The 144,179-nt window shown below is 38.1% G+C and overlaps 2 protein-coding genes and 1 long non-coding RNA gene across 8 annotated transcripts; 2 read left to right on the top strand and 1 right to left on the bottom strand.

Annotated features, from left to right (window-relative positions):
- The first annotated feature begins 17,978 nt into the window (after positions 1-17,978).
- ITGB8 (integrin subunit beta 8) lies at positions 17,979-65,035 on the top strand. 2 transcript variants are annotated; one of them, XM_084508400.1, is made up of 15 exons: positions 17,979-18,520; positions 32,148-32,233; positions 34,891-35,065; positions 37,748-37,994; positions 38,731-38,896; positions 41,586-41,744; positions 46,661-46,756; positions 46,860-46,949; positions 49,540-49,674; positions 52,602-53,007; positions 54,570-54,795; positions 55,795-55,898; positions 56,977-57,140; positions 64,524-64,649; positions 64,919-65,035. In XM_084508400.1, exons 1-15 carry the CDS (start codon positions 18,394-18,396, stop codon positions 64,970-64,972), a joined length of 2,361 nt encoding a protein of 786 aa, XP_084364526.1. In that variant the 5' UTR covers positions 17,979-18,393; the 3' UTR covers positions 64,973-65,035. The 2 variants fall into 2 exon arrangements, with proteins under 2 accessions (XP_084364526.1, XP_084364527.1); XM_084508401.1 differs by lacking the exons at positions 64,524-64,649; positions 64,919-65,035 and adding an exon at positions 57,233-57,488 and having other exon boundaries at positions 18,254-18,520.
- A 414-nt stretch (positions 65,036-65,449) lies between these two features.
- LOC311431144 lies at positions 65,450-68,838 on the bottom strand. Its single transcript, XR_014689272.1, has 2 exons — positions 67,909-68,838; positions 65,450-65,963 (listed from the first exon to the last, which is right to left on the bottom strand). It is a non-coding gene; the product is annotated as an uncharacterized lncRNA (long non-coding RNA).
- A 34,040-nt stretch (positions 68,839-102,878) lies between these two features.
- ABCB5 (ATP binding cassette subfamily B member 5) lies at positions 102,879-137,702 on the top strand. Of its 5 annotated transcripts, none has more exons than XM_084509353.1 (29): positions 102,879-103,143; positions 103,867-103,936; positions 105,052-105,139; positions 105,254-105,299; positions 106,330-106,483; positions 106,890-106,956; positions 107,187-107,378; positions 108,492-108,663; positions 109,863-109,987; positions 111,047-111,224; positions 113,218-113,331; positions 114,212-114,322; positions 116,692-116,817; positions 118,105-118,308; positions 118,961-119,131; positions 121,337-121,498; positions 121,715-121,954; positions 123,979-124,125; positions 125,154-125,258; positions 126,022-126,099; positions 127,172-127,255; positions 129,189-129,392; positions 130,178-130,278; positions 131,707-131,847; positions 132,324-132,480; positions 134,015-134,212; positions 135,086-135,292; positions 136,282-136,428; positions 136,980-137,702. In XM_084509353.1, exons 2-29 carry the CDS (start codon positions 103,888-103,890, stop codon positions 137,175-137,177), a joined length of 3,966 nt encoding a protein of 1,321 aa, XP_084365479.1. In that variant the 5' UTR covers positions 102,879-103,143; positions 103,867-103,887; the 3' UTR covers positions 137,178-137,702. The 5 variants fall into 5 exon arrangements, with proteins under 5 accessions (XP_084365479.1, XP_084365482.1, XP_084365481.1 ...); XM_084509354.1 differs by having other exon boundaries at positions 103,066-103,143; positions 103,815-103,936; XM_084509356.1 differs by lacking the exon at positions 131,707-131,847.
- The last annotated feature ends 6,477 nt before the right edge of the window (positions 137,703-144,179 follow it).

Genomic DNA, 144,179 nt, shown 5'->3' on the forward strand with positions numbered 1-144,179 from the left:
GGACAGAATCAAATCTCCACCACCATACATGTATGTTTAGAGGTCCTCCTACACAAAAGCTTAATGAAGATTTTTTGCCAAGTGGCAGATGCATGAGTTTCAGAGAAGCATTTGTCCTTCCTGTCTCCACATGGAAGTGCCACATGGACTTAGAATATATTATAGCAATTAAGAGAAAGTAATACATTTTCATGCATTTGTTATGAATACTGAACTCACAGGAAACAAGATTTTTTTACATCAGCAAAGTCCACACCACTGTTTTTTCTGCAAAGTTTTCTTCATTTTATTGCTGGTTTCTCCTTTAATTTTAATGGCACCTAGGCAGTAACAAAAAAAAAAAAAAAAGTTTCTCTATAGTCCTTTACTTAAACTTTTAAAAAGCAATATTATAAGAATGACTGATCTTTTTTAAAAATCTATTCCTAAAGCAATAACAGGATTAGGGATATTTTATTATACTTTTGATGGAGAAAACAAGACATTCCAGCACAGTGTTTATACTGTTTAAGCAGTTTACTTATGCCTCAAATTACATTCCTCTGGGAAATCTAGATATCTAGATATCTGTATTTTGTCTTTGCACTGTCCATCTCCATAGCAACTTTTTTGCTTCTATGGAGGATCAAATTGAGCCTGAAATTTTTAAAACAAGTTTTCTGTCTTCTGTAAAATAATTCTGTACAAAAGCAATTACAAAATAATAATAATAAAAATAAATAAATAAAAAACAAATGCCCTTTTCCTGATGTTAATTTTACCCTGCTCTGAACAGGGTTGACTCTGAACAATCCTTTGATCTTTCTTCCCTGTGATATTCAGACTGGCAGCAGGCTTATCCTCATGATTTCAGCAGCTCTTAAAAAATCTGGTGGTGAATTTTTCATTCCAAATTGAATGGCTCACTTGTTGTATTGACTAATTATGTTGTTATATACACACATTCCAAGCTTTTGCTCAGAAACCTTCACTTAAAACAGAATCTCATGAGGAGAGAGTGGAAGAGCAAGATGACTCTAAAAGAACTTTCAAGAGAAAGGTCATCTCTTTCAGAGATAGGTCATTTTAGAGGTTGTTTTTAAATTATAGCCAATATCATGTCCTGTTCCTCTCTGTAGTTATTTTGTCTTTGGTAACACCTAAAGATTCTGTGGCTGCAGATTGTTTATTACTACAAAGTAACAAGTGTTAAGAATAGTGTTATAAAAACAGGTTATTGCTCTTTGTCATTGGAGCTAATTAAACAATTTTTCTTCATTCCTCCAAAGATATGCACCTAGATAAATAGAAAAAAATATATATTTTGAGAAAAAAAAAAAAAAATCCTAAGGAAAAAAAAATCCCTAATTGTGAATTTTCATAGACCACTAGGATTTTTAACTCTAGTAGTAAAATGATTCAGCTACATTTTCATGCAAGTAATTTCAGGAATTCTCACAGAATTGCCAAATTTGTCTGACTAAAGTCAGTTTTCATGCATTGCATAATAAAACAAGACTGAAAATCTTGGCTATAGACTGACCTAAAAGAAAGGAGCCTTGTTCTGTTTAATTGCTCAGGTGGTTTTAGCCAATTAAATCCATCTCAGACAATGCCTTTCAACAAACTTACCAGAATAACTGCTGTGAAGTTTGAACAATTCTGTAACATTTTAAGACAGACCCAGCATCTGCATCATCTGGAGGTAATGAGGCTTCCATTCTTTATGCCAGCTATTCAAGTCTATCTGATTCCCAAAAAGTTTTCACAGATGGTCCATTCCAACCTGTTCTTTTTTGCTTCCCCTGGGTTTCTATGTTTTTAGGCATTTCCCATCTGTCTGCTCTAAGATCTTTAAATAGGTGGAATATTCTGGTGAAAGGAATTAATACTTTTATTCTGCCTCCAAATTCTTTCCCAATGATGCCACATGCACAGAGTTGGCATGTGGATATTTTTAAAACCATAAAGTTAAAAAGTAAAATATGGACCTGTTTTATACAGCATTGAGTCACTGCTGTATTTCAATACTAGACTACAGACAAAAGAAGAAATGAAGTGTCAATGATTTAATTGGCAGTATAGACAAAGGTTGTGTAGAGAGAGCATTATCTCTTTTAAACTATAAAAATATGTTAATTTAAGGGATAGGTCCCCCTTTTATTATTGCAACGTGTGCATAGAGGTAGTCAAACATCTTCAGATTTCAGATTGCAATCCACTTGATTTCAGTGGGAACTAGAGTGAAAACCAGCTTCTGTCTAATTCAGATATCTAACAATTGTGTTGCTCAATATGGTGGTACTTTGCATCCCAGGTCATTTCTGAAATTTGGGGGTTTGGTGTATATTCACTATATTCACTGGCAGAGCCAATTAGCATTTACCATTCAGCACTTCCACTTGAAAAATCCATGAAAACATGCAGAACAAAAGAGAAGCATATTCATCAGAATCAAAGGCACTGAAGACAACTTAAATTGCTTTTCAGATTCATATCGTTTAAGTTTTCTCTGTCTTGAAATTCCAGCCGATAAATATATCCTCCACTGTAACATCTGCGTACCATCCCACAGTGAAAATCATGGATATTCGTCAGCTCTGTGGAATATAGATTAAATGGAACAGTGAAGTAGCAAAAGATGTTTTTTCATGTTACATGAAGAAATAATAGAATTAATAAGCAGGTCAGGAATAAAACACTGAAAAGTGAGAAGAAAAAATATCAGACTCATTTCAAGAAATTAAAGTGATCAGCAAATCTCACATTTTTTAAAAGCTGGTGGATAGATACTTCAATGAGATATTATTAAAAGGCAAAAAGAGACTCAGCCTTTAATAGCATACAGTCTTGGGTAAATAAATTATTCTCTTCAAATCCAAGGACTGTCTCTAAATATGTTGAGACATCATAGTGAGCCCCTGGGAATACTGTATGTGTTTTGGATCGTATAACAAGTAAATGCCTTTTAGCTGCAGTTATATTAGAATCCATGTCATACTAGAGGTTGTATGAGGATACATAGGATAAAAGTAAAAGCACGACCAGATAAAAGTCTAGTGAACTGAATAAAATGAACCATGTTACTTTTATCAGTCATTGGCACTGTGTATATTTTGTGTAATGTGTCATTCTCAATAAACACTATGCTGTCCTCATTACGGTATTATAGAGTACTAGTTTACATTACAGAGTACAGAGTACATCCTTTTTCCATCAGGAAGGACACAGTGGCACATCATGTTAGAATAGGGTCTTTTTGATACTTTTTTTTTTTTTTAATATATATCTGTGTTAAAAAAAAGCCAGGCCATATGAATATGATTTACACTTAAAACAAAATATGGAAATGTCTAAGGTGTTTTAACACCTGTAGAAGTCAATTCCACTGTTCTAAAAGACATACATGTACATAAGTTTAACTTTAAAAAGTAAGAACACTTCTACTGAGCTGGAATAAGGACACAGCATATACCTGGCATTCATGTAACAGACAGATTGACATTCGCATCCAAAATAATAAATCAGATTTTAGGACACTTGCCCAGAATGTGAAGGTTTTTACTAACTAATTAACTAACTAACACATTTGCCTTTCTGTCTCGGGTTGAAGAATTTTTCCAGGGTAATATATCCAAGCCAATATATCCATGTAGCTAGAAAATGGTTTGATAGTTTGTCTTCAAAATGATAAAAAAAAAAAAAAAAAAAAAAAAAAACCTTTTTGCTGGCTCTATGTATAATGAATTAAGAGTATGATATCAACTGTTCTTTGGACCTAGGATAGGACCTAGCTAACAGAGGGATATTATTAACAGTCAGAAGTAGGACTTTCTGTGGAGCACCTTTAAGGAATTAAAGATGACTCAGACACTACAAAATGAAATAGCCAAATACAAATTTGCATCACCTAGTCAAAAAGATGAGCCCTTCAGACTCATTCTCCTTAACTATTCTTTACTTCTTAACTGGCTTTAGCACAGTCTTCTTCAATGAAATGTTCTTATCCTACACCCCAAAATACCTTGCTAGCAGCGTGGTCCTAAGTGATGAACAGTGCTTACAACATTTACATTTCATACTAAATATAGATACATTCATTCCCATAGAATATTCTTTACATGCACCCTAAAATACACATATAAATTTGAAACATGACAAATGTATGAAAAGACATAACAAAATGTGTTAATGAAATAACAAAGTTACCTATAAACAAATTATGGACCTGCTAACATTCCCTAACATTCCATCCATTACACTCAGTAGACATGGGTCACGCCCTTCTCAGTAACAGTTCTTCCTAAGAAGTTCTTCCTGAAAATGCTTATCTAGAAATGTAAAAGCAATTTCTGCTTTTTCTATTTAATCACCTCCTCTATGACTCTGGCCTTCTGCTGTATTTCTTTTTAGATGGGAGAAACACTTCTGCTTATTGTTTTTCTCCATTCAATGCTATGGGTGTATAACAAGCTATGGGTGTTACCTAATCTGAAAGCTTTGACCGCTTAAAATGTAGCTGTCAGCAGCAGTTGCTAAGAAACTACAACTTAACTGCTTTCAAATACAGTTTTACTAAAGTGTAATTATCCACACCTGCTATTATGATTTATGTGAGCTAATGCATAATTCCTTCTTCACCATCCTGGACACGTCCTCTCTTACCTCCCATTGCACTAAGCCCCTAGTTTCCAGCAATTTGTGAGATCATTTCTAACCTGTTTCCCAAAAGAACACTTTCCAACTAACCTGAAATCCCAAATATTCCCTTGGTAGGGAAATGTATCACAAAAGAACTTGGTTTAGCTCAGCACTAGACAGAGCATAAATGCCTGGCTGGTCACTGTTACACAGAGCCTCCAAAGAAATGTTACCGCAGGAAAGACTGCACAGCTGAATAGGCAGTGGATGGACATTTCTAAATTAAAGAGAATGTTTATGCAGTAATAAATTATTTAAGTAAAAAAGAAAGTGGACAACTTAGTAACTCTGCTTCTGGTAAGTCATTCTCCAGTGTTTTGTTATATGAACAAACAACTTGCCAGTATTAACAAATACACACACAAGAGGAGTGTGTATTGTTCGGGTGGAAGACTTTTGTCTTTACCTTTTCTTGCCATGTAAACATCTATTGATGCCTTTTGAATGAACAAGGACATCTTTTGTAATATTCTGGCTGCATTCCACATCAACTCAGACCATTCTATTTACTAAGAAATTTCAACCCCATGAACTAGAGGCCCTGTTCAGTGCTTCCTGGAGACAAATGCAGGCAGAAGAAAAAGACATCTTATAGCAAATCAAGCATGGGCTTGAATGAAAGGATGTTTTGGCTGAATAATAGGAGTGAATGATTAAAATGCAAAGAATTTGTGAAGTCTGATGCCTTCCCTTTTTGTACAACAGGAGGTGATCTACCATGCAACAACATGGGGAAGTAAGGGCATAACAGTGTTAAGAAAAGTGAGGCACCTCTCCATAGGTGGGAACAGGCAAACTCACATCTCTTTGCTTCCGCTTGGAGCTAACTAGGCACAAGCCAGTTAACAGGCTCTGCAAGTAGGCAGATGTATTATCATCAGTCCAGGTGTATTTTACAACAGCAGTAAGTCTTCAGGAGAGAGCCTTGCTTGTACCTGAACATTCAGAAATAGTGGGAATAAAACTTATGCCTGTCCCACAATTATGTATGTTTGCAAAATTGAGAATGTGAAAGAAACAAGAAAAAGCAGGCAGAAAACAAATCTCCTTATCCACATACTCAGTCAGGCCATACACATTTACAAGCTGTTCCAGGAAAATTATATTTTCTAATGCAAATCTTGATGTAAACTGACCTTGTTTGTCTTTGAATTGCTAGTCATTTAAGTTAAACTACTTGATTTTTAACATCTGGTCTGTAATCAGTGTACACAATTACTTGTCTCACTTCTGAACTTGGATGTTTGTTCAGCACGTATGTAGGCTGCTTGCACTGCAATGTTGAATACTTCAGCCTATCCGTGGGATGGTGAGAAGATGCATACTGCATTATACTGTGGAGGTAAACAAAGTGATTTGTAGCTGCATGTGATTGTTAATTATGCAAAGCAGAACTTTGAAAACAGTACAATAAACACGAGGCTATTTGTAAACCTCTAATTTTCTGTGTTTTTAACCCACAACATAGAAATATGATTATAGAAAAAAATAGAAATGTGACTGTTTTCTTCATATAAAAGATAGAAGTGTAATAAAATAAAAATAAAAATAATAAAAATAAAAAACATTGTGAAATTACTTGTAAAAAACACTTTTTCTTTCCTAAGAAAAAGTCTCTGGAGTGGGCAGTTTCTTTCAAAAGAGTTTATCTTCATTAACAAACATTTTGACATCTCTAGACATCTTAGTCAGGTATTGTGAGGATATACCTTAACACCACTTTATGAAAAAAATGCTTTCAGAAAACTTTGTATTAGAGCAGCATGGGGGAAGACTGTGACAGTAATCCTGAAGATACAATTCCTGAAGATATACATCAAATGAACACCTATGGAGACATGGCCTCCTATGGAATGCTCTAAATCTCCCAGGATTGTTGCAAAGCTGTTCTGTGCCCAGGAGGGAAGGGGATCCGCAGTCCCTAAAATGCAGCTGTGATGGGCAGAGGAGGTACATGTCAGGGGACTGCCAAGTGTTTCCAGCCTCCTCCTAGGTATAGACCCAAGGTATTATTCACATTCTGAATATAACATAAAAGCACTCTATTGAATGCCATTTTTACAACTGATTTATCAATAGGAGTAAGATGTGAGTCTTTACAGTGTGTTTTTAAGAGTACTTTGAAAGATGCAGAGGGTGGCCAGGAGGGCAACAGACCACAAAAAGAGTTTCATTCCCAGTTCCATTCCCAGTTCCATTCCCAGGTGCATTCCCATATATCCAGATATATCCACATTGATACTACTACTACTACTACTACTAATAACAGTAATAATAAAATAAATTAATAATAATAAATAATAAAGAATAATAGTAATAGTAATAGTAACAACAAAGCACCTATGTGAAATTTCTCCCACTTTGCTTTTGGATGAGTTAGAAAGTCACTCTTCTTTTAGATATCCTCTTTGCCACTCAAAGCAGATGCCATAAACCACACAGCTAATAAATCTGGGGATTGGAACTGTAGCCCTTGGCTGCCACCTAAAGGTTTCATACACTCCTCTAAAGGGATACCATCAGACTACATTCCTATGTTTGGAATGGAAAAATGCTTGCCTGCTATTGTTACAAGCAGTCTCTACAGCAGTTGCTATTGCTGAAAGAGATTAAAGGAGAAAATATATTTCCCTGGAAATAAAAATAAAATAAATAAAAAATAAAACAAATAAAATAAAATAGCAAACAAACAACAACAAAAAGGACTTATTCTTCCTGCATATGCTTTGGATTTGAAAACCAATCTAAATATTAGTGAAAAAAAATATAAAAGTTAATTTAAATTACTTCGTTTCAATAAAAGAAAAAATCCAGAATGAAGAAACAATACAGAAACAAACAAAATGACAACACCAACAAAAACACATGCTGAGCTATGGATGGTTCCAAAGCAAAACTGGGTTGTGCGCCCAGCCAGCATTTGGGTGGAGGCCGCCAGCAGTTTGTGTAGGTCTTATGCCCTCTGCAGAGGAGTGGTTGCTTTCTCTTGGTGCTCTTCAGAAATTCATGGCACTTGGAAACAGCAGGAGAAGGTGGAGAAGAAAACCCTAGCCATAGACTCCTTTTTGCACTACAGGCAGAATTCTGCCTCAACTCTCTATCTGGCTACATCTACCTATAACTTCCATCAAATCACTTCAAATCATTTTTTTCTCATTCACAGTGTCTGCACTAGGTAGGTAATACAGCTTTCACTGCTATTTTGAATGTCTTGAAAATTGAATTTCAATAAAACATCAAATGTATATAATGAAATGTATATAATGAAATCATATTAGGAAACCTTTTTCTAATGTACGTACATATGCATCACAGCATTACACGATGAACACTATTTTTTCCTTGTGGAAGTGCAAGCTTGTTGATACTTTTGGGTACACTGTAGAATTTAGAGCAAGGAGAAAGAAGAGTGAGTAAGGAGAAAGAAGGCTCTGAAGAGCTGCAGTCACACAGCATAATGTAAAATTACCAGAAAAACAGCACATAGCTTTAAAGATAATTGTACTCGACTTTTTAGGGTTAGAGTAGTATTAATAGTCTTTTTTTTTTTTTTTTTTTTTTTTTTTTTTTTTTTTTTTTACAATTTCCCATATGATGAGAAAAATCTCATCCTGTGATGAGAAATTTGCAAACAGCAAACCTGGAAACAGTATGAGTAAGAAATACCTCAAGTGAAAACAAACAAACGAAAAAAAACTATATTTCCAGAAGGTTAAAGAATTTCTGGATAACAAAGAACTGTAATTCTGCTATTTTTGGTTTTAAAACTTAATCCTGTTTCACACATCCAACTCTATTTTGACTTCCCACGGGATCTGATGTGTTTTATTTTCAGTTTACCCTCTCCTCCTACAGGAAAGATGCCTCCCATATTCTTATAGGGAAATGGACTGACCAACTGACAATGATGCACTGAAAAATAAACCAAGAGTCTACAGAGAACTAGTGGTTTCCACCCACACATGGGAAGAAGCTTAGCGACAGCCTCATTTTGGCCCCCATTGTAAAAATGAAAACCCACAAGTCATCAGTAAACTCATAACTCTGCATTTTCAAGCTGTGTTCATAGTGTCTTTGAAGTGTTCCTCAGAAGACAGCTAATGGCTAAGAGCAAAATGTCCAGTTATTCTCTTCTGTCCCTTTGAGTGGTCCATGTGTCTACATCTTCTGTAGCACACGCAGATATATTTGAGCTTATTACCTTGATCACATTGCTGGAGATCGTGGCCTTTCATGGCATTTATCCTTATGACAGCTTGTGCATAGGTAAGGTGCATGTCACCACTGCTTTTGGTGCTGGCTCTTCTCTCTTTTACTTCTGTTTTACACCTGTATTTTTCTGTTCAGTGTTTAGCTTCGTTTGATGTAATGTAATGTAATCCTCACTTGTTTCAGAGTCAGACAGAATACATCTGCAAAATAATATTTTGTGTTCCATTTTTTCTTCCAGGCCCAGATCATAATTTTGTTGTACTACAGTAGCTTTTCCCCACTGCTAAAATGTATTTTTCTCCTAAACTTTTATCTAGCATACATCCGGATTCAAGAGTTACCGCAAGAGCTGTGGGACTCACTGTACCTCACAAGCTTTTAGATATTTATAGCTGAATTAATTGCCTGTAGAAGAGTGGACACTTAGAAGATTGATAGAATTTAAATTGATAATGAATTATAATCATCATCATTTCTGACCTCCTATGTTACATAGGGTATGCAACTTCACCTAGCAATGTATCCATTAATCTTAATGCTTCTGTTTGATCTATAGCCTGTTTCTAATACAACCAGTTTTAAATTAAAGACCACAGGTGATGGGAAACAGTGCCAAAGAAGAAGACTAATCAGAAACATTGTTCTTCAAGAACAATTAAGGCTTACTAAATTACTCTGCAACCTTTATCTCCCCTCATCTTCATGTTCATTAGTGTGTCACACACTAATATATATGTATGTTAATGTGTTAGTAACACATTAACTAAATTCTAGAGGAAGAAATTACTAGTTTGGGCTGTACATTAATTATCTAAAACATTTATTTTTTATTTTTTATTTTTTATTTTTTTATTTGAGATAAAAAGATAAGGTCTGGCCAAATCCTAAGACAGTTGTGTGCTCCAGCCAAGTATATGCCAAGTATAAGCCAAGTATATGCTACCAGCCTGACCTTAATTTTTGTCCTCAGTTTATACTGACTCCTTATATGTTGCTGAACAACTTAATTATGCCTAGACTGCCTCATCTGTGGCTGGAAGTGCCCATCCCAAACAAAGTAACATCTGTGCTTTAGCAACATATAAATGCCGTGATCCCTTTCATGCCTTATCCTGATTTCACTGATTTCAGTCCCAGATCAGATGAGAACAGCTGAGGGTGGAAGGGACCTCTGGAGGCCATCTGGTCCAATCCCCTGCAATCTAGGTGGCAGGGCCACCTAGAGCAGCTTGCTTAGGATCATCTCCAGGGAGACTCCACCACCTAAATGCTTCAGCAAAGGTAGAAATCATGTTTAAAGGACCACTATACAGCTGCAGGGGAAATTTCCCTGCAGGCTCTGACAGCAGTTGGTTTTTGTTCTGCAGTATGAAAGCTTGTCTCCTTTATGAACTTTTATCCTGGCTAGTGTAAAGGCACATAAAACTCTTATAAATATCTAATCTATTTTTAAATCCTAAGAAGTTCTTATCCTGAGCCAACAAATTCCACAAGTTAATTATACATTATTTTAAAAAGAATTTTAGTTTTACTATAGCATTAAAAAAAAAAAAAAAAAAAAAAAAAAAAGCAGTAAAACCAGTAACTCCAGCTCTACTGGATCCTGGAATCAGACAAGGAAAGATTTATTGTTATGGATTAACTTTTTTAACATTTTTTTTTTTTTTTTTTTTCAGAAGCAGCGATGTCTTGTGTTAGGTGCTGCCCAAACATACATCTCCCTATGCCAAAGTAATAACAATCTATGGGTAAGAAGGATATGAGAAGTCAGGAGATGTATACAGACCCATATTTGAAAAAATTACAAAAATCAGTAATGTTTTGTTGTTGTATTTTGTTGTTGTTGTTGTTTTGTTTTCTAAATGCCCCCATCTGCCTCCATTCTTTCTCCTTTTGGCCATTAAACATTTCTTGATTTATTTGAGTTGTCATGGTAGCAGGGAGTGAGAGAGGAGTGGGGATATCCTGATAAAGATTTCCTGGAGAGCATCCTGGCTGTAATGTGCACACCACATTTCAAGACTGAGGACAAGAGCAGATTAAATCCTATCAGAGAGGTTCAAAACCTTTGATAATTCTGGAAAAACATACCCTCCCTGTCCCTGTTCCCCACCCCTCCCACTTCCCCCGCTGCCACGCACACACAGTTTGCCTTTGGGATTTTTCCACTCGGCCACTGCTCAATGCACCAGATTTAGCAGCTTAGCTATGGACAGGAGAAATGATTTGTAGTCATTAATCACCCAGTTACAAACCTTTGATTTGTAACTGTATGATATTTCAAAGTTTGATCTAAAAAGGCTATGCTGTGCTAAAAAATGCACTTTAATTTTCTGTTAAACAATACTACTTCTGTTTCTAAACCACAACTTAACTTTCCCTTTCAACCTCTAACACTTAATTTCCTCAATAGTTTCTCACAAGGGAATTTATCTTTCAGAAATCCAAAAAAAATATTTCCTGCTATTTTACCACTGTGTCTTACCTTTTTCTTTCTACCAGTTCCTTGTAAAACATTACATAGGAAACCTCTGGGAAAAATGAGTGAGCTAATGGTGACAAGGACTTATCTGGAAATTTTCTCTGAAAGTTTCCAAAATTTTGTCAGACCTTCTGAGTTATTATGGAATATTTCATCCTCCCCCCTTTGGTAACCCAATATCTTAAATCCTGGGGGCAGAGAAGGGATGAAATCATAGTGGTTTGAGGATGAAGGTGAAACTGCAGCACTGCAACACTGAGATAGCTGCTACGTCAGAAATCGACTTCTCCACTGGGGAAGTGAGAGAAGCAGAGGGGGGAAGATGGGGAAAGCAAGGGGCCTGCAAAACATCTGAAGGTCTGCCCAAAGTACTTAAAAAAGAAACAACCATGACATGGAAGAGTGAAAATAGTTTTAATGCAGGTGAGGAGGGAGGCAAAATGGGAGTAATTGTCCTCAATGTGAAAAGGGGGGAAAATAAAATTTGGGGAAGTAGGAAAATAAAAATAAATAAGAAAATATAATACCATCACTTGATTGGCACCCAATTGGTTCTCATCAGCAAGTGGTGATTTTATACCTTTATCAAGTACCAAGAGAAAGGCAAGGACAGTCAACAGGAGGGTGGGGGTGAAAGAAAGAAAAATGTGTGGAGTGTCAGTGTAAATGTAGTTCTAGTTTGTAATATTAAAAAAAATAAAATATATATATATACAAAATTGCTGAACTTCAGGGTGTCTGCTGCTCCTTTGTAGAAATTACAATGTTATTTTTCTACTTCACGAGCAGTCCTTTGAAATGTATATTTTCAGAGTTCAGCAGCCTTAGTGCCTGTGGATCTACATCTCCATGTAACAAGAGGAAATCTAGCTCTTGTCCATCCTCTGTGGAGTTGGAAAAACATGCAGTTAATCTCAAAACTGCATTGATTTTTGCAGGGTGGGTTGCAGTCCTCTGTGGATAGTGTGGATAAAAAACTAAATAGAACTCTGTATTTTTAGTTTTCTGTTAGTCCATGAAGGAAAACAGGAAAATGTCACAAAGATCTGTGTCACAGGGGCAGGTCTTCAGTCCTCAGACAAAAGTCCCACTGAAATAAAGTTAATGAAATAATTTACCCAGCGGCTTTCTGCCCTTCTGTCCTGTTCCTTCCAGAAATCAAGTTGCAATGCCTGTAAATCTAAGATGTAGTATCAGGAGAAAATTAATGACAGCATCTAGAAGAACCCCAGGTAAATTTCATACTTTAATGATAGGCCACAGAGGAGCTCTTCTGTCTGCAATCAGAAAGGAGAAAGGCTCTCAAAGCACGCCATATGGTTATTTGTCAAAAGGAAGAAAATACTTCTATCTGAAAGTTCCGTCCCACAAAAAAGCATAGTGGAAGTACCGAAACATCTCAGTGTAAGTGTTCTTTAAAACTTTGCATGTGACAACAATTAAAATGTTCTTGTTTCGGAATACATCTGCTCAGCTGACTATGCTGCTGTTGTGCTCTTTTTTTTTTTTTTTTTTTCTCCAGTAAATACTTCCAGAAAGAGATTATTAAAAGATTTCAATAAACAGTCCTAAACTTTGACCATTCATTGCAACAAATGTTTTTGTGCTTCCGAGCATCTTTGTTGGACTATATTGATAATTTCTTCTGCTTGCTTGTCTCTAGCAAAATCCTCTTACTCTTTTTTAAACAGAGGACAATGGCATCTTCACTCAGGACCCCTGAATATTAATTTACAGATCAGCCCTCTGTACTACAGATGTCCTAGAAAACAAGTGTCTGTGTAGAGCTTAAATCACTGTTTTTGACCTAGTGAACCCTAAACAGAATGATACCTTCTCACCCAAGGACTCACTGCTGTCTCTGTCTCATGGAGTATAAGGTGAGATCACAACTGTGCACTGACCACTTTGGCTGAGAATCCAACTGCTTTGAAATTCTTGAAATGGTGTGAAATATCTCAGGTTTATTGTTTTATTAGACACATCTGCTTTAGTATGCTTCTGGCAAGCACTGAAGCACACAAGATCAATACTTGGGATTTCCAGAGTACTACTAACTGAATTCTTAATATTAAAATTGGTCATGTAAGAAAGGAAGAGAAATGTACTGCTGGGGTATTGCAAGTAATTGTATATAGAAAAGTGGAAAGGAGAGAATTTTGCTGGCATACAGCCCAGAAAAAGCTTCACCTTACACTTAAACCCATGCAAGTAAATGGTGAATAAGAACAACAGTTAGACATACTATACGCAAATGCAATTAGGCTGGAATGTATCGAAAATCAAAGGTGTTATCCCACCTATCTCTGCATAATGTTGTCCAAACTGTAAGTGTCAAGGAGCTAAATTCAGAAAGACAATGCTTCAAATGTTGCTAGATCATCTCATGCAGGCCTATTGAAGCCACTGAAGTCGCATACCCAAGCAAGATTTGTAAGCCCACAAGATGGCTATGTGAAATCAATGGAAACTTCAGGATACACTCTAAATATTAGTGGGTTTTTTGTTTGTTTGTTTGTTTCAGGCTACTGCTTTTCCTTATAACACACCATTTTTTCTTTGTTGCATGTGCATCAGGAAGTCCAATAGCATGGTTGGGTAATTAAGGTAGGTATTAATGCACAATACATGTATGATGAAAAGTACTATTTTGGGGGGTATGTATTCTATTTTAAATGATGACATTGCCAGTTTTTACACTGAGGACTGAGACAAGAAATGAGAAAAAATGTGCATAGTTTTAACATCCTACATAAATATGCATCACAACCTTGCCAAAGTGAAAAGATGTACATATTGTTTAAAAATATGATTGTGTATTGTACAGGGAAGTTGGAATTTTATGTAGAATTTTACTGAATATAAAAAAAGTCAGCATAGGTGGATTGTTCACAGTCCACATTGCTGGAAGAGAGGTCTATGACTTCTTGGCAATCAGTTTCTTGGGAACAGCAATTGAATTTGAATTCCTCCATCATTTTAAACTGATGGCTTACAAAAGATTTGAAAAATACACTGACTTCTTTATACGAAACAGATGCAGTTTAGATTCAAATATTGTTTAAAAGAACCCAAGCTATAGCGAATGTAATTGTATCTGACAGACAAGCATGTGATCCTTTTATTTAGTTATATAGCAAAAAAAGAATTGAATTTGCACATTAATGTCAGTAACATCAAGTGAAGCCGCCAAATTCAGAAAAATTACTGTGCCCCAGCAAAGTTTTAAATTATTAACTAAAAAAGTAGCAATTCAAAGTGAGGTCTCATAGGAATGTGAAAAAAGTAGAGAAGTTGGAGGGAAAGGCAATCAATTTAAGTATACTGAAATGCTTTCTATGGGGTTTTTAACAGTATTGAAGATGTCATGATAATCTAAGAAATCACATGACCAGCTAATGAACACCTATCACATTTTTCATTTTAAAAAGTTTTCGTATTAGAAGTTGTAAAACACCATCACTCTCCCCTTTGCAATCTTGGTTTGGATTCTCCCCCATGAAATGGCACATGAAAGATGGTCGGGATTATTCAACCAAAAAAGGAACAAGGTTTTGTAAGAAATGTTTTGGGTTTTTTGACCAGCTTTACTGAACATTCATTGCAGATTCAACATTTTCAAAACTGTTTCCTGAAAAGAGAGGCTGTGGGCTAATGCTGTAACAGACAATCATATCCTCTTTGCAGGAAAACAAAGCCCAAAGTACCATAAAGAAAGCACCCTTTTAAAACTTCATGAAATAAGGTATACATGCAATATAATAACAGAGTATTAAACAGCTTTCACCATAGAAATTCAGAGTAACTTAGGCTGGAAAAAGCTCCAAGAGGCCCAACCAGCCCTCTGCTCAACACATGACCAATAAGATCAGGTTGCCCATGAACTTGTTCAGCTGAGTTTCAGTTATCTCCAAGGACGGAGATTCCACAATGACATTTTCTCAAGCATTCATGGTCTTGTGGGTAGAACAACAGACTGATGCTTACATCCAGTTCCAGTCATCTTAAGTTCCTTGTTCCAAGTCTCCTATGTGACATTACACGATTCAGTTTGTCAATTTGTAAAACTTGAATTGCTATCCAAATCTGCGTAACATCCTCTGAGATGCAGCTTATATTACTGCATTCCAAACACTAACCAGCAGTGTATTTAAAGATGCCATCACTACAGAGTGTATCTTCTGAAGTCTTTGTCTCCCACTATGTGAGGAATGAAGGTAAAGAAGTAAGGGAAAGACACATTTTACATAAACCAACAGACTACTCTGAACAGTTACAGTGGCCTCAACTATTGGCACCTTCAACTCTTGGCTTTTTTTTTACTGTTGATATCCATGTCTTTCAGTATTCATGGTGAATAGTTCTCAGCCATTATTGATCTGACCTTTTAGTTATGTTCTCAGTGTTCATTTTAGTTACCTTATTCTCAGACTTTATATGAAAGTTGTCCATTTTTTCCATGTTACACTGCAGATATTGCCTGTCTGCCCAAATGCCAAATCCTTGCACATCATTCTCTCAAGAAGTGGTACTTGTAAGGACTCAATTTCCTATTTGTATGATGAAATGACTAGGTTATGACTAGAAATTCACAAGACAACTCATGCTGTTGATGACAGAACCATTTTATTCATGATGCTTTTATGAGCATTCAAATTCTGATCTGACAACAATGTTCATACAAAATACATCATATGGAGTATTACGCATATTCTTCCTCCCTTCAACACTATTTAGACTCTGCAGGCAAAAATCCCAGTTTTCTATCTGCAACTTTTGCTTCTGCTTGGATTTTCTTTTTTTTTTTTTTTTTTTTTTTTTTTTTATTAAGACATTTCCTTGAACTTGTTTGTCTTATTCTGGACCCTTTTCAAGATAAACTTGAATCATCATGAATCTGCAACATCATGAGGTGGGATTTAGACATCATGGTGAACATGAACAGGAGTCAATTGAGTTTAGCTTGCCTGCCACGAATGTGTCATTTCAAAGAACTACACCAATCTGAGTCCTCATGGGACAAGTTGCTCATCATTGTATAGTGTTAAAATTGTGATTTCTGAAACCATAGAGTGATTAGATCAAGAATGCCACCACATCTGAAGTCATGTGGATGCTACCCTTTTATGTGACCATCACTGTGTATGGTTTTGTCACACACCATATCCCCATTCGAGCTGTGGCAGCTTTAAGAATGACACTCAAGGTCTGAAAGAGGGGATTTTTCCAAAATGAAGCAGAACAATGATACAGCATTTAAAAATCCCTGGAGTGGGAGTATAGGACTGCTCCTTTGCCATCCCCTCCTCAGTGACCTTGCACAAACCCAGTGCATCTTCAGTTTCTGACCTTTGACATGCAGTCGATAAGCCATCCTGATGTCAGTGCCACAAAGTTTGGCACAGGGTCCGAAAATGCTTTGACAGCCTTTTACTTGTAAGGACTGTAAGAGAGCACAGTGTTAGAATCGTACAATCATTAAGGTTGGAGGAGACCTTCAAGATTATCTGGTCCAACCATCACCCTACTGCCAATGTCACCCACAAAACCATGACCCAAAGCACCACCTCCAACCTTTCCTTGAACACCCTCTGGGACAGTGACCCCACCACATCCCTGGGCAACCTGTCCCAATGCCTGACTGCTCTTTCTGAGAAGAAATGTCTCCTCATTTCCAACCTAAACCTCCCTTGGCGTAACTTGAGGCCATTCTCTCTAGTCCTAACACTGTTTATCTGGGAGAAGAGGCTGACTCCCAGCTCCCCACACCTTCCTTTCAGGCAGTTGCAGAGAGCAATAAGGTCTCCCCCGAACCTCCTCTTCTCCAGACTGAACAACCCCATTTCCCTCAGCCGCTCCTCACAGGACTTGTGTTCCAGACCCTTCACCAGCTTCATAGTCCACCTCTGGACACGCTCCAGGGCCTCGATGTCCTTCTTGTAGTGAGGGGCCCAAAGCTGACCACAGTTCATTTAATGCCATATGCACGTGAATGACTTTTTAATGTTGTGCCCTGTGCTGACAGACTGGCACATCACGTTGAGGCGTTATTTGAGGATATGGCTCGCTGTGCCACCTGCTCGGTAATGCTACAAACGAGGCGGTGACACGGTGATGGCCACAGGACCCGGGCCCGTCAGGCCGGCACAGGCGCGTGTCACCTGCCTGGGGGACGCCACGGCAGCTCCGGGAGCGGCGCCCTGGCCGGAGAGGCGGTGACAGGAGGCCGAGAGGCCGCGCACCTAGCCCGGGCCGGGGGTTTCCGTGCCCGCACGGCGAGGTACTTTCCGCGCCGCCCAGGGCACGGCTATAACCTTTGCGTTACTCCCACTTCGCCCGGAGGGGCGGAAACTCCGGGCACACACAAATCGCGAGGGGAGGGCGGCGGGGTGATTGCGGTCTGTGTATGATGGGGGGGGGGGTCCCGAGGCGGTGGCGAGGGGCGCCCCCCACGGTCTCCGCCATCCTCCGCCGAACAAAGCGGCGCGGGCGGACGCCGTGACTTCACCGCCCGCCGCCGCCCCGCCTCCGCCCGCCCTCGCCCTGCCCCGCTGCAGCCTCCCGGCAACCGGAGAGGGGGGGACACCCGCGGGCCCGAGGCACACCGGCGGCGGGGCGGGGGCGGGGGCGGGCGGGGGCAGCGGCGGCGGCGGTCGTTTCGTTGCGGGAGCCGCGGGGCCGGGCAGGGCAGGGCAGGGCAGGGTAGGGCGCTCGGGCTGGAGGCGGATGGAGGCAGCCGTCCTCCGCGCCCGCCCGGGGCCGCCCCGCCGCCGCCGCTGCCGCCGCCGCCGGGGGGGGCAGCCCCTCGCGGGGAGCGGCGGGCGCTGCCCTTGAGGTGCCGCCGCCCCGCGCCCTACCTGTGCCGGGCCCGTCGCCGCCGCCGCCGCCGCCGCTCCTCCCCCGGCCCCGCCGCCGCCGCCGCCGCCCCCGCGGGGGCCGGGACTGAGAGCGCCGCGCCGCCGAGCCGCGGCCCCGAGGAGAGGCAGCGGGACCGGGAGCGGGGCCGACCGCGCCGCACGATGTGGGTGCCGCTGCTGGCGTGCCTCACCGCGGGGATCGTCTCCGTGCCCAAGTGCCAGCGCGGCCCCGGGGCCCTCCTCGGGGCGGCCCGGCTGCTGGCGGCCGTGCCGGGACTCTGCCAGCGCCGTAAGTCGCCGAGCGGCTCGGCTCACCTAGCGGGGTGCCTCCCGGGGATCGCCGCGTCCCGGGGGGGACAGCGGGCGGCCGGGCGGCGGCGGTGTCGGGGGGGCACTGCTGGGGCTCCCGGTGAAGGGGGTGGAGGTGTGGGGAGGGCGCCTGCCCCTGCCCGGGGTGCTGCTGCGGGCAGAGAGGGCGCTGGCCGAGGCGGGCAGCACCTCGGGCTGTGGCACGGCTTCCCAAAAATAACCCTGGTATCAGGTTCGTCGCGGGCAGGGCGAGGAGGCTGTGCAAGTGTCCCTCAGGTCATGCAGTTTGTCAGACGGAGCCATCAGGTTAGTCCGGTAGTCCACAAAGGGTCTCCCTCATCCAGCTGGTCGTGATCAGAAACGCAGAGCAAGTTGTCAGTCACCTTCCTTTCCTCCTTTCCTCCTTTCCTCCTTTCTTCTCTCTCTCCTTCTCTCTCTCCTCTCTCTCCTTCTCTCTCTCTTTCTCTCTTTTTTTCTCTTTTTCCCCTTCTGGAATAAATGCGTATCCCATGCTTAAGCCTGGAGCGAGTTTAGAACTTCTAACCTCTAAAAATAAGATTTGCAATGGGAACAATGTATTAGTTTTAAGTTCCTTGCTGCATATGTGACAAATTCATGCCTAATTCAGTGGGATTTGCCCAGTGCTGTTAAAAACAATGGAATAATTTGTTAACTTTCACAGGATAATTTATTTTGCTCTTTTGGCTTCATATTTTGAGTTCAAAACCAAACTAAATGTCAATAGGAAAAAATAAAATATAATATTATTAAATGGCTTATGAAACATGACAGCTTGCATCCAGCATTCCAGATTCTTTTCTGTGCAGTATAATTGAGTTTAAAGGCTAATTGAAACTTTATGGAGAGGAGAGTGCTGTGCCTTAGTGCAGTGGTGTGCCTGCTTATGAGTGTAGCTTCTGGGTGCAATAGTGCAAAGAATACTTGAGAACAGTATGACATAGGTGAAGATTATACTTGGGGCTTTGGCTGCAAAAGGTGCTTACTTTCTTTGTTGTGCTCGGTATTGAAAATACACATGGATGGTAAGTCGTGGGTTACATGTTTATTGTGACAACAGCTACCAGATCAGGCAGTCTGTAACTCAGATAGATCTTTTTTTTTCTTTTTCTTTTTTTTTTCTCTCCTCTTTATTTGAAACCTCTGCTAATTCATGAAAGCTGAAAGTCACACTGAATTCTTTCCTTCATACATAATCACTTTACAGGCAAGAGCCACAGTAGAAGCAAGAAGAGTATTTTGGTTTGTTTTTCTTTGAGCAAGCACATAAATGGTAGGGGTTTGGATGCTGATTATGATTGTAATTATTTACTTCTCATTGCTTTTTCATTTTGGTTGTGTTAGCTCCTTCAGCCAGCACAGCACCACCTGAGTTCCTTGAACTTCTGCAGGCTGCTGCTGGAGAAATGCGGAGCAGCAGCTCCATGTACAGCTACTTGGCAGCACAGCAGCTTTGTTGAAGCAGCCACTCCTCTTTGCTTCTGCCTTGACAGTGCTGGGCATGGAGAAGAGCATCATGCTGTTCCTGTGCCATCAGCAAGTTTAGTTTATTTATGTGCGGATTTGGCAGAAACCACATATCTGTTGCATTGAGTCTCCAGTTCTGAAAGAAGCTGGAATGAATATAAAATGTACATGGGACTGTAATTTATTTATTCTTGTTGGAGCATTTGCTGCTCTTCTAACTGAAAAAAAGTGCAGTTTGATGCTACCTGAAGTGTTTGTTCCGCAAACTACAATTTGGGATGTGAGTTTACTGCCTGGGTGTAAGAAAAGGTACAACTTGACCTCGAGTTTGCAGTTAAGAGGAGTGCAGAAGGAAATCTCACAACACTGTAAAGCCACAAGTCCCAAATTAAAGGTTCTGTAAGCTCAGATAAAAGGTTAGTGTTGCTCTGTTCTACAAAGGGTCCCTTGTTCAGTAAGTCTTACCAAGGGAAGTTTGCAGTTCACTAAGCCAACTAAAACAAATACCTGATGTAAGAATGAGACTAATTCAAAATGAAATTGGGTTGTAGTGATTTACACAGATCCTGAATTTATTATGGAACACTGAAAACTGACAAACTCCTAAGGACGTAAAGCAGTGAAGTGAATAAAAGCTGAATTCTACAGCAAGAGCACGTGTGCATTTTGTTAATCTGTTGTGTAACTTCTGCACTGAGGTGCAGAGAGAGTCAGTTCACTTGGCTCACTCAGAAACTAAACTTATAAAAGTCTTTAGTTTGTATCTGCTGTATAACCACATGGAATACATGGGGTTAAAATACTGTAGGATAACTGACTGGTCTGGGTTAACAGAGGACATAGGTTCAAATCCCAGTATTGTCTTAAAAAGCAGTTTTTAAGCATATTGAATTTTTGAAATTTGAATGCTAAGGTGGTGCTTTCAAAATACCTACAGAGTCATTCTTGTATGAAACTCAAGTAAGCAGAGTTTACATGTGATGTACACACAGGGGTTGGATGGCATGAAAGTCTATATCTCCAGTGTCAGAATTAAAGAACAGTCATATGACAATTCTAGTACATAGCCATGGTTGACAAATCTCTTGACATTTTAAAAGTTGGTATTTCCAGTCTTCTTTAGAGCACCACTCGGGAAGACAAGCTAGGGGGTTGGGGAAAGGAGAGGATCTGTGATGATAGCAGGGACAACTGTTCATTGATTTATCCCAACAGCAGTACTTCTGATGCCAAACATAATTCACTAATGTTCTCTCATCTGGTTTGTTGGTGGTTTGCCAGTTTTGTCACATTATATTCTCATGTGTGTTCCTTCTAGTTAGAAAGTTTCATAAATCATTACTGTGTCACTTCTCAAAGGACTATGAAAAGCTATTCAAATCACCCATGCAAAGTGGTCAGGAAATGTCCTTGCATAAACAAAACAAACAAAAAAACAAACAAACAAAACTGAAATAAATGGTACATCTTCATTGAGTTTGTCTCTTGATTTCTCTTCTGTGCCAGCCCATTTCTGTTTAGGGTGCAGTGGAAGCTGTGTTGCGTGGGATATTGAGCACGGAGGCTGTTCTGCCTTTCCTAAGTCTTGAAGCAATCCAAGGAGAAGAGAAAGACCATTTATAATTTCCTGAGCCTGTGTGGGTGATCTGCTCCCTAAGGGTGTTAGATCATCCTTGGGAAAGCCAACCTGAGTGTTTGAGAGGGAATATAGCAGTGGGTTGCACTTCTGAGGAATAGCTGTGGGGAAGTTTGCTTATCTGTGTGTTGCCTGTGGAGCTATTATGCCAAAAGTATGCATATGTTTACTTTGCAGATTGCATACTTCTCATAATCTGTTGCAATTTCATATGTTTCTTGGGGGGGGGAGAGGGTTATGCAGTAGTCCTTTATTTTATGGTTTTTGCAAATTGAATGAAATAGGTGGTTGCAAGTATAACATTTGCAATGTTTCCATACTACAGATGTTTAAGATGGGGTGATTGTGAGAAAAGAGATGGGCAATTCACAAACTGGAGGAGCAATACAAAAAGAAAATAAAACTGTTGGTGCACCAGGAAGGTTGGCTTTATGTCATTATGGACATGTTGCTGCAGCTTGAAGACTGCATGCAACAGGAATGCTCTTCAGAACAGTTTGAATAGGCAGTGGCTTATTCTCTGGTACTTAAGCTTTCAAGGGCTGAAGCTGCAATAACAATTGAGCAAGCAGGAATTATACTTCACTAGTCAAGATGCCTGAATGAATAAATTTGATTTTCCATTAAAAACAGTCTAAGTTTGATTTACCTCCTCAGAGCATCAGTAAGATATTAGAATGCTTGAATTTATGGAAGCTTAAGAAAATCTTCATCAAATAAACCCTCATCTGTTTGTATGTTCAACATACATAAACAGGACGTGAAAACATTAGTGAGTCTTGTAACCTCCCATATGCTTCACAAAGTGCCAGCACCATTTTTCAATTTCCTAAAAAGAACTCAGTCACAAACTAAGAACATAAAGGAACTTTTCACATGAATGACTCCTGAAGACAAAACCATATCAGTTCCAGGTATTAGTGTAGTACAACAGAGAGCTACCAAACTAAGACAATTTTAAAATGGAAATAATAAAAACAATGAGATGTATGTGTTAATTCAGTCTTGGATTTGGATCAGTTGGTATTGCTAATCTACAGTAGGAGGTGTGAGAAGAGAAATATATCATTTACAAATTGCGTAATGTGAAAATGGCTGCTGATGTTTATCAAGACTTCAGAAAGTCAGATTCATCATTAGTATACTTGAGAGTAAGTTCTTAGTATAAGCTAGAGATCTCATGCCTTTGAAATAGATGTGAGGTAAGAAACATTAATTTCATTTTACAAATAAAATCTATGCTATATACATGAGTTATTTTGTTTATGACCAATATGCATCTAAAAACTACCCATAGCAAAAACGTGCTTTTTTCAGTATTGGGACAGGTGTTTCTCAGGCAGTGGCTTAATGGGGTCTGCCAAGAAGGACAAGCAGAATGGCTTTGTCTTGAGATTGAAAAGTTGCTCAGTGATCTTAAAATACATTCATGACACTAAAATCATATATTTTCAAGAAGTATGGATGTGAACTCTCCTTTTACAGTAGCTAATGGTGCAGACATTTTGGTGTAAAAAATAGCTTCTCAAGTTGAATGTACTGGAAACAAAAATCTGGAAAAGAACATCAAGTCCTTTCTGTTAATATAATTTTTAAAGTCAAATTCTTAAGGCCTCAGTGTTTCTACTTATGTCTTCTTTCCAACAAAATCTGTCTTCAACTGTATGTGTCCATTACTGATTGTTGACTTTTGTCTAACCAATGAAATAGATGTAGTACTTCTTTTTAATCTGCTTAAATTGGCATAATTTTTGATGGACAAAATAGATTATGGTCTGTTATTCTTCTCTAGGCACTTGAACTTTATTAACAAATAAAAATGTTTTTTTCTTTGGCAGCTTGCATAAATGGACTTGGGCTATTTAGTTTTTGGGAATGATGTAGGGCTCTAATGAATTAGTTCACTGTCCACTGTAATGGAACTTTTCTTCAAGAAGAAGAGTAAGCCTCTTGCCAGCCATTCAGGGTTCCCTCTTGTTCTGGTGGCAGAAAAAGCATAACCCCTTGAGCATAATGTAAGTGCTTCAGGATGATAGGAATTTACAGCGTTAGAAAGCTGCCAAAAAGGCAACTTCTAGCTGAGTCTATGTTTGCCTAAAAAATGTGCAAAGTTCATAATTGTCTTTTTTCTTCATATGTTTTTATGCTTCCCATGGCATTGTTGTCATATGCCTGTAGTAATTTCTGCCTGCTGTAACCCGTGGTGACAGTAATGAGTCTGAAGTATTTGTAATTATCAAAAGACATAAGAGAGATTTTAACTGTAATTATTGGAGGAGGGAAAATCTGTAGCTTCAGGCAGGTGGGACAGTGCTCCTGGATGCTGGATTTTTATTTTTCTTAGGGCCCATTCTCTACCCACTGACTTGGGAATTGTTAGTGACACAGTGTTTTTGAGTTCAAATCTTAAAAACTTCATTATTTTTGGTATTTTGCTGTTGTTGTAGCTGTGTTATGAATAGAGCCTCATGATGTATGGTGGCATCACAAAAGTCGTCCAAATCTGATTAAACCAGTACCTCCCCTCTCCAAAATAAATTCTTTTCCTTATTGGTGTTCAAGTGAGTTGAGCTAAGTGAATTCCACTTGCTGTACTGTAATTAAGTATGATTTATTTCCACTTCACCTCTGCAGGGTGACAGGGGTTAGTACTGTGCTGAGGACAACTTGTTTCTTTGAGATGGGTGCTTCTTGCTGGAAAGCAGGAGGTTAAACATGGCAAAATCCCATCTTCTTGTATAAACAAGACTCCCAGGAAATAAGAAAACATGAGACAACTTACACTTTGGCATGAATGATGACCTAAATACAACTAATGACATAAGCAAGCATACTCTTCCAATCTAAGCAAAGCTGTTGAATTGCATTTTTCTGTCAAAAATGCTGTGACATGACTTCAGTATGTTATATAATCACTACCTGTTTAAAGTCTTGAAGCTGCATATTTGAAGGCTGTCCCCTACAGAGCATTTAAACTGCACCTGCAAAACATGCACATATGTGAGTACTTACTTGCAGAAACACAAGCAGAAGTTTGCATTCAAATAGCGTATGTGCACCAGTAGTTGGAGTTAGTATATGAGTCTGCATATTTTACAGCCTGCAGTCATGTTTTATGTAGTCTTCACCCCCATGTTACAAAAACCTAACAGGCTTATATGGAGCTTGGGTAGTGCCTGTTCCTAGGTAGCAATAATTGCTATTTTTTTCATTTTTTTGGAATGTTTTTGATGAATGCATGTCTCCTATGTTAGAAACTCCATGTCTCATTATTCTTGTAGAAGATCTTTGTGTTCACCCAGTTTTGATGTGTATATTCAGAAAAGCACTGAAGTTGCACTCAAATTTGAAGGATTCATGCTTCAGCTGTTAACGGTCAAATTGTATCTTAAAAGTCTTGTGCTGTGTTATCACACATTTATTAAAATACAACATCTTATAACTGTTTCTGCATTCATATAGAATAAAAGTAACAACAACAGTATAATAAAAGAAAATCCCAGAAAGTTTTTACCACATTCTGTTGTTCTCATGGCCAATGACTGTGTTGGAATATGCAAAACTCTATTGAAAAGCAAATTACTGAAATAACAAATAGCTAATATTTGGTAGTCCAGAAGGCATTAGCATTTTTGAAATAGAGCTGCTGAATATATCTCCCTCCAGAACTTGTGCACTCCACACTACAAATCCATAAAGAGTAGTGGTTACCCTCTTTGATATCAGTCTTACTTTTAACTTGGTACTCTTGAGGTTTTCTAATTGTGAGTATAATCTCTGTATTATGAGTTCAGTGTTTTCTTTTAACCCTGACATTTCATCCTTTTATACCCATACACACAGCTTTTCATGTTTATATGTAAGCATACAGTGGTTTGGGGCTTTTGTTTTGTTTCAGGTAAAACTTCTGTAAAGCAAAATTTAGTTTATTGTGTTCAGAATTGAGGGACTGGTTCCTCTAGATATTCAGCTTTGAGAATTACAGTCTGGAACGGAGAATAAACTTGTTCCAATCCACAATGTATACAGATAGTAGTAAGTCAAGCTAGTTGTTTGCATTGCTATGGAGGAAGAACCTGTGGAGCAGGTAGTCCGTGCTGATGCCCCTGGTGAAGAAACAGCTCTGAGCTGTTGCCAATACTCTACACTGTTCCTAGCTTTGTGAATGCAAGTGCAGAAGCAAGAAGATGTAGTGTTTTAATGGGGCGGAAAGCCAGAATTTGGTGCGTACTGGGTAGAAAATAGAAAGGCAACTTAAGGAGGTGATTTGGGGTCAAAGGATCTGAAGCTATAGAAGATGCTTTGGAAAAAAAAAAAAAAAAAAAAAGTAGCTTGGGTCTAGTTCGATATTCCTATATAGTATACACAGGAATGTACTAACCATTCTGGGTTGCACTTGTGTTACTGCTGGTTGTGCTTACAAACACAAAAGAAATGAAATCAGCCATGAGGTACGGCAGTAGCCATTCAGGGCTTCACTATAGCAGCGTGACTGTAGCCAAGCTGGCCAACTCCTAGGGAGATCCTAGCAGCTGGAAATGAGTAGAGTATAATGATTCCCATGCCTATGTTCTCTCTTAGAAAACACAGGAATTAACACAGCTCCATGCATCCTGAAGTTCCCTTTAAATCAAGAGATTTAATAATAATAATAAAAAAAAAAAGATTTAAACCCTTTGGTTCCATATGCTTTACATTTTTACTGGTGCAAAGCTGTGCAAACAGGGCCATCAAACCTGTGCCATAAAAGCTAATGGCTGTGGGAAATGAGTCCCTTCTAATGATATAATCAGAGTAAATTGTCCTGTGTGTTTTTATTTGCAAGAGACAGAATAGGTTGGCTTCAGAAACCGAATAATCTTTGACTCATTGTTTGCAGGCAATGGATTGCAGCAACAAAATTTAACCATCTCCTGTAAAAGCAGGGAGCTTCATGGAAAGGAGAGGCTACAAGTAGAGTTGGACAAGAAACAAAAATTGCGTGTTGTGAAAACTTCCAAGGTCACATTGCTTGTTTTCATTCTATATTGTGACTTGGGAACAAAGTCAGTCTGGAGTAGTCAATAGCTCTGTCTCCCACATTCAAGGTTGTGTTTGAGACTGCAGTTTGAATGTTGTGTTTGTGAGTCCTAACTACTGCACCAGTAGCTAGTTTAGGCAGTACCTTCTCCAAAATGCTATGTGCAACTTTCTGATAGAAAAAAAAAATCCTCAAAATTGATACATTACCCTGAAAAACTGGAGTTATTTGAATCTGAGGCTTCTGCTCTCAAGTTTTTTTCCTTTAGAATGAAGTGCAATATTCATATAATTGAATTTACCAGAGAGATGAAGCTAAGAAAGATATACATGTGGGTTCAGGGAGGTGTCAGGAGTACCTCCCTGAAGCCTTGCATCATTCCTTAGTTATGGAAGTGTGCACACTCCTAACACTGCTGAGGATCTCTATTCCATGTGCCATTGCACAGCATCCAGCATCAGCATTACAAATCCCAGCATCAGCAATAATGTACTTTTCTGTTCAAACTGTCCTAATCCAGTGTGGCCCAAGGTCTCCTCCTTTTCTTCTTCCCTTTTCCACTTTCCCCTTTGCCTTGTTCAGCAGACATCCAGCATCAGTTCTCTGAAGTGTTGTGACTTAGAGCTCGCACAATGTGCAAAAAAAAAAAAAAAAAAAAAAAAAGGAAACTCTTGGTTAAGTCACTGCATACTCAAAGACATGAACTTTGCTGTACTGAGGCAGACTGCTGCATCACTTGACATTTTGATGACTTTTAAAATCATTTGTGTGGTTTTCATTAATGCCCTTCAGGCTCATAGAGCAATGTGATCATATGGCAATGCAGAGTGATTGAGGAAACCAAGAACTACCAGTAGGATACTGGCAGAGTTAGGAATGGGAGCCCGTAGTGGTCATCAGGACTTGGTCATCAGTAGTGCTTTTCACTGCATTTATCTGGACATATATGTATACATCTTATTTATGTCTCATTTATCTATCTTCTTTAAAACCACATCATGTATTTATCTTTCAGTATATTCTGCTTTTCTTTTAAGGAATACTGTAACTCTTGATTAAAAAAAAAAAATTTTTGAACGGAAAAGGATACCTGGGGTGGGGTGTTTTTCTATTTGTCTGATTGACTGACTGACTAATGGAAAGGTGTTTTTACTGACTTGTTTACATGTTTACAGAAATTTTTTCCAGTGCTCAGGATTTAATGTTGCCAATCATCTTTCGCACCTTTCTTTTAAACACCTTCTTTTTCTTATAGAATATACATCTCTTACATGCTCAGTTTTAGAATACAGCTGCTTCTCTTGCTTATAAAAAATATTTCCAAATCGGTGTACAGTTTAGCTCCTATTTGAGTAGTGAACCTAATGTGGACAACCACTAATACAGCAGTGAAATTAACAAGTCTGTACTGTAAGAAATGGGAGAGGGAGAAAAGCAGAGAAATTGTCTGGTAATTTTGTTCAAGTAATCTTAGGAATTTGTTCTGCAGCATAATAGATGCACAATTTTCAAATTGAAATCCCCTTTTTTTGGACAAGAGAGAGGACCTGGAAGAGTTTATTCAGAGGTGTACCTTGTAACCCTCTTGGAAAAACAAGTGGTGACAAAGCATGTTTTTGAAGTATGCCTTTGTGCACAAGGGGTAAAGAGACTTTGCTTATTTCTCTCTTGGAAAAAGGGGGGAGAAAGCCCTAATTCCAGGATTAGGTTTTAGGATTGGCAGTGAAAGCACAGGCTCTCATTTTTTCCTTGTAATCTGAGCAAGTAAGTGTCAGACACAATAATCATGGAAAAAATTCCCCCTCTGTAACATTTTTACAATGCTTTTCATTGTATCTGCACATTCAGCCAAAGTGAATGGAGAAGCTGCGCGTTTGCTGGGACAGATTCTGGCTGTCCCCTCTGCAGGGATCACATTGTACAGCCTCTGAAGGAAAGCAGAAAGGTGATGGCAGCTGCAGAATACTGCAGGAGAGCTGCAGCTTTCTTCAGAAGCAATGCTACATGCACTTTGTCAAAGGCTACATTATCAATGGAGAGGGACAGCCTGGTTAACTGCTGCTGCAGGACAAGATTGGATGCAGAATTTAAGGGGGGGGGGAAACAAAGAAGCAAAGAAACAAACAAAAAAAAACACCATTGAGGCTACATAATGTTGTATCTTGCCTTAAGTAGTGCACAGCAGTCTGAGGACCATGATCAGGGAGTATAAGCTTCTAGTTATGTTTTGTCTTTTTGCTTTAAGATAACAAAGGGTGCACCCTCCAAAAACAAACGTGTACCAACAGCAAAGTCAATGTAAGTCCAAATTCCTGGCTGTACTTGAACAACGTGCTGTCTGTTAAAAAAAAATAAATGGCTGTTTAACATGCACTCTCCAACCCTAGCATGCATTATTATTATTCCATCTCTCAGATAAATACTCTGATCATGATAAAGTTATTTTCACAATAGGAAGGCAGGATATGATTATAACATACAGGATCTTCATCTAGCCTGGATCCCTCTTGTTGCTGAAGGTTTAGGCTTGCCACACCTGTGCTCAGTAGTTGGAGCCCAGTTGTATTTTGTGGGGGAGGCTGGAAAAGTGTAGTTTAACCTGCAGCACTCATTTTTTATTACATGCATATGCCTGCACAGTTCCCAGCACAAAATTTGGCCCTTGTTGAAAATACCTTTTGGCATACATCAGTTATAACGAAGCCAGTAGAAACTTGCCCTTAACTTTGGCTGAGCAGTAACGCATTCTTGTCTGGACTCTGTTTTTGGTGAAGTGGCAGGAAAAATCTCAGTTCTTTGTTGAGCCAACTCATAAAAAAATGTTTCTTGTTTTAACATATGATTTTTAAAAGAAACTGAAAAGTTCGTACTAAATCAGTTAAGGTTTTAGAGTACATTTATAACTAAATAATAAATATTTGGTGAATGAAAGCATGTCCGTAAATGTTACTGCTATAAGGGACTGTGTACTTAGGAACTACAGTAGTTATGTAGCCAAAATGTGTCTTGGGCATTAATAAACCTTCTTCAAGTTTCTCTCTATTCCAAAAAAAATCAAATTTTTGAACCAATGGTACCAAGCTCGTCAATTGCCAATGCGTGACTTCATGTTGTGAAAATGGAGCTCATGAGACTGGAGAGTTATCAGCAGAGGGGTTTGCATCCAGCAATACTGTGTGTCTCATTTGGTAAAGCATTTAGTCTGCCATGATCACACTGAAAACCCAAACTGGATTTTAAGATCTCTTCTTATGCTGTAGCAGCTTAGAGAGACACAAAGGACACCTTCTATTTTAGCAGCATGTATTAACAAACTAAATCAGACCTTAGTAGATTTGATAACCACATCAAAAAAAATCTGGGACAATTATTTTTCAACCGTTTTTCTGATGCATCTGGAAATACCATACTGTTGTTCCAGTCTTAGACACTTTTTATTATTTTTAGCATGTGTACATTATAGTAGGACATGAATGACTTCTACATGTTCAATAGCATTTAATTTTTGGAAATGTGAAAATCTGGGAGAGTACAATGCCTGTGTTATGTGGATGAGACTATATATTTTAAGCAAGGAGAGGCTCAGAAACTATTGTAGCAAATGAATTAGGCCAAACTCATTATTTGGTTTATTTTGGTTTACCCGTGTTGATGACCGGAAATTAATTTATCTTATTCTGTATCTTTTTAGCTAGATCCAGAAGCCCCTCATTGTGTCCTGCCAACTATTTATTCTTATCAGAATAGTTCTGTCTTCTAAGATGGATCACTGCTTGATTAGTGACCTTAAAGTTCGTGTCATCTCCTCACTGTTTTGACTCATGGTGGTCTTTAGCCACCACTGTACTGCAAATCAGCATTTCCAGTCTTTCCTTGTCACTTCTACTGAATGCATCATGTTACTTTCTCTTGTGCTGTCTTTCATCTCTGCTGTCTGTGGTATACAGCTGACGGTGGAAGAGATGTCTCTAAGCCAAGAACAGTTACATTCCTTTTAGTTGTACTCCATCAACAGCTTTTCTTCCTGCATATTTGTGCTTTCCCAGGTCTGGCCAGAAGTAGATCTGCATTAAGCTCTGCAGCCTGCTTGTACCTACCTGGAGTCCTCACTGCCTCCTCTCCTGTGGTTTCTGGTAGTTCTTTCTGTAGCCCCCAGCTCTGCTCTTTCTGGCTCCAGAACATCAAGTGCAGTTGTCTTCTTATACATGCAGAGAAGTTTTCTTGTGTTGGTGCCGAATGAGCTTGCTCTCATTTCCTATCCAAGCCAAATGTGTTGCATTGGTTTTTATAACAAACGTACAAAAACCTTTGGGATTTTGTCTTGCTCTTTTCTCTCTCCTCAGCAACCTCTCCTTTATCTGTCCCTGCCCACCTCTTCCTTCAAGCACTTTTTCCTCTCTTCCACCACCTTCTCAGGCTGCTTTCCAGCTTGTTGTTTTGATCACATCTGTAACAACTTTCCTCCCTTTCATATGTTTCTTTTCTTGCATTGACTACATTGCAAAAATTGTAAACAGCAGGTTATGTGAAATGTAGGTCTGACCTTTGAAATCAATGCTAACCCGTTATCAGTATAATGCTGCAATTGTGCTGTATTAAGCTTTTCAGTCTTGCTAATACTGATAAGGGTATATATGTTGCTGATGCTAATAACTTGCAAGCTGTGATTAGTTCCTCGGGTCACTTGTTATTCAGAGGTATCTACTAGCACTTGCTGTTCATGTGACAGGGGATCTCATCTTTGAATACATAGCTGAAATCGATCAAACAAAGATGGAAAAATATTTTAGTAAATATGTTCCTAATGATGCTTTTCACTGTGAGAAGTCACTCTCATTACTCTAAAAAGAGAGGTGTTTTGCCTGTTAGTAGGCACAGCTTTCTGCAGTTGTTAGTGCAGAATTATTTCTTCAATCTGTGACATACTTAATATTGGATAAATTTGTACTGGCTTCTGAAAAAATAAAAATAAAAATATGCCTCTTCTGGGAAACTATTCACTCCAGAAAATGCAGAGGGTATATTTATAGAAGGTGAGAAAATATTTTGGGTTCCATGAAGAATGAATAATAAATAACTTAGTCAAGTGTAAATGACTTAAGAGGAAAATGTCTATGAAGAGATAAGCTACCTGGTAAATGTTTTCTGTTAGACTGTAAATCAGCAAGGTACATGCCAAAGATGTACTTTCACTTCAAAATTATTCTAAATTGGAGTTTTAAAAATGCGGCCTTGAGAATGGATTTTATTCTATCCATACATACAGTTCTAGACTGTAGATACCAAAAATGCTCCAAGTATTCCCTCACTGGGCTGCCTTTGTTCTGTTTTACTTCTGTTTGGATATGTTGTCATCACTGCTAATCTGGTGAAGTAATTTTTGAAATCTTGGTTTAAAATTAGGTATTTTACAATTCCCACATACCTTCATAAATCATGAATGTTTGGTTTTGTATTTCATTGCAGCGGAAAACAGATGTGCCACTTCAAATGCAGTAACATGTACAAAGTGTCTTGCTTTGGGTCCAGAGTGTGGATGGTGTGCTCAAGAGGTATGGCATTTTTCTTATTTATTTTTTACTTTGAATTTTAGCTGCTTCTGATCTTTATAAAGATAAAAGACTTCTAAACTGTTAAAATTACAGTGAGAAATAGCAGGAAAATCTTTAAATGACCTCTGGAGACAGCACCTGAGAAATCATGTGAAATATATTTAGTTTCCAAAGGAGAAAATGCAATCTTTTATTTGGAAAATTGCAGTAATTTTAAATAAAGTGAGAACTTTCTAATGTGTTCCATCTGCTTTGTAGATGGGTTTGGCAGATTTATAGTAACTTTGAGAGTTCAACATTTTTTGGCTTCAAAAATAAAATTAGTTATCAGTAATTTGTATTAAGTCCTTATTATATATCAGAGCAAGTCTATATATATGCCTATTGCATTTAGCAATAGCTAGCAATAGTGGAGTTAACTTTGATTTTACTGTATTTTATGTCCCCCGTCACAAATGGAAAAAATGATACTTTTCTGTTTTGACACTTGAAACTATCAGTTCTGAGATTCGTCATGGAAGACAGATCTCAGATACAGAGAATTGTTCTGAAATTATTATTTCCTTGACAACTGTAAAAATATGTTTTTGTTTGTTTGTTTTTTTGTTTGTTTCCGGATATGTTTAAGAGAGAAAATCAGATGATTATGTGATTTCAAGTAAGGATGGACCATTTTAATTACTTCAGGGGAGCAAGGTTTTTAAGAATATTGCTGCCACTTGCAAGTTTATATGGTCTTGAAGGTCACATAAATATTCACTCTGGTAGCTTTCCGGTTAGCACAGAAGGTAGATAAATTCCTAGGGCAGATACACGGAAGAGATAAGAGAGCATAAGGCACTGGCATTAGTTTATCAGAGATACTGTGTCTTGGAATGATTAACTTAGGGTGATGCAAGTATAGGTAATGTGAGGATGAATGGAGGCAAGGAGAACTTGTTGTCCAAGAGCTGTTTCAGGGCATGCCACCATGGATTACAATGTGGAGTGGTCCATTACTGTGACCTGATATCCTCTCTTAGCAGAGGACACAATTTTACCCTGCAACATCTGTGTTTGTCACAGAACAGTGCTTCTTAGCATTCCAGTTATATGGAGCTGTAGGAGGGTTCCTTCTAACCAGATGCCCAGATTTGACGGGGTTTGACTTCTGATGTGCTTCTCTTACCTTGCTTCTCACGTCAATCCTGAGAGCCATTCATCAAAGGCAGGGGTTTGTCAAACCCTTTTGTACCGCTTACCTAACACGCTGTCCGTGTTTGTGGAGTGGTAAAACTCATATTATTTCAGATAGAAATTTCCCAGAGTAAAGTTACAGGAGCAATTTTCAGCTTAGTGTGGCTACTTTACCTAACTATGTTTTTAATAATAAAAGCAGCCATGAAAAACACTTGAAATGCTTTGATTTTATACCCCCACATGGTGAACTTCAGAACATATCTGTCAATCACCAGTGATAAGAGTGAGAGTAGATAAGTTCTTTGTATATTTAAAAATCTACCTCTCTGAAGTTATATAAATCAAAAAGATTGTATAAATAGCAGTAACCTAAAAAAAATTAATTCTCTGTTGTCTAAATAAGATTGTGAAAAAACAGTACCGGAGGTAAACTACAAAAATGAGTAGGAACTTAGAAAACAAGATACATGACTTACAAGTCTCATTCTTCAGGGGCTTTCTCTGGTCTTTTTGGGATCTGAATGACAATTTATTCTCTAATACACAGTTGGCTCTATGCACTTTTTGATTGTTTATTTTCCCCATCTGCCTCTGAAATATCAGAGATTGTCCATTGTTTGGTCTCCAGCTGTGGCTGAGATGGATTAATGCTTTGAAAGAGTACAAAGAATCTTGTCAAGCCTTTTTTGTCACTTGCATGATCAGGATCAGATTTGTTGTCAGGAATTTCGCACTGTGTCATGTTGCCACAGTCTTGGCAACTTTGCCCTTTCACTGCAAGAAAGGACACGCTGCTTCTGACACCATTCTACTACAAATCATTTTTCTGTTGTTACCGAGGCTTTTTTTCATGTTGGTGGCATCTTAAACTCTCCAGTCCGGTCGAATTTAGCTTTCTCTTTCTGAGGAATGGAATGATGTAGTCTAGCTGGTCTTTGGCTTTTCTGCAGGCTATGGGTTAAAGCTTAAACATCTGTGACAGATAAATGCAGGTTAGGTAAACCTAAATCTGACTTTTGCTTCTACTTTTTAATACTACCCTAAGATAACTGTTGGTTTCCTCTGAAAACCGACATGTTTAGAAATTATGTGAATGACATTTTCTTGGTAGAACTAATTCATAGCATAGCACAGAATATTTTTAGTGACATAGTGACAGTACATAGTTTCCTTTTTCTCCAAAGTCATCTTGTTCTCGTTGTGCAAGATCCTCTTTCTCACACACACAAATTTTGTTCTTTGTAGAAAAATAGTCAATGTAGCAATTAGGTTAACATCTAAGTTAAATATTTTGCCATTGCACTTATGTAAAACATATGGCCTTCATAAACTAGTTCTACAATTTATGCAATTATAGTAGCATATTTTATTTTATTGTTTCAAATACTATTATTTTGTTTTTCTCTTTCCTTTGAAGATACTACTGTTATTTTTTTTCAGTTCGGATTGCTATGTTGTTTTGGTCTTTTATAAAACAGGATTTCATGGCCGATGGAACACAGAAGGGACGCTGTGACACTGTTTCCAACTTAATGAAAAGAGGCTGCCAATCAGATCTTGTAGAAAATCCCACAGTTCGTGTAACAATACCCAGTGATCAAGAAACAAATACACAAGTGACACCAGGAAAAGTTTCAGTCCAACTGCGTCCAGGTTGGGTTATCTCTAACACATGGATAATATAATACAATAATATTTAATACAGATATTCTGTTAAGAAGCAGCTGGAATCATTATTTTGAAGAATGATGCTGTAACATTGCGTTGTAGGACTGTGATGGTGTTGCTCCCATATTAAAGTATGGTCTTAAGCAAGAAGTGTTTCTGTCAAACATATCTGATGGTCAGAATAATGCAAGTATCAAGTGGAAAAGGGATTTTAGATAGTCTTTTCTGTTTTCTCTTGTGATTTCTTGATTATTTTTCCTTTCAAAATAACTTTCCCTTACATGTGTATAAAACGTATTCCTTACAGGAGGTATATTGGGCTAAAATTTCTAATTCCTATAGTCATCATTTGATAAGCTTCTTAATAATTTGGTTACTTTTAAGTGCAAAGACTAGACAACTGTGAAGGCACCACAGCCAATATGAAAGAAAGGGATGGATTCATAAAGAAGACATAGGTATTCAGTTCCTAACATGACACACCTGGCCCTAACAGTATCTACATCTCCTTATTGATCTGAGGGATTTTTAATGTACCTCAATTTGCCCTCTACTGAAGTGATCAATTGCTGGTAGAAAAACATTAAATGAGTAAGAAATGTGTGAAGTACTATAATATCTCACTGATCTTCACTGTATCTCCCTTTGTATAAAAGTAATTCTCTGTCAGTTATGAGGAAGAAGAAAGGGACTGCAGGAGTGTAAAGCGCAAAGGAAATCTGGTTTACCATCTTTATAATAAAACTGGAAAAGCAGCATCACCCTTCTCCTTTCCCTACTCTTCTTTCAAAGAAGTGACTGATGGTCTGTTTTATACTGATAAATGGTCTCAGGAACTGAGATAGCTATAGAAAAGTCTGTAATTGCATTTAGTTATGAAGGCTTTGACACTTGCTGGATTCATAGAAAACACTTCACTTTCTAAACATTGGCTTAATGAACCATTTTGCCAGTACTGAAATTAAGTTTGGGGTTCCATATGCTTTGCTGAAGCTTTTGCTTGAAGGAGGAAGACTGAAATTCCTAGAACTACAGAGAGAGAGTATCTTTTATTATTAAAAAAAAATATTTTATTATTAATAAAAGATACTCTCTCTCTGTAGTTCTAGGAATTTCAGTCTTGTAGACATTCTGCCTGTATTTTAATCCACAAGGAAATACACAGATATACAGCCATAGTGGGGCAAGCATAAATTTGACCATGCAGACCAAAGATGTTTTTGTTTTGATTCGATTTTTTTTCATCACTGTTTACATGAATCCAAACTGTCATGATTTACTTGGGAGAAAATACAGGCTTCACTCTCTGTATGCAAAAAAAATACTGTAAGGTTATTTGCAAAAAAAAAAAAAAAAAAATTGGCAATGAGGAAACATAGCAAGCTGAAATTCTATTTTCTTAATGTGAGACCTCATACAGACAAATCCTGAAAAATTCAGGTGGATTTTGTTGAAAGAACATTGGAAGCAAAAATATTTGTAGTTAGCCCATTTGAAAACTACTTTGCACATTCAACGTTTTTGAGTCAGATCTGTGATAGAATTTGACACAGTTCACTTACACGTACTTTCATTACACTATCTAGCAATGTCATATGCACTAGTTAATGACATAAACAGGTCGAATTTTTTTTTGTTTCTTTTTTATTTTTTTTTAAAGTAAATGTGTTAAGATAGTTTTAGTGAACAGCTGCATAATTTTTTGGTAGTGTATCATTTCTTCCTGTCCTTTGCTGTATCTTCATTGAGTCACTCATCATGCAAAGGCCCTACTCTTTTATTTCTTCTCGAAGATAGCTGACACTTTGGTTGTCATTAAATAATGAATGTTTTGAAGTCATTGCATTGAATGACTCTCCACTGAAATTTCCACTGAAATATCTCCACTGCCTGTAGTGAAAGTCCCATCACCCTCTACTGGCACTGCACAATCACAGAATAGTCACACAGTCACAGAAAATAGATGAGAAACAATGTAGGTATGATCTTTTAGGGGCTTCCAAGGCCTCAACATTTTTATTACATCTGTGATGCGGTTCTGCAGGAAAGGCAGATATTTATTATCTTGTGATAAACAGAGGTCAGTTTTTACTTTTTTTTTTTTTTAACATTAAAACCTTTTTGTTTATTTTTATTTGGATTCTACTGAGTATTCTCTTCAAATCCTTGGAACTGAATTGGTTTGATCCCTAACTTACCTGAGTTTTTCAGGCTGTGCTCACTTTATGAAATGTGTAGTTTTAGATACACGTGACAGACTGCAGGATATGCTAATATGGTTCCAAGTATCAGCCTTGAAGTGACTGGCCACAATTTGTATGCAAATCTGTGTCCTTTTTGAGTCGTAACTGCTTTTTGGTACCATGCCAAAGGGATTGCATAACCCAGAGTTTAAAAGAAAATGGAGAGAAGTCAGATTTTCACAAAAATACTCCTGTGAGAAAAGAAATGCAAGATGTTCTACAAAGAACTCCTTTATAGCTTATTTTTGAGCTATGCTTCAAGGTTTCATTTACTCTTGGGAGGTTTTCTTGTTTGTTTGTTCATTTTTCTGTTTGCTGACATAAAGAATTTTGTGCTGAGGTTGCTGCAAAAATGATACATTTTTAAGAGTGTACATTCAAAAATAAGCAAAGTAAGTAAACTTATTATTTTCCTTTGAATCAGGAAGTGAAGCAAACTTTATATTAAAAGTTCGTCCTCTGGAGAAGTATCCTGTGGACCTTTATTATTTAGTTGATGTCTCAGCTTCTATGCACAACAATATAGAGAAACTCAATTCCATTGGATTTGCTTTATCTAAAAAGATGGCAAATATTTCTCTTGATTTTCGACTTGGATTTGGATCCTATGTGGATAAAACTGTGTCACCCTATATTAGCATTCACCCAGGTAGAATCCATAACCAATGCAGGTATGTAATCTTTCTGTATTTACTGTAGAACTGATAAATGATTTAATTACGCAAATATGCATTATGAATATGTATTTTAAAAGCTCTTTAGAATCTGTCTCTATTTCATTATGCCTTGGTTCTCCAGCAAAGTTCCTAAGAAAATGCTGAGAATCATTATACAATGATTACTTCTGAAATATCTGCTAAGTGATTTTTTAAAAGTTTGTTGTATCAAAAAAATAATAAAAATAAAAGTGCATTTCTTTTTGTTTGTAAAAAGGAGCCAAACAAAATCTTTTTAGTCTATTTGAATATGTTTTGTGTTTATAGCCAACTGTTGTTTTCTCAGTGAGTTTGGATGTATGTTGCCTAGATTCATTAAAGAGGTTTGTACTTTCTAACCTAGGACTTTTCTGGCTTGAATTTCTTTTCTCAAGCATTCAACATTTTATACCTGCCATTCAACACTTATCTAAGTGAGGGCTCACTTGTATTGTATTGTATACATTTACATAAAATACTAAAAAAAATCTGTTGTTCATTTTAAATTAGAGCAAGTTCCAACTGAACTTAATCTCACGTGGAGTTATTTTTCTTTAATAATTTCTTTTACCATTCATATATACATTTTCACGAGTAACAAGATTTTATGTGGATTGATAAGGAATATTTACATCTCTTTCAAATGGAAAACGTGGACAACTGTGGTAGACTTTTTTCTAAATCTTGTTTTGTTTTGTTTTGTTTTGCACAGTGATTATAATTTAGATTGTATGCCGCCTCATGGTTATATTCACGTTCTGTCCCTGACTGACAATATAGCAGAATTCAGAAATGCAGTGAATAAACAAAAAATTTCTGGGAATATTGATACACCTGAAGGAGGCTTTGATGCAATGCTCCAAGCAGCTGTGTGCCAGGTAAGGAGCGTTATCAACAAAAGACCAAATGGCAGTTCAGACAAGTATATATATATGTATATGTAGGTGCAACTGTGCTCAGTGTTCCTGAATTCAGACTGTCAGTTCTAGGCCTGAAAACTTCTTCCTCTTTCTCCGTTATTTCCCTTTTTCCCTTTTTTCCGGTTGAAATTGAAAAAGGATAGCATAAAGAAATGTTTATCAGTATTAGCTAATGATGTTCTTTAAGTATGGCTTTAAACAGTCTAGACAGCACAGGATGGACAGTGAAAGCAACTGCTTCTTGTTTGAACAGACATGAATTACTTTTGGTCAATCACAAAATCAGTGTTAAAAATCATTGAAGACCTCCTTTAGTTCCCAGTTAAAGAGATACCATTTGGCATTTCTTCTTAAGAATGTATCTGAAAACTGAAGAATCAGTTACACATCTTTTATAGATACAAAGAACAAATGCACTTCAGTATTACCTAAGCTTTTGATGAGTTAATACTTGACAAAATGCAAATCAACTAAAAATTAATTAACATTTTCTATATTAACAGAGTTGCATCACCATCTCTTACATGCAGAAAGGGATCAAAAAGATCTGCATTAGTGGTTCCCAAGATTTAAGACTATTAATAACAGTAATTTGTTTGCACTTAAAGGTTCTTTTCCTTGTTATCTTCCTTGTATGCCTAGTAGTACAATAGAAATTTTGAAAGTTGGCTGATTTGGGGGGTTACTCTAAAACTCTTTCTGGTCCTCTTACAGAAAGTAATTCAGCTCCTGCCCAAATCACAGGCTTTTGGTGTGGTTCTTGTCTCTGCAGATGATGTCAGAGTAATTCTTTTATTTTATTAATTTTCACATTCTCTTTTGGAACAGTAGAAGGAGTCAAGGCCAAAAAGGAATGCAAACTGTGCTAAAAATGAATAGTTTGGCTCCAATGTTATTTTCAGATTTTTATGAGATGTAACACAGGTAAATAAATCCACTCTTCATGGAAACTGTTATTACAGCTGTTAAAAAATATTCTGAAGCTTTGGAAAAAATCTTTAAAATTCAGTGTTTCTCACTGGATACATTCCACATTTAGGACGTGTGAGTTTTAGAATAATCTATGCTTCCAAAAACAATAAACGAAAACATTTGTGAGAATGGAGAGGCTTTCATGCTAATTGAGTAGTGAACAAAAATGGATGAGAAAAATGTACAATTCATAACTACCATAATTTATATTAATGTGTGCTCCTTTTGCCCACAAAGGAACTTTATAACTTGCTACAACTTGCTGTAACCCATACATCCCTGTTGCAAGCAGTATCAGGTTAGTACATGGAGCAACTTTGAAATTTTGGTTGCTGTGATGTATGAATGTAGGAGTCTTGAACTGACAAAGTGAAGTGATGGAGTCTTAGGAGCAAGGAGGTTCTATGCTGTTGGAGGAAAATTTGGGATTTTTTAAAGATATAAGTTGTTTATAAAAATAATTTAATACCTTTGTTTAGGGGAATGCTGTCTAGGATTGTCTGAGTGAGGCTGGTGCCTGCATGTAAGCAGTAAGCTTAATAATAAGTGTAATCTGCATTTATTATCCCTACTGTTATTAGGTACTCATTCCCTGTTCAGAGCTGGCAGTGAAAAAGTGTGAGAAGAGGCCTAAATCCCTCTCTGCAAAGCAAAGAAAGGAAAGAGAGAATAAATCTTGAACCCTGGCTGAATGCATGGACTGTTGCAGATAGGTTTCACATGAGGTGGATGATACCTGGCAGCGTTAAGGGAAGTGGCAGAGACAAGAGAGTTGTAGGAAGAAGGAGCAAAGAAGAAGGAAAAGGGAGGAAAAAATGGAATTAGTGAAAAAGGAAACAAAATAATAGAGAGGGAGAATGAAGAAGAATATAAAGTGATTCGTGTCTGCCTCTCCAAAAATTGATTTAAAGCAGACATTATTATTTGCAGAAAAATAAACGTTCTGGAAAAATAAAAACTGGCACCCAACCCAGATACAAGCTTGCCCTGCAAACCTTCAAATCACTGAATTCCTAAAGCACATTCAATTCACCTTTGCAGATACTGCTTTGCTGATAATCCTCTGAGATATTGGTATTTGTAGTATTTTTGTGCATAATGAAGATTTTATCAATTTGCAGGTGCATGAATACACACAAGCTGTGTGTTTAATGATTGGATGATCATATGCAAAAGTCCTTTCTGGAAAGCAGTGTAGGAAAAGGAAATTAGAGAATGACTAGAATATCAAGCAAATAAATAGAAAGTAAACACAGAAGCGGGCACCAAGTACCAATACCAATTAATGCATATTTGTTGGTTGTAATGCTTTTGGGATCCCAGAGAATTATACGGATGCTATGCATATGCATTTGTATGTAATAACAATGTGGCAGCTGTTACTGAAGCTCACTGTATAATGCATAGCTTGTTTATGTTTTGAGGAATTTTCTTTCAAAAAAGAAAGCAAGTGGTAAGTGGATCTTTGACTCCCAGAAGTAGTTTTCAGACATAGGATGTGAAAAATCTTTCCACACAAAGGCAGATTGAATGCATTAAATATCCTGGTTTAAACTCACTGCTGCTGAGTAGTGTAATACCAGGAAGTAGACTTCTATGTTCAACTTTCATTTTGCTATTTAACATTTTAGAAAGTAGTATCACTTTCTTATGTTCAATTTTGTTTTCTTTTCAGAGCCACATCGGATGGCGCAAAGAAGCCAAGCGACTACTTCTTGTGATGACAGATCAAACTTCCCATCTGGCCCTTGATAGTAAATTAGCAGGGATTGTAATTCCCCATGATGGAAACTGTCATTTGAAAGATAATGTGTACGTCAAAGCTACGAGTATGGTAAGGTATATGTCATACATTCTACCTTCAGGGAAGTGGTGTAAATGAGGTTTTTGGATCAGTGCAAAGCATTGCTTTTAATTCAATTATTAAATTAATATTTTCCCAGGTAGACAAGATGTAAAATAAAGAATACATCACATGGAAATATTGACATCCTTTTTATCTAGGATTTAGTATTGTTCAGTCTGAATTAACAGTACAGAGCAGAGAAGAATATATTACTGTTGTTTTAATGTTTGTTTTTTTTTTTTTAATTATTTATTACTATCTCATTAGAATGGCACACATTTTCTGTAAAGTATAAATAGGAAGTTTCTGCAATATTTTGCAGGAGAAGCAGCAGGTATAAATTGCATGTTTGTACTAATAAGACAAGGGTGGTGGTCATGCTTTATGGTCAGAAGATTCATAGTTGCATTGACTGAGAAAGCTTTGTAAAAGTGAAACTGAAGATGTACAGCACCAATGAGCTAATCCAACCTTGATGGACTAGAAAACATTTTGGTGCCACAAAGCTTTGTTGTGTTAATGTAGCATTCTCTGAGTCTCACAGTATAAAACCAATATTACACAGGTAAAAAATACCTGTGTAAAAAGTTGCTTCAAATTCACTGTAACAAACAATAAGACTTCAGCAGATATTTTTAGCTTTCAAAAAGATTTCTTCAAGTATAAGATAGCTATAGAGATACAAGAATTTTTTCTCTATGATTTTTACTATTTAATTGCACAGTTTTCTTTTATGAATGTAATTCATTCATTTAAGAAATGTGAATCATTTGAATCATTGCTTAATTGTTATGTAAGCATCAGAAAATGGTAATATGAACTGTGGTACAGAGCACATCAGGGTTTTCTTCTCAGTGCTCACTGCACTTAGCTGAAGCATCCAGCCTGTGTTCCTGGCCAGGAGAACAGTGAGGGCTCGGTGTAGGCCAGGCTAGCCCTGAATTTAGTCCCAGTGTTTACTGCGAGGCAGCAGGAGGTAGCGGCTGGCTGTATGGTGTGCGATCGTGAAATGTGGGAGGTTTACAGGAATAGGTGGGTGTTTGGGACCTTGCTGAATGGAGGAGGCAACTAAGCATGTGCTGGCAGGAAGGCCGTCTGGATTTCCGATTATCTGATGTTCTTGCATTAATGCACTCCCTCAATGCACTCCCTCTGTCACCTTTTGGATATTCCCTCACTGATGTCAGGATTATTTATTTCCCTTTTGCTAGTCTGTTCAGTTTCATTATTTTTACAGTGTCCCTGGGATAAAAACAACCCCTTCCGTTATTCTGCTCAAAGCAAAGAATCCAGAAATTTTCCTTCCGGAAAGGAGAGCATACTTATTTGTTATGACGTCCCTATCTCTATTTTTTATCCACTTTATTACACAATTGCTATAGATAAAAATCTTTCTGTGGGATTCAGGATTTCTTTGTTAATATAGATATTTTCAGTTTCAAAAAAAATAAAAAATCTATCCAATTTGGCAAATTAACTTCTTTGTAGTCTGTAAAACCTCACCAATATAAAATACAGACAAAATTAATTAATTTCTTTCAGTGACAGATTGATGGCTGACTGAAGAATAGGTTTTAAATGATTTTCTGAATTCTGGGCTGAAGAATCATGATTTTGTTGTCCCATATAGAGTAAGAAATCTCTATGATTTTTGATGCTATTCATGCTTTTTGTGAAATTAGGTTGTCTTTCTTTTGCCAGCCATATGAAAAGACCTTGAAAGACCTGGCACATTTTGACCCATGGCTTCTGGCCCATATACTTTTTCAACCACTGACTAATTCTTGCAGACCCACGTATAAAGTTTAGTGATAGAAAAGGTCTAAAATGGAAATCTTTCTCAGTGTCAGATATTTTCTGGAATAGATTTGAGATGATAACACACAATAGTATCTATAAGGGCAGGTAGTTTCTTGCCTTTTTTTTTCTTCTCACTGCTATAATAGTATTAGCCTACAATAGTATATATTATTTTAGTCATATTGTCATTAGCCAGAGATCCATAAAGAAACAGGAAGAAACTTCAAATGAACAAGTAAAACCCGAAAAAGGTTATCTCTGTAAGTAATATTTAAATGAGGTGTCTTGAAAGGTTGTCAAAAAAAATTTAAAGAAGAAACATAGTTTTACTTTTTTTTTTTTTCCTTCTCAGTGCAATTATGATATGAAGTGTTAATTTTAAGAGTCATCTGTAATAACATGGTGCTCCTGCTTTCATTCTCAGTGCCTGGTAGTCTAGAGAAGACTGAATTCTGGCATACTTTATTTTATTCTTGTTGCAGTTAAGATGACTTTGCTTTATGTATTTTCATAAAAAAAAAATCTTTCCAGTTATTATTTTTTCTGCCTATTTCTTTCTAATTTTTTTTAAGTAGTTATGCAGAGATCAGAAAAAGTGTAAGAAAGAAATCTAGACCATTTTAATTAGATATGTGCTTGGTTCACTCTCTTTCTGAAATACTCAATGTCTGTATTAGTTATCTTCTAGAAATAATATAGTAGGTTAAACTAATAAAACGAATGATGGAATTGGAACAAGAAAGAAAATCTAAAATGAGAATACATTCTCCTAAGCAGTAGCGGGAGTAGATAAGATAAAAATGTACACCGAGGTTTTTTTTACAGCAAGCAATATGAGGCTCCTTGAGTGACCAACAGTCCCTTATGTCATCTCCTTACATGCTTAAAATGAAAAAGATAGTATGGTTCTTCTGATGCTTACAAAAAAAAAAAAAAATCTAATAAGAAGGAAATTTTTCTTTCTAATCTGAAGTGAGAATTTAATGTACTGTTAACCAAACTGGACACTGTAATGAGTTAGAGCTAAGAAACAGATGGAAGTCCAGTATTACTTGTAAGCATGCTGCGTGGTTTGGGGATTCAGTCCCTACAACTTTCACATGTCTATGCGTATCATCTCTTGACTTCAGTAAACTCCATCTGAATAAGCTTTTGTTTCATCAGGGGTTGGAAACCCATTTCTGATGCCACCAGTCTCAAACTTTTGCCATTAGTTGCAGAGATGTTGAAGGTGTACTTTGCTGGCATTTGGACATGGCTAGTGTCATATGTTAACCAGCAGACTGACTAATTTGAGCACCCTCTCATGATCCCTCACCACTGCCCCACGGTGCAGGAGGTGTTTGTAGAACATCTGGCTTTGCTAGGACATGTCCTGGGACCACTTGGTGCATCTGTGATCTGCCAGCCTGGTGCATGTGGCATGTTGGTTTGTGCAGGACAATGGAGGCCCTGTCCCTGTGGTCTGTGGTCACAGAGAAGGGAAGAGGCCTTAATGCGGTGGTGTGAAAATGGCAACATGGCCACTGCTGCTGCACTTCACATGTAAATGTGCTGTGTACTGGTATTTATGCTCTCTGGACCCTCATATATGGCATGCTCCGCAGCTGCAGCTGTAGGAAGGCCTGTTTATTGCCGTATTACCTAACATACATCACTTATCTTAAAAAATATAATCTCTTATCAAGAATAAGTAAGTTGAGATCCGTGCTAAGATCAAACTGCAGCAAGGAATTCCTTTGTTCTTTCTATACAAGGCTATTTATAGTAGTGCAATGTGGTGGAAAATGGATTTTACCCCCTTGCATAACTTTTTCTCTGCTGTCCTGGCTTTCAAATTACTGTTAGGATAGCAGTTGACTTGCAGGGTGCCTTGAATAACAAGTGGCACTCCAAGGAGTAATGAATTGTGCATGAAAACAGGGAGAGTGTGTTGGTGTAGGAGAGAGGGACAGAGAGAAAGAATATGGGACAGATGATGAAAAATGTCAGGAAGAGAAAGACAGCAGAAATATGTGGGGGAAAGACATTGAAAAACCTGACATATGTCTATTGCTCTCCTGAGGAAAACTCGGGGAGGGTAAACACAGGCAAAAGCCCCAGTCACTTCCCTATTTTTAGTCATGAATTTTAAATGTTGAAATTATCTCTTAGGAAGCATTCACAGACACATATATGGTAAATCAGCAGTGACTTTCAGATACAGTTTGTTTTAGAGTACTGGAACTGGAGGAATGCCACGCAGCACAGATGTATGAAGCCTACTGGGACCACACGAACACCTCTGTGGTTCCCTGTTTCTTGAATGAAGGGATAGCCACACACCTCTTGTTCCCAAATCCACAACAGATCTTTCAACAAGAAGTAGAGGAGGGCAGGTCACGGCACAGGACATGCTATAATAGTCAGTTCACCCAGTAGAACAATGTCAACACGGAGGAGAGATGTGAAACTCATGAAACCTTCAAGCACCAGCATGGTTCAGAAACTGTAGCAGGCCATTGCAGTGATGGCTGGAGGCATCACTCCTAAGGCAAGTCTTGGAGAAAGGTGTCAGCTGTAAGACAGGTATAGGATATTGATGTTGCCAGAGCCTGACCTATTTAGCTGATGTGTCTGATTCCTGGTGCCAAAACACCTTTCTGAGAAACAAACTTAATGACTCACCTTGCAACCCCCAAAAGCATACCTCATCTGATGTCATTCCTCCTCCCTGACTTTTGCACAAGAACCCACCTGTTGTTCTCAGGAATCCTGTTCTTCCAGACAACACCATATTCAGCTGCTGTTTCATGAGCATCAGGCTCAAACCAGCAAAATGGTGCTGTGTGAAGGGTCCAGTTGGTCCTCCTAGTGTGCAGCACCACTGCCTAGCTGACAACAAAGAAGCCTGTCACAGCTGACTTGATGTGCTGGTGATTCGTTTTTTTCTGTCACCGTCTGTTAATTTGGGCAGTCCCACCTTCTTTTGGCTGTAGGCCTAGCATTCCTTTGTACATTTAGAAATAAGAATTAGAGTGGCTTTGGAGTCCTGTATTGTGTCATATATAAAATGTAAGGTTTCCCCTACTAAACTTCATTTTTTTTTCTGTTGTATTTTGCAGGAGCATCCATCTCTTGGGCAGCTCTCTGAAAAATTGATTGACAATAACATCAATGTTATTTTTGCAGTTCAAGGAAGCCAGTTCCATTGGTATAAAGTAGGTTAGAAAACAAATTCTTTTTCCAAATTTGAAAACACATTTTAATATATTTAATATATTAAATATTAAAACTGTGCATAAATTATTGTATTTTTCACAGGATCTATTACCTCTGTTGCCTGGTACTGTTGCAAGACAAATAGAATCACAAGCAGCAAATCTGAATGATTTGGTGGTAGAAGCCTATCAGGTATGATCAGAATGACGGTGTTGGATGCTGTATTTGTATAGGATTTTTTCACCTTTCAGAGTCTAGAGCCTAAAGTTGGAATTTCCAGAATGTTGACTCCTATCTGAAGTCCACCAGGATAAGTTTCCTAATTTTCTGAATGTCCAGGTTGGTGGTGGGTGATACTGCCCCACAATAACCATTCCAATCTCAAAGGCTGTTTGGGTCTCAAAGCCAAGGGCTGGCACTTTTTCTTTACTAAGGATGCTCCGTAATATGATGTTTGATTCTTTTCACCTCTTGCCATGCTACTTCAAAAGAAAAGTCGGTCTCATTTGCATTTTGGAATCTCAGATCTTTAGTTATAAACCTGGCACTGCTATCTGGGCATCATATAAATTCAGAACAAAAAGATGCAGTGGTATATAGAGGGTTTTACATCATGAATTCTTAGCAAATGGACAACAGGAAGGATGCAGTTTGACAACAGGGTATTGTGGAAAGCAGCATTTGCTTTGCACAAAGCAGTGTGATGACTCAGGGTTTTAAGGCATTACAGCAAAGAAGAGTTTTGATAGGGATTTGAGGGAAAACAATGGAAATGGTTTTGTGAACTTCTGGGAGGAGTTCTCCACTGGAAGTCATAGTATGGGAAAGAGCATTAAGTTATTTTTTCATAAATGCTTGGCAGGAAATGGCAGCGTGAAAGTGGAGACTGTCATCTTGGTAGTGAGTGGGAAGGGGGATAAACAGGTTTGAAAAAAAAACAACATGTAGTATATATTTGATGTAATAAAGGGAGCCCGCAGCAGCAGCAAAATAAAAGTGATGGATTAGACAGTTGAATTCTGTCAAGGTGTGCAAGTTACATAAACATGCAAGATTCAAAAGCTGAAAAATCAGCTACAAGCCTGTGTGCAAGGTATTAATGTGCATCACATTAATTATTTGGAGATGGAATAGAATCATCCATCCATCATTGTTAACTAGGTTAACAATGCAAATTAGGCTATTTGGTTGCTTTCAGCAGCCATTGGCTTTAGTGAAGAGCCAAGTCCCATGTCTGTTACTAGCAATAGAGTGGGTTTGTGCTCATTTTTCAGTCTCGTGTTGGAAATGTTGTGCGGAAGTCAAAGACAGTCAAAAGCAGAGGAAGTATAATCAATTGCATAAAAGTTCTCTCTGGTATTATACTTTCTCTTATGAAATCAAGAAATTTCATTTTGAATATAAAGGCTTGCAGAAAACTGTAAAATACTGCTGGCAAAAAAAAAATATAATATTGAAACTCATGGTTCTTTTGCCCCTTTTAGACTGTCCATCCTAAAGTGAATCAGAGTTTTTACAGTATACTACAGGGCAAACATTCAAGGAGAGGAAATAAAAATTTACAAAATAATCCTTTTATTTAAATAGAAGATTCTGTGGGACTTTCCTGCTCCAGCCACCCCCAGTTTGTTCTTACTTTATTTTCATTTTTTTTGACAGTATTTTCCTTCCCATTCTAACTCCATTGGACTTGATACTTCTGAGGTTTTTTATCATGTTTTTAGTGGCTTGTAATATACAAACACACAGTGAACAGGGCTTGAATGTTTTGCTTTCTTGATAGCAAAAGTACTTACATAAGAAAATAAATTTAGTGTTGATGTTTGATAGCAGTGAGCCTCTTGCACTCTTTTTCTAAGCAGGGAAGCCTTAGGCTTAGTTGTGGAAAACCCTGGGTGAAAATCCCTGTCTAAAAAGCCAAGGATGAGTCACTAATTTTCAAAAAGTCACTAAGATAAGCATATGTTCAGATTCATGTAATTAAATTTCTATTTGTAACAATAAAATATCCTATTTTAAAAATAGTAAAATGCAATGAATTTTAATAATCTTTTTGTGCAATTTTCATCTCATAGAATTGTACAGAGTTTTAATATATTTGTGGAAGGAAAAAGAAGTAAAATTCTTTTTATAATTACTAAGATTTTAGAAGTTTCAGTAAATACTAGTTACGAAGTAGCTGGCTTTTTCATTATTTTATATTGTAAAAAACTCTAATGGGAATCAACCAGTTGTTGACTTACATAGACCTAGCCGACCCAAATAAATCAAACCCAGTAGCCTTTATATCACCCTAAGGTTTGCTCAGAGGAAACATTGCTGAGACAAACGCAAAACATCCGAAGTTTAAAGCATCAATTCCATTAGTAACTTTTTCTGCTGAATAATAATGGCTGTATGTATGTCTATTGTTTTATTTTGAATGTGTAGCTAAAATACAGAATAGTCTCTCAAAAAATAAGTGTTTTTTGTTACACATGGTTGCTGGAATAGATTTTCAAATTGCCAAAAATACAGCCTCAAAACCATTTTAGAAAAGCTGACAACATTTTTTATCTGGAAAACGTAATCCTCTTTATCAGAATTACGAGTTCACTGGTTGTGTATATTTGGAATGTAATCAAGTCTTTATATGGGAAACAATGCTTTAATTCATTCCTTTATTCATACAGACGAGCTTCCTTCATTTTTAGTTAGTCATAGTAGCAGTACTTGGTATTAGTCACTAGTACACATTATATATTAAGATGCAATGCAACTAAAAGTTGTTTTCTGGTTACAGAAACTAATCTCTGAAGTGAAAATCCAAGTGGATAACCAGATCCAGGATCTTAATTTCAATATCACTGCAATCTGTCCTGATGGAAGTAAAAAAACTGGCATGGAAGGATGTAAAAATGTGGGATATAATGAAGAAGTATGTTTATAGTTCTCTTTCTTCAATGATCTGGAATACTCATTTTTCTGTTTGGTTGGGTTTCAATGGTGTGAAATCTTCTAGCGATTTACTCAAACTGAAACTGGATTTTAGTGATTAATTATCACAGACTCTCTATTATTCTTGGGTTTTATTATTCCTGAATCTTATTTCAATTCTCACTAATCTCATGAGACTAAGGCTGAAAGCTTTTCCTGAAAGCTAATGTCTATTAAAACTATCCTTCTTTGTCCTTTGCTGGACACAATGGTTGTGTTCATTGTGATGAAATTTGTACTTAAAGAGGTTGAAAGATAATCACCCAATGCAAAAGAATCATTGGAATTTGTGCTACTTGGATCTGTAGGAGATGCCACCTTTCCCTCTCCTTGCTCTGCTAGCCTTCTTGCACACTCAAAGTCATGGGTAACTAGTTTATTTTATAAATTAAATTAATGAAATGATTTATCCCCATTTGGATTGGTGCCACCTACTGAATGAAATGGCTTTTAAAACTGGAGCATCATGCGTTGTGACAATGCAGGGGAAGATGTCTGGCTTATATAAGGAACACAATTTTCTTCCGAGAACAACTTCTCTGTGCCTTGATATATTTATTTGATTGCTTGGACCAGTAGATTAATTCCTTTAGCTTGCCAGGAAGAGGTCTGTGTTTCTGGAGAGTGGGGTCAAGGAGTTCTTTCCTTCTTGCAATGTACACACAGCTCAGCTGATGTGATTTGATTGTGTCTGTGTGTAGAAATAGCAAAGCGAAACAGTAGATTAAACATGGGAGTTTTAAATATGTTCATTTAAATGTGTTTTATACTATTCTGTATTTTGTCTGAATAATTTGCTGCTGATTAGATGCTACTCTTTAAGGGAGATATGATATGTTTTTCTTCTTAACTCCTCTACAGTGTTGTTCCCTGTGTATGTCATAAGAAATAGGATTGGAATTTGTTCTGTTTAATGAAAAGAAAAATATTTATATCTGGTTCTTTTTAATAAAAAGCTGAGCCAGTTGATTGTAAAAGATTGCATGTGGTCCTAAAGCTTACTGCGGTTGAAAATGAGCCATCCTCAAGAGATTAATTTATTTTTAACCATAAATCCTCCTTTCAGTATTTGTTTACAGGCTAAATGCTTTTCCTTAATTCTCACATTCCTTTCATTGTCTAATCCTTCTTCCTTCCTTTTCTTACCAAAACACAAAAGTGCATTATATTTGGGAAGAATCCTATGGCCTCTTCAGGGTGCAAAACTAACTTTGGCAATTAGTGAGCATCAGTGTTCACGGTGCCATAATTATTTAGTTGTAATAAGTTTAATATTTCTGCTGCTGTGTTCAGACCCATCACATTTAATGACTCACAAGTCAGACATGGTTTGTGCTTCCCTCCCATCTCCTCGCTGATCCTCCAGTGGTGTACGTGAAGATCATGTTTTCCAGCAGGGCTCTGTGTTGAACACAAAGCACGTTCTCTAGCTGCAGCCTTTCCTCCCCCCACACAATCTGCACCTGCCGTGTGAATCCTTGGGGCATATCCACACTTTCTAATGGAAGAAGCCTCAAGCACAGAGGCTGCAAGAAGCTGAGGGGTTACACGCGCAATAGTGCACTTGAAAAAAAAAAGATGAAGAAAAGCAAAAAGAGAGAGACAAAGCCTTTATGCACCCTGGATGGGACAGTTAAGAGTGCATGCTCTGCACTGCATTCTTCTCCTGTTCGTGTAGGCAGCCACGGCCTGGCTGGCCACAAAGCTGCCATTGTCAAGCAGGGTGGGGGCGCAGCGGGAGAGGGGGACCGCCAAGAAATGAATGCTCACAGTCTCTGTGGATGCTTTCAGCCTCCCATGTAATCAGTTTCTTACATTTTCAGTTCTTTTGAGCTGCAAATCTTTGTTCTTTAGTGGTAAAAAGTAAAGGTACTTGTGTCTGTCAGGCCCTTATTTCACCTTGTCTTCTTGGTGGTGCTTTCTCTGCAAGGAGGCCGGAAAGAGTTCTTCACAGCCAGCAGGCTATGCAGCCTTAGTGAGAATACCCTGCCAGGAGCCCACCGGGCAAAAAAAAGAAAAATAAAGGTAGCTGTGAAATACAAAGACTGCTATGGTGAAACTATCACAGATATCAAAGCTGTCAGAAATTTGGTAGTCACTGATGCCAACTCCGTGGCGGTTAGCAGCCACCAAAATGAGCCAGGGCCCTGTGCCAAAGCTCTGGAAAGCCACAGGGGCTGATGCTGCACAGAGCTCTGCCAGAGGCAAGGACGCAGGGCATGGTGGTGAGGGCATGCCATGGGCAGCAGATGGGTGCTGGGTCCATCCCGAAGCTGCACTTGGTCTGCCCAGGACCACAGCAAGAGCAGCAATACTCTCTTGTTTCATTCCCATCACAGGAAAGGAAAAAATAAGCTGCTGCTAATGTGTGAGCCATTTTTGTGTTTTAGCTGGAGTAGGTAGGGCCTCCCAAAGAAAAAGTCTGTATATTTTCTGTTTCTACAGAAGGCATTTTCTGCAACAAGAACATTTATTATAGATTGTTTTTATGATGAGTATCACTGTTTCTGTTTGTGTTTATCTTGCTCAAGCTGATCTTGAGTGTTTCTATAATTTACACAGAATGAACACTTTAAATAAAAGGAGGACTGTGGTACTTCTATGGGTATTTAACTTGTATTAAACTTGTCTTCTGCAGCAGGAGAAGTAGACTACTGCTATGGTTTAACCGTATTTGTGATGCCTATCTTTGCCAATATATTTCACAAATGGGCACTGTATCTTTTCTTATTACCAGCAGGTAATAAGAAAATTATTAAATTAGAATCTCACATATAATGTGAGATTCTGCTTTATTTGTTTGTTAAAAAATGTAAGCAGTTTATAGGAAATTGTAATGATGTAAAGTATATCTGTATTTCTTCTTAGGTTCTTTTCAATGTATCAGTTACAATGAAAGGATGTGACACAACCGGAGGAAGAAAATATGCAATACTTAAGCCTATTGGTTTCAATGAAACCACCATCATTAATGTACAGAAAAGCTGTGCATGTCAGAGTGGAGATAGTGCAAGGCAGAAAAGAGTGTGGGCTGATGAAACTTTTCCTGATGGCAGACAGCCCCATTGCAGTGACAACGACTGTAGCTCTCATGGGGATACGGTTCATTCTGAGAGGTGCAGGCAACACCCGAACCAGCCAGTTTGCAGTGGTCAAGGAAATTGCATAGATGGAAAATGTTTCTGCTACAAAAACAAGCTAGGCAAGGTGTACGGCAAGTACTGCGAAATGGATGACTTTTCCTGCCCGTATCACCAGGGAAACTTATGTTCTGGTAAGCTGCTGAATTAATGTCTGTGCTTTGTTTCTCTTTTGTTTTGTTTTCTGAGACTTTTAAGTTAATCTTATTATGGAAAAATGTGATTTAGTCAGTATCACTGTCTCTACCAGAATATATTATTTCCCCTCAAACATAATTTTTGAAGTATTTTTAAATCTGTTCTGCTGTCCTGCCTCCTTTCATTTCACTCTACACTGACCAATTTGTGAACTGAGGGACCAATTTTTTCTGCTACAGTAGGATAAATTGAGAGTAATACTAAGGGCTTTGGCAGAGTTTCTTTGGTTTTGCTCTGTTGGTGACTGTGAACTTTACATAAAATGGAGAGAAATAATGTTACCTAATTCTTTAAATACTTCATTTCAACACAAAGAATTATGGTTCGTGTTCTCAACCTTCTTCTGTAGCCCAAAAACTTTGTGAATTTATTTCTTAACCTAAGCAGACCTCTCAAATTTGTGAGCTCACAAAGCCTGAGATGTGGTGGAAGAAGAAACAGGGAAATTTTTATCTAAGAGGTGTTGGGGTCTCTCATGTGTGATGGAGTCTCCTGCCCAAGGAGTATGCCCCTTGCTGGAATGCAAAGCCTTGCACTGAGATGCCCTATGATTCCTTTACCTGCCTTTTGCCCAGCCCAGGCAGATGAAGGGGCAATCTATCCTCTATCCTCACCGCCTCTTTGGGGATCCCATGCAACCATCTCCCTGTAGCTTGTGTGTATGGGTCCCTGGATCACAAGAAAGGCTATTGCAGTGTGTGTGAAACACATACTGCTGAGGCATAGCTGGGGAGATCTCAAGAGATTCGCTAGACCTGCAAGTGCTTTATGTGCTGTTTCTGTATTTCCTAAAGGTGTTTTCCCACACTGTAAAACTGTGACTAAACATTGCCAGCATGTCAATTGTACACCTGCCTAAGTGTATTGCAACATGAAAAACATATGGATTTTGCCCTAAAGCTCTCACTTCTTTGCCTGGAAAATTATAAAGGCCACCAGAGGTTCTTTGTAGCCTTTGAGTCCTTGAGGGTGTGCATTTTAAGTTCTTATTACACAACCCACAGTTCATAAATAGAGCATAGCCACCTCTCCTGCTCAGTCATCTGTCCTCTAGAAAGGCAGAAAAGCATTGTTGTAATGGATGCTTCTGAAAATAAAAAGTAAAAAATAATGGCATGTGCACATGAACTTGATACCCCGTCCTCCCAAAAGCTTGCCATTTATATGAATTGAATGCTTTATTGCTACAGAGAAGTTTATTTATTTGGCTTGAAGACTACGTTCCTGAACGTTGTGTAATTTTTAATCACTGCTGCTTTCATCCAAGGCAACAGGGAAAATCCTAGTAAAATATTTTAGGATGAGATGAAGGTAGAAAGAAGCTTTTTCTCAAATAAGCAACAAACAGTCATAAATACATATCATGGTGACAACTTCAGCCAGATTTGTTAACTTAAAAAACTTAACAGCAAGGCATCAGCAATACAAACATATGCATGTAAAAACTGACTTTCTGTTTTCATAAAAGCATATGACTCAAGATTATCTGATGTTGTAGGTAATGGTGAATGTGAAGCTGGTAAATGTAAATGCTATGCTGGCTGGGAAGGGGACCGTTGCCAGTGTTCATTACAATCAGCAAAACAGTGCCTGAATTCAAAGGGCCAGATTTGCAGTGGAAGAGGAAATTGTGTATGTGGAAAGTGTGAGTGCACTGACCCAAGAAGCTTTGGCCGTTTCTGTGAATATTGCCCTGCTTGTAACAAAGCCTGTGAAGAAAACTGGTACGTCTCTTATGCTAGACTTGATGTTTAACTGTAACGTTGAAACCAGGAGGAATATTTCTGCTTGGCTAGATGTGTGCTGTTTTTCTTAGATGTTAGGCTGTAGGAAACTCAATCAGAATTCCTTGTGCTTCCCTGAAGAAGGATAGAGGTGTGGAAGAAGAGCTGTACCTGTGCACTATCACCACCATTGCTCAGCAGAGCAGGGCTGGTCTTACCCAGAGAACAGCATTCCCCACTACGCTTGGTTTTGGTGTGCTAATTCTAAGCCATGTCATTTTTCCTTATCCATTTAAGGAAGGGAAGGAAGTCAAAATCAGCAGCCAGAGGAGGGAAGAATTTAGACCATCCTGTTGGTGACACGCAGACTGGGGCTGACTTAAAGAGTAAATTAAACCCTGTCCTTAAGCTCTCCTGTTAGCACATGTAACCTCCTGCATCCCACAGTGGATAAGAAAGTGACAGATAGGCCTCTGTTGGAAAGGAAAATGCAGTAGAAATGATTGTGTATGTACGTTCATTTGAATAATAGCTCAGCTGGAGGGACAAGCTGGGCCATGCGTGAAAAGGTGAGTGCTAGGTAAAATGCAGTTAGCCCTGCTGGCTGAAATTTGTCCAAAGTCAAGCATGTGTCCCAATGAGACTGATAGGTAAGAAAGACTAAGACTGAACTAGAGTCTGTAATGGGAAGAGATGGTGCTAGACCCTCAGCTACCCTCCTGAAGAACACACATCACAAAGTGCAGAGCAGGGGCCGGATGGAAGTGGCTTGAGGCCAGTGAGACGCTTTACTTAATTACATCTGTCTGGTCAGTTCTGAGAAGTATCACAGGGATAAAATGCATCATCACATTTCAAAAAAATAATAGTAAATGTCGCAATGTTTTTACTAACAACAGGGAAACATTATGTGCAAGTGATGCATCAGCTTGTTGATACAATCTCTGAAAGGGGAGTGCAGAGAAAGACATAGGTTTTAATGACATTTCTCTTTCATAGGAATTGTGTTCAGTGCCATCATTCTAACAATGCATCTCAAGCTAAACTTGACCAGTGTAAAACCTCATGTGCTTACCTGTTGCATTACATTGACCAAACTTCAGGTATGTGGTATTTTCTAGGTAATTTTGGTAAGAGATGAAAATCTGTCAAGATTAATAATTGAATTCACCACTGTTACAATGTCTTTCAAAAGTGTGTCAGTATTATTGTAATAACAAAGCAGGAAAAAGGGAGCAATCACTCCTAGCTTCAGGGAAAATAAAAGATAAATAATAACAGGAAATGTAACTGGCAAGCATTGCTAAATAGACTTCCCAACTCCATGAGAAGTTACATCTAATAATAATGAATCCTGCCTGAGTAATGCTTAAAGAAATATTTATAAATCTCCATTATGGCATTTGGGTGTTCTATTACTTCAGATATGTATACATAATTTGACATTACCAGAAATTAAGAATAATTAAATAATGCCTACCTCACTTTCAGCAATGTTTAAATACTGTTCAAGTATTTTTACTGTTCAAGAAATTGTGTTCAAGTACAAAATATATACATATATATATATAGTTATGAGGACTTTGAAAGACTAAAATATTTTTGATAAAATATTGTAAAGCTTAAACGCTCCACACTGCAACAAAAAATGGCTATTTTGTCACTTCACATTTTTCTCTTTTAAGGTTCATAAACGAGAAAACTAATTGAGAACACTTTTCTCTTGGGCTTCATATTAATTAGAAGAAAGCCAACTATGTGAGAGAAGTTGGCTAGTGAAAAGAGTACTGGACAAGTAATCAAGAAACCGTGTTTTCTTTCATATTTTGCCAATGATACGTGCTCTAATCTTGTGAAAATTAAACTATTTTGGCATCGCACACCTCCACAAATTCATCTTCTCTGTTTCAGCTGTAAACTCATCAGTTGGCAGAGAATTTATGGTGGCCAACACAGTGAAGCCTTACTCTTACTTTTATAGATTCAAAAAATAATATTTGACCATTTGGTCTTGATGAGCTTTGTTTTAATAGTTTGTGTATGGCAACTTATTTTCCCTTAACTTTTATCAGACTTGTGTTACATTTATGCCCTTTTAATATGCAGCAGACATAAATGTGCTTGAGGAATGTGCAGATTCCTTGTTCTTGGCTTTTCACTTGTGTTTTCCTTTCATTGCAGAATGTTTCTCTGGACGAAGCTACTTCAGAGTGTTTTCCATAATCTTTATAGTTACATTTCTGATTGGGTTGCTTGTTGTACTTATCATCAGGCAGATAATTCTGCAGGGGAATAGCAATAAAGTTAAATCTTCAGCTGATTACAGAGTGTCTGCAACAAAGAAGGTAATTGATTTCCGAGCCATCCTGTTCAGTAATATTTTCTTGCACATAAAAGTTAGCTAATTGTTGATAAAAATTGTATCTTCTCCTTCAAGGATAAGATGTTTTTGCCTACTGTTTGTACAAGAACAGTAACATACAGACGAGACAAACCAGAGGAAATAAATATCGACATCAGCAAGTTACGATTAAACGAAACTTTCAAGTGTGAATTCTGAAGACTGTGTGTTTTCTGCAAATTTCTATTTTCATCATTCTCAATTTTTTAAAAATTACCACTCTGTCAGAGTCTTGACTGTTGCTGTTTGTTTTTGTGTCATGCATTTTGTTGGATACTGTAACAAAGTGACATGTAAGCATATTCACATAATGTGACTATGTTTGAACTATAGCTGCTGTATTTTTTTATTTTTTTTATTTTTTGGAAGAGGAATGTGCGTTACTACTGTTCAGGAACATTAGTGTTGATGTAGCACTTTAATGTATTCTAATTTATTTAGTTCTGGCATAGAATGTAGATATGAACAGGTCTGACAAAGCACTGATCTCGCTGTACATGTAGCTAGTACTGATATGCTCTGTAGGAATGGACAAAGCTGTGACTGAAATATTAACATTGCTGTATGTTATAGCAATAGGTGAAACTATTCAAATGCTCTTAAATAGAGTAAATGGTACTTTTATAGTTCTCTCAGTTGACTAAATTCCACTGATTTGTCTGCTTTAGCCTCTTAGCTTTTCCTCGTTACTTAATAAAAATGACTGGATTAAATGAGTGCTTAGTTACTGGTGTGTGTGCATAGTAGTGTGTGTATACACACGTGAACACACAGATAAATATATATATATAGTTTTTTATGCATTATGTCACTTAAAGATAATTTATATCTGATAGAGAGAAATTTTTAGCTTTTTTATTTGTTTCAACATAAAAACTTTTATATGAATTTTAAGATATTTGAAAAACTAAGTGGATACAGAAAATGAGAGTTCCTCTGTCCATCAGTGTCATGCTACAGTGATGCCTACATAGCATCACTGCTGGACTCACTTCGCCTTTGGAGTCAGCAGCATCAACTCCATTGCAATCAGGTAAACTGCACCAGAGATGTGTTTGGTTTGCTAGCTACATGTCAGTGTTTTGCCAAATGAGGGCTTTGTTCTTTTTGTATGTCAGACATAAGTCTGTTTTTACATACGTGCTCTTTTTTCTAAGTAAATTAGTTGGCGGGATTAGTTTTCTTGAATTCTTACTTAACCACTTCAATTTTTGTGACTGTGCATTGAGAAATGTGTCCAGTGTGATGTGAAAAATAATCTGCAGTTTGAAAGAAGGTGAGGAAGACAGGAGTCATTTTCTCAAGAGAACACATTAATTGATTTAATAAATGTATGATTAGATTCTGCCTTCAGAGATGGGCAAAACTCTTCTAATCATAGTGGGACCAATATAAGCTGATCTGAGTGCAGAATTTGAGCTACAAGGTCAAACTGAAGCATTTTCTTACCCTTGAAACTGGCTGTAGCAGTAGAAAACGTGTTATGGCTGTATGCTAATTGCAAGAGTCAGCTAACCTTTACTTACCTTAATTACTCTCCAAGACCCTAAGAAATTCTGGTCATTGTCTGTGAAATGTGCACTAAAATCTTGCTGGAAAGAAAAAAAAAAATCATCTCATAAGATATTATGCAGTCATTTTAGCAATATTAATTACTGAAATATTAATCTGTAATCGCCATAGATAAGAGTAACACAAACAAAACAGGACCACTTTCTATGCAGTTTGGTAGAAATTAGTATGTATTAATATTTCATATTCAATATTTCTTAAATTCCTACTGAAATCTGAGTAATATAGAGGTGACAGGAAGGTAGGATGCAAAACAAATGAATATTATGTGAGTGTTCACAATGAATTTCTTGGGTCATGTGTCAAGTGAGGGACTGAGAAAAATAAAAACAGGAGCAGTGGTCTTTCAATTAAACTGTCATAAAAGGTTTAGATTTTAGGGTTTTTTTTTTTTTTTTTTTTTTTTTTTTTTTTTTTTAATAGTTGTGAACTAACATATGAAATATTTCTGAAGCAATCCTCAAAGAAGTCCCCGAACTTTCGACCATTCAGCTAAAAGTAAAGGTCATCCTTACACTGACCCTGGTTTTACTGATTGCTTCATTGTAACATCTTAGTTATAAATTAATTCTGTCTGAAGATTTGCTCTGTAATGTATTAACTATACCTTGAACTTTCCTTTTCTTTTTAAAATGCATAGAACCATTTTCCTCCCGTGTAAGTTAACAGACTCTGAGCCATTGGTATCAGTGGAATTAAGATAAAAGATCTGCAAAGGTTTGCTTACTATTGTCCTTGTCACAATTCGGTAGTATTTTTAGGCAAGTAAGAAACAAAATCTCTGATTTTCTGTTTCACTTAGCAAAACAAAGCAAAGAAATACAACCTCACTCAAGAATATCTGAGTGTTTAACAAAAGGCTAACATGGTTATGTTCTTTAAACAATTTGATACAGTTTTTTTGAACAGAAAAGATTCCTCAGCATACGTTTCTCATTACAGCTCTTAAGCTACTTACTGAAGTGTTAGCTATTGTTTTGTTTTTTTCTCTAGAAATTATTTTTTCTCTGTTAGAGGGAGTTAATTGTGCGGGTAGGGGACAATGGGACTGGGGTCTTTGGGGGAGAAAGATCTGATCTGTATCGCCCATCATCCAGACGTCACATAGCTGCCAGTCTTCTCCTGTAGCACTTTGTTGGCATTGCAGTGCTGCCTGTGAAGGGGCATGGCCAGTATTTCCTTATCACACACCTGCCTGAATGTTTCATGTGCTCTGGTTGCATTGAGCAGTCTTGCAAGACAAAATTGCAATGTAAACTGCTTGCTGTCCTAAGGCAAAAAAAAATATATATATTGAATATATATAATTTTTAAGGCCTTTTCTTGCATCTCACTCAGTGTTTTGCTGTATTGTGGAGGGAGCTAGTGAAAAAGAATAAGCTGCTGCTAATGTGACAGGTCAAGGCTTTTATAAGGCCCATGGGGAGCCTATATAGAGCAGGATCCTTGGGAGGAGGCTTTGTTTCTGGGGATGGAATCTATCCATGAGAAACTCTGGCTTTACTTGGTACTTGTTTCGCTCTGCCTTTGACCATGTTTTTCAGAAGAGCTGCTGCAGGAGATGAATAGCCCAACAAAAGCCTCACTATTTAGGGAGCTGTGTTCCCTCAGCACATGACCTTAAATGAGAAAGCAGCCTGTAATTCACAAGGAATTTCCTCAGCAATTGCAGAAGGCCTGTGCTTCCTATAGTGCTTAGATATTACAGACAAATTAATTCAGATTAGTTTTCAATGTATTGTGTGTCAAAGATGCTAGTAAAAATAGGTGGGAAAAATCTATCCTCAGAATAGCACATTTCAAACTTTTTAAATAAAACTTCTTATACTACAATGCTTTAAAAATGAAAAAAAGGTCAAATGATTTGACCGCATGCCTATACCCAAAAATATACAGACAGATACTCAGACAGCACCTCATAACTGGTTAGCACGATTGTTTTTAGATTTCCTCTGAGACAGAGCATCTGCATGACTCTTCAAAGCAGATTTGTTAATGCTAAAAATCTGTGTGTATAATTTTTAATTATAATTCCACATTATTTTTACCATTTATCAATTGTATAACATTTTAGAAGTGACACTATTATGCAGTTAAAACATACATCTTCAGATTTTTTTTAGACTCTAAAATGAAGAAATACTATGCATTATTTCCAAGCATCATGAGCATGTTAGTAACATCACTGCAGATGTGTGTGGGAAAATAGATGTTTCATCCAGAAAACGTGCATATGGTATGTGAGGAATTTTCATTGTGCCCAGCTGAAATTCCCTTATGTTCACAAGCAGTGTTTCAAGTGGACCTTAAAAAGGAAGGACATTTGTATAGGCATAGTTTACATTTTATCCATTATAATCAACTGGATTTATTTTTTCCTCTCTATGGTGTCATGAAAACCTGCTATGTAAAGTATTCTTCAGACTGCAGTGGAAAAAATTATTTTCCCAGTCTGATCATATATATTTGTTTCCTGTTTAGTGTGCATACTTAAATGTACACATGTTGCAAACGGAGAGTGAACATGTGAAGCAGCTTCAAACAACCCTTAGTCCATAAGGAATAGTGAAGCCCAGAACAGAGAGGTCCTACTGCTTTTGCAGTGGGCATCCCAAGCAGACACAAGGCACCTTACAGTTTCCTGTAGCATCCCTACAGAGATGGTGCTCTGAGATCATACTGCTCTAGGTGTCAGGGCAGGAAGCCTTTTCAGAGCAGGCTGGCTGGGCAGGGGTGACACTGTTTCTGTCCTGTATTTCCAACGCTTGTCCACACATTGGAAATACATAGTGTACAGTCTGCAGTCCTCAGCTCTACAGGCTTTTTACATCTTTACTCATCAAAAAATGCTTGCATTTAATCTAGAAAGAGACAACTGGTGCCAGTAAGTACTGTAAACATGGATGCTTCAGGCCTTCTTGAGAGCTTCTGAGAATGCTTTGGGCATCTACCCGTTGACTTCAGCCCAGCCCCAAGATCTGCACTTGCCAGCCTTAAGTCAAGTTTTCTGTAGCCAGGAAAGGGCACTTCTCATAGAGACATTAATGCTGAACGAGTGCTGGGTGATGTTTACTCTGCTCTATGAGGGAAACATAGTGCCAGTGTTCTTGCTGTCCACTTGAAACAGAAGAGCAAGATTTATTTAAGCAGAAATGGAGCAATAGTTAAGAGCAACATTACTTTTCAATGATGATCTTGACACTGCTCAGTGCACAGAATCTCATGGATAGCACAGAGTTGAAATTCACGGAGAGGAAAAAACAGTTAAAAGTAGCCAATGTGAATGTATTTTATAATGAACCAAATCAGTGGGATTTCACTGAGTGCAAGCCAGCTCAGAATGATTGGTCTTTCTGAAAACAAATATGTAAATAAAAGTTGAAACAAAATAAATACATAAAAGTAGTACATTCTTCAGTTTAAGAAATGCTGCTCTGGAATGCATTTTCTCTGTTTCCTTTTCTGCATGTACTGTCAAAAAAAAAAGTATACCTCCTTTAAAAGAAAAAAGTTTTGAAATCTGGCATTCATTCAAATAATATCTCTATCCAAATGCTAACTTCTCATCCTTATACCTATATTGTGTTTGAGCTGTTCCAGTTATATTTTGAAGGGAGATGTTGAAAGATGAGAGATTTGTTTGGAAAGTCATTTGTGTTAGAAGAATTCAGTGTGCTAACATCTTCACTTTTACCTACTACTGCTTCAGAACCTAAAGATATGTTAAAGTGTCTTATTTAGCAATGGTGTGACAACTATTAAAAATACTACAGTTTTAAACTTTCTATTTAACATATACTACCTTTTGTAAAAAATATATACAGATAAATAATGTTTCTCTAGATTTTATGCATAGAGAATGTTAGTAAGGGAAAAGGTTTTAAATAAATTTGTAACTTCTTACTGTCCATTTTCCATTTTAAATGATACTTTTAAATGATACTTTAAATCACTACTTTTGTTTGTCTGGAAATATACTGAATATTTTATTATTTAAAATAGTATACTTTTATAGCTGTTTATTAATTTCAGTTGACTACTAACTTCTATTTTGATATTTATTAATGAGTTGACACTGTAGTATATTGAGATGTTTATTTTTCTATCAGAGCTGTAACAACTATGACATAGCATTATTTTAATGCAACATCATTGTACTTGCTCTCTAAAAAATAAAATCGATATTTAATCCATACGGAATTTTCATATTTTTAATGCCTAGGATATTTGTGATAAGGAAGAGATCCTCACCTCTTTAAGAAGTAAAGCATTTTCATTAAGATGTATGTACATGTCCAGAAGAGGAATTATATGATTACAGTGTTTTTAAATGGAATAATACTGGGTCAGGAGAGATCAGTCTAAATACAAGGAATACCAGTTTATCAGTTGCAGACAAACAGATGAATGCACAATTGGGATGGGCTTTGAGAATCTGGGGAGTCAGCAGTTTGGGAGTGCAGCTGGTTTGCCTTGCCCCACTCAATTGAAATATGAATGTACCAGGAGGTGTTACCAGTCTATTGGAGACAAGAAAATACTCCATGGAGAAATGTGATCTATATGTTATTAGTAGGCAGTTACAGCATCCTTCTGCTTTGCAGTGCCTTGGTGGTAGAGGTGTTACTGCCATAGAAATGGCAGTTTCTTGTAGATGCCTCATCTATGCCACTCACTACAGACCTAAGTTGCTTTATGAGTACTGGTGAAAACACTTAAGTTTTGGAAGGGTTACACACCTTCTGTTCTTCTGCGGAATTGGTAATAATGTATGCTTTACACAATGCCATAAAATTTCTCATAAAAAGGACTTCAGACATTCTGACAATCAAAATTTGCGCTGCAAGATATATGATGCATCAGAGACAGCTGTGACACTAAACCACCTGACAACACCACTGGTAAAACCAGTTGTAGGACTTCTCTCATGTGAAGGAAAGCTCATGCTTCTAAGAAGACCCAGGTTTTGCTCTGGAGAGCAAGAGAGAAGTGGAATCAAGAGATGACTGATATGTTCCCGGTCATTAAGCCACTTAGTGGCCACACCCTAACAATATACAATAGAACAGAAAACATTGGGAAAAGGTGTACAGCAAACCTAGAAAGAAAAATTAGATAGATACGTACATATTATATAAACACATCTATCTATATGATAGATGGCAATCTGTGCATCTTGGTTACTTTTTCTGTTGAAGCAATGAACATAATCCCAATATAAACCTGATGAGATGGAGGCTAAGGAATTTCCTTTCACAGAGGAAAGAGATACATAAGCATTTACTAACACAAAGAGCAAGCAGTCCCACAGAGAAATACACATTTTCCACAGCAGCTCTTTATGGAAGGAATGAATGCTGTCAGCAACTTGCAGTAAACATCAGCCTATATCAGACATAGAATTTAAGCATGTATCTTGAGCTACAGACATGGTGTTCATTTTTTCCATTTGATATGTAAGCTCAAAGTCAGTGTTAACACTAACCTTAAGTCTCTGATAGACTGGCACCAAACAGTGCTGCACACCTTATATATTGTGGAATGATGCTAAGTGATCTGTATGAAGTCTTCCTTCCTGTGAAATCTGGTAATCAGAACATACCTGTATATTTTAAAACATCCAGGTAACGGTAGGGTTTTGACACAGGCATCGTTGTATTTATCCAATTTCCATTCACATCCATGAAGCTGTCAGTCAGGGCATGACAGTGCTCTAGTTTGGCTGTAATGTAATGCAACTGCTATTTTGTTGCAGATACCATTGGCAAGAAAAAGGCTTGCTGCTCAAGCACTTCAAAGAGGAAAGAAACCTAAGTTACAGCCTCTAAAGCCGGAGGAGGACAGAGATCCTGATTTCAGCCACTTTTTTGACACCAGTCATGTAGGTGCACACTATTACAAAATTTCTCTGCCTGCATGCTTCCCATTGTGGTAGGTGCAGAATTTGATGTGATATACAGAGAGGATGGGAGGAGGAAAGTTCTGTGTTAGGGACTGCTGTAAGTTATCTGCTCAGCACAGAGGATTGAGTGAAGATCTGAGTATGCATGATGACAGCCAAAGTCAACGATTAGTATCATGAATAAAAACTTTGTTAATAGAGATTTTAACTAGTGAGGAGTTAATGTGGGTGGTTTGTTCTCCTTCTAGGTCTACAACAAAGACAAGAACCTTGGAAACACATTCCTGCTACCCTGGGTTTAAAACCAAAGAGTTTAAATATATTGTATGAATTAAATAAAAAAACTAGTTTTACAGGAACCAAAATTGTCTGGAGCTGTGTTTAAAGCACGGGTATGCTCACTGCAGTTTATGGGTTTCTGACTGCTCATCTTATGCTTGGAAGTCTTGGGCTGATCAATTCTGACTGTTCAGAATTCACATGGCATAGACTTAGGTAATCTGATTGCTCTAGAGGGATGCAAGTCTGATTTATTAGTTCTAGAGAGGCCCAACATTATCATCTCCTTGTCCTTCCTCCTGAGGAAGTGGTGTTGGGTGGCAGAAAGCAGCGTTCCCTTCTTCATACCATTCATCATCTGCTCAGCCCAGAGCATAGCATGGCCTCTGGCTATTTTCTTGGCCTTGAATGGGATGATTCATGAAGGACAGTTACTGTTTAATAAAGACGATGTGTATGCAAGCTGATAAAACTAAATGATTAACCACAAAAACACAGTATTGCCAAGTTATGTCACATTATGTTTATTGAAATCAGGGCATGTGATGTATTTCTTTCAGCTATTCTGCTTGCCAAGTTCCCCTTTTGAGCCCCTAACCAACATTTCATCCCAAAACTCTGTTTATGCCTCCGCAATCTGGAAAGTGCAAGACCTGCTCCTGGCTGGGATTTCTGTGCTCCCAAAACTGCTCACAGGAGCAGCTATTCCCAAAAAATCCTCTTCTGACTCTTTTGCCATGGCCTTAACACATCCATTCTTGAGAATATCACTGAGGGTGCATGATATGTGGTTTAACAGCTATGGAGACAGGGGACAAGCCAACAGATAAGTTTTCTGTGGAATTTTTAGACACATCTTTGCTTTACTCTCCTTTATGAGAAACAGGAATTTTAAAGACTTCTCCAATTTAAACATGGTGCTTTCTACCAAGATCATCCTTATCTTCATGTTTAAGGTGTACAGCTTGTAGTTGTCTCCTGTCCTTGAATTGTTCTGCATCTGTGCTCAGGCTCCTGTGGGGAGAAAAAAAAAAAAAAAAAAGCCAGAAAAAATACTTCCCAGACTTCTCTCTAAATTGGGCTGAAAAAAAATTCCTCACCATGCCTTTCTTGAAAATTGCAGACACTAAATCATAGGGCTTCATCAGCAAGCAGCTGATATATCATGAGGAAAGCTTTTTTGGGCAGACAGGAACAAGTTCTAGTCTGTAGAGCAAAACTAAACAGAGCACCTCTCAACCTGATCAGATGCACTCACATTCCTCTGCTCCTTTCCAATGTTAGGAAGTCAGGTCTGTTCCTCAGTGAACTAGCCAGTCCCAAAATAATCACACATTCTCTAACTATAACCTTTAAACCTGACAAGGTTTAAAGCTATAAATAACACACACACAGTCATTTTCTTTTAAGTACCATCATTTTTATTACATTAACTATTTGTAAATATTTATTCATGTATACCTTTATATGACTGAAAATTCCATTGAAATCAAGTTTCTTCAGTATCAAGTTCATTTCTGATTGCTCAATATCCTGTCAGACAAGACCATACATATATATGCTATACAAATAGATGAACTATATATACAGATAGTCTCACATACTTCTTTATATACATACATTTGAAATATTTGAAATGGGATTTCTCCCCTAGTTTCTCATGCACAGCAGGGTCTTCCTTTAGAAATTCCTATACTTATCTAAATTTCCCTTGATGACTAGGCTGCTATCATGTTGAAAATGTGACTTGAAGTATTCCCCAGTATTAATCTCCTTGACTCCTTGTGTTTTCCTGATTATATTTTTTAGCTGCTGTCCTACACATTAAAACTACATCATGGAAGACAGGCAGAGCACCTTTTACACAGTGGACTCTTGGTTGATAACTGGGTTCTAATCATCATATTTCATACATCATATTTCTCTAGCCACTGTATTCCTTGCTTATGAGAGTAAGGTCTTGACTTTAAAAAAGAAAATAATCATTAGGTCAAAAAAAAGATAACATATCAAATACTTTTGCAAAACAAAATTAGTGTCAGTCTCCAAAGGACAATTCATGTCATATGACAAAGAATGCTTCACGTTGTTTAAAATGAAAAGCAATCAGGTTAATTTCCAGACAAAAATATATATAAGAAATGTTTTTTTTCTGAGGTTCAATATTGTGAAATTGCTGGGCCCATGTGCTTCAGCCAAAGAATGTGTTAGAGCATACTTGAATATCAATTCCTTAAGCTCCCCTGTGAGCTTATCAGGTATAACAGATCAAGACAGTTAATGTTTGTAACATGTCTCCCTTCTTCAAAACCTGGTATCTTACAGGACCTTTTGTTAGCCAGAACATAAAAAGCTTTGTCTTAGTTGATGTTCCCTGTCAGATCACAGAGTATTTATGCAAACAACTATTGTATTCTTACTTCTTCCGTTACTTTTCACTGACTGAAAAAGTTATTCAGATTTCCACTACATGAAAAAGCATGCAATGTAGAATTCACTGTACTGCCCAGAAATTTTGTCTCGGTAGCTGGCTTTTTGTCAAATATGTAAATGAAAAGTTTACTGTTATTTCATAAAGAAAAAAAATAACAAATGGCTGTCACCATTATTTGAAATACCTTGAAGGAAAATGTGTTACTGAATAACTACTATCATTTAAGCTATTTGATACATTTGGTGACCTAGTTCATATGGAATTCATGTACTTTTATCTTGCCAAATTTTACTCCCTACTTGGTTAGTTCCCCATTACTACTGCTTCTCCAGTCCAATGCAGGTGCTTGCCAACAAAATTAAGTCTGCAATGTCCTTTGAACTAACAAGATAAGGGAAATGTTATTCTTGAGCAAGCTTTGGTAAAGAGGTTGTAATCATAGCAGAATTATAATACCATCACCTGCATTATTGCAGTTTTATAGGATATAAAAATTTATAGCAACATTCATATGCAGCTACATACCTGAAATCTTGCTAATTAAGGGTTATTATAGCATTTTTTTTTCCTGAGATTTTAATTCTGTTGAAATATTCCTTGCAGCAATCTCTTTTCTTCATAGTTTCTGCTTTGTTTGCAAGTATCCATGGTTCAGAGAATCAGAAATTTTCTCTAGATCTTACCCTCCTACCACTACAACTTTGCCTTTCTTCTGTCTTCAGTTCTGCATAGAGTTCAGTGAATGTTTCAGAGAATTTCAGAGAAAGTTCCCAGAGTCCAGGTCTCCATCTGTGGTGTTTTGTGTTTTTTGTTTTTGTTTCCCCCCCCCAGAGGAAGAAGTCTGTTTGCTGGATGAGAGCATCTTCCTTTCTCTACATTCTACACCCAGAATAACATCCTCATTAAGAAAGGGCACATGCTTATAATCTAGCTGAGGGAAACCTGATGCTATAGTCACATCTCCTTTCACTTGTTGATATTACATCCTTAGAGATCTCCTCTGTAAGCCTAGCTCTCAGCAGAGAGAGTTTAAAAAGCAGTAAGTTGCTTTTTAGAAGACCAAACTGCTCAGCTACATAAGGTTTCCTCAGTGAACATCTCCATCAGTCTGTCTTCCTCTGGGTCAGCCAATTTACCATAACATGCAGACACTGGTTTCCCCACAGGGTGGGTACTCATAAGTGTCCCTCTCTACCCCCAAGAACAGCATTTCTAGAGTTCTTTCTTCCTTTCATCCTTTTGAACAGGAGCAAGAGCAATTCCTAAAGCAGTCCCTTTTGTCAGCTGCTCTTTCTCCCATTAGTCTCCCTAAGTGCATACGCCACAAAATAGGCATAAAAATAGAGTCACCAACTCCTTCTGTTACTGTCTTGTCTACAAGAGCAAAAAATCTTGCTTAGCTATTTACTTCTGGACTCCTACTCACTCCATGCTAGAGCTGGCCCTAATTAAGAAAGGCATCATTCCCTTGCCCCTGGTTTTATACCTGTGAGTGGGTGGCCTCCTCCCACTCGTCCCACCCCAAACTCTTCCCAGATGGGTTGTTGTCCTTGAATGCCCTTGTTTGGTTACTTGATTGGCTAATTAGCATCTTGGCTGTATATAGAGGGTTCTAGAAAAGGGAAAAAACATTGTAAATGGGATATAAAATGGATATGGGAACAGATGTTTAAGGAGATGATAAAATTTATAACTGAAAGAACTGTAATACTTTTAATTTTCCTATAACAGAAATAAGTTCTTCAGCTCCTAGCTCAGCCTCCTGTTTCATTTTAGCTTTTCTGCCTACCAGTTAATCCACAACTTCCCACAGTGGGAAAGGTACCTACAGCATCCCAACAGTTTCTCAGAAAATCTGCTATGTCTTCGCTAAATTTCTGTCCATTCCCCGTGCTTCACAGGAGAGTTTCTTCAGTATCTAAACCTGGATTCATACGTACAGTCTCTGCTTCATTAAGGTTTTGTACCTTCCTACCTTTGAAGCTTCTGCAAAAGTATTTTTAGGAGGTCAAATAAATAAATAAATAAACGCCTGATTCTGTGGTTGGGTAACTTATAAAGGGCCTAGAAATCTGAGGTGATTTCAAAGTTTGGGGGCCAGAGTTAAGGGAGTATGCTTGAGTCACACAGAAGATGAAGCTGTTGTATTAGGTCCCTAGGCTGTCCTACTGACAAAGATATAATCTGATAACCAGGTCATTTGGTAGATGAAGACCCCAGAATTATAAATAAACTGATTTTTTAATTAGACACAGCTATAACAAAGACAAGGATTGTTTCTAAGACAAAAATTAAAACGAGACAGAAACAAGAGTATACCTGAAAACAGTTATAAAAAGATTACCATGTCCTTGTTATCATGTTCTCTGCTATAGGGACACCTTAAAAATGGTCTTTTGGGGTAGGAAATCATGATTTTACTCCTAGGCTTCATTCAAGGTCTGAAGTTCTGAACTTAAAAATTTTGGAAGAGATTCCTTTTGGCACAGTGCAGACCCAAATGCACTCCTACGTTTGTTGAATCCTAAGAAGTGGAAAATTTAAAAACAAGAAAAGACTATAGGGATAGCTCTGAAAGTAAGACTCAGCACAGCAGAAATCTATTAAGATATTTTCCACAGCATGAATCTCTCAGGCTTTTCCACATGGGGTAAGTATTTGGATTAAGGAAGACATCTTGACAGGCTGGAGGAATGGGCCAACAGGAACCTTGTGAAATTTGTCAAGGACAAATGCCAAGTCCCACACCTGAGGTGGACTAAACCCTTGCACTGATCCAGGATGGGGTCTTCCCTGTTAAGGAGCAGCTCTGTTGGATAGGATATGGGAGTTCTGGTGGACACAAGTTGAGAGTGAGCCAGCTGTGAGCCCTGGCATCAAGGAAAGCCAACAGCATTCTGTGCTGTACTAACAGGAACATAGCTGGGAAAATGATGGAAGTGATTGCACCTCTTTAATTGGCACCCATTAGACCACATCTAGATACTGCATCCAGTCTGGGGGCCTCCGTACTAGAAAGACTGATAACCTGAAGCAAGTTCAGTGAAGAGCCACCAAGACAGTTGGGACCAGAGCATTTGTTTAGGGAGGAGGGACTGAGGGATCAGGGTTTCTTCAGCTTAGAAAAGGCTTCAGGGGGCTGAAAAGCTGCTTGCAATGGCTTATTGGGAGGTTATCAAGAACACAAGCACTCCATAGTGCATGGTGGATAATGGACATAAGTTGAAATGAGAGTTTCAATCTGGATAGAAGTAAAAATATTCATTCTGAGGGTAATTAAGCATTGAAGGAAGTTTCTTGAAGAGGCTGTAGGGTCTCTGTTCTTCAGTGTTTTCAAAATCCAGATGGACAAGGTTCTGAGCAACCCTATCTGATACAGCGTTGACCCTCTTTTGAGCAGGAGGTTGTACTAGACACTTTGCAAGATCTCTTCCAACCTTAATAGGTCTGTGAGTCTGTTATAAATGTGGAACCTGGTTCTTCTCTTCTTCCATATTACCTGCATTTACTTCAAGAGGCCTGCTGTATGCAAGGGAAAAACTGTACTGCTAGCAACGAATCTGCTTAGAGTCTGCTGGGAAGGAAAAGCTGCCATTTTCAAGCTGCTATGCAAAGCAGATGGATCTTCTTCACTAAACAAATAGCTATATACAGAAATTCAGTACAGTGAAATTTATTGCAGCCCTTGATTTTTGAATGTGTCTTTCTTATACGGCCATGGAAGAGTTTTGCCATCTAAAGCAAGGGACTATATCCTGCTCTGAGGCATGTACAGATCCCCTAGCTGGGAATAATATACACAGCTGAGGGCATGGTTTGGCCCATGGTCAACATTATCCTATTTTTTTTTCCTGCATTTTTTTCCTTGTAGTATTCATCTTTTTCCTTTCCAAAGGTTCTGATGTCATTCCTGCTGCTGCAATTATAGACTTCATTTACTTTAGTGGGAACATCTTTGAAGTCTAATTAGATTTCTTGAGAAAGACCATAGTAATCTGAAATAGAAATTCACAAGATCACTTCAGGCCAAAAGTATCACGCAGCAATAATAGAGCAAATATTATGCATTTTTTCTGTAATTCATGCTCTCTTTCCACTCAAGAATTTGAAAGGATTTGAAAAGCTTGGGGAACATATATGACATATTAGAGAAGTGCCAAATGTTCCTCGTATAGTTTATATTCACATTTCCTGTGGAAAATGTCCCTTCTCTTCCCTTTCCCCTATTAAGCTGAAGTCTGTCCATCACACCAGGGCAATCATTTATGTCTACAAAGCTGTAAAACATAACTTGGTTCACTGTACTTTAGAATACTGTGTAGGCTATTGTTAATTCAGAGTGAATTTAAAGGGGGATTTACTGCACGTGTGAAAAACATCACAACTGACTGATGTCCACCATATGAAGCTAGACATGCCAGATTTAAAAGCCAAGCAGAGGACAAGGTGCCCCAGCGCCAGTGACAAATGCTTGGTTCATGTCCTCTCTGCACTGTCCCTGTTGCTTAGCCAGGGATGGGACCAGGCTGCACCAACCCCAGGGCCACCTCCTCCCAAATCCTCATTTTCCTTGGAAGTTTCACACTGACGCATTGAGCAGGCATGAACCCATTAAGATATTATGAGAAAGTAGCCTGGAGTTGTATGGCCACAAGCTGTTACTAACACGCACTGAGCAGACCAGGAAAAAAGCAGTTTAGTTTTTCATGCAAAAACCTTGAACCAACACAATAGAAACCATAAACCGGGTATGCGTGTTGCTCAAGGTCATGCAAAAATGTTTTTGCTTTTGTTTTCTTTGTTTTTCCCCTTCTGGGTTTCTATAATATTGCCTAAACTATGGTGATGGAGCAGTAACATTTTTCTTATTAAACTGGAATCCTGAAGGGAAAACCCTTCTCATAAATTATTGAGGTGAAAACAACTGCATGGATAGCTATAACCAAGGGAGAGGCTTGAACCCTTAACTACTGACGGATAGTATAAAAAAAAAAATAGAGTTTGGCAGGGAAAAGTATCGTTATGAGAAAGCTTAATCCACTGTCAAATATTTTATTACATTTCAGAATCAAATTGCAGGCTTGAAGCTATTTTAAATATTAACAAAATAATATAACAAAGGGATTATATAAACAAGGTTGAATATAACGCCACTCACAGTAACTTTAGGAAGGCAGACTCTACAGCAGTGAAGGTAGATTGATTTCATAGGAGAAAAAAAAAAAAAAAAAAAAGGTAAAAAAGACAATATATGTACATTTTTATTAATGGTTTTCTTTTCCTGCCCCCCACAAAAATGGGCCATTTGACAGTCTAAAGTGAGACTGCACTAATTTTGATATATAGAAGAAAAAAGGTTCCTCAATCTGATGTTAATTTGCCATTTTATGTACCAAAAATATCAAGAATGAGCTGAGTTTAACTTAGCTTTTTCATCTGTGCCTTCTCTGATGGCTTTAGATTGCTTTTTAACTTGCTTAATAAACAAAGAGAAAGGTTGAAACCCAAGATTTAGACAGAAGCTGAATATGTTCCAAAAATATTCCTTATTAGCTTGATTAGTAAAGGATGTATTTCTATGGCTCTGAGAAAAAAGAAAAAAAAAAAGAAAAAAAAAAAAAAGAAAAAAAAAAAGAAAAAAAAAAAGTGTTATTTGAATCTTTAAAATAAATTCTAAAACATAAGCATAAGCATAAGCATTTAAACTTCCTTGAAATTCAAGGTACAGTACAGTATATACCTGTAGGAACTGAATCAAGCGAAAAAAAAAAAAAATAATAATTAAAAAAAAAAAAAAGAGTTACAATTAACTTTACAATGTTTAAAGCTAAAATAAACAGAACTGCTTTCAGTTACTTTATGAGTTATATATTTATAGAAGCATATTATTCACTTACTGACTTATGTCTTCCCACATTTTCAAGCATGAGTGAAACAGCTACATCTTAAAGAGCTCAGTCTCTTTGCAACAAGAACTCAGTCTCTTTTGCTCCTGGCTACTGAATCAATGTATGCTTTCTTGGGCAAGGTCCACAGGTATGAGACTTAGATAGCTAAACAGTGGCCTACATCTTTCCCAGCAGGTCATGAGGATGGCAAGCCACATGCTCACAGTCTGTTATCTGCAAGATTGCAAGAAATACTTGGAGATGGGACGGTATTATATACATGTATAAAAGATAAATGAAAAAAGAATACTTACAACTTAATTCTGTTGTAGGTTATGTACTAACCTGGGAACAACAGGTTCCTGAGGCCAGCATTCTCTCCATTAGCAAGGTTCTGCTATTTGCATTGTTCATTTTGCATCAGAATAATAAAAGGGGTAGGCAAAATCTGGAAGGCCTTAAATCGATAGCAGATTGCTTATATCAATAACACTGTGCTTTCATCATGGTTACAGGAAACTTGGTCAATGTTGCAACCCAGGCAGGCAGCCACCTTAAGGACAGCTCAAACTGTTTTCCTTTACTCTGTTTTGTTGTCCTTGTCCATGTCAGAAGAGCCCTTTGCCCTTCAGCCCAAGACATGCGGGTCACTAGTGCATAAAACATGTAGCACAGACCTTTTGGTGCTGCAGGAAGGACAAAAAAGTGTACGATGAGCAAGGCTCTGTCTCCCCTCCCGGAGAGCTCCATGGCTTGTTTTAGGTGGGCATGTGCCCTCTGGGTGACCAGAAGAATAAAACTTGAGAGCCAAACATGAAAGATACAAGCTTGCCAGTAGAGATGTACACATAAATTTCCTACAGATGCCATATTTACATCCCACAAAGCTACCACATGGTTGAGTTTTCACATGACAGATTAGCACACCAAGAAAAACATTAATTCCCCCTAAATATGTTGCCCAACAGTAGTATTTTATAACATACTCCAATTGTTAGCTCACAGTCACAGTCTTTTCCTTAGACAGCTGTAGGGACCAGCAGCACATTACCTCTAGTGGAGTCATGGCAGTGAGAGTTGCATTCAACTCTTACTTTTCCAACAGGTAATAACACAGATAGTTAAAGAAAAACAAAATATTAAAACATTAAACAGCCAGATTCATCCAAGCTTTGTTCTATTGTTACTCTAATGTAAATGCCATTTATAACTTTGGAGTTAGGCCATAATGAATCTGGTCTCAAAACTATGCATTGTGAACAGATGGTTGTAACTGAATATAAGCTTTAATTCACACGAAGGGATCTGTTGCTGTTTGTGGTTTTGTGGCATCAATAAAGCTCTGAGAATAAATTAGAGGCCTACAGTATATTTATTCTATGTGCTCTATTCTCTTGACAATTGCTTTACATTCTTTATGAGAAATAAGCCCTAAATGTACAGAATGGAAGGCTTTTATCCTCAAAGCTTTTATTTCAGAGACACCAAAAATTTTTTGATTTTGCCTGTGGATTCAATAGGTCCAAGTAATCCCACATGTATCTGTAACTGGGTTCAAAACGGGGTTATTTGTTACCCTGCAGAAGTAGCCAGAAGTTACTCACCCATTGTGCCACAGGCAAGGAAAGCCCCAAACAAAACTCTTGTGGGGCCACCATCCCTGGGGGCCAGGGCAAGCTGGGGCCAGCTCAGGATGAGCCCAGATCCTACTCAGGATTTGGGCATTGTGTCCTGTGCCCCAACATCGCAGCCCTCTACTCTATGGTCCTGGGGTTCACATGGCGCAGCTGCAGCCCTCTCTGTCAGTGAATCATACTCTCCTTTACCTCTTTCTCACCACTTAGAGGAGAAAAAAATTAGGATCCCCTAAATGTCTTCTAGTTACCAGTGGTGTGCCAGGATTTCTCATCTCCTAACAAAAAAGCAAGCTCTTTCTTTGTGCTCTTGCCTTGTGTGTGTGTAGGAGTCTTCGGTAACATTAAGTACATGCATTTTTTCAGTTTCATCCAGTGGTTTTGGGTCTCAAGGGTACTACTGCTTTTCCCCATCAAGGGGATCCCTCCTCCACACATGAACTGGTCAGCTATTCATACAAATACTGTTTATTCCTCTGTTTTTGAATTATGCCTATTAAAGAATTTGCTTTGCTGGGAGAGCAGCATCTCTGGGATTTGGTACTGGCCCTTTGCCACTGTTTCCACATGCAAATCCCTGGATCTACTGCTGTCAGCCTTTCCATCATGGCTCTATGAGCTCTAGATTTCTACAGCCTACATGGGCATCATTATTTATTTAGTTTTACAATCCTTTTTTTTTTTTTTTTTTTTTTTTTTTTGCGTATGTCTGAAAAATGATTGCACCTTTCAGACTTCAAAGAAAATTAAAAAAAAAAAAAAAAAAAAAAAAAAGAAGTCATGGATCTGATGAAGTCTGGTTGTCTGCAGACTATTGCTCTCCATCCCCCTCAAGCCTCCCAATATTTCTGTGACAAACCCTCTCTTATGTCCCCGTGTGGCTGGTTGGCAGATCAGAGACTGAAGCAATGCATGTGCACATCGGCAGGCTGATGCCCCAAACAGCAACAGGCAGCTTTTGGACAGGGCAACAGGACACCACTCTTTCCATGTCCTGTGAACCCACATACTGTTTTATTCCACCTAAAACTTGGAGAAATTTCTTTGTTTAAGAACTGTAAGCTGCTGTCATCTTTCAGAGTTATTAAAGGCAAGTGGCCAACTGTAAAACAATGTGATTGAGCAAATCTCTCTCCCTGTTATTGTGTTATTGTTTTGTTGTTTTGTTTGTTGCTTTTTTCGGTGGTGGTGGTGGTGGTAGGTTGGTTGTTTTTTGTTTGTTTGTTTTAGGAAACCGCAATAAGTTAAATCATCAGTTCTTAAGCTTTCTTCCTTGTTTGATTTGGGCAAACAATGGTGGCCACCCACTTTGCAGCTGTCACTGGGTGTATATCTGTCCCTGAAAAACAAGTCAAAATCACAGCTGAAAATTGAGTGCTGAGCAGAGGTCACTAATGAGCAAGCAGCAAAGCCTATCAAAAGGATACTGCTGCTGTTGCTGTATTATTATGGTACTACCAAGGTTGTATATCAGCCTTACATGATGGCTCTTTCCTTCGAATACTTCCATAACTGGTACCTCATTGGAGGCAAACATTATATGTCATAGCCTTCTGGGCTGTGGCATTAAATCTTTCCCAATTTTCCCCCAATGGAAGAGAAAAAGCACAGACCCAAAAAACATCAGAAAAAAAATATCAAGTAATTTAAATACCTTTGATGCCATGTGCCATGAACCAGAGACCTCAAAGCAAAATTTCTGAAAAACTTGACTGTTTGGAGCTATTACTTATTTAAAAAAAACTGAAAGCATTTGGGCAAGAAGCTTAATTTCATTTTGTTAGACCTTTATATTTCTACTTTCTCAGGTGTTTTTAGTTTTTTTGTTTTGTTTTGTTTTGTTTTGTTTTGTTTTTTATGAATTTAAAGATAATGGAGCTGCATAAACAGAAATGAAAGCAAAGTTTGTTATTGTGGTAATTTCTCAAATAATTGTTTTGGTTATTTGATCTATTAAATTAGCAGTGGTTGAGGGATGTCATAAATTATGTAACAATAAACCATGCTTCCTACTTGGTGTAAGATTTTGATTACTTGTGTTTACTAGGCTGCATATAAGGTAACTACTTTTCATCCAGATTGATTTGTTTATTCTCTTGCATCTGAAGAATAAAGAACCTAGTTATGCTATAGTTAAATAGAGCAATTCTGCCATCCAGTGGCTAGCTAGGTTATCTTTTCTCTTTCCATATGATCATTTGGGTATTTTTTGTTTCTTATTTTAAAATATGTAATTATTGTAATGTTCAGTGTTTATTCCATTACTATATCCCAATAATACATGTAATAAAAATGTTAATGCAGTTCACAACTTTTTTTTCTGATATTGTATTCAAACAGGAGGCACACAAAAGAAGAAAGGTGTTCCATAGATAAATCATTATGGATTAATTACAGATAAATTACAGGTTACTGCACATCCTATCATCATCTGTCATGTCATTAATCAACAGTCCAATCTGTTTGAAACAATGGTCCTAGGCAATTATTTTACAACAGATGCTGGACTGATTTCTGCTTTCAGCTTTACTTTACCGTTTAGTTGGCTTCTGTTACTGTTTCCATGACACCTTTGACTATGATGCCCCAACAAAAACATAGCTCTTGATCTCAGTTCGCCTACATGCCCATGAACCATGGCAGAGGATTTGAAGAAGCGTCCCTAATATAACTTTGTCTAATAACAACTAGAATTAAGTTTATAAATTGGTTTCTGAAACATCTCTGTGATTGAATATGTATTTATTATATATATATGTTATATATATATATATTTATTCTTTTTCAGAGGGGATAGACTGAATGATTTTTTAAAATCATTCAGTGTGATTACATTCTTTTATAACTAGTCTCATTACTTTCACCACCATAATTTCTACAGTAATGCTCTGGAACACAACATGAGATCTGGTCTTCCTTGCATGAGTCCATACTGAGCAGAATGGGAAATGAGACCTTCAGAATAAGAAGGTCTCCTCATCTCCAGACCAACATCCAACTGTGATCACTTCTGAGGAAGAAACATTTTCCCAAGAGCAACATTTATTGTTGAATCACAAATGTCCTTTGGGAAAAGCTTCACAACACCGATTAAGTTTCTGGAATCCAAGTCTCCAGTTTGGACAAAAACAATTCAAATAGAAGGTGCTCAGGGGAGAAGCAATGCAAGGGAAGAGGCCCATATATGCTTAATACAGTTATTAAAATCCATTCTTGAGGAAATGGAACTAATTTTCATGGACTATTCTAGCTCTTTTGCCTATTTCTGTGGTTTGAGAACTGAGACACGATCCAGATGCAGATGAAGTTCCATATCCAAGGGACTGTCACCTGGAGATAAAGCGCATTGTTAGGCTCAGGGCCTTGTGCTGTGGGTATGGCTCACTGAAGGAAATCTCACAATCCCATCTTACAGTTATAGCCTGGTTATTTATTGTACAAGAGCCCTGCACTCTCATGACCCTGGCAATAAGTGAGAGGGGAATGCCCAACAGCCTCACTCTTAACAGAAAGACCATCTGTTTATTTTCACTTGGGTTTAATTACAGCTTTTCATCTTCTTAGGTTCTGCACACAGTCCAGCTACAAAGCCTTTCCAGGAGCATAGCCATACACTGTTATCCCACATAGAGCACTCGCCTGCAGGTAAAGCAGCCAACGCAGCTCCCATACTGGCATGCCTTCTCCGTCTCCCTTCTGCCCTGCATTCCCAATGTGTGTGTTACTGACTATACCTCAGTGGTATTCCTTGAGGAGAATTTCCCAGGCAATTTAATAGATATTTTCTTGAACACAGGCAGCAACTTCCCCTATGCCAAGTAGGGCTTCCAGGGAAATCTCTGAAATTCTGCACTGCCTCTCAGGGAGGTAAATCACTGCACACTGTTGCCTTACGTACTGGGTCATGTTGTGATATGAGGGACTGGTTAGCACACTGACAATCCTTTTGCTACAGAGACAGAGGAAGGCTCTCACATAAGGAAACTCTTTGATCTAAATTAAATTGTATCTTGGCCTGAAGTTTAGAAGGTGGCTAAAGATTTAGAGAGTGTCTCAATTCCTAGAGGCCAGTCTCAGGGGGACCTAAAACAGTATTTCACCTGGCAAAAATCCAACATTTTGCAAACATATAATCAAGGCAGAAAAATCACTGGTCACATCTGAAAATGTTGGTTGAGATATTTTGTCCATGATGTACACAGCTCACATTCACAAAATAATGTTGGTCCATGCTATGCCTTCATGCCTGGAAAGAACATTCACACTATTTTTATCTAAGGTACCATCATCTCTTCAAAAATTCTCTATACAGAGTATATTATTATATACCAAATATATCAAATATTATAATGTACTGTTATGTATTATATGTTATTATATTTATTATATAGATAAATTAGTTCTTAGAATAGAGATGAATTACAGCTAAATGCAGAAGAATTCTGCTAGTTGATTTCTTTTCTTTCTGAAATATTTTATAAAAAAATAATGCATTTCCAAAAGAAGAAAACAAAGCCTGGCATCAAGAGATCAAGGATAGAGAAGCAAGGACTTCCCAAGCCAAATTTCTCTCACTTCCTCTGCAGCAAAATTCTATCTCAAGGAGCACAAATGAGACTTTTGAGGATGCGTGACAGATAATTCCCCCCCAAGAGCAAGACCCAGATGCCCAAGCCAGATCAAGAATACAGTGTCCTGAGGCTCTTTGAAGAAGGGAAGTGCTAACCATCATCTTTATTTCACTCCCACCGAACATATATCTGCCTGGTAAATCTCTACCAGCCCTTCTGCAGAGGTCGTATTGACTGAATCCATCTGAAGTTGGGGGCAGGTGTGGGTACAAATTTGTGGCTGAGATCAGTGGTGCTAAGATGGCCATGGTTCTGATCAAAGGAGAAAAGTGATCAGTTTGAACCCTCTTGGAGAAACAATTTTGATTTTTTACTGAAGAATTTTTAGTGGATAGATTACCTAATGTGTTCTGGGAAAGCTTAACTCTCTCTTACAGCCTAAATGGATATTTTTGGAGTTTGTAGTAAGCTGCAGTCCTCATATTTAACACTAAGAGAAGAAAGCAGTATTAGTATTTTAACATGCAGTAGTTAGCAATGTTAATACTCTGGTCATGTAGTTACTACTGAGCCAAATGAAGAGAGGTGGTGGTAGGGATTTTCTGTTCTCAGTACATCGCCAGGGGTGTTATCACAGCTTTTTGAATCAAATCTGAGCAGGAAGGAGAGCAGGCCATGATGAGTTATGATAGAGAAGGTCTCCATCCCAGAGGCTGTTACAGTAGCTTTCCAATTCACATAAACTCCTGAGCAGTAGATTTGGTGGGGAAGATTTTTTCAAAGGCATATGAGGGGTTTTGGAGTTTGGGAAATTTCCCTATGGTATCTGCTAACCAGAAGAAACTCAAAGCTGGTCCCTCAGTGATAGCTGGTGGTTTTCAAAGCCTTACGCCTCCAGAGCAGTTCATTCAATTCAGTTCCTTAACACCGGTCAACGCCTAGTGATTGCAAAGCATCTGTGGTAAGTCTTTTGCTCCATTTCATAGGAACAAGCCACCCACACCCCAGAAACCCAGCACTTTTCATGGCAAGACCACGATACATCCTGCCACACTGCAACATATGTGTACAGAGCCAGATTTGAGGCAACAGCACCTATGATAGATGTCAGTTCAGACATAAAATATACAACTCCTCTGCTCCTGGCAGCTCCTCTGCTCTCCCCAGGGCACTCTGGGCCATGCAGGCATGAACTCCTATTAAAGTTAAACTCTGATAGTTTTTGTATGTCCTGGCCATCTTTCAGGATCTGCTTTGTAAAAGCAGAAAGAATGAGTCATGCCTTGCAGGACTGTATGTTTGTCCCACCAATGGCTTATCTATAGCAAAAGAAAACAACCAAGCCTCACCTTTTCTTAGGACACATTTATTAGTACAGCATTTTCATTTATTAGGAAAAACAATCACTGTGATATCAAGTTTGTAAGGAAAACTCTGTTAAATGAAATTGTTAGAGAAGATTCTCTGCATTCTGGCTACAAATCCTTCTGCAGCAGTAGTATTTGTGAGCTACTCTGACACTAATTGCTCTCGATAATTAATTCCACTCTTAGCCTGAGTGGTTACCACCCAGAGGAGGGTGTCCAACCTCCTTTTCTGCTGTCTCATTAGTCACAAGTAATGAGCACATGTAGAAATTGCAACTCCAGTTTCTGAAACTTCAGGCACAGTGGCAGCATCAGGAATAAACTACCAGAATCCGGCAACAAGTTTACTTTTGGCTATGCTGTTTCATGTCCACATCCAGACCTACAGCTATTTGGTAACCTGTGTGCACTCATCTTTTCTCATCACTTGAGGTTACGGTAGACAGATTTTTTCCTCCTCTGTAGTATTGTCGTCCTATGTGTTAGTTTTCCACTGTGTTTTCCAGTGGACTTTTCATATCTGACTACCTCACCATAGGAATTGATGTTCATTTTTAGAAAAGTTATGGTTCTACTTTAAATGTCTTCAGTAATATGTTGCATCCAAAGCTCAGGAGCCAGTCAGCATTACTGCCCACTTTCAGTGCTGGTGTGGACTCACAGATGTCACAGCTCCCCAGATTCTTTCCAATGTTCCTATTTTCTTAGAGTTATTTCTCTCACTGTGATTGTTAATTTATCGTGCATTGTAACCATGAAGAAAAGCAGACTACCTGCAGGACAGTCCTAATTTGTAAGAGGCTGCCCAACTGCAATCTTTCATGAATTTGCTTCTGTAACTTAATGTTCACTCACTCTTTGTCTTCATCCACATCTGCAGTATCACTAACGTTCTGGTGGGGAAGCAGAATGATTAAGTAGACAACCTGTGAACTATTAAAATATTAAGAGTGCTGAAAGGTATAGGCTTTTTTCCATCACATCTGGCATCATTGGCATTCTTCTGGCATGAGAAGGAGATTTTAAAATGGTTTTCCTTAAAATTCTTCTTCTGTTCCTGATAACCTCTGGTGTGTAAGTGTTGGCTCAGGGCGTGTATTTGTACATATCTAACCACAGTGCGTCATAAATATACATTTCCTTGTTACAAGTGGTGTTGCTAATAAGGCAACCAATTATAAAAGATTGCAAGAGGCATAAACTCTAATTGGAAGAGATCATGCTAAGTCAATGTTAATAACAACTGCACATTGTGCAAATTACAGATCAGAGTAGCTCCAGCTCTGCTGTAGCATTCATGCCTTCTGAAAGAACTCCTCCAGCTGAAAGCGCACAGAGTTCCCTTCAGCCTGATGTTGGTTGATTTAATGAATAAATACTGATTTAGGTGGGTGTGACTTGTCTTTTGTTCTCAGGGAGTTTCTACAATTTCATATGATTCTTATGGGAGAGCTGTGTGGAAACAGTTTGTCCCACTTGGAGACGACCTTCCACAAGGCCCCTGTGCTCAGATGAGCAAAGTGGACATGGGGTTTCTGTGGCCACCTGGGAGCAGAGTCATGGGCTCAGTGAACTGAATGCCTGGGGAATGGGCAGCAAAAATGTGTCAGCACCAAGGCAACTGGGTGCTCAAAATAGAGGTGAGGAGAGGGTATTTTCCCCTGGCTGGCATCCAGTGACAAAGAGTAGTTGGTGTCACTCTCTCCCTATAAAGTAGCAGTTCCTAGGGCTGTACCCTGTTAAAATGGAAGTGACGACATGAAAATGAGCATGTTACTTGCAGCCCCTTTCCCCTGAGGTTTTGGGAAATAAAATCAAGAATGAGGGAAGGACAAGGCGTATGTCAATGGCAGTTTGAGAAAGGAAGAGCATAAAAGCACCAAGAAATAAGAAAACCACAGGCAAGTGGTGTGGTTCGTGGTGGGCAGCAGCGTGCTGGGACAGAGCCCAGCTGTAGAGCAGATGTGCACTGACACTAGCCACTGTGAATGGAGCCAGGTGGTGGCTGTGCAAGATGGATTACTGGTGGGAAAGAGAGGCCACACTCTCTGCAACTCCGTTCTAAATCACAGGGAGCTCCTCTGTCCAGATAGACTTTTCACCCTGACCCTGTAAATTAACATTGGTCACAGTCAAATTGCTAGACATGACCTCCTGGCCAGCACTGGGACAGTAAAACAAAGCTTCAGGGCATAGCAGCATTATGGGCTCAGTTTGCATGTGATTTCTTAGAGCTGTTAGCATGAACAAAATGCACATGCATGAGTAGGTTGCACAAAATTTGGCTGAAAGTTTGCTCCCCGCACAAATCAATTGTGTAAATTCTAAAGGAGTTTTTAATTCCAAATTCCTTTTTGAAAATAAAATAGTCATAAAACCATTGCCAGATTTTTCCAAGATAAAATCTCATACTTAGAAACTTGTGGCGACTTTATTGGTCATTCATTTACTTTTTTTTATTATTTTTTAACAGGCTGACTTAATTTCTTTCCAAAAAACTAGAACAAAGGCTTCTGCTGAGTGTTTGCTGGCAGCCTCTAGAAACTGGCAGCACCAGATCAAATGCTGCTGCTTAGCAATCCAGTTGTCTTTTGTTGAGGACAATAGAATTGTGTTACTATATTTTCTTTATTTCTCTTCAAGTGGCACCAAGAGGCCTTAGCTGACATCCAGCCTTTTATGTCAGATGTAATGCATGAAGCTGTATGGCTTAAATAATTCTGTCAACAAAGGGTAGGAAAAGGATATGCTTAATTTTAGGGAGAGGATATACGGAAATTAGGGCAAGGCAGCAATGAAGTTGTGACTTGAGCAATGGAAATGTACTCAAGAACTAACACTTCTCTAAGCTTAACTGCATGGATGTGGCTTTGCTGGCAGTGACTAGATGTGTTCCTGCCTGCCTCAAGGTGAGTTAAAATATTTATTTAGATTTAAGTTTTCTATAATAATTTACTGAGGGCAGCCCTGAGGAGAAGGACCTGGGGGTGTCGGTTGACAAGCAGCTCAACATGAGCCAACATGTGCACTTGCAGTGCAGAAAGCCAACTCTATCCTCAGCTGTGTCAAAACAAGTGTGGTGAGGGAGGTGATTCTCCCCCTCCGGTCTTGTGAGACCCCACCTGGAGTGCTGCATTCAGCTCTGGGGCCCCCAGCACAAGAAAGAAAAGAATGTATTAGAACCAGTCCAGAAGAGAGCCACAAAGATGATCAAAGGGCTGAAGCATCTCTCCTTTGAAGACAGGCAGAGGGATCTGGGGTTGTTCAGACTGGAGAAGAGAAGGCTCCGGGGAGACCTTATAGTGGCCTTCCAGTACCTGAAGGCCTACAGGAAAGATGGGGAGGGACTCTTTGTCAGGGGGTGTAGGGATAGGACAAGGAGTAATGGCTTTAAATGAAAAGAAGGTAGATTTAGATTAAATATTAGGAAGAAACTCTTTACTCAGAGGGTAAAGAATGGGACACTCAGTGAGGCACTGGAACAGGTTGCCCATAAAAAGTGGTGGCTGACCCATCCCTGGAGGTGCTCAAGGCCAGGCTGGATGGGGCTTTGAGCAACCTGGTCAGGTGGGAGGTGTCCCTGTCCATGGGAGGGGGTTGGAATTAGATTATTTTTAAGGTCCCTTCCAATCCAAATCATTCTATGATTCTATGACTTTATGAAATGCTCAGTGCAAGTGGACATGGAGCATATTCCCACATCACTGCTGCTTCTTATTGCAGATATTTGCAGAGTTGAAAGTGTTTCATTTTGTAGGAATAGAAACCCTGCCCTGCAAGAAGCCCTGTCCTCCTGCCCCACCAACACTGAATTTATGAACTCTAAAAAAACTTCAGCCATACACACCAGTACAGTTTATTGTGCATTTGCAGGTACTAATGACAATGTTGATAGATGTGTCTGCTCACAAATACAAGGTCAGGTTTTCAATCATTCATCACCCTAGTAGTCAAAGGGCACTTCAAAATAAAAAAAAAAAAAAAAAACGAATAAATAAATAAGTGCTTTATTCAACAACAAATTGATTCCCATCCTTGCTCTCCACAACTAGTGAATAAACTGTTGATAAGTTACTTTAGAACAAACCCACTTTGTGGGTTTGTTCTAAATTTTTCTTCTTCTTTGTTCCTTCCCCTTCCCCTTCTGGTCTTATTTTTCTCTTTCTTTTTCTCTTTCTTTTTCTTTTGTCAGAAGTATGCATAGTGTTTGTTAAAAGCTTGCAAACTGGCCAGCAGGAAGCTACATTTTTCCCTGGAAGGGTAAGGTTGTTTTCAATCTGGATGTGATCCCAGCTGAGGGAGCTGCCTGGCCAGCCCTGCTGGTAAGAGGAACATGTGAACTACAGCTTGCAACAAGACCATCATCTCCAGCTGTACCACCAGGATATATAAGAAGAGAGTCTTAGAGGATATCCTCTACTTTCAGCACTGCATTTGTACTTTAAGTTCAATCAATAGATGAAATACAGGAAGAGACTGAAACAGAAAAACTCCAGTGCTTCAGTGCCACCTGGCACCCAGTCCTGGCCTACTCAAGGCTTTCTCCTCTCAAGTCTCAGCTGTGCTTTTGAAACAAATTCATCAAAGAGAACAAGTCCTGACATGGATTGGAGGAAAGGGCAGGCTTTGGGAAAACTACAAGCTTCATGCCATGAATATTCACTCCATGCAAAAGTACAAATGACCACAACAGGTAAAAAGTTGTGTTGCTCCTTTTCAAATGTAGTCCCATTCACCTTTTCAAGTCACAGTGCCTGGTTATTGCAGTGGGTTTATTCATACAGCACTGGAAATCCCGACTGAAAATATGTTTGCTTTCTGAACTTTACACGGCGAGTGTGCTGGACAATTTCTCCCAAGAGCTTCCATTTTTTTTCTATCTTATTCATCTAGCACAAGCTACATTAGGCAGCCTGCCTATTTCTGTAATACTCTGTATGCTTTTTCAGTGAATTATAAGATAATTTTTTACAAGCTAAGGTCTAGTCAACATGAGAAACTAGTTAATTCTATATTTTGTACATACTATGTAGTCTGTATTTCTTGAGTTCTTAACTCAACATGAAAAGATAAACCTTCTATTATGGCAAACCTTATTTTTCTCTTATATTTCTGAGGATCCTCCAGGAACCTTTCAGTAGGTACTAGACAAACTGATTTGATCAAAAGATCTGTATCAGATCAGATAGCATGGACTAAATATTATCTTGGGCTGAGCAAGCTCTGAAAGCCATCAGATCACAGCATTTTGTACATTTTTGGTCAACTTAATGAGGTTTCATAAATATAAGGAAAAATTTATGAAGCATGCATTTGGAAAGACTCAAGCTACACTAAACAAGGTAGAGCATCCAAGCGTCTTCTGTCTGTAAAACAAAATGCATAACTTGACAAGACTATCAAAAGGCTGCCCCAGCACAGCTGCTATACTGACCTTCTGCCACCGTCCTTGAAACTATTTAGTTCTCTCTGCAGAGAGGTAGTGCTCCTCTCCTCTCCCTTTCAGCTGCAATGCCCACCTAGACATGGTACTAGCTCCCTACATGTTTGTTGGATTAAGTGGTTTCCTTAAAAAAAAAAAAAATTGCAGAATTCTAGACAACGTGCGTATGAAATGTTCATAAATGCTCATTGACTAACAAAATATTTTCCAATAGTATTAATAACTTTTTATTGATCATATAGTGTACAGTATCCTTTAATACCCCTATTGCTCTCAGCTGGACCACTGTGCAAGTGCAAGTAGGTTTACCACTTTTTCTACAGTAACAGAGGCAACACTGGCATTTGGCTGAAATGTACTATGCCATTTTATTTGTTAATTTGGTGTAATTAAAAAAAAGATAAAAATGTGATTTGGATTCAGTTGTCTCTTCAGGTGTAACTCCTATGGCAGGATTGCTAGACTGAGCTACCCAGGAACTTTTAGCAAGGTGCTTCCTGGGGATAGCAGAGCTGGTTTTCTCTTCCTTTCAGAAATATGTAACAAGGAGCCCAGCAGGAACTATAATGGTTTGGAAAATGTGAAGAGGGAAGAAAAGCTTTTTCATTTTTTAAGAATATTTTATATTTTTTCTGTTCCCGTTCAGTTGTTCACTTCTAACTGCGTATCTTCAAGACAGAAATGGAGGCTATACTTTTCCAAATCAATCTTTCTTTAGAGGTTTAATTGTACTCCCTGATTTTGAAATACTATGAGCATAATTTTTTCTGACTGAATTTTGGCTTTTCTACTTGCAGTCCCAGCTGGGTCCTTCAATTCTGAGATAAGCAGATATGAAAAATAAACTTTGTTAACTTGAGCCAACTTGAAAAAACCTCCAAAGATGCTGGAAACTGAGTCTGGGACAAAACCATTCTTTTATGTCAGCCAGTTTTATTATGTGACATTTGAATGGTGCATCAGAAAAAAGAAAAAAAGAAAAAAAAAGAAAAAAAAAAAACAGCATTTTAGTGAAGGCAACAGCAGTAAATAGTTAACTTTCAGGAAAAGCACTATCTGCTTTAGCATTTCTTCATTTCTGGACCATTGGTTTTGATTTGTTTCCCTTTATTTATTTTTTTTCCCTCCTATGATTACGTAAGTTTTTTATGAGTTTCCTGAAAGTGTGCAGTGTGTCTGAAAGTTCTCTGAATTGTCTATCTCTCCTTCATATGACTTACACAGTTGAGTCTATTTTCTATGGTTGTTATCTTTTTTTTGAATATTACGCATACAATAAATACAAAATTAGAAAGGTATATGGTTGGTTTTGTTTGTTTGTTTGTTTGTTTTGTTTTGTTTTGTTTTGTTTTGTTTTTTTCAGTGCCAGTGAACTCTCATGTGATTAACCTGCTGAGCAGTGCACAAAACCCTAAGAAACAAATGTTCCACAAGACAGGAACTGTACACAGTAAATGAAGCAAACCATGTTTTAATGCTTTATATGAATGGTTCTGCTTTGTTTTCCTAAGGGTACATGAATATTTTATTATTTTGGTTTATATGCTGAAAATGATAAATACACTAATGCCAATTGCTGATAACAGCTTACAAAACTTCAAACTACATGTGTGGGAAAGAAAAAGACTTACAGTCCTTTTCTACTTAAAGTCAAATATGTTAGTTTCAAGCTTATTTTAAAAGGTGGACCATTCTGTTTCACTTATACATCAAAACTACCTCCATTAGTCCAGCAAGCTGGACTCAGCAGATATTGGGTACTTTCTGAGTTTCACTATCATTTAGAGCTGTTACAGTACTTCTGATAAGTACAGTTAAAAGTTATTGTTAAAGCCATACTCTTCCATAAATATATATATATATATTTTTTTTTTTTCTTAAAGAGATACCTAGAAAAGGATGTTAAAGCAACAGCAAGTTGCTGACCAGCAAGAAAACATTCACCCAAACTACACATGATGTAAAGTCAATATGTAATCCAGCTGTGTTTAGGTCAGGATGGTAGTTTTGGGGAACAGCTGCTTCCATAAAGCAAAACTGATCCCAGAGAATATTTTCACTTCACAGTAAACTTTCTCCTTCCAACAAAACCTCATGCTGATCCCCTTTGCTTGCACAATTACTGCTTCAAAACATTTGTGCAAATCTGAATCAGTCTGACTTGTATTTCTCCATGTAGTGTCTTAGCAAATGCATTAAGCGATAAGGGGTACTCTGGAACTAATACATCTTCCTCACATAAGAAATCAGTAGTCCAGCTGAGAAAAGCCATGAACTTTAAAAAGATGTCTTTCTGTTTTATGAGGTGAAAATAATAAACCTGCCTTTGTTGATATCTGCTTTTTCAAGAAGCATCATGCATCTCAGAAACCCTCTGTTTTTCAATCATATTGTTTCGGAGTTGTTTGAAAAGCGACGTCAAAATTACTGTCTTACAAGTAAGAACCTGCCAACACAGACACTTGAAATTACAAGGAGATTAGCCTTTGGGATAATTTGAGAAAGGAATGTTAACATTTTTTGGAAAACTCCAACAGAAATGCTACACTGATAGGAAAAATGTTTTGAATGTTATAAAGCAGACATCAAATTTGGCTGGAATCTGGTGAAGATAGAAGATCACTGATTTTCTATCAGTGAAGATAGGTCAGAAGGACTACTAGAGGAATTGACTTTTTATTTTTTTAAGGAGTGGAAGACAGCTTTTTGGATCCCTTCTAGGCCAACACAGAACAATTCCAACTTTTCTGGCCTTGGATCCCCAGGTTTTAGGAAATCGTAGAGAACTTGTATTTATTATGCATTTCAGACTCCCATTTCTTGAGCACAGTCAAATAGGAATATATAGAATATTTGTTCATGAAGAAGTAAATAAGAATCGTTATCCTTATAGATATTAAAACATCTGGCAAAGTTAATTGTTGTGGCAGGTCAATTAATCAGAGAGTAATTTATAACTTACAGTGTTTTTCTACCCCCAGAAAAAAAGCTATCACTCAGGCTGAAAATGGTCCATATTCTATATGGAATAATAAATATTTTTTGGTATGAAATGTACAGCAACTTACCAATTTTATTTATGACCTCTCTTGAAAGCAGTATAATTTTGGTAAGAAGAAAATCATCGTCTTTCAGAGTTACCTTAGGAAGTTTTGTTTTGTTTTCTTTTCTTTTAACTTTCAAGAAATTAGACATCATTCCAGAATAAAAATTGAAATGTTGATTTCACCACCTCCCAAAGCCCCTACCCATGCTTGCTCCTGGACAAGAGTGTGCTTGTGTCAGCTAAAACTGTGAACTAAGATGAGCACAAACTTAGAAAAGTGCTTTTAGAAAGAAAATAACTGGGACAGACAGAATTATACCTCTCAATTTATGACATCCTTATGTCATAGAAAATTCTCTTAAGACATCTTTTTATGATGTTTTAGACCTTGTTCTGCTTACAAAGCTATAGCATACTTCCTTGTGGCATACAAGATAAACAGATGACTTACAATATAGCAAAATCAAATATGATGTAAAAACAGTCTTCAGACTGTTCTGAGTTTTTTGCTTGTTAGTATACATCAACCTCGTAAAATACAAGATCTGCTGACCTTTACCCAGTAATTACCAGTTTAGATATTCATCTTGTGCATCAGGGTGACTCTTTCACCTTCTGCACAAAAGCTTGACTGGCTTCTATGCCAATGCAATTTGCTTGGATTAATGAGTTAACATGAGAAAGTGAAGTGTCCTACTCATCCTGATACCTCGCTATGACTGCTTATTGTTGTACAACATGGAAAGCAAAAGGTATCTTTTCTATAATGAAAGGTAAGCTGAAATTAACTTCTCCTGTTTCTGTCATCTTGTGTGAATGTCAGGGGCAGGTTCCTGGTTCATAACCTTTTTACCTCTTGAAAATGTTAAACATAAACCACCCTCTGATAAGCGGAGAGAGTGCATTTTGCAAGAGAGTTATAGAACAGATAAGAGTTAAGAAACCTGACTTCAACTTTTCTCTCTGACTCGTGGGAAGTTCCTGCTCCATGTATACAAAATTAGTTTATAGGAGAGATAATAAAAAGTGTGAGGTACCACATCTTGTGTAATAATTATGAATTCTAAATTATAAAAAAAAACAGGAATTGTGTCTTCTTTGAGTCTTCTGACTCCTCTAACAAGTCAGTAGGACTCCTCCTGCCTATTTATGGCCCCTTTAGTGGAGGAAGGCATTTTATCTCTCTGTTGCTAGTTTTATCCAGTTATGTCTGCTACTGTGTAAACTCCCAGTCTCTTGCTAGTAGTTTGTTATCCAAAGTTTCATGTGTAATTTGATTTTGATAACATCTAACACATTAAATAGAGACGAGGTTTAGTAGCAAAGTTCAGACTAAGCATTGGTCAAACCAGCCACCAAATATGTCTCATCTGCATATCCCACCCTAGCCCATAAACTCAAGGGCCTTGTGGTGAGCAAGACATCCCAAAATTTTGCTTGTCTATTTCAAGTTATATTTTTACCATAATTTTCTGGATTTTAATGTCTGGTTTTGTAGCTGGAACTCAATGCTAGGGCTCACTGTATCTCAATTAGGTTTGCTTATTATGATTGACTTAACTGTTAGTCTACTCAGATGTTGTTCCTCAGTTTCTTGATAAAGTTATTATCAAAATGTGAGATATTACTAATTTTGGCATGCTGAGTAACAGCAGCTCCAAGAACAAAATTCCTATTGTGAGAAGTTAGTGGGTGAACACTGAGTGTGATCAGCAAGGGAAGGAAAATGGATTTTCCTTTGACACCCAGGGACGTTTCTGTTTCATAGAATCATAGAATATCCTGAGTTGGAAGGGACCCTTAAGGATCATCAAGTCCAACTCTTGACACCGCACAGGTCTACCCAAAAGTTCAGACCATGTGCCTAAGTTCACAGTCCAATCTCTTCTTAAATTCAGACAGGCTCGGTGCAGTGACCACTTCCCTGGGGAGCCTGTTCCAGTGTGCAACCACCCTCTCTGTGAAGAACCCCCTCCTGACGTCCAGCCTAAATTTCCCCTGCCTCAGCTTAACCCCGTTCCCGCGGGTCCTGTCACTAGTGTTAATGGAGAAAAGGTCTCCTGCCTCTCGACACCCCCTTACGAGGAAGTTGTAGACTGTGATGAGGTCTCCCCTCAGCCTCCTCTTCTCCAGGCTGAACAGGCCCAGTGACCTCAGCCGTTCCTCGTACGTCTTCTGTTTGTTCTGCAAGCTTTTATACAGCAAAGATTTGGCCTCCGACAGCTTCTCCTTCACTGACAGCATACAGAGCAGCAGTATGGGCACCTGTCCTCAGTGACCTTTGGGAGGCACGAAGCAGGGACAAGCACAGCTGAGCCTGGCCCCAAGCTGCCCTGTGAAGCTGGAGAGGCTGGTGGTGGCAGAAAGGAACAGTTACCTGAGGCTGAGGAGGACACTGGGGAGAGAGAAGAGCCCTGGAAATTAGAATAGGAAGTCTCCTGTTTGCTACAGTGCCTTTCTATAGAGTTGTTTATTGCTATATAGTATGCGTCAGAAGGACAGTCTTTTACGGTGGGGAGGTAAACAGGAATGACCTCTATGCAGTGTTTTGAGCTTTTTAATTAGATTACATTTCGCATTGCTATCATGTTTCAGCTAGAGCCCAGACTGAAATTCTGGCTGCTACAGCATTAGGCTGAGTGTGCTCCTATATGCATGTCTCCTTGCATACTGATAATTCACCAACTTGTTCATGTTTTTCTTACAGTGCTTGCACTGGTGTGTCCTTACTATTTCACTATTGTGACACTGTTATTACTATAGTAGAAACACTTTTGGTTTCAGCTTTTGTGATTTTTTCTCTTTCTTTCAAATAAATAATTCAATATACAAGAAAGCACATGAAGGATTGAAAGTGACTTTTCCATAAAATGCAATAGACAGTCACTCTTGTGGAATTTACAGTAAACACAAGACTTACAAAATGCCTGAAACTTTAACAGAAAACATGCCCTGCTGTAATCTTCTAGATTTCCCAGGATTTTCTTGGCCTGCCCATTTACGGTTCCATGTTTCATGGGAGAGGTCAGCTGCTTCTTCCATACACTGTAACATCAGCAAGATCTGAACAAGTGCAACATCATATTAGCAAGTTCTTCTGCTCAATGGGAAAGTTAACTTTGGCTTCAACATGTCTGCTAACATCACAGAAATGCTGGATTATTTCTTGTGGTCAACTGACATTCGTGATTAAAAAATTTTATTTCAGACCTTTAACCCACACATTTGCCCTCTCAGAAGAGAAGAAAACTTTACTGGATTTTTTTCCTAGATTTTCATGCCTTCCTTCCTTCCTTCCTTCCTTCCTTCCTTCCTTCTTTCCTTCCTTCCTTCCTTCCTTCCTTCCTTCCTTCCTTCCTTCCTTCCTTCCTTCCTTCCTTCCTTCCTTCCTTCCTTCCTTCCTTCCTTCCTTCCTTCCTTCCTTCCTTTCTTCCTTCCTTCCTTCCTTCCTTCCTTTGTTCCTTCCTTTTCTTTCTTTTTTCTCTGTTCTGCATTGCATTTCCTTCATACAGCTTTGTAGTCTTTAAAGTGATCATGCTTAGAACCTGAGGACCTGTTCAGTATCAGGTATGTATCTGACTTTCCTGCCTGAGAGATTCGAGCATTTCACCTTTTCTTTGTATTCTCACAGCATATCTGTGGATTAGGAAAGGTGAATTGCCTAAATTTAAGTTCAAAAATAGATAACTATTTAATATTTCCAATAAAGTACTTTTTTTTTTCTTTTTCTTTTTTTTTTCTTTTTTGGAAGAAAATGAACTGTCCGAGGTCATTCATCTAGTGATGAGAGTTAAAAAAAAAAAAAAATTAAAAAAATGAATCTTAGCTTTCTAGATCTCATCTGTAACATTTATTTTTAAAAAAGGCAGAATACAAGCCTAAAGATTCATAGCAATGTTCCCATTGTTAAAAGCCCAGGGGAGTAACATAATTACAGGAATAAGAGACATAACATAAGGAAGGCTTTGTGTGGAATATCAGTTTAATTTCTCACATTCATTTACTTCAATGAAGGTTGAAACTATCACTTTGGTGTCTGATTTGCCTCTCATAAAGCCTCTGGCTTCTGGTGATAGAACTTTGGTCTGGTTCAATTCAGGATATACATATAAGAGCAGCTGATGGCAATGCAAAACAGTCCTTAATTTTCATGTTCATGTCTCCTCTGTACTTAAAATTTCAAATAATATGTTAAGGAAGTTACTTTGAGCCTTCATTTTGTAATATTTTTAAGAAAGCTTTTGGAGTGTAATACTTTGAAGAGTATAAAAATAATTTATCTCTTTTGAGAATATTATGTAATAAAATTATATATGAAAATCCATTGTCTTTTTGTAGATATTTAAAATATTAATTTGCCTGCAAAACAGTTTCAAATACATTTTGAAAACTCCCCTGACTGCAATATTTAATGTCAAGTGCTCTTTCTGCTGAAATCCATGGGAAGAGATTCCTTCTTCACAGAGTTGACAACCACCAGTAAATAACCTCAGCTCTATCCAACACCACAGAAACACTGAGGCTATCATAAGATCAGTATTTTAGAAATACTTCATGGTTTCTCCCTCCTATTATTCATTCATATGGAATTTAAAAAATAAAACATATGATGATTCCAACAGAGAATCATCAAATTATAGAATGGTTTGGGTTGGAAGGGACCTTAAAGATCATCTCAGATCTAAAGATCTAAAGATCAACCTCTGTTCCATGGCAGGGACACTTCCTACTAGACCATGTTCCTTAAATTCCCATCCAACCTGGCCTTGAACATTTCCAGGGAAGAGGCATCCACAGCTTCTCTGTGCAACCTGTTCCATCACTGTGACATTTACAAATAAAGCAAAGGAAAGCAAGGTATATGTCTCTCTTTGACTCCCTTTCCTCCTCTCTTGTAACTCTTTCCTGCTACTTAACAAAGTAGAATTATGCAACACCAGAATAAATAAATTTTATTTTTATTTTGTTGCATTAAATGAGCCTTAATTGGTAGGTTAGATCTTACCCATGATACTGCAGCCTTTCTTCTCCAATGAAGACATTTTAATAAGGACTTCAATAAAAGTAGTATTTTATCTACCACAGTAATATTCTTGGCTTCAAATACATATAAAATAGACCAGAAAGCAAGAGAAAATAATATATATGGTTTAAAAACTGAATGTTTTAGCTAAACTATTTTCATGTGTGTGACCATTGACACAGTAAAGTGCATGATTTCTCTGCTTGTAAATACTCAAATCAATAAATGCTAGCATATGGGATTTACCAGTCACCACTCTTCTTCAGCATTACTGTTTACTGTAAATTCTTATCATATTTTCAAAACACATGTTGGCAAGTGAAATGAAAGTAATCAGAAGGAAAAACTGCATGTACAGGTTTTCACCATTCAGGGTTTAATCATGTTGGATGCTATTTATTTATTTATTTATTTAGAATCATTTAGCCTTATGTGCTGAGTCTCAGACAGCAAGAAGCAGTTAATCTGAAGTCCACATAATTTTTGGTCTTCACAAGAACATCAATTACAATTCCTCCAGTGCATCATTTCAAGAGGGTGCTAGAGCTCAGTGGATTCTGGATTTGATTTATTTAAGCAAATAACATGATTACTGAACATTTTGATTGTTCTGAACCATCTTCTTTATAGGCCTTCACCTGAGAAAAAAATGGGTTCACATTTGCAAAAACGCCATGATGTTACATTTAAGGTGGGATACAGTTCCCGTGTTCAGACACATCATTTTACATATCTGCATGTCAAGATGTTCTGCTCATATCACTGCCAATGGAGACCTAATAAATGAGATATCCAGATTGCAGAAATCTGGTCAGCTCACCCTAAAGTAGATATCTAAAGTCTTGATTAAATTTCTTTTGTCTGTAATCAGAATTTGGACACACAGCTAATTGCAAGCATTGACACTTAGTCATTTAAAGGTTGATATCTGAGTCTGTCAGCTCAACCCCCTTCCCAGTGGAAGCTGTAGAAGAGTTAAGTGCAGTTCCATAATTTTCCAGAGAGAATTTTAATACCACCCCATTAACAAAGAGAATTTGCTAATCACAAGTTATCTAATCTTGCCTGTAAAACCACTTCATGCTGTGTACATAACTCAGCATTAATTGAATGAAAAGTAGGACTCAAATACCCTACCAGCTACTAGGCATCCCATCAGCAAGACCTCATCTCCTCTCTCCTGCTACAAGGGAACCTGTGTCCTGGCACTGCAGTATGCTTCTCCTGGTGGAGGCTCAAAGCCAGAACTATGCCCAGCAGAGAATGAATTTAAATGGTGTGTGTTCCGCAGTGTCAGAGTGCTGTGACTTCCGAGCTAGCAGCAGAAAAGTGTTTCTCTCCCTCTCTATCCTTTTAAGCACTTAGTATTTTGGCTTTATCCTATTCCGTGGCAGCACTTTTATGTACTTTTGGGGAGGGATTGTTCCCTCTTGGATTCTGCTGAAAGTTATCATAAACTTACACTGGAATCTGGGGCTGGAAGAAAGGCAATAATAGCTTTCTTGATTAAAGAATGAATAAATCTTCCAGCTCTCGGGGGAAATAACTGGGTTCTGAGCCTATATTCAATTTTGCTAGGCTTATAAGTAGAGGAACACTGCAGAATGTTTCTGTTCTACAGCATTACTATACAAATGGGCTTGACTTGCAAAGTAAATGATAAATGTTCAGATCGTGACTTCTTATTGGGTATAAGGCAGCATCCAATTTAAACAAAGTTTTTTAAAAATCCCAATGCAGTGATACTGTCTGAAAGCTCTTCTTCTGATTGCTTTCTTGGACATATGGTATGAATTTACTTGTAATTCATTAAAAGTTTTTTCTGAATGACATCAAAAGGGGAAATAGTGCATATTGATTTCAAGGATGTCTAGTAATGACTAGTGCAGATGGGATTTTCTAATTATTTCCATAAGAATCAGTTCATTAGAATAGTACAAGTAGGTCCTAGTGAATAACTTAGAGTGTAGTAGGGACAATGAGAAGGAAAAATATCTTTTATTTTCTTCTGCTTTTTTATTGACCTAAATAAATTTGTATCCGTTAATACATCAAAACAAAATTTGAGCTACAATACTTTTAAAACAGAATTGTTTCTTTTTCTTTATTTTTGTTGTAACTGATGCCAAATTGTTATTTTTAGAAGCTCTATTTTCCCATCACTCTGCAATGCAGCTAAAGATCCCTGAAAACAGACTGTTGCTTCTCTGAACACAAGTTTACTGTGGGCCAGTTAATTAACTGATGTGCTATTTGGATTCATTCCTCCGTAAATCATTCATTAGACAATTATCAGATGATTTAGAAGCTTCAAATAGATTTTGGTCATATAGCCCCGATAATTTGGCATCTTTTTTTTTTTTTTTTTTAATAATAAAGAAGATTTTTTAAAGTATATGGCACGACTTACAGTCGTTTTAAAGTTATTTCTTGCAAGAAATAACTTAAGGTATATTCTTGTGCATACCTTGGCAGCACTAGCTCCTCTTTAAAAGGAAATATCCTTCATTAGACCTTCATGATGCCTATGTTAATTTAGGTCCAACCAGAAGTAGTTTAGAGTTCTCGTTATCTGTTAAGAAAGTAGCACAACAGAAGGAAGGTTTTGTAAAAGCTTAAGCATGACTGTGCAGTGATGCATACAAAAATGCAAAGTTACATAACTTGTTTAATATTGCAAACACATTTAGAGCTAAAAGTTCAGCACTGCATGAAAACTGTACAGACAGTCCTGATCTAGAGTTTACAGGAACAAGACAAAAAACAGGATCTGGATCTCACCAGCCCCCTGAGTTGCCTCAGCAATCCCTATTCCATGTGAAGGGCTTCTTTCACTACTCTGATGGTAAATTATTACTGATACATTTAAGACTACACTGGACAAAACTTGTTTCTAAACTGCTCACCTCTCAGCTGAAGAACTGGATTGTGAACTTATGGGAAAAGGAGGCAGTGTTAGATATCAATCTGCAGAGTATGCAGAAGACATCAGAAACAAAGGTCAGTGAATACTGTTACTACTCAAATGAAATGAGGAAGAAGTAGAAAAAGGAGACTGTAGTGACATCTGAGAGCCTACCACACAGTAATAAAAAGGGGTGGATAATTAGAAGATGCCTGTGTCTTCCTTTTAATCACTGGGGTTTGAATAAATCTGCTTTGGACCATGGCATTCTTGATCTATGTCTCATCACAAGCTATCAGTAACAAAAGTAATACTTCAAACCGCCCCTCAGCTCTGGCAATCAGTTTTGTTCCATCCTAACCAGAATTTGGTCCCACAGAACTCAGCATCAGGATTAACCACCACGAGCACAGAAGTCTGAAAAGCACAAACAGCAGATTGGCAGAAATCCTACAGCTGTTGCCTGTAGTGCCAAAACACATTTCTTCAGAGGAGAATAAAGCCAAGTACATGTGAATGGGCTGCCACAGAAAAAAACAGCTACCCCAAGGGAAAACAATACTGTGATAACATAGTGCAACTTTAAAAGCAGAAGCTACTTCTCCAACTCAAGATTTAAGCAAGGTTTACAACCAGGTTAATTTCTTCTGCTGATCCATAGTACTTTGTACATCTTAGAAGAAGGCAGCTACTTTCAGTAACTTGCTCCATCCCCCCTGTTTCAAGATAATTTCTCATTAATACTAGGATGTCTTTCCCTGTTCATGCCCTCAGGAATCATTTAACTCAGAGGTGCCGCAGCTCTCAGGAGTGAGGACAACTATGGCTTGGAGCACTTGCTTGGGGGGGCTGTAGAAGGTGATTTAAGAAACAGCTGTGCTACTGTACCACGTGGCATCCATTGATGTTATTTAAATAGGGAGCTCATTTTTATTTTTCTTCTTAATAGAAGAATATTTGAAATTGGATTTCCATTTTCACTGTGGTCTGTCCTGGCAATGAAAACATTCAGTGATGTGCTCATAAAAGTCACAAGGTGCATGGAAATAACCTCAGTGAGCAGGAACTTTTATACTGGTTTAGAAGAAAGGGACAGCATTCATTGATCCTTGGGAGCATGTAAACAATCCATCAGAATGTTATTCAGTCATAAACATGCTCTACTTATATGAATAACACCTGCTTGATTCAGTAATTTTATATATATATATACACACACACACAATCTACAAAACTGGATTATTAGAGGAGAGACTAGACCAAAAGAGAGAGGTCCTTGCTCTCAAGATTTGAAAAGATTTGTATTAAGAAATACAAGTATTTAAAGACAAGTAATTGTCATTTAGTAGGTCCCTAAACTGATAAAAGTAGGGACTTAAGTAATAAGCGAACCGAAATTCTCTGTGTTGCCTGCACCCTGGCTAGGGCTTTGCAGCACATTCAGAATGTTTTTAAGATCAAAACAAGAGGCTTGGCTAGTGCTAAACTTGCAATAAAAGCATCTGATATTTCCTCCACGTTTTCAGATGTGAAGTGTTGATAATTCTACATCACCTATTTTTTTTAATGTGAGATAGGACCAATTCCCCGAAAAAAGATCTTTCAGAAACAGGATATGTGGTTTCTACCCACAGGGCTTCATTCACCCAGGGTTATGTTAGGAAAACACTAAGCAATTCTGCCAGTGAACAAACCCTTTCAGTGGTTATGTCTACACTGATAAAAGTATCCAGCATGAGGAGAGGTCTATGGCCCTAAAGTTACAGATTTCAACAGCTTTTATCAGCTGCAGGACTACCTCATACATTCAGTCATTATAGAACATTTCATGGCAACAGAAAAATAATGAAGTAATGAAAGTGCTGTCAAGAGGTGAGGCTTTCCTTTTGTATTTATAATCATAGTTAACTAGCTTAAACCAGCTTAAGCTTAACTAACTTAAGCTTATGATTAAGTTTATCTTAGTCAACAGAGTTTACCCCAACTCTTTGCCCAAGCTGGTATTAAATGGTGGGCTTTCTGTTTTGTACTACCCCAGCTAGGTTTAGTATGGACCACAGTAACAGAGAATGGGGGAAAAAAGGGCATCCTCTAAAAGACACAGAAGCCTAGAAATGCTCCACAATCATGCATTCCGTTTTAGTCATATTTCTGAGAAATAAGAATGAAAACAGATTTATTTTTGTACATAAAAATGTATATAAATAAATTTAATATTTATATACATTATATAAATATGTATATATATACATTATTTATATATTATATTTATTTATATAAATATAAAAAATATATAAATATATATATATAAATATATATATTATTTATATATACATACATTATATATATTTTTATATGTACATACATTATATATCTATATATACATACATTATTTATATATACATATATACATTATATAAATATGTATATATTTATATAATATTATATCATATATATTTGTGTATATAAATATATAAAATATAAATATATATTTTAATTGACTATGGCAAGTCTTTTCTGGCTGAATCACAAGCATAACAAAGATGCAAGAATCACAAAACAACTATTCCAAATAGTAGTAAGGAAAGCTTTTTATAGCTCCATCCTGCTAATTATGACCCAGCTACATAGGAAGGGTAAGAGATCAGCTACAATTAAGGTAATGAATCAAATACCACCCATGACTGCCCATATGTAGCTCATGGGTGCAGACTGGGTGTCTTACTGATGCTCTTCTGGGCTGTTGCAAAAGTTGAAAAGCAGTAAGTTGTTACAATGCTTGTAAAATGCAATGCACCTTCTTTCTGTTTGATTATTATTTTGATGAGATGTTCCAGTAAAATTGGGTGTCTTCTGCTTTCACATACCATGCATTGCATTCTCATTAGTACTACTGTTTTGCTAAAGACATTAATTCTTGTTTCCAGCCTGTGCTTTGGGGGAATTTTTGGTGTTGTTTTGTTTTTCTATTTGTTTTTAATTATGCTGTGATTCTGATTAATAGATCTTCAGAGTAGGTATCTCTTCTAGTTAAGTCAGTTATAGAAGGTGTTAATTAATGCTACTTGATTGTGTTTATTTCTTCAATTCCTGTTGCTAGCTGTTCTGGACATATCCAGAACCAAATGCATAGAATCATACTCTCTGTTTTGATTAGAAGAGAGTTTTTCAGATGTAGCAGGTGTTTTCTGAAGTTAAAAAATATTTTTGGATAAAACAGAAAACAGTATTTCACCTCCAAATCACATATGATATTTTATTGTACCAGTCCCCAAAAAAGTTACAGAGGCATTACTACAAACTACCAGCTCTTGCATTACTTCCTTGCCATTCTCTATAAACTGGACTATTTTATCCTTGACATCTGCATATTTTAGTGCAGAACTTCTGTTTCTGAAAAAAAAAAAAAAAAAAAAAAAAAAAAAGGCAAATTATGCTGACTTATTTTTGATTGAAACAAAGAGTAGTTTACTGTTTTTATACTTCAGTGAGGAAGGAGTCCATGTTGCTCAGTAGACTGGATGAAGGTTCTTGCTAAGAGGCTACTCCTTATCTGGTTGGTTGATTGTTGTGGTTGGTAAGGGTTTTGTTTGTTTGTTTCTTTCTTTCTTTCTTTCTTTCTTTTATTTGTTTGTGGTTGGGGTCTATGTCTCCCTTTGGGGTTTAATATCACTCCTGAAGGAAGAACTATAAGGGGAGTGGGGAGGTCAAAGGAGGAAATAACTTTCCTTGCAACACCCTGTGATTCTCTTCATTGTACTATGAGATGTTTGCCCTCATTATTTTCACACCCTTTTGAGTCTGTATTTTCTAAGCTGGGGAGATCTGAGACTTTCTCTTACCAGGTGTGCAGTGCATAAAGCAATGGATCTGAATGCTAGTTGACGCTTCAGTGCTACTGTGTGTGAATGACTGATAACAAGGCTTTGAAAAGTGAACCCTACTCTGTGCTGGTGCAGCCTCACCTCAAGTACTGTGTGCAGTTTTGGGTGCCACAATTTAAGGACACAAATTAGTGTCCAAAGGAGGTAGAATAGTGTCCAAATGAAGATGGTGAAGAGTGTGGAGGGCAAGACATATGAGCAATAGCTAGGGTCCCTTGGTTTGTCCATCCCAGAGCAGAGCAGGCTGAGGGGAGGCCTCATGGCGGCCTGCAGCTCCCTCATGAGGGGAGCGGAAGGGCAGGCACTGAGCTCTGCTCTCTGGGGACAGCGACAGGACCTAAGGGAACCACATGGAGCTGGGACAGGGGAGGGTCAGTCTGGGGGTTAGGTAAAGGTTCTGCACCCAGAGGGTGGTCGGGCACTGGGACAGGCTCGCCAGTGCAGTGGTCACAGCACAGAGCCTGAAGGAGTTCAAGAAGTGTTTGGACAATGCTATCAGACACATGGTCCAATTTTTTGGTTGTGTGGAGCCAGGAGTTGGATTTGATGATCCTTGTGGGTCACCTCTAACTTCTTGCTCATCGTGAGAGAAATAAATAATAAAAATGATTTTTAAAAAGTTGTCTTTAGTGATGAAAATTCTGCATGCAGCTGTGAACCTTGGGGCTGGGGCAGCAAGGTATTTCAGCTTGCCACTCGCCCTTCTGTCAAAGTCCGTAAATGAAGATTCTTCATGGCTGCAGAAGTTAAAGCTTTCTGTAAGCTTTCTGGAACAGAAAACACAGTTGCTGATGTGGGTTATGTGGGCTTAACTTGAGTCTGGAATATAAGACTTGGGTAATGCTAATGAGATAAGAAAGGTAAATATATATATATATATTTAAAATAATAATAATAATAATAATAATAAGCCTGACACAAGTTTCTAAGTTTTCTAAAGTGAACATAGACAGTCCCAGTGAGCAGCAAGGCAATGAAGGCTCAGCAAGCAAAATGCCTTTGCTTCTGAGGTTCTTTCAGGGCACCACAATAAATATGTAAAATGTAAAGTGAATCCCATGGGGCCAGCTGAAAAGAGAAGCTTAATTTTGTTTTAGTTCTGAACATGTTACTCAGGAATAAATTCAGCTATCTGACTGACTATCTTAATTGACTGGGACTCAGCTTTGGGACAGTGGTATTTGAGTGGATGGGAAAACAACTACAGTTTGTTTTTCATAAATTCTGAAGATGTTACTGGAAGCAAATGATAGATATTTCAGTATGTGCAGGTGAAAGTGATTAAGAATCCCTGTTTTTAGGGCTGTACAGAAAGTTCAGTTTGTGTACCTGTTTGTTTGTTTGTTTCCCAAAGAGGAGTTTGAGGGAGCAACTTCTGAATTAACCCAAAGCAAGAAACAGTCTGACTTTTGCCAAAATGAAACTCCACACAAATTACGGGGAAGGAGCAAGAATTACATGAGCAAAATGTGATGCTCAAGTTTTCATGAGTTTCCCATCCCCGTGGACAAGTGACTCTACTTCATCCCCCTGCAACCTCTGCCTGCTAGAACAAGATGACAGGAGGGAGCAGAAGTGGTCACTGTGATACTTTTCCCAACTAAAATCCTTCCACCTTTATTAATGGTGAGAACCGAGTCGGAAAGGTCCATTCTGACAGCATGGCCAAGCGGCTCGCTCTGTGGGACTTGCAGGGCCGGAGCACCCGACCTGGCTCTGAAGACAGGAACCGGTGCGTGTGCCATCAGCCAACCGAGACGTGCCTGAGGGCCCCTCGCCGAGGCAACCTCCCGCCGGGCTGCGGCACCGACCTTCACCTGAAACCCGAGCCGCCGGAGGGCGGGCGGTGCCCGGCGCTATAAAGCGCACGGCGGGCAGCGGGCAGCCTGCCCCGTAGTCTCTGGGTGGCGGCAAGCACAACCTCGCCTCCAGTGAGGGGCGCGAGTGGGGCTGATCCCCACGGACACCCCCGTGTGTGGGCACAGCACTGGGTGTAAAGGTAAGCCGAGGTAATACGAGGACAGCAACAGCCAGAAATCTATCAGAAAGGATGCTTATATGTAAATATACAAGCTTTAACGTCAAGTGTTAATGTCAGGTTGATTCTGTGTTTTCTTTCGTTATTGTTTGAACCTGCATCAAATTCATATCTATTTCTGCTTGTGTTTTTTAAGCTGCTATATGTGAAGCATCAAGAAGAAAAGCTTGCGGACACTGAGCATCAGTCACTACCTCTAAATTTTGCTTAGCTAGTGCATGCAATAATACATATGTGTATCTGTAGTCTTTACCATTATAATCATGATCTTGTTACAACTGTTAAGTAAGTTTTGCTCAAACTAATGAAGGAAATCATCTATTCTAAAATAGATCATCCACAATAATCTGAATATGAATGATCTAGGGCTTTGCCATAGACTACTAAAAAGACCAAAGACTACTAAAACAAGCTACTGAAATAAGTGCCACTGTTCCAGTTTGTACTGTTTATAATATCTCCTTAAAAGTAGTCTTTTTATTGTGCTGTTATATCTTTTTTTTTGTTGTTGATGTTAATAGGACAATGTTGGGACCAAATATGATTCATGTAAAAAAAAAAAAAAAAGTAAAAAAAAAAAAAAAAAAAAGTAAATATAATTTAAACTCTTTAAATACCTACTATTTCCAAAGGTTTTGTTGCATATGCAGATCTTGCTTAATGTAACTTTTATCTTCACCTCAGAAGCATACAACAAAGAAAAAAATGAAGGACCATTTTGTAAATCCAACAGAAAAGGACCTCTCTGATGCTGGTAAGCCACATACATAAAAACAGCATGTGTATTTAAGGAAAATATTCCACAGCTCCAAATCTGAAAGTCTGTTATAAATCCTTCCTGACTGTCATAGTGGTTTTAGAGGAGATAAAGTGTTAACAATATCTGAATCTTTGTATTCTGTAGTGACTTGCTGGGCACCTCTGATTTTCTCCTTAGTGATTCCAGCTCCTTAAGTTTCTAGTGAGTTTCTAGTGAATTAAAGCCACCACCTAGAAAACATTTATGCATGAGTCATTCCACCAAGTTCAACGAACTTATTCAGATGGGTAAAACTATTTAGGTGGGTCCTAGGCTGGGCAGGAAAATGCTTCTAGGATAAATTCATTAAGGTAGAAGCATATTACTGCCTTTAAATGTTTCTCTAAGTTGTTCTTTTTGGACTGACGGATGAGAGCACATGAAAAACTGTATACAGATAATTATACTTACTCAGCTTAGTACAGATGGGAGACACTTGATTTGAACCCTCTTCTCCTGGTGTAATTGATAGCTGGCTCCCTACTGTGGTTGCTCATCAATTTTTTTATCCATTTATTACATCCTGTGTTTTTAGATTTATGAGCTTTCAAGGGTAGGATTCCTCTTTTGTATAGACTTCTAAAGTCCTTAGTACAAAAGAAGCTGGGTGTGTGGCAACTACTGTAATACAAAGAAAATATAATGAGGGTTATTACAGGCAAAGGCATGATTCTTCAGTGAATTAGCATGCCTTTACTGTTAAATACATCAATTTTAACTGATAAGCAACTCAATTTTTATCATTAGAACTTCAATTTTTTTCAAAGGAAGTAGTAGGTGTTTGCAGAATCACTGCTCAAGTCTTGCTTTTAGTCCTTGGTAACTTTTCTCTATAGGTATATTTTTAATTGTATTCAACTCAGAAATGGAGCTGGCAGCTTCTTCTGAAGAGGAGGAGATGAACTGAAGAGAAAGGAAGTTTCAAAAAATATCATTGGGCTATTTCAGGAACATGAGGGAAAGAAATGATCTTTAAGCTTGAAAAGCAAAAGAATAAGCAATGAAAGTTGCAGGAAACTGGAAGAAAATACGGAATATTATGTTAACAAAGTCTGCCGCTTCTTCCACAGAATCAGCAAGTAAGGGATATGACAACCCTTCTTTCCAACATGATGAAGATCTTGAACAAAGTGACCAGTTAAAGACCAAGAAAAAAACGTAGGCATTCTTTGAACTGAACATATTGGCCATGTGTGTGTTGGGTGTATGGATTTATTTTTAATATGGCTCTCCTAGAAAAAGCTTATCTTAATTGTATCTTGTATTTTCTAGGAAGGAAAATAAGCCAGAGAAAAAGGTGGTTGGCGTTTTTGAACTGGTTAGTGTCCAGGTTGATGGTCTATCTTAGATTTCCTTTTCTTTATTTGTCATTGCAAATTGTTTGCCTATCAAATCAAAAAAGGAGAAGTATCCTGAGACCTATGAAATGCTAATGTTGATGACAGTTCTCTTTTAAAATTTGACCTGTTATGTCAGGTTGCCATCTTAGTGTATTGGTAGCACTTAAAGCAATTCAATGTTAGTGCTTTTGAAGAATGAGTTTCACCCATGCTTAGCCTGATCTGGGCTACACATACTGTGCAGGTCCTTGCCTTGGTGATATTTAGTAAAGGATTTATCCTGTGTTTGATATCTGAGGGAGTTGCTGTCTGAAAGAACCAGGGGTGCATTTTTGCTTCCATTTTCTATACAATAGCTATTAACCCTACGTGTAAACTTGCTTGTTCCAGAATAAGAGAACTTTTATTCTTCTCCAGTTTATTCCATGTCCATTTATGCTAGGGCAGTCAACAATAAAATGGGCTTGTTTCAGATGAATCACATCCAAGAACAGCTATTGAGATTTAAATTTGCATCCTTTTTTAAACCAAAGAAACACTGAAGGATAGGCAAGTCTTAAGATACAATCACTGCTGCAAACACTCTCCCATTAGATACAAGCCAGGTGCTGATCAATAACTCACTCTTGTTTACATTTCAAAGGCATTATCTTGGTAAATATGAAACTTACTGGAATGCTAAATGTAGTATATTGTGCAGAGAAGTCCATCACTTAGAAAATGTAAGATATACATTTTTATTTTTTCTAACTTTCTGCTGAGCTGGGGAGTAACCATATGTCTTGCCAACATTCCCTCAGCAACCTTATTGAATAAGTGATTTAAAGATGTGTGGAACCTAATACAAAATTCTTCTCATTCTCTTTTGCCTTCAGCTGTAGTATCATTGCTTTTTAGAATACAAACCATTCTATGATTCTAAGAAATGTGTATTCTGTAAGTCTGTTGTATTGTACGTAGTATGAACTGCCAGGCATAACTTCTACTCTTTCTTTAATGTTCACATAGTTTCGTTATGCTGATTGGTTGGATATACTTTTGATGGTAGTTGGCTTGATCGCAGCTGCTGCAAATGGTACTGGATTACCACTTATGATCATTGTCTTTGGAGATATGACAAACAGCTTTGTGCTAAGTGGTGTGAATTCAAATGCATCAAAAGGTAAAGTTAAAAATAGACTTTGCTGTGTACCAGTTATGTTTTGCTACAGGATCTAAGATTGTTCTCTAGACAATGTACATGTTACCTATCAGAACAAGAGTGAAATTCATCTTGCTGCAAATTGCCCATTCATATTAAACTTTAATGGTTTGAACTGGACAAAGGCAGTGTGTTGGTTATGTTCCCTATTTTGGGTAGTATAGTAAGGAGAATGAACCACCTTTTGTATCATGACTTATCAGGTATCTACTGTTATTAGAATTTCAGAAGAAATAAATGTATGTGTATCTGCCACATGTCTGACCCTACTGCCAAAATACAAATCATTCCAAAAGTGATGACCCTGTATCATCATGATTTATCATACATAGAAGACACTTTCTTAAATATTTGTTTTTCCCCGCAGATACTTCAGTAAATAGCTCCATCTGTCCATCAATTCCAGGTATAGATATAGAAGCTGAAATGACAAAGTAAGAATCTTTGTAGTTATTCTGTTAACAGAGTACTGGGGGATTTTCTTTTATTGTGTTATCCCTTCAAGCAGAAACCAAACTTCTACCTCCTCAGAAAGGCTTCACAATAATATCCCAGACTTCCATGTTTAGTGTGGTGGGATAAATAAAGACTGATTGTAGCTTATCTGTGTATTTCTCCAACAAAATACCTTGTGGTTATATGGCCTTTTGTCTCCTTATTGCAGGTTTGCTTACTACTATGTGGGAATTGGTTTTGCTGTGTTGATCCTAAGCATGATCCAAGTATGGACATTTTTGGTTGCTGCTACAAGGCAGTCAGCAAGGATTCGTCAGAAGTTCTTTTTTGCAGTGCTCCATCAAGAAATGGCTTGGTTTGATAGTACCCAGATAGGAACATTGAACACCAGACTGACAGAGTGAGAGAGCTGTTGTGGTTTTTTTTGACCTTCTAAGCATGATGATAAATGGCAGTTTTCTTTTAAACATCTATGGGATCACCTATAGACTGCTTTTACTTTTTTTTTTTTTTTTTTTTTTAATGAAAAAAGAGGAAAAAACAAAACAAAGCAAAAAAAAAAAAAAGCAATACTGCACAGAGGGAGAAATTTGTTACTGTTTTTCCACTTGCTTTGTGCAGTTTCTGTGATACATATACTTGAAGGGGTTATGCTGTGAAATGCAGTATTCTACTTATCTGGCACCACCTTTGTAACATTTGTGAAGTACATGGCAGACAGCAGTAGATAAACAGCTCTGCTTTCTCCAGCTAGTTTACAAACACTGAAAGCTCTGACACTTGAATGGAAATGAGCTTGTGCTTACATCTAGCCAGATCTCAGACTGGACTCAGTCCAATGTCAGTTAGTCTTTGGTCTTTGGTCCTCTTCCAGATCTCTCAATAGATCTAGGGATGAGGACAGTATGCATGAGCACAGACTTTTCTGGGTTTTGAGGTGGTTTTGGAAAGAGCTATGTCCTGAAAAGTGCAAGAGAAGCTTAAATAAAATCCCTCTCAGATCTTATCTGTACTTGCTGGGAAGAGAAAATGTGAAAGAAAAATGTGTATGGAAAAACAAAGTTTCTTCCAAATAATGTTTTTCTGATAGAGTGAAAATAACACCTGATCTGAGGCTGTAACCAAAATTAGGAACATAATGCATTGAAAATCATAAAGGAAAATCCTTTGGGTAGGGTCACAGGAGGTGAGGAGGCCATTTATCTGTTTACTTTTACTTCTCCATTTGGATACTGGATAAGGAAACTAGGTCATTTGTGACCTAGTAACGGTGTATAGAAACACTAGAGAATGATGGAAAGTACATCAAACTAGAAAAAAAAAAGTGTCTGCTGTGCTTTGGCCACGCAAGAGACCAGTGGTACTGCACAGTAGCTGTGGTTAGAAATTTTGCTATGCCAGTTAGGAAATGACAAAACTTCTGACATTAGGCCACATAGTATGAAATGGGGGGAGGTAGAATGAAAGCCATTCAAAGCTAACAAATCTTTCTTTTTATTATTGTTATTTAAAGTGACATCAACACCATCCATGAAGGCATCGGAGACAAAATCTGTATATTTGTACAGTTTTTTGCCACATTTCTGGCAGGGATTATTATAGGATTCATCCATGGCTGGAAGCTGACACTGGTGATTTTGTCAGTCAGCCCTCTGCTAGCTGCATCAGCAGCAGTTTGGTCAACTGTAAGTGTTTGGGGATTAACAAACAGAGCAAACCAGAAAAACATTACATTTTTTCTCATGCACAGGAAAGCGGGGGGGGGGGGGGGGGGGGGAGGGCGTTTGGGGGGGTTTGGGGGGGAGAGAGAATGGGAGAAACCTAGTGTGGTTTCTAACTTGGGAGGTTTGTCCCATGCTTCCTTCATGATTTCTGCTTCCTCTGTAGTTTTTCTGAGTTCCCAAGCATGTACTTGCATGTCATATTCCTCTCATTTCTTTACTCTGTTCTCATGCCATGTGGCAAGAGGATAACTGGCACCAGCATCTTCCTCACATAGCATTTTCCTTGTGCAGAACACTGCCTGGGGCAGCCCAGGCACATGCTCATGATCTCTTCCCTGTTAAAAGAAGTGCCTTTTAAGCTCTTTCCATCCATATGTACAGGACACCACATTTCTTGCAAATGTTTTTTACTAAGTTTCATGCTGCTTACAGTTGACACTAGGGTGTATATACAGCTACCACAGACAGGACTGAAACAAATTAATGAAATAGTTGGACAGGTTTCACTTTCAGGCAAGGAAATGTGTTTGTTTTTTTTTCCCTTGCGATCCACTGTGGCCACATTAATGGGTACTGCTTGTATTTCTGAGTGCTTACTCTTTTTTTTCCTCTTAAAGCATTTAAGAAGTTGTAGTACAACTAGCATATATATACTTAAAGTTTGCTGTTGCTCTAGCTTCTGAACCACCTCAGTAGGTGATACTTCTATGCTCTGAGCACCATTACGTAAAAATGCTCCTTGTCCCCATTATTTAGAGAACGCAGCTATCTCTGCAGTCCATTAACTTCTTTCCTATGAAGCAGAGTTCCCAAACCTCTTCATAGGTATGCCAAGGGACACTCTGCAGAGCAGCTGCAACATGCCTCCCTGATCCCACACACACAACACTGTGGGACAGTATGGGCAGATCATAGGCTCTCCTTCGTGTGGGAGAAAAGCGTTAAGTCATGGAGCCCATGTGATGCTGATGCAGGTGTTCACTGTAACAATGATGCAATGAGAGAAGCTAGAGTTTGGAGAAATTCAGGGCCCAAAGGAGTTGACCCTAGCTTTCCTGAAATGTCATCTTATGCCTTGACCACTGATCATTCTTATTCACCAATACAATGTGTGTATCCTTTCAGGATGCTCCAATAACACCCATTTTTCAACTTTCCAGCTTTTGGCATCCCTTACTGCTAAAGAGCTGTCTGCTTATGCCAAAGCAGGAGCTGTGGCAGAAGAAATTTTGACTGCAATCAGGACAGTTGTGGCTTTCAATGGACAGCAGAAGGCATTAGCAAAGTAAGTTTCTTGAATTAATAATTGTATTTAAAGTGAGTTTGAGTTTGGCTCTGGGAGTTGTTTTGGTTTGTTTTATTGGAGGGTCAGCCAAAACCAGGACAGCATCATAGACCCAAATTTTTCTTATGAATAAGATCTGGACTCTCATTTAGAAATGAAAGCATTGGGAGGATTATCTTTACCTAGTTGTCAAATGCAGCAAAGCATGTGATCGATTAACTAACTTCTAGAGCATATGTACTGCTGTTTTTATCTTTGATTAATGACTTATATTTAAGCTTCACTGGATAATGGTCTTAAGTAAAATCATATCACTGCTTTTTATTACTTTGGTTTGCAAATAACACCTGTTGGCCTAATCCAGCATGTCCTAGTCACATCCATCAAATGATTTATCTTTTACGAATCAGATATGGCTGATCACTAGGGACTGAGTAGAGCATTTTCTAATCTATGGATTGTGACTCCTACATAGCTCTTGAATGATGACTTTAGAGTTAGGAAAAGCAATCTTTCGCTGCACAGTGCCTTCACAATGTTTATCTTTGCAAGGGACTTTTAGTCATCTTCTGGTCTGGCATCAGAAGGCCCTGGCTTTTATACATTTGCCTGCCTTCAACCACAGTACCCACTTTTTTGGGGGGGGTTCATTTGTTTTTTTCAAATGTGGAAGACCAAACCTTGCCTTTGATAGGTAATGTTGATAAATGTTTTTCAAGACTTCCTCTCAGGACTAATGCAAACAAATTGCTCAAGAGTGGTATCTTGTCTTTTGTCATGATAATGAAGTAATGCTACCCAATTGTTTTCAAAGTATGTCTTCCATAGTGATATCATCTAAACCTGTGAATGACAAGATTAGATATTGTCGGAATGTCAGAACAGATTTACACAAAGGAGTAAATCTGAATACCTACTAGTCCCTTGTCAAAAATATTCTCTGCAGCATGTGAGACTTCAATTGCTTTTAAGGCAGAAAGACCTGGTAACTAAAAAGAGGCATGGGAAATATCAATCTGAATGGCATGTCAGATTAATTGTTTCCTCATCCATTTTCAGATATGATGCTAACCTAGAGCTGGCTAGAAGCGTTGGAGTGAAAAAATCCATTACCACCAACGTATCTCTAGGTGTTTCACAGTTCCTTATATTTGGATCCTATGCTCTTGCATTTTGGTATGGAACCAAGCTCACTGCTGAGGAGAAAGAAAATTATGACATTGGCCATGTTTTAATTGTAAGTATAGCAATGCAGCTTTGAAAAATGTTCTGCAAATTGAAGAAAATACTGATATGTAAGTAGTATATATGATTATCCCTATTTTCTCCTAAGTGCTTGCTAAATTAGCAAGTTACAAACTTGCTTGGTATAAAATAACTGGAAAGAAGGCATTCATCTTACCTAGCTTTTGACGTTACAGGTTTGAGCAGGGCACCCGGGTTCCCACTCTAATCAATGTAAAGACAAAATTACATGCAGAGGATTGATTATTTTTTTTAATATATTTTTTTTTTTTTACCCTGTCTTAAGCACAGGACAGGATGAACAAGCTAGAGCTGATTGTTACGAGGCAAAGATAAATTACTTGGCTTTCCAACAAAACTCTGCTTAGCTCCTAGGACTAAATGAATCTCAATGTGTTGAATGTGTACTGCTAAATCCTCCAGATCTCATTTAGCCATGATGTCTGCTGTTATTGTTTACTTGCAAGGATTTACCATCCATTACTAATATGACTAAGTTAGTATTGATTTGAGAATATTTAGCTGTCTTGTCATCATAAATTTGGCTACATGCTTGGCTATGATACCCAAGTGACTTTTAACAAGTTCTCTGACTATGGCTCCTCATAGCAAGTGAAGTTAATTATGCATTGGTCTCACATGTGAGACTTCAATTAGGAAACTCTGGACTAAATTTTGAGGGTCCCTTAACTTTGGTGACATCTGGAAAGCAACAAGAAAGATGTGTTCTGTTTGTAGATAACTTAAAGACTTTTCTTTTTGATTATTTTTTTTTTTTTATGCCAAAAATCATGTCAGTATCCTGGTGGTTTTACTGGTTGTGGCAGCTGAACTCTACCACAACTGCTATATCACTCCCCCTACTCAAAGGTAAAAGGGGAAAAAATATGATGGAAAAGGGCTCAAGGGTTGAGATAAGGACAAGGAGAGCACTCCCAAATTATCATCATGGGCAAAACAGACTCAGCATAGGGAGATTAATATAATTTCTTACCTATTACTAATAAGCCAGGGCAGTAAAGTAAAAACATCTTTCTTATCCACCCTCTTCTACTTTCTCCTCCCTAGTGGTGCAGTGGAATGGGGGCTGCGGTCAGTCCCTGATGCTTCAGTCACTGATGCTTCCTCTCCACCATTCCTTCACAGTCACTCTTTGCCCCTGCTCCATGTGGGGTCCCTCCCACGGGATGCCATCCTTCCAGAACTGAGCGTGCGGGGGCTGCCCACAGGCAGTGGCTTCTCAAGCACTGCTCCCACATGGCTCCGTACCACGGGGTCTATCCCCTGGGAGCAAACTGCTCCAGCACGGGTCCCCCAAGGGTGGCAGCTCTCCCCAGACCCCCTGCTCCTGCGGGGGCTCTCCATGGGCCGCAGCCTCCTCCAGGCCATATCCACCTGCTCTACCAGGGGCTCCTCCACGGGCTGCAGGGTGGAGATCTGCTCCATGTGGGACCCATGGGCAGCAGGGGGACAGCCTGCTCCACCAGGGGCCTCTCCACAGGCTGCAGGGGAACTGCTGCTGCATGCCTGGAGCACCTCCTGCCCTCCTGCTGCACTGACCTCGGGGGCTGCACGGCTGGTTCTCACTCCTTGCTCTGCCAGCTGCTGTGGGACAGCAATTTCTTTTCCCTTTCTTAAATCTGCTCTCACAGAGGTACAAACTACACCATTTACTGACTCAGCTCTGGCCAGTGGCAGGTCCCTTTGGAGCTGTCTCTGACCTGACATGTGGCAGCTACTGGGCTCTGCTCACAGAGGCCATCCCCGCAGTCCCCTGCTACCAAAACCTTGCCATGTAAACCCAATACAAGTAGTTAACTATTCACTTCAGGAAAATGGGAGTGGACACAAATGTCTGAAATACACCTTTAACTTCAACATTTAATTTTCCTATAAAAAAAAAAGGCTTTTAACATTTAACAGCCAGGCACTAATGACTCTGAAGTCATGATTAACCACAAGGCTTCTCTTTCTCTCCCTTGCAGGTGTTCTTCTCTGTGCTTGTTGGAGCCTTCTCCCTGGGACAGGCAGCTCCCAACTTGGAGAGCGTGTCTAATGCGCGTGGGGCTGCCTATGAAGTATATCGAATTATCAATAAGGTAAGAATCTGAGTAAAAAAGCTTTTCAACCACACTTAAAATTTTCATCTTTCCTTGATGTGTAACAAAAATGGCCAAAAAAAAAAATAAATAAATAAACCATAAACTCCATAGATGCCTACCACTGAAGCCAGTATTTCCACATATTAAAAATAAATAAATAAATAAATCTGCCTCATTATTTGTTACAATTAATATTTGGAAACCTGACCTGGCATGTACAACATTATTTATTGGTACAGTTTTTTCCAATATTAGATTTGCAACTCCAGAGGGAAAGTAATAAGGCACTATACTTTTTTTTTTTCTTGAATGCATGTATACATGATTTCAGGTGAGCTGTTTTTTTTTTTGTTTGTTTGAGGGGGGTTGGGGAAAGGGTGGGATTGCAGAAGGGATTAAATAGTGCTATTGAAAGCTATATTAATGTAAAGTGACATGCTGATGTTGCTGTGAAAAATGGAAAATGGTTTCCACACTATTATCTCCCTCTTGCTGTGTTATTGCTGGTTCGATATCTGTGTATATAAAATAATTAAAACAAGTAGGGCTAGGAAGTTCATACAGAAATGTCTATATCATTCATCTTGATGTGTGTCTATAACCCTCCTATATGCATAATTGAGAGCCATGTTTTGGCTGCAAGAACGTAAAGTTATTGAATTACTGATTTTCATTTTTTTCCTCATTTTCAAATGTGCTATACCTGTAGAATTAAAATTCGGTTTCTCTGCATTCAGCATCTTGTAAGTAAAATGTAGCTTTGTAATGGTGTGGTGCAGTGTTAATTAGTATCTAAGAAAGTATTGAACAATGTAACCAGCAGAAATAGCAGTTCCAAAAGTGTAGTAACAAGCAGTATATTAAAACCTCTTTCCAGAAACGGCTTATAGATAGCAGTTCTAAGGAAGGCTACAAACCTGACAAGCTCATAGGAGAAATCGAATTCAGAAACATCCATTTCAGTTACCCATCTAGACCTGATGTTAAAGTAAGTGTTCATGTTAGATGCACCTGCTGGACTGAAATCCTGAAGCCTGTGTCCAAGATTCTTTCTCTAATCTTGATTATGATGATGTTCTTGAATGCAAAATGCATCCTATATTGGGGGATTGTGCACTACTGGGGATAAATCCATAATGTCAAAAGACAAAGCTCTAGAACTACTGCCACTGGCCACTTGCTCACTATTCTTCTCTGTTGGACAAAACTAAAAAAAAAAAAAAAAAAAAAAAAAAAAAAGGATATGTGTTGTTCTTAGTCTGAATTTCTATGAATAAGATCTATGATAAACCAAATAAGATTTTTTTTTGTTGTTTTGGTTTTGTTTTGTTTTTTCCCTTCAAAATTAGTCACTAAGACTTCTAGAGCCTACACAGTTAATCCATGAAGTTGCTCTTTTCAGTCCCTCGGTTGTCCTGAGTTGCTGTGATGTCCTATGTGAGGAAAGGTGACCTGTGAGATAGTTAGGCTTTATAACAATAGGACTTCAAATGAATTCAAACCTACCTACCTTGGAAATCAAATGTTTTTCTGGAAAAATGTTAAAATTGCTGTTCAATAAGCAGATGTCCATATTTTCTGCCAGCTGAACTTCCTCAGTAACCTTATTGTGCAGTGTTATGTTGCCATGGTGATCTGCTCCTTTGGTGATACAGTTGTATATTGTTGGTTTATCTCTACTATATTCAGCAAGCAGTTTCTTACAGACGTTCAAAGGTAAAATACAGTGATTTGCCACTGCCTTTTGATGATGAAGAAATTAGTAGAAATAAAGATTTCAAGTGTTAACAAGTAAAGGCTGGTCATGCCAACGGAGGGGTGAGAATGGGGAAGTTTGTATCACTGTGGCTGTTATTTCAGATTGGTCATCTCACTTCAGTTATATGGTGTCTGTCCCATCATGTATCAAATCATTATGCATCAAATCTGTTTCCAGGACACTGAGGCTGCTGGAGGACAGGCCCAGAGCTGGGCTCTCTGCCTAGCCGAAGGCAGTTTAGTGCATCTTATTTAACTCTTGGCTGAGAAATCAGAAGTGACAGAGCAGACCCTTCGTCAGACTGTTAATCCATCTTCCTAGAAATTCCCAGGCAGATAAGCTGTGTTGTGAGCCTGCAAGCCAAAAGGGAGGGAAATAAATATTTTGTCATCCTTCCCAAGTCTACTGAGTCAGCAGCTTTCCCTGCTAATAGTATCTGTTATTTAATAGAGCCAAAAAGAATCAGCAAAGATGTATAAATTACCTACAATCTCTCAAGTGATTGATGCAACACAGTGTAATCTCCCTGTGTAGACTAAACTAGATTAGGGTCTAGCTATTGTCAGTGTTAGTCTTGACAACAGCTAACTTGATAAGAGTTAGAAATAGCCTATTTTTGTTGTGACTATTTGCACCTGGAGAAATTATGGTATCCATAATGTAGCTCTAGATTGACAATGTAGGCATCAGGATATCAGCTTCTCTAAGTACAAACCACACTGGTTGTAACACAGGGAGAAGAGAACAATATTGCAACTATTTTAATCTCTCATTGCAAAAACATGTGTAGGCAAAATTATAAACAAGAAGAGTTCCCATAGCAGCCAAATATTTTGGCAATTACACAGCATTACTCATATATGAAATCGACATCTTCTGAGGTAAGATGTTCCTAAATGTGAAAATGGCAACAAAGGTACCATTTATCTGTAACTACTCCCTGGATTTCTGAGGCTGTTAACAATAAGGATTGGGTTTTAGTAAGGACTTTCCAGCAGTTACCTTGTCAAAACAACTTTGTTTTCTAAAAGTAGAAGAAAGCAAACTTGTTTCTCAACAATAATATTTCAAAGGTGCTACATACCCTTGAGATTCATTACTGTTATGCCACTGTCTAAGCACTGCAAAATGGGACAACAGAACATTGAGCCTGCTACCAGATCACACCAATAGAATAAACTGAACTATCACATTTAGAATACTGTGGCTGTATTAGTTGATTTTGAGTGTGCTGGGAATTTTCCCAGGCAATGGAATGTAATGGTCTATGTAGGGGAACTCTTAAAATGTTTCTTGGCATGAGCTTGGCCTGTTCCAGTTATCAATCTTCTCAATTCCCAGGCTTGGTTTGGTAGCCAGAAGAATCCAGGGACCATTCCCAAAAGGCAGGTTGTATGTAGCCACCCTGTTTCAAAATCTAATAAACTTCAGAAGCATAGATGCATGTTCTTTCATAATAGTGCCCCAGAACATTCCTAGCTATTAATTAATTAAATGCCCAGCCTTTAAACTCTGTGCCTTACATTGATTATTGCTACAATTACCTTGACAGACTGTTTTCTAATCAAATTTGTCAAAATAAGATGTATTTTTCCTAGATTCTCAAAGGTCTGAACTTGAAAGTTCAAACTGGGAAGACCATTGCTTTGGTTGGAGCTAGTGGCTGTGGAAAAAGCACTAGTGTTCAGTTGCTGCAGAGATTCTATGATCCTGACCAGGGAGAAGTGAGTGCCTGCAAGTGAATTGTATTTGAAGAAAAAAAAAATGCTATTAATATAAGCATGAATTTTCCCATGTTAACTGAACTTTGATTTTTTATCAGATTTGAGAATTAGTCTTCACAGATCTGTATTTCCATGATTTAAGCTTCCAGTGTACTTTTTCTGGTGGCCTGACTTCATACGTCTCCTCCTCCAAGTGTGATGCCAAAAGTAGTAAACACCACAAGTCTGTAAATTTATATCCTTGCATCTATCTATTTAAATTTCTTTTTGTTAGTAGACTTTTAAGATACTGTAAACTTTTTAAAGTAAAGAATAATACAACAATACTTTTTTTCTGCTTTTTTAACGACCGTAAACTAGAGAGATTTTCCTATTTTAAGTGGTCTTTTTTTTTTTTTTTTTTTTTTGGCTTGTTTTGTCTCTGATAACCCAGAGCAAAACTTCCCATCATTACACAGGATATGTCTGTTCTACTGACACTCAGCACTAGATATGAGAAGCATTTATCATTTTTCTGATTGCAAATTTCCAAAGGGGTGAAAAAAGTAGAATAACGACACTAACATGCTTAAGAATAATGTTCTTTTTGTATTTAATAGCCAAAGAATGGCACTCAGTAGTTACAGATGGAACTATGTATTAACACTAGTTCAGTGCTATTAACACTAAATAGTTGAGTGCTATTAACCATTGAACTATTTATCGCTGCATGTCAAGGTTATCAATTATCAACACAGTTGCTTTTTATACTTGCCATTTCTGAGGCATGGGGACAAGAATGAACAATCACAGTTTTGTTTCACTCCTGTGCTTATACTAATGTTCATACGGTCACATTGCAAGTGAAAAGAAAAGCGGTAAGAAAAACGACCTCTCACTTCACTTTAGTCTATTTGGATTATTCTTTGATGTGGTGTAAAGCATTGCCACAACTGAGAGGACCACAAACTGTGGCACAGGGGCATGAAAACATAGTAAATAATGTGTAGGGAAGCTGGGAAACTTTTAAGCTGGGTTTGTTCTTGGACAGCATAGTTATTGGACAAAACCCTGATTTCTCTGGTTATGCTGTTCCTCACTGTTTTTTAGTTTGTGCAGTAGATGGAAAAAATACTGTTGTAATTTCTTTGGCTTAGTTTTCTGTTAAAGAGGACACTAATTTTCTTTCTTCTGTTTTTTCCTTTTTTCTTTTTTTATTGTCCTTGTAGATGATACTTAAATAATAACAATGGATTTATTATAAACAAAATGCATTTCCTCAAATTCTAACATACACTTTTTTCTCAGGTTACCTTAGATGGTCAGGATATTCGGGCACTAAATGTAAAGTGGCTAAGAGAAAATATTGGTATTGTGAGCCAGGAGCCTGTTTTGTTTGCAACAACAATAGCTGAAAACATTCGCTATGGCAGGGAAGATATTTCTGACGCTGAAATTGAGAAAGCAGCCAAGGAAGCCAATGCTTTTGACTTCATATCTAGACTGCCTGATGTGAGTTCATGAACTTTTTTTTGAGTAGAAGAACGAAAGGTCCATTTAAGCTGGTGTCCCATTTCTGACATGGAGAGCATGGGAATTCATGTTATATTATAACTTCCCAAAATACTCATAGCCTCCAGCAGCTTTCAGTTTGGGGACTCTCTAAGCTAGATATTGTACTTTTGTTTAGTTGCCTTCAAGGGATTTGTGCCTAAGTCTGGTAAAAAAAAGTGTTGATGCCTTAATTCAGGAGAAAGGAAGCTACACAGTTGTATTACCATCCATACTGATCTCACATGGCACGGGAAGAGTTGGGCTTTAAAAGAGGAGAACCAGAAATCCAGAGCATTATCAGGAACATTTCCTTAGTAGGAAATGAGGGAGGAAAGTATGCCCTGAACCAAGACCATTTTTAGCAGCTGGAAACTTTAGCTCTTTCTATACCTGGCATTCAGTTTTGAGCTAACTCAGTAGATGCCTTACACCTTTCAAAGAAAAAAATAATATTATTAACTATTTAATCCATCCTTAGGAATGGATGATATTATAGCCCTCCTTTTGGTCCTGATATCTCTTGTCTAGAAACTGAGTGCTTATTGCACAAAGAAGTAGGGATTTCTTTTGAGACATTCCCCAACTTCTGTTTTGTTTTCTCTTTTCTCAGAAATTTAACACCATGGTAGGTGAGAGAGGGGCTCAGCTGAGTGGAGGACAGAAACAACGAATAGCTATTGCTCGTGCCCTGGCAAGAAATCCTAAGATTCTTCTTCTGGATGAAGCTACATCTGCGCTAGATACTCAGAGTGAATCCATAGTGCAAGCAGCTCTTGATAAGGTAAGGGTTATGTTATTGAAGTCAATTACTATGAAAAGGTGCAATAGCAATTAAGAAACATTAACACAGTTTTCAATGCAGCTTTCCACTGGAATCAAGAATACTGGAAAATAAAATTTGGATGGATGTTTCAATTTCAGTGTTAAAACTGAGTTTAAAGCAATCAAAACTTTGCTTAGGAATCATTTCAGTTAGTAATTAGTAATAATGCTAAAAAACAAATGCATTTGTACTTAAGTGCAACTGTAACTTAGGTCTCCTGTGCTTTCTTCTCAAATCATTTGTTCATTTGCTGGTGAACTATGGGGACCATGTTATCAAGACAAGGCATGAGGACTTGGACTATTTTCAGGAAGAATAACAGCAAAGTATAGTATAATATTGCTTGTACTGGTTCTTCATTGAACAGTTGCTTCATAATATTCAGAAAGCTTTTGGAATTAGCCATTTCATTTCTTTACAGAGGCTGAATGCAAATTTTCCTTCTTTTTTATTTATTTATTTATTTATTTTTATCAGCCCCGCTGCTCTAAGGCAGATAGTACTGCAGAGCTGTAAGCTTATACCTGTGCCTCTGTACCCTCCAGCTCATGGTCCTTTCTTCACTTCACTTTTACATCAGCAATTTCCACCAAGATGCAATGGAACCTAAAGACTTTAAAAAAAAAAAAAAAAAAAAAAACCTACTACGTGTTTGGATGGGAATGTTGTTTCACATATCTAATACTTAATGTATTTTTAAAAAGCTAAGTGAAAAATCCTACCTTTCATTTCAGTAGTTATGAACAGAGGTGAGAGTTGCAAGTATGGCTCAAGGGAAATACAGAATTTACCACCTTTGCCACCAGTCAGTTTAAATCTGAGGTAAAATGTAGCTGTCTGTTATATTCACCAGACTGCACTGGTTATTGGTTCTAAGGTAATACAAAGATGTCAAAGTAATATTTGTATATCAGTGATATCACTGCAAAGTCAAGTACTAGAAGGTTGCTGCTTCAACTATAATATAGCCTCCTTTTGCATGTTCTTTAATTCCATACTAACTTTTTTCCAGGAACTTGCTTCATTTAGTGGTTGACATAAAGGGAGAACACTGAATTAAGGCAACTGTTATATATAGTTTATCCTCAAGCTTCAGCATGTTCCCAGATCATGCCATGATGAACCCTGAATCATAACTTAATCCTTTTTTCCACAGCTTTTTGATGTGTAGTCTCTCAATGGGGTTTATGAATTTCTTCTCCGCATCCCTGAGTGGAAAAAGTGGTGCTAATATTAGTCATTTGTCTACAACTGGGGAGCAAAGATATTAACCTCACAAATGCACACCTCTTCTGAGAGGTCATGTGCAGATCCTTATGATCTGATGTTTTTTTCAGATAACAAGCAAAATGCTTTAAAAATATTAAAAGTTCTGATCACAGCTCCCAGCTACAGTGATGCACCTCTGCATATTAGGGCAAAGACATGGAAACCGCACCAAGACTGACCTCCTGTGAAGGCTCTGAATGACTCATGTCAGATCTGTGAGCCAGGGTAGGGCAAGAATACAAATCTGCATGGAAGTGTTCATCTACCAAAGATGTCCTCATCTCCATGCCCCTGTTCCTGTGCTTGTACACTGTACGACTTCTGTGGCAAGTAACTTTAAACAGGCTCCTTGACTACAGAACATAAATGTTGCACAAGGTCCCCTCGAATATGTCCTCCTGCCATCAAGTCACTGTCTGCTCCAGCTGTCAGCCATGAGGGAGGTCACTTTCTCCAGCAGCTGCAAGTTGACCTGTGTGTGTGCTCAGTCACTGCATGAGGACTGTGCCAACAACTCATCTGCATGTGGGAACTGTAGAGGGTTGGAACATGTAACCTGCAGACTGAGGCTTTGGAGGCTCTAGCTGCAAAATCTCAGCAGGCTTCTGTGGAGAATGTCTTAGCTGAACATTTGAGCTGTACTTTATTTCGATGGACTGGGAAAGAGTTTTAGGAAATGGATAAAATATATTTCTGACTCAAGATGTGCTCCACTCCTCTACACTTTCTCATTAAGCTTTATTGAAAGCCATGCTGGTGTTATACCTCCTGAAAATATGCATGGACATATCTTAACATTGCATCTCTTGTATTGTAAATGCCTAAATTAACTTCAGTTAATTTCTGATGTAGTCATGCATCTTAATGTGAACTGCTTTTGTTGCTTTTCATAAGGCTCGGACTGGACGTACCACTATTGTGATTGCTCACAGACTGTCTACCATCAGGACTGCTGACACTATTGCTGCACTTGAGAAAGGAATTGTGGTTGAGCAAGGAACACACAGTGAACTCATGTTGCAGAAGGGAGTCTACTATTCTCTTGTAATGCAGCAAGTAAGTGCAATTTATTTGCTTTATTTATCCATTTCATCAAGATGTGTAATGTCTTATGGATGCTAGTCTGCTCTTCTGCCATTAGACACTGAAACAAGTGGCCTATAAGTAACAGCAGTCATGTGATTGAAGCAGCAGCAATCATGAGAAATAATTTTCACTCTTGTTTTCCCTGCTCAAAATGTCTTATGACCTTGTATCCTGAATTCTCACTAGGGCTGTAGCAATAATGTTCAAGATGATGGTGCATCAGAAGAAGATGAGAAGACAGAAGATGAGGAACATGAGGAAAATGACAGAAGTGATTTTGTGGGGGAACAGACCCTTCAAGATCATTCTGAAGAATTGGTGGTCTCTGGGAGAAACAGTATTCGTAGAAGATCCAGCAGATACAAGAGCAAGAGGTGCTCTTCTAAGAAAAAGTCATCTGAAAAAAAGAAAAAAAAGGAGGTGGAGGTTAGTATTAAAACTTCCAGTTGGAATTTTAGTGATAATATATAAGCATAATCACAAAACACATAATTTTAATTGTTTTGGGATAGCACAAAGGGGTTGCCATGCAACCCTTTCTCTGGTCCTATGAGAAGCAGTACTCAGCAGGTTGAGTGTTTGTCCTCGGAAGACAAGGGTGGTCATGTCTTACCAAAACCTTTGCTTTAACACTATTGACTTAACGAAGTGAGTTGGGAAACATTTTGTGTTGTTGGTTTGTCATACTTCCTAAAATTAGGTATATTATTTCATTACTACTGAAATTTTAATTCTATCTAATTAAAACAAGCTGTGAGATTTAATTTCCAGGATTTTTCTTTGCTCCCTGGTAATCACTGTTGCAAATACTACTGGACAATATAATCCATGTGTACTAAGCTTTACAGCACTTTAGAATACTGTGTATCAAATGGAAAAAAAAAACATATCAAAACCCTGAAGCTTTGGTGTTACCTAAATAACAGAATAATCTGTCTCCCACAACACCACCCTCCTACAGCCTCTCAATCTCTGTGCCTTATTATATGGTTTCAAACACTGAGCTTTTCGTTCACATAATACACTTTGACCAATACTAAATAAGAATATAAGTCATATAGAAAAATCAGTTTTAAAAACAGAACTTTGACTTGTCAAAGTTGAGTAAAACTTGCTCACTGCAGTCCATAAGAGAAGACTTCTAGTGGATGTGGTTAGCTTTTGGGCAGGCAGGTCAAAAGAAGCTTAACTTTTTTTTCCTATTTTGTACTGCTTGATCTGCAGCTTTTTTTTTTTTTTGTATGTGTGTGAAATGTATTAAAAGTTGTGTTATGTCTGTGTTTTTTTTCTTCTTAACCTGACTTCAGGACCATCAAAGTGAGGAAATAAATTATAAATTCTGAAATACAAATCATGGATTCTTTGAAATCTATTGAAGTTAGGTTTTCATCTGTAACTGGATTATTCAACACACTTGTGGAAACCTCAGTGTACTTTGCATCTATCTTCCTTCTCACTAGAATATGGATTCCAACTAATACATTGAACAGTATGAAGGAACTGGATCCATTCCTATTATTACTAAAAGTTATACAACTTCAAAAAATACTTTGTCTATGTATTTGTACAGTTTAAGACCTTGTTAGAGGAAGTAGTGGATGTTCATGCTTATGACTGAAGTATTCATTACATTCATACACATGGGGGAAGAGGAAGAGAGAAATCAAGTGTCCAGCTGTTGTAATTAATTATTTCAAAAAGTTCAACCCACTTTTATGGCTAAGGCTTAGCCCCCCTAATTCAGCATCTGAAGCATGGGATAAAATAACCAGGAAGCAAGAGCAATTTACTTATAATCCTGCCTAATATTTTGTCTCACTTCCAATGTTTTCATTTTTTGCTTTTCCAGAACTCCCTCTGTGGAGGCACAGACACTTGAATAAATTATTAAAGCAGAACAGGACATTGTTTGTAATTTCAAAGGAGATACAGGCTAACTCACTGTTAAATACTCCTCTTTTATGCTCTTGGTAACAATGCATAAGCTATAGTTTGCAAAAGAGAAAAATTACATCTATGCTCAATTACATTATTGCCAACCCACTAGCATTTAGCTGAACTGGAGGGATTTTCTTTTGGGCTCTGAACAGTGAGACTCTACGTTCTTTATAATGATGCAAGTGTTAAAGTCGCCATTCATGGTGACCAGCCCTGTCCAACTTTCAATGAAGTGCACTGGCCCTCATTCACCCCTCATGACTTAGCCTTTTATTAAATCTTTGCCTCTGAACTTTACAGTGCAGTTGAAGTTCTGGAGTATGGAACAGCAAAGCTGCAGTTCTCCAATATGTTTGCTCACTTGGAGTGCACAGAGAGGGTTTTCAGTAGTTTACAAAGACAGATCGCTACTCAAAGCATAATGAACTGCTGCCTGAGGATTTTCATGTTTTGCAACTTTCCAAGGAAAACTTGCAACCTTCCTTTTTTTTTTTTTTTTTTTTCTTTTGTAGGAAGAAAATCTTCCTGCTGTGCCTTACTCAAGAATCCTGGCTCTGAACAAACCTGAGTGGCTGTATGTACTGCTGGGAGTGATTGCTGCTGCTATCTCAGGTGGGGTTCATCCTGCATTTGCTGTTATATTTGGAAAAATCATTGGGGTGAGTTTTTTCACAAATGAACACTGCAATCCTGAGTTTCATTCATGTTCAGCCAGTTCCCTCTATGCAAGACTAGTGAGATTCACGTGTATAAGTGTAGGTTTCCTGACACCTCCAAAGGTGTCTCAGATGCCCAACATCATGTAGAAAGGCATTAGCTACATGTTTAGACAGCAGAATTACATCCCTGCCACATCAGAATTGCATCCCTTACTGCCTCTGGATGCTGGTATTTTTGTGGTTTGTTGTTGTGTTCTCTGATCCAGGTAATTTCAATCAGAACTTCTCTCCAACTGAACTGTATTCTCTGTATTCCATCCCCATAGTTTTATATGTATAGGAATTAGCTGTCTTGTGGGCCTCAGGTTTGTCTTAAAAATTCACCAGGTTTGCTCCAGTTGTGTACATACCCCCTGTTTATGCTTGCCCTTAGAGCTTCTTTTTTTTTCTTAAATTCTTCAAGGATATCTCAAATAATTCTGAAAGGCACTGACAATCAGACTTTGTAAACAATTGCTTCTGTATTTCCCACATTATAAGGGTTAAGGAATCTCCCATGCATTTCCTACCCCAAACTGTTTGAAAGTTGTCAGTGCAGAAGTAGGATGACAGACTATCATGTTGGAGAAGACTGGAGTGAGATCATAAAGGAGGGTGATAGGATTTCCAAGCAGCTTGATGAGTGATGGATCCTGTCTCTCCGTCAGCCAAATCCAATGAAAAATGGGTAAAAGTTAGTGACACTCTAGAGGTAGATCCCAGTGTGACTGCACCTGACTAGTAGAGGAAAGGAGGAATAGTTGGAGCTGGAGAAATGAGTTAGTGACATGTAGGCTAAATAGAAAGCTGGACTGCATTCTGGCTTTCAACAGAAAGTTGAGTGCAGGTGGGTTTCAGGATCTAGAACATATGCCACGAGAATTCAAAGCAAGCATGTTTCTTCAGATGAAAGTTGGTTTATGTGTTAGTTTATGTACATAGCAGTCACTGTCTGTGTACTCCATTTTATTTATTTTTTTCTCGCACAGGCTTTTCAAGAAACAGATGCAGAAAAGAGGAGTAAAAACACTTTGGTTCTTTCTCTAATGTTTCTTTTACTTGGAGTGATTACTTTAGTTGCTTACATAATTCAAGTAAGTGTCACTACACAGAAATGTTGGAAGGTCTTAACTCGCCAGCAGGCTGCAGGTATAACTTGTATCAGTGCAGTTTGAGAAGCCAAAGCACCAATCAGAGTTTACAAAAACATGCACAAGTGCCAGGATTCTTCCTGAGATGCCTGATTTTTATTGATGTATTTACTTAAATATATGGCCATGTTTTCTGTCTAAATAAGCACGGGTCCACTGAAGGCAATGTCAATTCAGCATGACTGAAACCAATGCTGAGTGTCAGACCATAAAAGTCAAAAACCAACATTTCTAACTGACAGTCTGTAGGCTCTTGCCAAAGGAAATATAAAATGGCTTTCTGAAAGGGCCATACCATCAAACAAATTCCATAATTTGCTGTCCTCTTACTACTGTTTTGCAGCTTGCAGGAAATACTGCATATTGATGTCCATCCCATAAAGTGCATTGGTATGACTGCTGTGAGTGGACGCCTCTGGTAGTGGTTGGAATAGAGGTCAACAACTAGATAGGCCAATTTATCCTCTAAAGCTGTTGAGGCACGTGAATAAGGCATTACAACAAAGCTCCTGACTTCTTTGTCACGTTGCTCCCTTTCTGTGGGAAAAGAGAGTTTCAGGTTCCAGGAATGTGAATGGCACACTTCCCAAAACTTACGTATGTGCAGAGGGTTGTAGGAGACTTTTAGATGTAATTGCTTTTATTGTGTGGTTTTATAAACAGAGATGAAGCATCAAATGAGAAAATGTGACTTTTTCCCCTGCAGGGATTCATGTTTGGGAAGTCTGGGGAAATACTAACAATGAGACTGCGTTCTTTGTCCTTCAGAGCATTACTTCAGCAGGTATGAATTATGCAGTGAGGTTGCCATGAGAGCCAGATGTTTTTTGCAGACCTTGCAAGGTACATGTTGGGTTTCAACTGTGTGATCTGGAGACAAGAAAAACAAAAACATTTCTCTTCTACCACTAGCTTAGAAAAAAATATAACTTAATATAACATAAATCTCCTGTAACATGTAACTTAGCTCAATAGTCTAATTCTGAAGGAGCGTCACTGCAAACATGAGCATTTCTGACACTCTAATATGCGCATGGTTTGCAGCTGTCTGTGTGTACCCAGATTCCTGCAGGATGACCAAAAACTTAATCTCTGCTTACTTAAATCTTATCTGTTTGGCTATTCCAATTTAAATATATGTACTTCAATCCATAATAAATACAGACTGGTAACTTTCTAATGCAAAAATTCAAATTGCCCTATTGCATCAAGAATTAATTCAGAAGAGTGAAGTTACTTGTACTAAATATTTCCTGTTCATGAGACTTTGTGTTACTTGCATAGGACTTTTAAGAATGCATGACTTAGAATACCATGCACCCACTGGGGGACAGCTGGCAAGAGCCCAGATGTTCATAGAAACACCTGAAAGGAACTAGGGGAGGGAAAATTAAAAGTGGTTAAAAAATAACTCATGTTGTCTCTGGAGATATATATAGAGAGAGTAAGGCCCTTTTATGTAAAAAATAGAGATGAGCAACTCATTCTCTATAGTTAAAACAATAGATAACTTGTAAAAAGAGAATGGTTAACCTCTTCAGGCCCAAAGGAAGACTGGATAAAAGCAGATTATAATAAAACTTGCCTAAATAGGCACATTCAGAAAAACATTACCATTAATAACACTTTATTGTTATTCTGCGTGCAACATGTAATTATTCATGCTCTTTAAGCTTTTTCTTTACTTTATTTGGAAGAATAATGCAGTTAGCTGTCACTTGACTTATACTTCCATTTCCCTGTATGCTATCTGATCTGGAAATATTTATCCATTTTACTGGTAAACCTGATAAATCTGAAATGTGATAAGAACATGTAACTTCATAAAACAAAAATTAATAACTTTTTTCTTACAGGAGATTGGATGGTACGATGATCAGAAAAATGCTGTTGGCATTCTATTAACTCGACTTGCTACAGATGCTTCCCAAGTCAAAGGGGTATGTTGATTGTATTTTGTGTGTTTATTTATTTATTTATTTATTTTTATTTCAGGAGAAATAAATTTTTTATTTCAGGAGACAGGGTAGTAAATTATTTCAGGAGACAGGGTAGTAAATCTACCTCTACAGACTGACGGATGCATTTAAATAGCATGTTGCTGACACTTTGAGCATGGCTTCCAACTGATAATTTGAAAACTATAGGAAATCCAGCAGATATTCATGTACCTTTCATTTCTCTCTCCACAAGCCTTTAAGCTAAACATATAATTGTAGAATACATCACTATACAAAATAGAAACGGTGTATGTGCTGGGGATATACACAGTTAATGGACCCCCAAGTGTTTGCACTCTATGATGTGTATCATCAGGGTACCATGAAAGCTGCATCTGCAGATGAGGCAGACTCTTACTGGCCTTAATGAAGAGAATTCTTCCTATCCCCTACAAAATGTGCTTTACACACAAGAAGCCCAAACAGAAAGAAATGTTATGGCACTAATAAAGAATACTAGAGAGGGTAATACCCAAGGAAGGAGATGATTCAAGGTGCTGATACTGGAGAGGTGGCCACTTGATGGTGGCAGGAGAATATAGCAAATTGTGCACAGTCCCACCTACTGCTCATCTCATTAGCATTCCTTGGGAAAAAAAAAAATACATTGCAGGACTTGCAAGGGAAGGGTTGGCTTTTTCATTGTAAGATGGTTTTGTTTCCTTCAAATGTGTAACTCAAAAACCCTTTAATCCCTTTATTTTTCATTCTCGGTAGATATTGTTTGTTTCTTTCAGTCCTCTGTCCTCCTCCTTTCTTATGGGTTGGTAATGAGAAAAAAAGTCTTTGGAAAAATTTCATCATTTGCATCTTTCAAATTTGCAGTTTGCTTCAGTGGCATTGAACTACATCATCATGCAGGGCAGAAATAGAAAAAGGGGATGCATTGGGCCCTCAAACTATAAAAACCAACCAAGGGCATGAATTGCTCTCCAAGTCTATTGTGTTCTCTGAAGCGCTGCAGTGTCAGTAAGTGCCATGCCTCATGCTGTGCTGGCTGAAGTTTCCAAATTCATCTTTATGTGCAGCCCCTGGAACATATGGCAGCAATTCACCTTGGCATTGGTTTAATTATTACTATTTTAAATTGTATTGAACAAGAAAAGTCTTTTTAGGGCAGGAAAGTCTTTGGCAAAAGAGAGGAATTTTGTTTCCTGCCCGAGGATTTTTGTATTTTCCATCAAGCCAAATATTGGAAGACAAGCTATTTCCACGGGGCTGTTTTCAGGCCTTTTTTACTACACATCAGAGCAGTATCCAGCCACCCTGATGCTGGATACTAATCATATCTCATTTTGAAAGCTCTCAATGTAAAGGTTATACAGGCTGGGAGGAGGTAGGAGTTCTTCAGTACAAGTTAATATTTTCCACTCATTAGCCTTGCTGAGATTAAGCATTTTTGCAGGGTGGCCAAATTGGGGTTGGGTTCCCAGAAAAATGTTAGATGGAGCAATGCAAGGACTTGGAGATGTGTAGTTTCACTGCTGCTAGTGGGATGGGTTAATGGATGACTGTCATTAGAACTAAGCTCCTCTTGCCTACTGCTGGGCACCCAATCTGCCTTCTTACAACAGTGACCACAGTTTCGTGTGCCTCAGGTAGCAAAGGAAGTTTCAGATATATATTATACAACTTCTATGAACAACTTTTGAGACATCTTTAACCTCCCTTGAAGGCTTGAACACTGGGAGATAGAGGAATGTCGAGGAACAGTTACATAAGTACATGCACAATGTCAGTGCAGAAGACCATGCATGATTTAGTTTTCCAGCTGAACTGTTGGCCTCAAGTAAATAGTGATTTCAAGTGGTGATATAACTAACAAAAAGAAAACCTAATGATGGATATTTTGGGGTTTCTGGATTTTTCTTAGGCAACTGGAAGCCGACTTGGACTGATGACTATGACGGTCTTTACCCTTCTGACTGCCATCATTATTGCTTTTGTGTACGGTTGGCAGTTGACTTTGCTTATCCTGGCCTGCATTCCTTTCGTTATTGCTACAAATGCTGCAAGTGTTAGCTCGGTGTCTGGTCATGCAGCAAAAGATCAAAAAGCTTTGGAAGAGGCTGGAAGAGTAAGTTCTCCAATTTTAACTACAGGGTTTTGGTGTGAGATCACTTTTAAGGACAACATTACAGCTGACTCAATTATCCAAAATAAATGAAGGGGGGAGAGGCCAAGACAGGGTGGGGGGATGGAGGAAATGTTTATATATCCCCAAGAAAAGCAAAACATAGATAACGCAAAACATCTGTAAATTGGATTATAAAAATGCATTTGAATGCCTCTGTAGCAGATTTCTGGGCAGCGACAGCTGTAGCAGTACTGCTGTGTTTTGTGCCTGTGCTGTAGCCAGAAGTGTTGCAGGGCTGAGCTACCAAGCCCTGACACAACTGCTTCTTCATTCTGTCACAAAACACAAACTCTTAATGTGCTCAAGAGTTAGGGTACTGCCTTCATTTACCTGATACTGCTTTTCAAGGAGACAGAAGTAATCCATGCAAAAAAGTAAACTGTGTCTAGATGACTGAAGTTTATTCTTATTTTATTAAATAGTATTTTATTTAGATCCCAACTTATGGGATAGGGCAGGGACTGTTGACACTTCCTACATCCTGATGTAAAGGTTCAAAATTCAAATACTTTGTTGGCTGCAGACTCCCCTTGCCTTGTGACCTTGGGGTAACTTCATTATTCTGGGCTTTCCTTCCCGGAGATAACAGACCTCAATTTCGTTTCTTAAGTACATGCTTTCTGATCTAAACTAATAAATGTTAGAGAAGATATCAAGCATTTAAGAGAGATGCTGTAGATTTCAGGTGTAAGGTATTACCTCTTATTTTTTATCTCCCAATTTAGATATCAACAGAATCAGTTGAAAATATAAGAACTGTAGCTTCACTGACAAGGGAAGAAGCATTTTATGAAAAATACGTAACAAGTTTGAATGGTCCGTATAGGTAGGATCTTTTTTCTTCAATTCTGTTCTTTGAACAGTTTAGTCTTCAGATTTATTGTAAATACACTTCTTGCAAACTGTCCAATACCCACAAGATTAGAAAGGATATCAATAACCTTTTTCCATATGCTTGAAACTTGTTTGCTTGGTGTCTTTCATGCTTTCTTGGTGTCTAACATACTTTCTTGAATGCAGAGTTTAGAGGAGATTAAAAAATAAATAAATTAATTAAACACACATTTGCAGGAATTGCATTTTCATTATGCAAACACTTTATAAAATTTATTTTCCTCATATTTTACAGAATATTGTTTGCTTGTGTATACATAGGATATAGGATATCTTTTTCACTCAATTTCAGCATGTTGGATTAATACTTGTTAACTCAGGAACAGACAGTTACCTCCCATGCCACACCCATTATAACATAAACCAGCTTGATTCCACCCATGTGACATCGAAACCTCAAAATAAACTTCATACATTTCCCTTGTTTGACCTACTATCTGCCACTGACTTCGTCTCTGCTGAAATGCATTCAAACCACCATGGCTGCCAGATTTTTCTAACCCCATTTTATTTAAATGAAATAGCTTAAAATCTTATTTGTTTCTTTCCTCCTTCAAGGTGAAAATGTAAAAGATGGAAAATGAGGAAGGAAAAAAAAAAAAAAGAAAAAAAAAAAAACTACCCTCAGACAAAACAGTATTAAAATTTAGTATCTGGTAAACTAGCATTATCCAGGATATAGGCAGGATGCTTGCCTAGACTATCAAAAGTCTCTGATTTACTGCTCAGATTGGAAAGGAGATCTCCATTCCTTCAGAGAGAGCATCCTAAACCACAAGGGCAGAGAGTCCTCCTGACTCTGATTCAGTGTGCATTCAATTAGCTACACAAAATGAAACTTCTCCAGAAGGACAGATTGAGAAAGAGAGGCTTAGTCTAAATCCCTGAGGGGAAACCCAACAATATGTCCCTGCTTCGAATTGAGATGAGATGTCTCTGCTTGGATGGGAAGACCTGTCGGAAGGCCGCAGGCAGCTCTTAAAGCTGGGCTGAAGCCTGCCTGTTTTCTTAATACGCTGGGTCATATGTGGTAGTTATTAAAATATGTTTATCTGCTCCAGTGACCTGCCCTGCTGTAGAAAAGCAAAGGGAGAGATTCAGAATAGCATAACTGAGGATGAAGGATCTCATTGCTCTAATTTTCCGTCCTAAGGGCAGCTCCATATCACGAGGCATGGTGTTTTTAGGGTCAGGCAGGGGTGGTTTGTGAGTGTGTGCACATTCTGGGTTATCAGTTGTGTTTTCAGGGAAAGAGCTGTGTTCCTTGGAAACCTTAACCCAGAAAGTTGGCCATCCCCAAGCCAGTGTCTGCTGTTTCTATTTTATGAGTTATTTACAGAAAGTCTTCTTCCTTTATCAGAGATTCTCTAACAAAAGCCCCTTTCTATGGATTTACCTATGGAGTAGCTCAGTCTGCAAACTACTTTGTTAATGCAGCAGTCTTCAGATTTGGGGCATGGCTCATTGCCCATTGTTTGAGCAACTTTGAAAGTGTGTTTATGTGAGTATAGTTTGTGAAGGTAAAGATGGATACATGGGATAGTGATTTAAATGCATGCTAAATTTAATCTAATTACAGAGGTAATGGGGTGTGGAGACTCAGGAATCTGCAGTCTGGTTGGGAGTGCAGTTTGAGCAGAAGGGCTGTTTTGGGGAAAGGTGTGTATTTGGGCAGTGAAGCAGCAAGCATGTGACTGTGCTCAGTGCACAGTCTCTGAAGGGGTCTTTGCAGTTTGACATTCCTTCCAGGCAGAGGGTTTTACACAGGCAAATGACATGACACTAACCTAAACTACTTACCTATAAAATAGCAACAAATATTTTTTTCTAATACTCTGACATTTGGGGTGGAGGTGGAGGAGGGAGGAGAAAGTGCTCTACAAATGTCGTAATCTAAAGATGATGAAAACTTTATTTTGAGGGCTTGTTTTACATGTGAAGAAAAAAAAATAATGATGCTTTGTCTTTTGTTTTTAGAGTCTTCTCTTCTGTCATATTTGCAGCTATGAATGTTGGTCAATCTGCTTCCCTGGCACCAGATTATGGTAAAGCTAGAATTTCAGCTCAAAGAATCTTTCATCTTTTGGACAGAAAACCTCAAATTGACAGTTACAGCAAAGAAGGTGAAAGATTGGTAAGGTTTTTCAGAAAAACCTTTATATAACTACTTAGTAATGCTTTATTGTCTACAACTGTATGTACAGAGTTTCATATTTGTAGGGTGTCACTAAAGACAGACACTATAAAATAATGGTACTGCCTTGTTATTTTGCGTTTCTTATTTTAATGGACCATATTATTCCCGTTTTTTTGGTCAGAAGTGTATAGCCTTCAAAGCTTTGCTCTGAATGAGCTCAAAATGATTTTTTATTCATCTGGCCCACATTTTAAGGGGTTTCAGGAAAACACTGACAATGTCAGTTCCACTCACAGTTGCATTGTCTTTGTAAGGGTTTATGGGAGAAATAAAATCCAAATGCACTTTACTGCTGTTTTTGTAGACAAGTAGGAGTAGTTCTTTCAGAGACAGAAGAGTATTGCCAAAATCCGTCTTCATACAACTGTGGAAACTCTCACAAGCAAAAATGTGCTCTTGAGGATTCAGAACTAACCTAATGAATAATCTATTTTACTCCAGAGGCTTAAAATATCTCACTTTTAAACCAACATAGTCGTTAAGGAAACTGATCTTGGCACTTAAACTGGGAGCATTTCATGCAGAAACTTGACATGATCTGGAAGGATTATGTTTGCACATCCAGTTCAAAATGAACCCCCTTGTAGGTGTTATGTGGTAGCCACTACTCAGGCAACTGTAATCTGGTTTCATTAACATTAAGCTCTTACACAGGGTTTTCAACCTTTATAGTTAGGATCATGCTTATTTATATTCTTGAAACAGAGCCCTCAGGCACAGACTTCAAAAGATTTAGTAGAAAGTCCCTGGTAAAATTAAACTTGAAACTAAGTATTTCTGTTATAGACAAGACTCAAATATGAGCAAGACTTGTGACTTCAGCAAAGGAAAGATTTGAGGCCCTTAAATTAGATCTTCAGCTGCTGTGCTAGTGCTGCTGTTTACATGTACGTGGGACTGGCTCCTGCCCCCAAATAATAGGCAAAGTCTTAATGCATGCCTCCTTTCTTCCACTTGTGCTTAGAAATCTGTCTGTCTAGCTAATTAATAACTGCAGTTACTTTTTAAAACACATCTTGCCCTACATACTTGTAAATTATCTGCTAAAGAGTTTTGCTCTGTTACCTTAATATCTGATCATGAACTTGTGGTTTATTCATTCAAATCATGCTACCCACAACATGAGGTCAGGAAAGCAAATGCTGTAGAATTGCCTCAACTAAGTGCATCACAAATGAAAAATATTAACATTATTTCTGTGAAATAAAGATAATCCTTGAAAATTGAAATGAAAAACAAATACAGGAGTGAGATGCAGAAAAATCCAAAGGATCTAGCAATTTGCATCTGGAGGTTGTACCATAAATAACAATACTGAATGCAGTCCAATATGTAATAGCAAAGAGCATCAAAAGTGATTTCAAAAACTCCATCCCAAACTCAGCTCTCATTTAACACTTGGTTATTTTAGTTGAAGCTACTAAATGCTAATACAATCATGTGATCTCTGTTTTTTTTTTTTTTTTTCCAGAGTAATTTTGAAGGCAACATTGAATTCAGAAACATCAATTTTGTATATCCAACAAGGCCAGAAGTTCAAGTTTTGCAAGGACTCACCGTGAAGGTTAACAAAGGACAGACTCTGGCATTAGTAGGAAGCAGTGGCTGTGGCAAAAGCACATCCATTCAGCTCTTGGAGAGATTTTATGACCCTGCAGAAGGACAAGTGGTAAAAATAGATTTGTGTGGCTATTAATAATTGTTGAATCTACTGAACTCCTTATCTTCCAGAGTTTCAGAGGCCTTAAAAAATCCTGGCAATATCTCTGGAGAGCTGCCTCTTTCAGAGGTATGGGCTACTGAGGTTGCAGCTGTAATCAACCTCAAGACCCCTGTCACTGCCTGCCTCCACGCATTACCAGGCCAGCGCTGGCACCTGTGTTGGCACACAGGCACTCTGGGCACAGATACCACTGAAAAAGGTAGTTTCAGACTGCATTGTCTCCCCAGAGCTGCTCACAATGTGGTCACACTAGTGCATAACACTCATATCACTTGCTTGGTGGTGTATGAGTTCTCTCATAATACAAATTCACACATTAGAGCCATAGCAATGCACTCCGGACAATACAAATGTAATCTCACAGGATCCTACCATCAGAGGGGTGCAATGGGTTTTGCGATGTGTTGCTAATAATATGTATAGAAGGTCCAAGAAAACTTTCTTGGGGGTTTTAAAATTGGGCTAAAGTTGTTGCATGCAGCATCTTAGGGATGTTTTTTATGTGTAAAGTTTCCAAATACTGTTTGGCTTCGGCAGGGCTGGATGGATTGCAGGAACAGCCTGTGCGATGTGTTCTCCATGCTTCTGTTTGCTAGGAAGTAGAAGTGAAAACACACACAAAATTAAAAACTAATGAAAGGAAATATTTATCTATACTGCTGGTTCAATTCCACTTTGCATGAAAAATGTACTTGATTTCAGCTGGAAATCTAACACACAACAGGTTTCCTGTTACAATTCATGCTTCCTATTTACACCGTGTATCTCTAGATGAGCTCTGTAGTGAACTTGGCATCATTTTTCTCTTGCTCTTTCTAGTTAGCAGATGGATTTGATACTAAATCTTTGCATTTACAATGGCTGAGGTCCAAACTGGGTCTGGTGTCACAGGAGCCTATTTTGTTTGACTGCAGCATCGCAGAAAATATTCAATATGGAGACAACAGTAGGGTTGTTAGTCAGGAGGAAATTGAAGCAGCAGCTAAAGCAGCAAATATTCATGCCTTCATTGAAAAATTGCCAGAGGTAAGAGATAGTGGTCTTCTCTTCACAGCACAATTAGATATCTAGAGTGACATAGAGAAATCTAGGCAATATGCTTATATAGATCAGAATTAAAGTGCACACTTGAAAATGAGAAAATACAGAATTGATGCTTAAAAATTTCAGCATGTGTGATAAGTTTAAAATCCCTGTTAAATTGTTGAAAACAAAAGTCAATATTCCAATCAATATAGCAGTAGATAAAGGAGAATGAGTGGAAAAAATGAGGACACTGCATAAAAATATTTCCTCATGTCCTCAATTTTTAATATTTTTTTCCTTTTACAGCTGAAACTTCTCACATTATTTTAGAAAAAAATCATCTTAGAGTATTTCAGTAAAACTAAATGCTTTATTTCTAATTGGATGTGCATGCATAGGGAGTGATTCTTAAAATAACACATGCTGATAAATCAAAAGTGAATGACATGGCATTTAACCTTCATGCCTGCCAAGAATTTGCTTCTAGCAAGAAAAAATGCTTTGATGGTTTGTTTTTGCTGTAGTTCTGCGTAACTGAAAATGATGTAATGATGCTGAAAAATACTGTATTTTTCTTACTACTAATGATGTTTGGGATCTTGTATTGTTATTCACAAGTAACAAGGATCAAGTCCATGATGTATATGTCACAAAACATTAAATACATTGTTACTCTTATGGTCATACACTCATGGCCAAATGTCTGGACGCCTTACCACTATTACTGGCAGTACTCCAGTCTTTGGAGAAGTAAATTTTCAGGCCAGGTATAAACATGTGGCTTATATAAAACTGTTTATACTTGAGGTGCTTATAAAACCTTAGCTTTATTAAAACCATTTGTACTTTTCTTTACTTTCATCATGGAAATACCTGATTATTTTTATAGCTACACGTAAAATCATTATTTCTAATCTTTCTCTCCTTTCTCTAAGAGTATTCTCATGATTATTATTTATTTTTCACCTCTCTTCATTTTTAATATCCAGAAATATAATACCCGGGTGGGTGAGAAAGGAACACAACTTTCTGGAGGTCAAAAACAAAGAATAGCAATTGCCCGTGCTCTGGTTCGTAATCCTGCTATTCTACTTCTGGACGAAGCTACTTCTGCACTTGACACAGAAAGTGAAAAGGTGAGTAGTGAATGTTACATGAACTACTTATGTCTATATACATGGTTAGTTACTTTCTGTAGAACAAAATTTTAAGAGAAATCAACATGAAGTATTGCAGGTGCTCAGCTATGAAACAACCAGGCAGGTGTATATCAGTAGCTTTTCCATTTGCAAGCTTTGAATTAAAAGGCGGCAGGAATCTGTGCATATCTATTAAGAAAGTTTCCTTTTCTTAAGTTAATTATATATATATATATATATATAATAACCAGCAACATTAGAAAGCACCTCCAGAAAGATAACTCCTCAATAGTCTTCATGTTAGCTGCATTTGATAGTAAATACTGAATTTACGTTCTGTTCCAACCTAAATGCACAAGAACCAATTTTCAATGACAAGTCTGACTGGCCTCAAAGCAAAACCCTGTTGAGCAAGGGTGTCTTATATGCACTGACTTTACATATATATCTACAGGAGATGTACTGAGGTGATAACAGTAAGAAATCATATGTGGTTCCTACAAGTAAGGCTCTCCAGGTACTAACAGCATTTTCACATCTGTGTGCAGATTGTTCAGAAAGCTCTGGATAATGCCCGGCAAGGTCGAACCTGCATCATAATTGCTCACCGCCTGACGACCATACAGAATGCAGACATCATTGCAGTGATCCAGAATGGCAGAGTGGTGGAGCAGGGCACCCACAGCCAGTTACTGGCAAAGGAAGGACACTACTATGCCCTTGTAAATGCACAAGTCTCTAATTAGTGCTGTTCGGACACTTTCACATCTTCCTGGAAAAAAAAAAAAAAAGCTTACAGAGGAGTAATGCTAGCTGTATCTGCCATGATGAACAAGGACTGGTTATTCTACCTGGTAGAATATTCTTTTCCCCATATACCCAGGGAAATGAGCAATGTATGCCAAGAAGCGGTAGGTGCATGGGGGCATCCCAAGGTCTGAATCTGCATCTACATTTGTAGGGATCATTCAATCAGGAGAGAGCAACATGAGACCATATCTGGACTGGTCTCATCCATTCTACTGGTTCTGGTGGGGTACCCAGGTCTTTCTGGCCCCTCAAACCCTGACCCATAAAGTTGGCACAGACTCTTGCACATTGGTACAGGAGTGTGACAGTGACCAAGTGTCATGGTTAAGCAGAGGGGTTGGTATTTATGCTTGTCCCTGGGCTTTTTTCACCAACCAGATGCAGCCATAAAGTCTTCTTGATTATCTAATAACTGTTGATTTTCACAGATGAGATTCAAAATAAAATAATTTCTATTAAATTGAGAGAGAAGGGAGTGTTTTTTGTTTTTGTCTTTTTTTTTTTTTTAAACACATTTCTTATACAATTTCACACGTTTCTTGGGGATTCAGTATTTTATTTCAGACATTAATTGTAACAGTAGCAAAATAGCAAAACTTCCATATAGAGATAAATTGACATAAAATATACTATTGTTTTGCTTAGTATTTTTCAACTGAGGACCTAAATTTAATGATTCTTGGCAGCCATCAGGGTCACTTCAGAAGTCTTCTGGGGAAAAAAAAAAAAAGTTAGGTTGGCTCCTTTGGAGTAGACTCACATCAGCAATGTAAATAGCTTTAAAAAAATCTGTTCTTGTTTCTTTTCTTTCTTTCTTTTTTTTTTTTTTTTTTTTTTTTTAATAATTTTGAAGCTTGTTTAAAGTGTTGAAAAATTTAAGTTTACACAAATTTTCTGTAGTAATAGATTATTCACCTGCTCCTTCATGATGCTGCACTACCTCCTTCAGCAGCTGTGGAATACCTACTGTGTAGCCCAAGAGTGTGACTTGGAAGCTGTTTTTTGGTTGGCTAAACCCAATTACAGCATTTTAATTTTCCAAGGCTTTTGCTTGTGGCTTTGTTTTAGGATTTATGGCCTGGAGCAACCTGCAGTTCTTTATCGCTTCCAGATAACTCTTGTCTGCTACAGCTGAGCAGACTTACAGTAATGATCATCTCTGCTTATCTCAATTGTTTTCCAGCATTGAGGTTCATGACGGGAAAAGAATACACACAAGAAAACAAATGCTGTTCTCAGCTTTGCCAAAATAAATAGTCACTCTCCCTCGCACAGCAGTCATTTTCAGAGACTGTTACAAAGAAGTTATCAATTATTCAGGCACCCCTGTTGTGTGACCTTTTACTTGTGGTAGGCAAAGACTGCTGTCCTCATTACATTCTGAATTATTCAATGGACTATAATTCCCTTTTTCTTTGTTTTATTTCTTCACTGGAGTTAAAATAGGTAGCAGATTTTGACTTACAATTTTTTGAGGGAAAAATACAAAAATATTAATCTACCCTCATGTTGAAGCAAAGACTGATTTTTTCCTTTAGATTGCATGCATCTGTGTGTTGGTTCTTTTGCATTATTACTGTAATAAATTGCAACATTGCAGAAACTTTTTCATTACACTTTTAGAACAAGTAAAATATTTTTTTATATAAATAAAGATAGCACATAATAAGCTAAGGCTCTGTAACAAAACTAATCATCTAACATCTGAGGTCAGTTAATGGAACATCTTTGTGGAAAATACTATGCGTACATCCATGCAGGTAAGTGAAGAATCCAAAAGGTGCTTCCTACTGCCCAGCTTGGAATTATTTAGTAACACAGGGGCAAGAGGAGTGAGGAAATGTGCACTATTTGACCTGGAAGGTGCTGAAACAGCTACACCACAGTCAGCCTAGAAAAATAAGTTTTGTGACTACTGGGACTTGTTTCCCCTTATTTGCTCTTACAGAGGTCAACATTACCTACCATGGAAAGAAAAGTGATTACCCTTGCATCATTTTTGGCATGTTCCTCTTCCCTGTTTATATAGAACATTCTCATGGTGCAATAGCTGGACAGTCTCAGTACCAGCTCTGTATTTTAGGGATAAACAAATAAAGGTCTCAAAGTGAGATGCTTGGCAGCACGTGTGGAAAGATGGACTTGAAGTTTGGCTGGGGCCAGAAGGAGCAGGTGCTGATGTCGTGACAAGAGGAGTGGGTGTGCACTGCTTGGGGCTGTGGGAGCTGAGCAGTGAAAGAGCAGTGTCTAACAGATGTGCCTCAGGCTGTCCTCTGCTCTTATGTAGTTAAAACAGGGAAACAGAAAACATGACTGACACAAATTGCATTCATTTACTTAACAAGTGAAACGTTATTTAACATAAGAATGCGTTTTACAGATTTATCTCAATGGAAGGATACTGCTAATGTCGTAGCTGCTAATGTCGTAGTCCCCATTAAAAGATTCTCTGCGGATGTGAGAAAACCATTAGACAGAATCAAGTCCTACCCCCCATGAAAGATGGTGGAGAAGGAAACTGAGCAAAATCCCAACCATCAGTTAAAACAACAGAAAAGCAGAGTACTGAATGCCTGCAACTGTCAGGCTGAGCTGGATGACTTTAGTGACTCCCTTAATCTGTAAATAGATTAATTTGTTCAGCCTGTAGGCATTACCAGCAAACTCAGTGCTCTGATGGTTTATTTCAGACCATTCACGTCACCTTCCCCAGCTGGATATGCCCATACAGCTTGCAGACTGGCTGTGCTCCAATTAAAAGCAGATGTAAATTCAGAGACAAATGCATGTTAAAAGCACCTTTTCAGCACCAGCAGGCTGGTATAGAGATCAAAAGAATTAACCCTGACAGTAAAGAAAAGCCTATGAACTATGATCCTAAGAGCTGAGGATTTGTTGGCCCCAGCACTCTTTGTCCTGTGCTGCCATCTACCCCATGTGCTAGAGTTACGCTTCCTTATCCCTGCCCAAGAAGAGGCTGGAGTTCTCCAAACATGTCCAAAATAAGGTGAGCTGCTTCTGCGACCATGATTGATGAAGGAAGCTCATCAGCCCATACTTGCCAATGAACACCAGAGGCCTCGTTCTTGACTAGACAAGCAGCACTTAGTTCATGTACTTGCTCTATGCCAGCCCTAGTCTAAGCCTGTTCATGAACTGATGAAGCACCATGTGCTGAAGAAGAGTCAAGACTTCAGAAAGCATTCTTAAGGTGTTTTGGAGAAAGAATTGACAGCCTCTTAAATTGACAATCTAGTTTAATAAGTTAGTTACTAACACAAACTGATGACCTAGCCTAGAGATGAGATAAATAGTTGACAAAAATGTGAACTAGAGGGCATGGGAACTGATTATCATTATGGCTCAAAGAGTTAATTGTCCTCATGTGAGCTATGGAGCTCACAGTCCTAGTGGGTGTGGATGTTTCCCATTCCTGGATGTACTATTTCGGTTTGAAATACCTGTCAGTGATTGAAGTAAAATGTTTGCAAAACAGTAAAGGAATGCAAAATTTACCATCTCGTGTTTTTTTTTTTATTATTATTATTTTTTCCCCAAAAGTCTACTTTCCTCTGTAGCCTGTAAAATTTATATTCACTTAAAACCTAAAAGAAGTGCACAGCCTCATAAAGAAGTTATTGATAATGATGATTGTATAGCAAAGATAAATGTTTTTGTGAAAATTGTTATTCTCAATCCTTTCCTTTTAGAATTTTTATTTATTTATTTATTTATTTATTTATTTATTTTAAGTGGGAGAAAAGAACAATCACAGTTTACTTAGGGTCAGCTGAAATACTATATTAACCATTTTTTAAAAAATGATATTAAATTTATGAGTTTAATTAAAATTAAGGAAGTTTGAAAACTTCCATTAATCCGTGGCAGGCAATAACTAACTCGTCCTTTTTTTGGCTGTAATCAACATTGTACCGGTGACTTTTTATTGTTGAGTTTGTAAGTACAAACGAGGCTAGGGGAGAGCTCTCAGGGCCCTTGTTCTGCCAAGTACTAGGAAAATTCCTGTCCCACTTAGAAACAGGCCTATTTAGATGGTAATGGTAGGTGATTTCACCTAATTAATAGGGGAAACGTTAAGAAACTATTCAGGATCGTTAAGGTCCGTTCACCTGACATTGCTGGAGGGTTTGAAGTGAAAGTGCTTTACTGGATTGCGCCTGCTCTAGGAAAACAGCAACACTTGTAGCACTGGTAATAAAAAGCCAGATTTTGATCTATCAGATCCTAACACATAGATATCAGTAGGACAGCTGATAACCCAGCACCATTACCTTCAGTGAACTTCTTTCGACATCTAGCACAAGAGTTTGGCTTTCTGTTTGAGGATTAAAATACTTTTCTGGACGAGGCCTTCTCTTCCATGAGTGAGCATTTCACAGCAATCAATGCTGGAGCTCCGTCTCAAAGCAGAACTCACCTACTGCCTGCAACCATGGGTGGTTTTGAGAGATAACTCATCTTTCTACAAAGAAACAACCAAAATCAGGAAAGTTCATACAGTATTTGGAGCCATGGTTGTACCTTGCTGAAGAAGGAAATCAAGGTTTTCTTTTTCCAAGCTTTTATGTACATTACTTGACCTCTTTCTGTACATCAATAGTGCTATGTGTAGGACAAACTTCTGTTAAAAAATTATTGTTGTGTATCTAAAGTCTGATATACTGAGGTATTTCTAAACTGTTAGGAAGAAATATAATAGCTAGGCAATGAAGCTATCAAGAACATATATGTAGTATCTTAAAGTAAAATATTCTCAAGGGACTAATTTGTTAAGCACTGATCCTTAGGTACTTGCGAAGGACTCCTAGTTTTCCATGCAAAGGTAGAAGAATCCAGATGCTCTGCTATTCTTTATCAACTTCCAGCTGCCCTATAATCCTTATCACAGATTGCCCATCACTTTGACATTTTCCAGAGTTACAGCTCTCCCTGGATGTTCTCTTCCAGCTGCCTGAGCTGCTTTTCCTCCTCAAGCACCTGCACGAGCACGCAGAGCAGATGCTGTACTATGTGATGCAAGGTAAAAGGACAGATAGAGATGAGAGGGGATGTGCCAAAAGCAATAGAGATGCAAAAGGATTACATTCTAAATTCAAGAAAATTCCTCAGCAGAACTGGCCATGGCTCTCAGTAAGTGAATCATTTCCACTGGATTGCTTCCATCTGCCACTGTGCTGTGCTTTGTCAAATATAGACTTCAACCAGCTCTTATCTACCTGAGATCCCAGCAATCATCTTCTCATTTGAGCTTTTATTGCCTACCTGGTTCATCAGCAGTTATGTCCAGAAACTATTTTATGAAGCATGTCTCTCCGTCTGGAAATAATAATTTGCTGTGCCCTTAGGGAGGCTCACACATCCGCTGTAGTTATCCCTAGCCCATCCAACGACATCAGTATCTCATGCTCCAAAGAAAACTCACTAAGCCTTCCTGTAATTCTTATGAAGATGCCAATCTTTATTTTACTGAATGCTTTCACAGAAAGAGATCATAAAATCATGTCAACTCAAAAACAAAGTTTTTATGGATGTTTGAATTGATTATTATATATTTGTTCTGCTGTTTCCATAGGAGTAATACTTTTTTTTTTTTTTTTAACAATTTGAATGGCATCTGTGACATCATCCTTTTTTCCATGTCATCCTTTTCATATATATTCCAAAAGCAAAAACACCTACTGTTAGTCACCACGAGAATAGTTCCCTTTGTTGCAGTCCTTCAGATCCTAATAATAATAATAATGATAATAATCTGAATGTGGTTATCTTTGTGCAAATAATTGTTGAGATTCACCCAGACTTGTTAGTATTTGATCCAGAACAGGCAGCGCTCCTGCAGAAGCGCATGGTATTCTACAAAAAAGGGGGGAAAGGCACTGTAATGGGACACTTCCACTTCAGATAGGTAGGGATGAAGCAATACATTAGATGGCTTTTAAAGCACCTCTAGGATCTGACTCATCTCTCCCGATGTGTCTTGCTTAGAACACCGTGAGCCACAACAGAGAAGTGCCTGCTTCTTTACCATAAATGTAAATGGAGGCTCTCCATTTTCATTCAGGTTGTGCATTTACATGAGGTGAAAGGAGTGCCACCCTGAATGTTTGATCTTTCTTTAAAAGGTTGCTACATTAGCTTATCAGTCCTGCAAATAACATTTGGAGTCCCTGATCACAAAGGCAGCTCTTGCAGACAAGGAAAGCTTTGAGGAAGAGGAAAGGCCTCTGCAGCATATGAGAGTGAAGTTTCTCCATCTGGATATCAGCAGTGCATGAAGTTCGAAGTGAAAGACAAATGTTCAGAAAACAGGAGTTATTTATCCAGAGTATGTAAAATGGAAAGTAAATTCACACATTGCAGAAGCATCCAAAATGGCTTAAAATAATGAATGAATTAGCAGAATTAGGATTTCTCCCCCAAAATAGCAGGAGGGGAATTTTAAACAAGGAGTTAACATTTTCAGGGATCAAAATATGATCTCTCTGCCAATCCTTTGCCTATTTTTTATGAAACCACATTAAAAATAGTAAGTGGAGTTCTCATTCTCACATCTGCTATTCATATGAACATACACCTGGCAATCTAGTGTATGTGTTGCTTCAGAGGAAACTCAACAAAACAGCTATCACTTTATACAGCACTAATGGACTCACTTATAAACTCGGTACATGTGTTTTATTTACAGTGAATGAAGTGTATATAAGCAACACAGAATATGAAAATGAAATTTTAATGGGTCACCTTTATGATTCTAGAGCAATATGAAGAGGTATCTGCAACATGATTTACTTTTTAATACTTAGTAAAGTAGTTTTAGTTGGAATAAACAGGGCTCCCAATAAATACCCACATGATTGTTTTCTTCAGTTTCTTACATTTCACACATACTTTGAGACCTGGAACAACATTTTCCATGA

The sequence above is a fragment of the Aythya ferina genome, assembly GCF_964211825.1.
Source record: "Aythya ferina genome assembly, chromosome: 2".
In the NCBI taxonomy this organism is placed as follows: Eukaryota; Metazoa; Chordata; class Aves; order Anseriformes; family Anatidae; genus Aythya; species Aythya ferina.

Excerpts from the sequence above, each read along its gene's own strand:
- ITGB8 (XM_084508400.1), top strand. The coding sequence starts at position 18,394 with ATGTGGGTGCCGCTGCTGGCGTGCCTCACCGCGGGGATCGTCTCCGTG. Across the intron at positions 46,950-49,539 it reads TGGTGGTAGAAGCCTATCAG|AAACTAATCTCTGAAGTGAA; the intron begins GTATGATCAGAA and ends TTCTGGTTACAG. Across the intron at positions 53,008-54,569 it reads CCAGGGAAACTTATGTTCTG|GTAATGGTGAATGTGAAGCT; the intron begins GTAAGCTGCTGA and ends CTGATGTTGTAG.
- ABCB5 (XM_084509353.1), top strand. The coding sequence starts at position 103,888 with ATGAAGGACCATTTTGTAAATCCAACAGAAAAGGACCTCTCTGATGCT. Across the intron at positions 114,323-116,691 it reads CATCTAGACCTGATGTTAAA|ATTCTCAAAGGTCTGAACTT; the intron begins GTAAGTGTTCAT and ends TATTTTTCCTAG. Across the intron at positions 125,259-126,021 it reads TAGTTGCTTACATAATTCAA|GGATTCATGTTTGGGAAGTC; the intron begins GTAAGTGTCACT and ends TTTCCCCTGCAG.